This window comes from Pleurodeles waltl, chromosome 9 (genome assembly GCF_031143425.1).
Source record: "Pleurodeles waltl isolate 20211129_DDA chromosome 9, aPleWal1.hap1.20221129, whole genome shotgun sequence".
In the NCBI taxonomy this organism is placed as follows: domain Eukaryota; kingdom Metazoa; phylum Chordata; class Amphibia; order Caudata; family Salamandridae; genus Pleurodeles; species Pleurodeles waltl.
Window position 1 is genome coordinate 394,785,568 of NC_090448.1, and position 144,179 is coordinate 394,929,746.

Sequence of the window (144,179 nt, forward strand, 5' to 3'; positions counted from 1 at the left end):
ATTATATATATAAATATATATGGGTTTTGGTTTGATATAAATATATATATATATATATATATATATATATATATCTTTGATTTAAGAATGCACATGTTGTGCTGTGGGTTTCACCCGGTCCCCTTGAAGGCATGGAAAAAAGTGATGAAACTGACATCAGCACACCGGCAAGGACTTCTTAGGGCTCCGAAGACGTCAGAGAGTTGCGTGCGGAGCCATGCCTCTGTGACGTCCTCGTCGACGTGGAGCGCTAGAGAGAAAAACATTCCGTCAAATGCTGGCGCATTAAGGGTATTCAAAAGGTGAAGAATCCGCAGGTAGATACTGTATCCACCAGAAAAAGCTTTACCAAAGATAAGTAACTTGTTCTTTGAGGCTACTTTCCAAAGCAAAACTGGACTTGTGCTAGAAAATAAATCCCAAATCAACAATTTGCACCAGGTTTGTGTCTCTTTGTGATGCAAACCAGGAGCAAAGTGTTAGTAAATCTTCCCACGAATTCAGGATTTGAAATTTAAAACAATGATTGGGATTGTCTATGCTAATAAGAATGCATTACTACTTAAAGGAACCCTTTGTGGCAACCTTAAAATAAGAAAGGTTTGGGGGAAAAAAACAAAAAGCACAGTTCACTGTGCTATATTAGAAGGATTGTAACTTAGGGACTGCAAGTAACAAACGGATCTCTGTGAAAAAAGCAGTAACCCACATAAAATACAAATTTGTGATCTACATGCTACACTTCCAACAGACACATTAACCTTCTATCTACTTTATGATGAGTTAAAACTGAGACTAAACAAATCACAGTTCTCTCCATCAAGTGTATTTACCACCAGAGTTATCTTGCGGTTATTATCATCCCCTGAAAACTTCTGCGCACACCAAGACCTCTGCAAGCTGCTCTTGTCTTACATGTCAAGCAAATGCCCCACGTCCATCTGACTTTGCTTGGTGTTCTGCTGAGTCTGCAGCAGAAATATACATAGAAGATTACTTGATAGGTAGTCATGTCTTTTGTAAGAGCTGAGGCTGAGCCTAAACCACATTCTATCGGGTTACATTTAGCTGTAGAGCCCTCAATATTTCAGAACGTCTCAAGCAAGGTGTCTCCTCTTATAGGTGCACCATTAATGGTTGCCCGAGGGTTTCAAATTGTGTCCTTTGTATCACAGATATCATGTCAGCATTTCCATTGCCATCAAAGTCCACAATTGGCAAGGCCCACACCGCTATCGCCAGGGATCATTAGTCCTTCCATTGTGAAGCAATTTCTTTTTTCTTTGCTAGTAGCATTTGTGTCACAATTATGCAAGCATTTGTAGTTTTTTTTCTCAGCCCAAAACGGTAACTGGTGTGTCTGAAGCAACAGGTAGCTCCACAGCCTTTTTTTATCTGACTGAGAACTTCTTTCCAAAATACAGTTAGTACCGGGCAGGACCACCATACATGCAAAGTTGATCATCTATGGGACACCTGCTCCAACATTGCCCATCAGTATAAGAATAGAGATGTTTTAGCTTCCCAGGGTTCAAATAGCAATCATGCGTATAACTGGTCTCTCTACCCTGGATACTGCAAACCACCCCCAGGGTGTCTCTCCATACCCTTGCCTATTCTGTCCTGTTATCTCATTTCCCAGTATACCCTCCCATTGTTGCATACAGGACCATTTGTGCATGCTCAGTATGGTCTTGAGTATGCTATAAATCACTGATATGAGGCCTTTAGTTGTTTCATAGGTAGGAAACAGTTTTTCAAACAGCTGGGGGCTCCCCGTTACTTTGTTCATATAATTCATCACCCAGCGTCTAAGCTGGAAGTAGCTATGCCTATTAGTTTCAGTGGGTTTAAAATCGATCTTACAATGGGTGAAGGACTTGACTGTGTTCTTCAGAAACAAGTCCCTCAACGTGGTGCAGTCTCCTGCCTTCCATGCTGTAAAACGATTGCTGTCTAGGGCAGCCATGACTGGTCTAAGTTGTGGGGAAAAGGGCATCAGTAAGAAGTTATGTGTAGATTGTGACAGACAGCCCCGTATCTCCATGAGAGGATGTATTATATTGGACACATAGCCCCCCCTTAGGCTGAGCGTGCTTAGGGAGCCATAAAAGACCCCACGATGGTCTACTAAAGCCACCATTTAAAAGCAATGTGTAGTAATTCTGCCTGAAAGTACGTCTTCAGATCTGGTACAGGCAACCATCCTAGACCCCTACTACTTTGCAAAACTTTCCCATTTATTCTAGGTTTACTATTTTGCCAAATAAATGTATCAGATTTCGACTTCAATTGGGCCATGTCTTGGGCTGGGATAGATATAGCTAAGGCCTGAAAAACGTAAAGCAATCAGGGAGAATATTCATCTTCAAGGGGGCCATTCTTCCCATCCATGAGTTAAACAGTATTATGTTATGTGTATTTTTAAAGCACACCATCACCTGTGAGGGTATCCTTGTGCTCAGCTGGTGTTTGTGCCTAGACCTGTCATCAATGATATTATTTTGTACTAAAAGCCTAGCCCTGCCTATAGTAGGCTGGGTATTTGAAAAGCAAGGTCTTCAACTACTTGCAGAATTCAAGGTCAGAGGAGGAGGCTTGGATGTGGAATGGGGGTCGTTTCACAATTTACGAGGGATATAAGAGAGACCAGTCTTCCTGATCTGGCTCTGTGTATGTGTGAGATGTGTGTGAGTAGGAGCCCTGTGGAGTGGAGGTGTCTGGGTGGTTAGTGGAAGGAGATGCAACTGTTCAGGTAAGTGGGGGGTCTCAGTTGTGTAGTGCCTTGAAAAAAAAATATATATATGTGTGTGTGTGTGTTCTTAGTTGTATTGTGATGTGGGTGTGTGGGAGGTTGAGGATGAGTCTGGTTGCTGATTTCTGGATGGTTTTAGTCAGTCAGTCAGTCAGTCAATACATTAGTGTACAAACTAGGTAAAATACAGTAAATACAAAACTTTACTGAAATAAAAAATCTTCGTGATCAATTGAAATACGCTAAGACTTGTTAGTCCTTAAAAGGGTATTATGCTTGCTTCAGTCAAGTTCCCCGATTTAATTGCACTTCTAATAAAGTTTAAAAGTGCAAAACAAACAACAGGAGTTTATAATTTCTGCAGAAAGATCAAGGCTAACTTATAGGTTCTAATATGTGCCTGGCGAAGAATAGGCCTCAAAAACATGTGGTGTGGAACAGAGTATAATGTGCAAAAGAACATAGAGTGACACATGCTTTGGCTGGAGGTTTTGTAACAGGGGCAACACTGTAATATTCGAAACAAAGTGCCTTGGAGAGAAAAGCAACAATAAAGTGCACTATGCTCAGTCTTAAGCGAGTCAAGTAGAAACCTATCCCTAGGATTATTTATAAGTCACGAGTATGGTTCCATCCCAGGGGACATTCAGATAACATAGTTGTAAGGAAATGGCTCCCTGCTGCAGTTACCCCCCACTTTTTGCCTGATACTGATGCTGACTTGACTGAGAAGTGTGCTGGGACCCTGCTAACCAGGCCCCAGCACCAGTGTTCTTTCACCTAAAAGGTACCATTGTCTCCACAATTGGCACAACCCTGGCACCCAGGTAAGTCCCTTGTAACTGGTACCCCTGGTAACAAGGGCCCTGATGCCAGGGAAGGTCTCTTAGGGCTGCAGCATGTCTTATGCCACCCTAGGGACCCCTCACTCAGCACAGACACACTGCTTGCCAGCTTGTGCGTGCTGGTGGGGAGAAAATGCTAACTCGACATGGCACTCCCCTCAGGGTGCCATGCCAACCTCACACTGCCTTTGGCATAGGTAAGTCACCCCTCTAACAGGCCTTACAGCCCTAAGGCAGGGTGCACTATACCACAGGTGAGGGCATAGGTGCACGTGCACTATGCCCCTACAGTGTCTAAGCAAAACCATAGACATTGTAAGTGCAGGGAAGCCATAAGAGTACATGGTCTGGGAGTCTGGGAGTCTGGGAGTCTGTCAAAAACGAACTCCACAGCTCCATAATGGCTACACTGAATACTGGGAAGTTTGGTATCAAACTTCTCAGAATAATAAACCCACACTGATGCCAGTGTTGGATTTATTAAAAAATGCACACAGAGGGCATCTTAGAGATGCCCCCTGTATTTTACCCAATTGTTCAGTGCAGGACTGACTGGTCTGTGCCAGCCTGCTGCTGAGAGACGAGTTTCTGACCCCATGTGGTGAGAGCCTTTGTGCTCTCTGAGGACAGAAACAGAGCCTGCTCTGGGTGGAGGTGCTTCACATCTCCCCCTGCAGGAACTGTAACATCTAGCAGTGAGCCTCAAAGGCTCAGGCTTCATGTTACAATGCCCCAGGGCACTCCAGCTAGTGGAGATGCCCACCCCCTGGACACAGCCCCCATTTTTGGAGGCAAGTCCAGGAGAGATAATGAGAAAAACAAGGAGGAGTCAATGGCCAGTCAGGACAGCCCCTAAGGTGTCCTGAGCTGAGGTGACTCTGACTTTTAGAAATCCTCCATCTTGCAGATGGAGGATTCCCCCAATAGGAATAGGGATGTGCCCCTCCCCCCTCAGGGAGGAGGCACAAAGAGGGTGTAGCCACCCTAAAGGACAGTGGCCATTGGCTACTGCCCTCCCAGACGTAAACACACCCCTAAATTCAGTATTTAGGGGCTCCCCAAAACCTAGGAAACGAGATTCCTGCAACCTAAGAAGAAGAGGACTGCTAAGCTGAAAAACCCTGCAGAGAAGACGGAGACACCAACTGCCTTGGCCCCAGCTCTACCGGCCTGTCTCCCCACTAAAGACACTGCTCCAGCGACGCTTTCCACAGGGACCAGCGACCTCTGAAGCCTCAGAGGACTGCCCTGCATCTAGAAGGACCAAGAACTCCCTAGGACAGCGGCTCTGTTCACCAAAGACTGCAACTTTGCAACAAAGAAGCAACTTTGAAACAACACGTGTTTCCCGCCGGAAGCGTGAGACCTGGCACTCTGCACCCGAAGCCCCCAGCTCGACTTGTGGAGAACAATCACTTTAGGGAGGACTCCCCAGTGACTGCAAGACCGTGAGTAGCCAGAGTTGACCCCCCTGAACCCCCACAGCGACGCCTGCAGAGGGAATCCCGAGGCTCCCCCTGACCGCGACTGCCTGCTTCAAAGACCCGACACCTGGTAAAGGCACTGCATCCGCAGCCCCCAGGACCTGAAGAATCCGACCTCCATTGCAGGAGCGACCCCCAGGTGGCCCTCTCCCTTGCCCAGGTGGTGGCTACCCCGAGGAGCCCCCCCCCCTTGCCTGCATCGCTGAAGAGACCCCTTGGTCTCCCATTGCTTTCTATAGAAAACCCGACGCTTGTTTGCACACTGCACCTGGCCGCACCCGTGCCACTGAGGGTGTACTTTTTGTGTGGACTTGTCCCCCCCCCCCGGTGCCCTACAAAACCCCCCTGGTCTGCCCTCCGAAGACGCGGGTACTTACCTGCTGGCAGACTGGAACCGGGGCACCCCCTTCTCCATTGAAGCCTATGCATTTTGGGCACCACTTTGACCTCTGCACCTGACCGGCCCTGAGCTGCTGGTGTGGTAACTTTGGGGTTGCTCTGAACCCCCAACTGTGGGCTACCTTGGACCCAAACTTAAACCCTGTAGGTGGTTTACTTACCTGCAAAAACTAACCAACTCTTACTCCCCCCAGGAACTGTTGAAAATTGCACTGTCTAGTTTTAAAATAGCTATATGTCATTTATGTGAAAACTGTATATGCTATTTTGCTAATTCAAAGTTCCTAAAGTACCTCCCTGCAATACCTTTCATTTGAAGTATTACATGTAAATCTTGAACCTGTGGTTCGTAAAATAAACTAAGAAAATATATATTTCTATACAAAAACCTATTGGCCTGGAATTGTCTCTGAGTGTGTGTTCCTCATTTATTGCCTGTGTATGTACAAAAAATGCTTAACACTACTCCTTTGATAAGCCTACTGCTCGACCACACTACCACAAAATAGAGCATTAGTATTATCTCCTTTTGCCACTATCTTACCTCTAAGGGGAACCCTTGGACTACGTGCATACCATTCCTTACTTTGAAATAGTGCATACAGAGCCAACTTCCTACAATAGTGATCAGTATAGGGAAAGGTGCGGAAGACATTGTGACGCGAAGGGTTAATTAGCTTGAACAGTGTAGATGAGCGTGATGCCTGCTGAAGCCAGTGCAACGTGGAAAAATTCACGATGTTCGCTTTCAAGCCTGTTTTTTTTATGACATTCCGTAGATAAACTTATTTGCAGCTGCATGTGTAAGAAACAGGTTGTGAAGGAGGTTCAGTCTCAACCTTGAGAACGAGACCACAGTAAAAGATGGAGTGAAAACAAAGGCCAGAGAATGGCAAAGCAGCCAAGAGACATGTGCTGATAACATAGCTAGAAAATACTGGAAGGGGATAGAATCCAAGCTTCAGGTTACTTAAGCACTGAAAGGCGAGTGAGGGAATTGAAGCTCGCAGATGGAGTTGTGAAAACTGTCATCTTAAGACCCAGAGCTGCCTCCCTGTTGTGCTGTTCAGAGACCGTGACGCTCGAGGGGGAGAGAGGTCCAAGCGGGCGGTAGAGGGCTTCCCAGCATTTCATGGACTAAGTTAAGTTCCACCCAGGGATGAAAGGCCTTTGTTTCTCTGCTCTATTATTATGATTGACTATTATGCTTGCACTGTGTTTATAATCTGAAGTTTTCAGCTCGTTTATATTTTGCTTTCTAAACATCGTAGTGTGAGCCTGCTGCAGTAATTGAAACATGCATTTTGGTGTGCAGCAAATCAAAGCCTATCTGAAGTATTCAACTTGTTTATATTTTACTTCATGAACATCGTAGTGTAACACATTTTGGTATACAGTTACTCCAAGCTAATATCTGTCAATGAACTCTTTGCTCATATGTATACATAGATGCTCTTTCTCTTTGTAGTGTACTCATATATATATATATATATATAGATAGATAGATGCTCTTTATTGCTATTTTTATTCTGCCATTGTTGAAGTGCTAAATTTATACATTTCCCTGAAATTCTAGTAAAGCTAAATTGTATTCATAATTGGCGTGTGGTCCTTCATTTAGCGTCCTTATTGACTTATACCGAACAGGTGTCAACCAATCACCTAGATAAGACACATAGGTGGTCATTACAACCCTGGCAGTCGGTGTTAAAGCGGCGGTAATACCGCAAACAGGCCGGCGTAAAAAAAAAAAGGGAATTATGACCATGGCGGAAACCGCCAACAAAGACAGCCACTTTAACACTCCGACCGCCACGGCGGTACAGACAAGCAGCGCAGCGGTCACCGCCAACAGACAAGCTGGAGACAAAGTACCGCCCACAGTATCACAACCTAACAATCCGCCACCTTTTACGGGGCGGATTCTCCGTGGATAAAAACACGGCGGAAACAGCCTTTTCAATGGGAAAACGCTCACCTCTACACACTCCACGAGGAAGGAGGGCACCATGGAGCTGGAACTCCAAATACTCCCTGCAATAGTCTTCCTGCTTCTCTACGATCATCATCAACGCCGGCACCGAGAACAACGGTGAGTACTGCACCTACGACATAGGGGAGGGGGGAGGCAAAAGTCAGGGACACACACACGCAACACCCCCACCCCCACCCCCACCCCGACCCTCACCCACTACAACACACACACCAATGCATATCCAAACATTACAGTAACAACCCCAAACCCCCCGGAAGAATGCAAAGACAAAAGGAAATGAGCGCAACCATTGTAATGTACCAAAATACAGTAACCAAATATATACAGGTATATATACACATCCAACAAAAGATACATCACGATTAGTAGTGCAGGTATGCACCATTCAATGTCCGTGGACCACTGGGCCCAAAATGCATGGGCGAGGCCCACACGCGATACCTGAGCACAACGGAGAGAACACTGCTGGGGCATCAGATAGAAATACAACAGGCACCTCAGGGGGAAGGGAAGGGGGGGCACCTCAGCCGGATGACAGCACCATGCCAGATCCATGAGGGGGCTCCATGCCCATTGATGTATCCTGGGTAGTGCAAAGCCACAGTCTCTCAAGTCTCTACAGTGGGTGGGTGGTCCACTGCCATATCCTGGGGAATGCAAAGCCACAGTCTCACAAGTCTCTACTGTGGGTGATTTGCCCACTGTACCATCCTGGGGAGTGGAAAGCCACAGTCTCACAAGTCTCTACAGTGGGTGGGTTGCCCACTGTACCATCCTGGGGAGTGCAAAGCCACAGTCTCTCAAGTCTCTACAGTGGATGGGTTGCCCACTGCCATATCCTGGGGAGTGCAAAGCCACAGTCTCACAAGTCTCTACAGTGGGTGGGTTGCCCACTGTACCATCCTGGGGAGTGCAAAGCCACAGTCTCTCAAGTCTCTACAGTGGGTGGGTTGCCCACTGCCATATCCTGTGGAGTGCAAAGCCACAGTCTCACAAGTCTCTACAGTGGGTGAGTTGCCCACTGTACCATCCTGGAGAGTGCAAAGCCACACTCTCACAAGTCTCTACAGTGGGTGGGTTGCCCACTGTACCATCCTGGGGAGTGCAAAGCCACAGTCTCTTAAGTGGATGACAGTCTCCACTGGTTCTGGAGGGGGACTGGTGCCCAGAGTGCTTCATCCTGTGCAGGACAGACGGAGTGGATGCATGTCTCCACTGGTTCTGGAGGGGGACTGGTGCCTTCTGGAGGGGGACTGGTGCCCAGAGTGCTTCATCCTGTGCAGGACAGACGGAGTGGATGCATGTCTCCACTGGTTCTGGAGGGGGACTGGTGCCCAGAGTGCATCACTCTCACTGTGACGGTCCCAGTTCCGTCAATGCCCCTGCCGCACATGGGCTAGCGGTGCTTGAGTTGGCGGTGCTTGCCCTGTTCAGCGGTGCTTGACTTTGCTGTCTCTGACCTGTTCAGCGTTGCTTGCCATGGCAGTCTTTGCCCTGTTCAGCGGTGCTTGCCCTGTTCAGCAGTGCTTGCCATGGCGGTCTTTGCCCTGTTCAGCGGTGCTTGCCCTGTTCAGCGGTGCTTGACTTTGCTGTCTCTGACCTGTGCAGCAGTGCTTGCCATGGCGGTCTTTGCCCTGTTCAACGGTGCTTGACTTTGCTGTCTCTGACCTGTGCAGCGATGTTTGCCATGGCGGTCCCTTATTGCCCAGCGTGGCTGTGGCTGCCGGGGCCCTCCTGGGCACTGACTCTGGCGGTGGTCTCCTGACCAGTGATGATAGGACTGCCCTCCTGGGCACTGACTCTGGCGGTGGTCTCCTGACCAGTGACGATCGGGCTGGCGGTGGCCTCCTGGGCAGCGGGGATGATGGCGGCCTTCTCCGCTGTGCTGCTCTTCCCAGACTTTGGCGCTTTCTTCTGCCCCTTCCCCACCTTGGGAGGAGTCACAGCTGACTCGACACTCCCCTTGGGACCCTTGTGAGCGGCTTTGCCGGCTGGAGTCTTCCCCCTATCCCGTCGGGCACTGTCCAACTTCTGGTGCTTCACAGGTGGGGACTGGCTGTGCTTTGGCTGCGTGTCACACTGGCTGCCCTGGTGCCCAGTGCACTCCACATACCTCTAACAGGCAGCACTGGTACCGGAGATTTTTTGGCTGAGGTGCTAGTACGGGACCTATGAATTGGAGGGGCGGGTGGTGGGAAAGAGGTCAACGTTGCTCAGGAAAAGTTTCTGACGAACACTGGGACGGGTAGCTGGAGGGGGCCTGGGAGTGGAGGAAGAGGAGGTGGTTGTAGGAGGTGTAACTTTTGATGATTTGGGTGCAGGTGCATGTTCTGGAGGCTGTCGTGAGGTGGATGGATGTTGGGTGTGTGTGTGTGCCCGCGTTTGTGTACTTTGGGAGGGGGCGTCACAGACACACTGGGAGAGGACACAGGGGACGTGTAAATGGTAGTGGGGGTGGTGAGTGCAGGTGAGCGGGGTGTGGTGGTGGGTGTGCTGGTGCGGGTCCTAGTGGCTGTAGTGGTAGTGCATGCAGGTGAGTGTGTAGACGACACTGGGAGGGAGGAGGGAGACGACGAGGAGGGGGACACAGTGGAGGCAGTGGATGTTGCTGTGTCTGTATGTGGGTGATGCTTGTGTGAGTGCCTTTGGGATGTGTGGTGCCTATGTTTGCCTAAGCTTCCCTTGTGTGTTGACGTGTGTGCAGGCTGGTCTGATGGTGTGCTTGGGATAGGCAGAGGTACAGGGGATTGGGTCTGGGTGGAGGAAGTTGGAGGCTGGACACAGGGACAATGGCTGCCATCAGTGCTGAGGCCAGAGATTGCAGGGTTCGATGACGGGCAGCCTGACCAGAATGAATGCCCTCCAGGAATGTATTAGTGTGTTGCAACTCCCTTTCTACACCCTGGATGGCATTCACAATGGTAGACTGCCCAACAGTGAGTGACCTTAGGAGGTCAATGGCCTCCTCACTGAGGGCAGCAGAGGTGAGAGGGGCAGGGGCTGAGGTGCCTGGGGCGAAGGTGATGCCCACCCTCCTGGGTGAGCGGGCACGGGGCGAAGGCTGAGGGGCTGCTGGGAGGGCGGTGCTGGTAGGAGGGGTGGCGGCTGTACCTGTAGAAGTGGGGGCACAGATTTTGTCGCCACCACAAGGGAGCTCCCATCGGAGGACGAGTCCGTGTCGCTGGTTGCTGATCCGGTGACCGCCGTGAAGCTCTCCTCGCCCTCCGTCCCACTGGTGCATTCAGAGTCCGTGGTGTGGCCCTCCATGGCCATGTGGGATGCAGCTCCCTCGTGCTCCGGTGCCACTGTACCTCCACCTGATGATGCTGATGCACAAAAGAACAGAGAGAGCACAAAAAGGGGGGGGGGGGATGACAGAAGAAAGACAGGTTGAGTGCATGGCTTACCGCTACCGTTGGCGGACAATACAGACACAGCAGCCCCCTGCACTACGCCGTGCTCTTGGGCTATACTGATGCAGTTCCTCGGATATGGCCTACATGGCTATGGTGGACATCACCACACATAGATGACACAGGGGCATGTATACCTGTACTTGGCACTCCACAGAGGTGGGGTGGAGTGCCACATGGCCTGCATTACGGAGGGGCCTAGCCTACGGAACTCGCCCTGGCCTAGGGGAACCCACAGCCCTCCTCCCCCACCCAGACACCTTCACTGCGCGCAAATTCCGCAGAATGATGTTGTACTCACCCCCTTGTGTCTGCTGTGATGCCCTCAAGCGCCCATCCAACTCAGGGTAGGCTACCGCCAGGATCCGGAACATCAGGGGGATCATGGTGCGACGGGCACCCCTCCCACGTTGGGAGGCCATCCCCAGCTGAGCCTCCGCCGTCTTCTTGCTCCAGCGGCGAATGTCCTCCCATCTTTTACGGCAGTGGGTGCTCCGTCTCTGGTGGACCCCCAGGGTCCGGATGGCCTTGTCGATGGCACGCCAAATATCCTTCTTCTGGTGGGCGCTGACCTACATGACATGTACAGGGGGAGAAGAGAAGTCATTACCAACTGCACCGTCAAAGTGAGTGGCCCACATCCCTACCCTTGCCATGTGGCACATGCATTCAAAGTCCTTCATGCTTGCTGAACTGTGCCCCCTTCCTTCTTACAACCAGCCCTCTCCACCCAGGCATAGCCCATACAACTTGCTCCCTGTGTACTCACCTGTTGGTCTGGAGGACCGTAGAGTAGCGTGTACTGGGGGAGGACCCCGTCCACGAGCTTCTCCAACTCCTGTGCAGTGAAGGCAGGTGCCCTTTGCCCAGACGCACGAGCCATTGTCTCTTCCAGACCGATGTCACAGCAGCTCTTGCAGTATAGTTCCTCTCCTGTCGAAGATCAGGTATCGAGTGTTTGAACAGATAGAAAATGGCGGTGACGTCCACGGCGGTGCGTATCATCACCGCCGGCGCACTTCGTCATTGGCTCCTGGGACCCATAGGGTCCAATGTTAACCAATGCAGCATTGCGAAGTGGTCTTCGACCGCCTACTGCGACGGTGTACAACGCCAGCGCAGTTACCTCACATCCCATTGTCCCAGTTTACAGGTCAGGCAGCCGCCATTTCAGGGGCCCACATGGCTTCATTTTCAACTGCGTCACACATACCTAGGCCTGGACTCAACACAATTACAGACAACTTTTTGGATTATGTTTCGTGTTCTGTGTGGACTGTGGGTACATACCTCTGAGTAGCTTGACTCTGTGGTCGCTGTTGTCCTTCCTAGGCACCGTCCGCTGGGACATGTGAGGAGATGGCGGAATCCTCCGGTGTACCGACCGCTGGTGGACCTGTTGACAATGGAGGAGCGACATTTAATAATCACCTACAGGTTTGACCGTGCCACAATCCAGGAACTGTGTAGCCAGTTGGAGCCTGACCTGATGTCAGCAATCCGCCATCCCACAGGAATCCCCCCTCAAGTGCAGGTGCTGTCAGTGCTCCATTTCCTTGCAAGTGGGTCATTTCAAACAACAGTGGCCATGGCATCAGGGATGTCCCAGCCTATGTTTTCCAACGTGTTGTCCAGAGTGTTGTCTGCCCTGCTGAAACACATGAGGAGCTACATAGTTTTCCCTCAGGTGGAGGATTTGGCTACTGTTAAAGGTGACTTCTATGCCCTTGGACATATCCCCAACATCATAGGTGCCATTGATGGGACCCATGTGGCTTTGGTCACCCCCCGCAGGAGTGAACAGGTGTACAGAAACCGGAAGAGTTATCATTCCATGAATGTACAGATGGTATGTTTGGCAGACCAGTACATCTCCCAGGTAAATGCTATGTTCCCTGGCTCTGTGCATGACGCCTACATCCTGCGGAATAGCAGCATCCGTTATGTGATGGGTCAACTCCAGAGGCACCGGGTGTGGCTATTAGGGGACGCTGGTTACCCCAACCTGTCATGGCTACTGACCCCAGTGTGGAATTCCAGGACCAGGGCAGAGGAACGCTACAATGAGGCCCATGGGCGGACTAGGAGGGTGATCGAACGCACCTTCGGCCTCCTGAAGGCCAGGTTCAGGAGCCTCCATATGACAGGTGGTTCCCTATTCTACTCACCAAGGAAGGTGTGCCAGATCATCATCGCCTGCTGTATGCTTCACAATCTGGCTTTGCGACGCCAGGTGCCTTTTCTGCAGGAGGATGGTCCAGATGACGGTGTTGTGGCAGCTGTGGAGCCTGTGGACAATGATGAGGAGGAAGCAGAGGAAGAAGACATTGACAACAGGGACTCAGTCATCCAGCAATATTTCCAGTGACACACAGGTGAGAACACATTCCTGCCTACTACAAGTATTTTCACACTTCTACCTTTATCCTGTCTGTCTGTTTCAAGCAGTATTTGGTAACTGAGTTGTAAATATCCATTACGGTTTCACAGGTGTGGTTACCAACGTGTGTCATCTGCTTGCATCCTTCATGGACTTGTGATGTGTGACATAGGTATGTTGACATTACATTTGAAAACGCTTTTTGTCACTGTCATTGCTAATACACATTTTCAAAATCACAGACTGACTCCAGATTGTTTTGTGCTTCAAGGGTGTTTATTGAAGTGCTAATTATTGGAGGTGGTGGTAAAATGGTGAGGGGGATGGTGGAGGAATGTCCATGGCAGAGTCCAGTCTATTAGACTCACAGGTGCACTGCCCATATGGGCATAGGAAGTGGAGCTGGGGCAGTTCCAATATGGACAGGGTTAAAAAGTGGGACAGTGGGATGACAATCAGGGTGGTTTCATTTCTTGGTGGGGGTCTTGCCATCGTGCTCTGTCCTGTTCCTGGTTCTCAGGGACCGCTTGCGGGGTGGTTCTCCGTCTGCAGGGGGTGGGGTGCTGGTGTGGTGGTCCTGTGGCGGGGCGTCCTGTCCACTAGCGCCGGCGGAGGTGGTGGGCAGTTCTTCGTCCATGCTAGTGTCAGAGGCCCCTTGGAGTGCCATGGTGTCCCTCATGGTGTTCTGTATGTCCTTCAGCACCCCTACGATGGTGCCCAGGGTGGAGCTGATGGTTCTGAATTCCTCCCTGAACCCCAAATACTGTTCCTCTTGCAGGCGCTGGGTCTCCTGAAACTTGGCCAGGACCGTCGCCATTGTCTCCTGGGAGTGGTGGTATGCTCCCATGATGGAGGAGAGGGCCTCGTGAAGAGTGGGTTCCCTTGGCCTGTCTGCCCCCTGTCGCACGGCAGCCCTCCCAGTTCCCCCGTGTTCCTGGGCCTCCGTCCCCTGGACCGTGTGCCCACTACCACTGCCCCCAGGTCCCTGTTGTTGTTGGGGTGGTGGGTTAGCCTGAGTGCCCTGTAGTGGTGGACACACAGCTGATTGACGTGTCCTGGGGACGGAGGTATGGGCCCGCTGGGTGGGTGCTGTGCTGGTGTTTCCAGAGGGTGGAAGGTCAGTGTTGGGCTGTGCCTGTGCGAGGGGAACCGACTGTCCCGGGGCCCACGATGGTCCGGGCTGGTCATCTGGATCCAGTTGGACAGAGCTGCTGTCATCACTGTGGGCCTCTTCTGTGGGTGGGGTAGAGATGTCTGGACCCTCCTGTCTGGTGACGTTGGGTAGGGGTCTTGCAGGGGTATAAAAGCATGATTATTGCATCTGTGTGTGTCCTGGTGTGCAATGGGCTTGTGTGATGATGGTTGGGGGGGGTGTTATGGGTATGTGCTGTGGGCATGCTTTAGTGAAGGGTGACCATGCTTTGTTGTGTCATGCAGGGCTTGGTGTTGGAATGTGTGGTTTGTGTTATTAGTACATTAGTGAGGAGTTGGAGTGATAGGGGAGGGGGTGAGGGTGGGGGTGTGTGATTGCATGCAGGTAGGGTGGGGGATATGATAGTTAAGATTTGACTTACCAGTGTCCATTCCTCCACCGACTCCTCCGAGGCCCTCAGGATGCATGATGGTCAAGACCTGATCCTCCCATGTTGTTAGTTGTGGGGGAGGAGGTGGGGGTCCGCCGCCAGTCCGCTGTACCGCGATGTTGTGCCTGGATATCACGGAACGCACCTTCCTCCGTAGGTCGTTCCACCTCTTCCTGATGTCGTCCCGATTTCTTGGGTGCTGTCCCACTGCGTTGACCCTGTCGACTATTCTTCGCCATAGCTCCATCTACCTAGCTATGGAGGTGTGCTGCATCTGTGAGCCAAATAGCTGTGGCTCTACCCGTACAGTTTCCTCCACCATGACCCTGAGCTCCTCCTCGGAGAACCTGGGGTGTCTTTGCCGTGCCATGGGGTGGTGTAGGTGATGTGTGGGGTGGTGTATGTGGTGATGAGTGTGGTGATGTGTAGTGGTGTGTGGTGTTTTGTGCGTGGATGTTGTGTGGGTGATGGTGCCATGTGCCTCTGTGTGGTGGGGTTGTCTATGCTGTGCTCTCTCTCTCTGGCCTTCTTTCTGAATTTTTGGTCACAGGGGTTTGTGGGTGATGTGGGTGTGTGTTTTATATTGTGTTGGGTGTGTGGGAGTGGTGTTTGTATGTGTATCAGGTGTGTGTATTTGGAATTGTCCAATGTGGCGGTGTTTTGGAGATGTGTGTGTATTTTGAGCACGGCGGTGTGTACCGCCAATGGAATACCGCGGTTGAAAGACCGCCGCGTGGATTCGTGGGTCGTGATAGCATGGGCGTGTTTCTGCTGGCGTGACGGAGGAGGTTTTGTTTTCGGCAGTTTATCACTGACCTTTGGTGTGGCGGAGTTGTGTGGGTGTCTGAATTTCGGCAGACTCCGAGATGTGGGTCATAATAGCTGTGGCAGGTGTTGAGAAATGTGGCAGTGTCAGGGCAGGTCGAGGACCAGGAGCCGTTCCATGTGCTTTACACTAACTCTACCCTTATACACTTGCAGCATGGTTTCAGATAAGAACAAGTCATCTGTTATTGAAGTGGTTCCAGGCTCTAACTCCTCTGCATAAAATCTATCAGTGTAGCTTTTCACCCATACCACTTCTGGTACTACAGACTCCACCATTGGTAAGCTGTGATCCTTAACATACGGCTGATTTACAACCTCACAGAATTTCATATGGTCCACGCCCTGCCTCCTTCTATTATTCCCAGGTTTTAGATTGAATCTACTTTTTAAGTGTTTCCAAGGTCTGTTTGTATATACGATGTGCTTGCTTTATCATCTATGGGCATCTGAAGTTCATGTGCAAAGTTAACTTTAGTTGTTTGTGGGCAATCATGCATGTAATATCAAACCAACAAGAGGGCTTGACTTTGGTGGAAGGTTGCTTACATAATAACATATCTGAAATGGACAGGCAGGTGTTTTTAAAACCGCCTTGGATATCACCTGGGTCGGACTCAACCGACATGCAACTAGAAAAGGCCTCCTTATTATAAGTCAAAAGTTTAGCCATAACATTATCAGGAGCCACCTTACTCCACTTTAATCTTATGCGCTTAGATTTACAGTCATCACAGTTGGGTAGCTTTCTGTACAAACTGGCCTTGTTCGCAAGTGTTTTCCAAGAGGCCATAACAGGATTGTGATCACTACAGCAGTTACTGATAACCTCAAACCCCTTGAAAAGCGCACATAGATCTGATGTGACCATTATAAAATCAATTGTGCTCCCTTTATCACTTCTATTAAAGGGAGAGATATGAAAAGTGACCAACTCATTTACAAAAAATTAAATCATATTCCATTAAATTTTGTTTAAAGATACCCCATAACCGGAGTGGCGAAAGTGAGACAATTTGTTATTACTCCGGTCACTCAACCACAAACACGCTGACCATGGTGTTCACCCATAGAGGTATTAAAATCTTCTGCCCCGATCAGGAAAGTAGTGTGGGGTCTTGAATTCCTGTTATTTTCTAAAAACTCATCAAATTGATCTATTGTTTCTCTTGCGGTATGGTTAAAATCATTATAATAAAAAATTATAAGTAAAATATTAAAAGAGAATTGAAGTAAAAAGAGCGTAACTAAGAATGGTGAGGACTATACCTTACTCGCTTGGATACAATTAGATTTGACAGAAGTGAACATAGCCAAATCTACTTTTGCTCTTCCAGCTGTTGAAGGTGTTGCGTGGTGGAAAAAAGCATGGTATCCATTGAGATGAAAATTATCCCTCATCCGAGTCTCTTGGACGCATATGATATCATACTTGCTCACCAGGGATAACCAGTCATAATTATTTTATTCATTTTGTATGAGCACCAGCAATATTCCAAGATATAAGGCCTTAATCTGTTTCCAGGAAACAAGGAGGTGGATCTGCTCTACCAGGAGGGAGCAGGTTTGGAATGACATTTATAGCCAGTGTATCAGGAGTATTTACATAAAATGGTAGTACAGCATTATCAGAACAGGATTGTCAACTAGTTGGGTTTAGGTCCTTGAGTGGCTGTAAGCGATTTGATGTAAGGACAAAATAGCCAATATTCTTAGCTTCCCTGTGAGTTAGCCCCTGTATCTATCAAAAGCAGTCGATTGTAGGTCATCCTAAGAGGCCTGTAAAAGTACCCTAAAGGATGTACCTGGATAACGGACTGAAACCAAACTAAGCCATATAGATCATGTAACAGGTGTCTAACCAGTGTAGGCCCCTAAAAATATACCATAGCACAATCTCTTTTTCTACCCTTATTGTGTGGACCAATACAATCCACCTTCCTAACCATGAAGATATGTTTGTAAAAATCAAAGGGAGTTCCTAGTTTTGTGCCTAGCCATTGTGCTACCTTGCATTTTAGGGAAAAGACATCCTCTTTAGAAACCGGCATAACCACTGGACCATCTTCTAGAACAATTACATAATGGGTACAGTCCTGTAGTAAATGTATATCAGAGCAATAAGGTCAATCAATCAATCAGGGTGTGTTGAGCGTGTCTACTCACCCGTAAGGGTCTCAGGGCGCTGTGGGCGGGGGTGGGGGGTCGTGTAGCATCCATCAGTGAGGTGGTTCTTCAAAAAGCCATGTCTTTAGCTCCTTTGTGAAGTTGAGGGGCGGGTAGTCTGTCTGAGGTGGAGTGGGAGGGCGTTCCAGGCTGTGGGTGCGATGTGGGAGAAGGAGCGTCCTCCTGTTCTTGTTTTCCTGATGCAGGGTACTTTGGCGAGAGAGAGCTGGGCTGATCAAAGAGTCCTGTGGGGTACGTGGAAGGTAGGCTGGTCTGGGTCCATGGAGGGCTTTGTGTGCGTGGATGAGGATCTTGAAGGCAATTCTTTTTTCTTTTTGAAGCCAGTGAAGTGTTCGCAGGTGTTGAGAAATGTGGCAGTGTCAAGGCAGGTCGAGGACCAGTCTGGCGGTGGCGTTCTAGATGTTCTGTAGTTTGTGGGTGAGTTTCTTGTTGATCCCGGCGTAGAGCGCGTTGCCGTAGTCCAGTCTGCTGGTGATGAAGGCGTGTTTGATGGTCTTTTTGCATTCAAGGGGGATCCATTTGAAGGTCTTGCCTAGGGGGCGGAGGGTATGGCAGCAGGTGGATGTGACTGAGCTGATTTGGCGGTCCATGTTGAGTCTGGAGTACAGGATAATCCTCAGGTTTCTGGCTTGGTTCGTGGGGGTGGGCAGGTTTCCGGGGGTGGGTGGCCACCATGAGCCGTTCCATGCGTCGGGTACGGGGCCCATGATGTGAACCTCTGTCTTGTTTGCGTTGAGTTGGAGGCAGCTGTTTTTCATCCAGTTGGCTACTGCTCCCAAGCCTTCACGAAAGTTGTGTCTGGCTGTGTTGGGTTTGTTGGATAGAGAGAGGATGTCAGCGTAGGAGAGGATGTTGATTCCGTAGCTCCTGTTGATGGCGGCCAGCGGGCCATGTAGTAGTTGAACAGAGTGGGGCTGAGGGAGGATCCCTGGGGAACTCCACAGGTGGTCGGTGTAGGGTCCGAGATGAAGGGGGGCGAGTCTCACTCGTTGGGTTCTGCCAGAGAGGAAGGAATGGATCCAGTCAAGGGCCTTGTCTCTGATGCTGGCTTTGTGAAGTCTGCGTATTAGGGTGTGGTGGGAGACTGTGTCGAAGGCCGCCGAAAGGTCTAGTAGGATGAGTGCCGCCATCACATCCTTTTCCAGCAGGGAGCGGCCTGGAGGGCTGTTTCAGTGCTATGTTTTTTTCTGAATCCAGATTGGGAGGTGTCGAGGATGTTGTGGTCTTCAATGAAAGTGGCGAGTTGCCTGTTGATGGCTTTCTCAATTACTTTCACTGGAAAAGGGAGCAGAGAGATGGGCTTGAAGTTTATGAGGTCGGTGGGGTCTGCCAAGAGTTTCTTGAGGAGGGGGTTGATCTCGGTGTGTTTCCAGTCATCGGGGAAGGAGGCGTCAGCTAGGGAGCGGTTGATGGTGAGGTGCAGCTTGGGGGCGATGATGTCAGCGGCTCTGTTGAAGATGTGGTGGGGGCATGGGTCCATTGGGGCCCCGGAGTGTATGGACTTCATTGTCTTCAGAGTGACTTCGGTGGTGAGGAGGGTCCAGTTGGTGATCTTTGGTTTGTTGGTTTCAGGTTCCTGTGGAGGGGGTTCTGCGCGTAAGATGTCCTTGTTGAAGCTATCATAGATGGTCTTGATTTTGTGGTGAAAGTAGGTGTTGAGTCTGTCGCAGAGGTCCTGTGAAGGTGGGATGTCTGTTGTTTCACTGTTGGGTTGGGCGAACTCCTTGATGATGCTGAAGAGTTCCTTGCTGTTGTATGCGTGTGATGAGGTTGGTCCAGGTGTCTGTGAGGAAAGCGACATCCGGGGTGGTGCTGTCAAGGAGATCCCAGATTTCAGTGGAGTCTTTATGAAGGGAGCTGATGTTGAGGATGTATTTCAGGGTCTTTGGTGTCGGTGTGTTGTTGTGGGTGGATTGTGCCAGGTCCAAGGTCTTGGCGGTGGTGAAGGATTGGCGGCAGTGGAGGCAGCTGAAAGGTCCATGGGTGTTGGTTGGAGACAAGAGCTTGCAGTTGCTGTTGTGTTCTGTGTTGAGTGCGTGGAGTGCTCCTGGCATGTAGAGGTGGAGTTCAGGAGGTCCAGGGGTCCTGCCGCTGGTCGCCGTCGGGTCGCAGACAAGCGCAGACAGACTTGCCTTTGGCACACCTATGGCACGCCGCTGTGTGCTGCCACACAGCAGCCACCATTAAGTAGGGAGAAGGGGAGGAGAGGACAGCTGGGAGGCGGGAGCGGGAAACAGTGCAAAAAGGAGGGTGGGGTCGCCGGGCAGCAGCGGCAGGGAGAGGGAAGCGAAAAGGAAAAAAATGCAAAAAAGAGAGAAAATAAGAGTGAAAGCGAGAAAAGGAGACAAAAGATTTTTAAAAAAGCTAAGAAAATGAAAAGGCACAAAGCGGCAGCCTAGCAGAAGAGCAGAGCTCTCCCACTAAACACCAAGGATGAGGCGCAGACAAGAGCCTGCCAGTGGCGGAGGGCCTCAAACTCCTGACCGGGGTCAGAGTTCGAATCAGACACGGGCTGATCTTGATAGAGGAGCTGCATGGAGGCAGAGCAGTTCACTGACAAAGTCAGTGGGAGTGTTCTATGGTCCCCTCTGGCAGTGTCAGGATATTGTTTGTGCTGGCCAGCTAAAGGTATATGGTCGCAATTTTTAACACCTGCTGACAGTAGCTCATTGTCTTGACTTAAGCCTTGGGCGGTAGGACTTCCTATTGATGGGAGCACTTCCTGAAGGACTACTCCGCTAGTAGCCTCCTCATTGATCAAGGTCGGAATCATTTCCCTGGCCAATAAACCATCAACAATACCTGCTATTTTAGAATCAATTCTTTTACGGAATTTATTCAGCACTTGTTGAACTTTCAATGAAAAGTCAGAGCATACTTACTAGCTTCTGAATAACTTTCAACACCTCTGAACAAATTTCTTCAATGTTGCTGGTGTCCTTGCCTGCCCCATCAGTTCTCACATTTGAAATCTTTGATGACTTACCACTGAGGGTTAGATGCTCCTGAGCTCATACAGGGAGTGCAGAATTATTAGGCAAATGAGTATTTTGACCACATCATCCTCTTTATGCATGTTGTCTTACTCCAAGCTGTATAGGCTCGAAAGCCTAATACCAATTAAGCATATTAGGTGATGTGCATCTCTGTAATGAGAAGGGGTGTGGTCTAATGACATCAACACCCTATATCAGGTGTGCATAATTATTAGGCAACTTCCTTTCCTTTGGCAAAATGGGTCAAAAGAAGGACTTGACAGGCTCAGAAAAGTCAAAAATAGTGAGATATCTTGCAGAGGGATGCAGCACTCTTAAAATTGCAAAGCTTCTGAAGCGTGATCATCGAACAATCAAGCGTTTCATTCAAAATAGTCAACAGGGTCGCAAGAAGCGTGTGGAAAAACCAAGGCGCAAAATAACTGCCCACGAACTGAGAAAAGTCAAGCGTGCAGCTGCCACGATGCCACTTGCCACCAGTTTGGCCATTTTTCAGAGCTGCAACATCACTGGAGTGCCCAAAAGCACAAGGTGTGCAATACTCAGAGACATGGCCAAGGTAAGAAAGGCTGAAAGACGACCACCACTGAACAAGACACACAAGCTGAAACGTCAAGACTGGGCCAAGAAATATCTCAAGACTGATTTTTCTAAGGTTTTATGGACTGATGAAATGAGAGTGAGTCTTGATGGGCCAGATGGATGGGCCCGTGGCTGGATTGGTAAAGGGCAGAGAGCTCCAGTCCGACTCAGACGCCAGCAAGGTGGAGGTGGAGTACTGGTTTGGGCTGGTATCATCAAAGATGAGCTTGTGGGGCCTTTTCGGGTTGAGGATGGAGTCAAGCTCAACTCCCAGTCCTACTGCCAGTTCCTGGAAGACACCTTCTTCAAGCAGTGGTACAGGAAGAAGTCTGCATCCTTCAAGAAAAACATGATTTTCATGCAGGACAATGCTCCATCACACGCGTCCAAGTACTCCACAGCGCCCTGGCAAGAAAGGGTATAAAAGAAGGAAATCTAATGACATGGCCTCCTTGTTCACCTGATCTGAACCCCATTGAGAACCTGTGGTCCATCATCAAATGTGAGATTTACAAGGAGGGAAAACAGTACACCTCTCTGAACAGTGTCTGGGAGGCTGTGGTTGCTGCTGCACGCAATGTTGATGGTGAACAGATCAAAACACTGACAGAATCCATGGATGGCAGGCTTTTGAGTGTCCTTGCAAAGAAAGGTGGCTATATTGGTCACTGATTTGTTTTTGTTTTGTTTTTGAATGTCAGAAATGTATATTTGTGAATGTTGAGATGTTATATTGGTTTCACTGGTAATAATAACTAATTGAAATGGGTATATATTTTTTTTTGTTAAGTTGCCTAATAATTATGCACAGTAATAGTCACCTGCACACACAGATATCCCCCTAACATAGCTAAAACTAAAAACAAACTAAAAACTACTTCCAAAAATATTCAGCTTTGATATTAATGAGTTTTTTGGGTTCATTGAGAACATGGTTGTTGTTCAATAATAAAATTAATCCTCAAAAATACAACTTGCCTAATAATTCTGCACTCCCTGTAGGTTTGGAAGGGGACTATTCATGTCTCCTTACCTCTTTTCCTTATTTGAGGGTGGGGTAAATGAGCTTGCTGGGCTATCTCCATCTTCAATTAAAGTGCCAAGTGTGTCATTTAAGCTTGGCAAAGGCAACATGGTCGTTTGTGTTGTAGCATTTCTTCCTTTGCAGGAATCAAAGCTTGATGAGGGCAATTAATCTTTGAGCCCACCTTAAAGGTGTGGAGACAAATCATTAAAATTCACAGCAAATCTAATTAAATACAAAGGTATGACCAATGTGCCCACACCAGGAAAACTCCAGTCCAAAATAAAGTAAAGGGGTTTTATTGCAAGCTCAAACTTAGCCATGTAGAGAATTCTCAAGACAAAATTATAAAGATACAGTCACCAATGGTTGACCAAGGTGACGGAAAGGATTTAAACAAACTAACATTAAGAGAACTAAACATGCAACAAAAACAGTACAAAACATCAGGAGAATCACCTGATGCACAGAAAACAAGTGCTGTTCAGTGCTTACAATCATAAAGGCACTTTAAAGTAATCTAAATCGAGCTAGTTTAGCAAGGGAAAACCCTACAAATTAGCCAATCGGAGATTAACATGTGCTGGGCTAAACACGTGCGGGCAAAAAGCCAAAAAGTACAAAAAGGGCATAAACGATTTGGAAAAAGGAAATCTGTGGTAACAGGTTATTAACTAAGGTGGGGAAAAAGTAAGTAAAAAGGGAAAGCATCAGCATTTCAGAAGCCTGGTCAAGAGTCTTCTTCTCGCAGTCAGGGGAAAACATCTCTAAGTGTCAGCAGGACATTTCAAAGGTGTAAGAGTAAAGAGGCCTGAACCTCAGAGCCCAGGAGGTTCAGTAAACAACAAACAATGGGAAAAAACGGTCAAAGGTGTGCTGCAGATCAATCTGGAGAACGCTATATTAAAGTTCCTAGGGCAAGATGATTTGTCAGTCCATCACTCCATATAACATGGAATATGTAACATTCAATAGATATTGATCAGGCAACATAGATTGCAACATGCCCATGAGTTCCCATTACCAACAGGTAGGAAATATTCCATTGGTTCTCATCCATGTGACTTTGATACTTTTCTGTATGTTGCCAGCCCACAGTTTTGAAAGTTTTAGATTAAAGGCCAAATTCACAAACTCTCTATGCTTAAAACAATAAGGTAACTATTACCAAGCTAGCTTTCTCATGAGAATGAAATCTGAAAGAAAGTTTATGTTAGCAAGAATGCTAGTTTTCGTCATGAAATAACATGATTAATTAATTCTTCAAACATAAAATATAAACGTTATACCACATGTTTTAATTGCTTACCTAGAGTGAATGCTCATCAATATGACTCTTCAGTGCATCACTTAACAACTAAACTATTAGTGCTTTGATTAACATAATGTATAAACTGTCATGTATATATGATCATTGTGACATGAGGGACAGTACTACAATGTCTGCTACATCACTTGTAAGTCTGAATTTCCTGCTAAGTTCGTTTTGATGCACATTCTGCCCCAAACCGTCTGTGATGTCACATTGGGATCCTATTTTTTTATCCTAATGTTCCTCATGTGCGCCCCCTTTGAGTCAATGCATAGCCGCTCGCTGCATCTTCTGGCTCCAAAACTGTGTTCCTCAATGAGATCACTTCTTCCTCATTGCGATCACTGGTCTTTCCAAGTACTGAAAATGTGAATGAAATCCAGGCCTTCTCTGTGTGGGCGACCTACAACACCTTTTTTCTGGACCAACTAGTGCTAAGGACCATGGCAGTTTTATTGAAAAAAGTTGTGACTCCTTTTCACATTGGACAATCCATCAGCCTCCTAAGTTGTTGCTCTTTCTCATCTGTCAAAAGACGAGGAGACTCTATAGACTGGACCCCAAAAGAGGTTTAACATTTCTACGATTGCACCAAAGACAATCAAATGGACAATCCACTTTTTGTGGGGGTTCTACTGGGCACAGAAAGTAAGATGGTGCAATAAGGGACTTTTCAAGATGGATAGTCCTTTGCTTTAAAATCTGTAACAGTGACGAAAAAGCAGCCTCCGGAAGGTCGAAGAGTTCATTCTACCAGGGCCAAGGCTGCTACCATTTCTTTGGCACATGAAGTGCCTGTCCTTAACATCTGTTAGGCTGTGACATGGGTGCCAGTGCACACGTTAACAAAGTGTTGCTGCCTTAAAAGCCAGATATGAGAGGAAGGGCATTTCGCCTGTTCTGTGCTGCAGAACTTTTCTCCACCTGAGGAAGTACTGCTTTGGTACCTATTCTAAAGTTAACAATGCTGCGGTTAGAAGTAACCATCACAAGAACATGTTACTTACCTTCACATGTTACTTACCTTCAGTATCACTCTTTCTGGTGGATACTCTAACTGCAGATTCCTCACTGCCCTCCTACCTCCATGTTCTGTGAAGTGATCTTTTTACTATCTAAAAAGTTCTCAAATTAGAGATTTGTACAGTGGTACCTTCAGTTGTATTCTGCTCCATGGCCCAGGGAAAGTGTCAATCATGAAATGGACGTCAGCACACAGGGTGGCGTTTATAAACATCCACACTCCCTCACTTTTGGGATGAAACAAAGTCAACAAGGAAACACACAGTGTAACCTGGTGGCACACAGGAGCACTGCTAAGAAAACTTACAGATCAAATTTGGAGCCTCTTGGATATTCTAACGGTCTAAAATCTGCAGGTAGTTAGAGTATCCATCAGGAAGAGCATTACCAAAGGTCAGTAACGGGTTCATGGAGGCCAGATGAGGAGCAAACAGATGATGAAGCTTGGTACCAAGGTGGGTGAAGGTTTGCATTATTTAAACAGATACACTTAGGTCAATTGATGCCTAACAAAATTTGCGTACAAAAAAAGATTATCAGAAGGTTCTTGAAGTCTGAAGACTGTGACTGACACATTTCGTAGGGAAAGCACTCTTCAGATTGCCCCTACTTCTCGCTCCTCCATTAGTTTAGAATCATTTTGTATTGTATCAACTGCACAATCGCAAACCTGCCTTTTCCAAAACATTAAGGCCCTGATTAATACTTTTTCACGTAAAACTGCTCTAAAGCAGTTTTGCGTGAAAAAGTATACCGCCGGCTAGCACCATCCCAAGACGCCGGCCGGGTGTCATATTTATGGTATGACGGTAGCTGGAGATAAGGCCAGGCTAGCGTCATGAAACAGGATTCTAGCCAGGTGGGAAAGGAGTAGGGGGAACAGGAGGTTGTGGGTCAAAGTATGAAGCTAGTCTTGTAAGAGGAATAAAAATGCCTCTAACATGACTAGCGTCATCCTTCGATGCACAACCCCAATGGACATGACTCCTGCCTTAGCAAAAACAGGAGTCATACCCACCACGCCAATGGCCATATCCAGGGGACATATGTCCCCTGGGCATGGCCATTGGGCCCAGTGCCATGTAGGGGGGAGGGGCAAGTTAGGCCCCCTGTGACACTTAAAAAAAATAATTTAAATAATCACCTGAACTTACCTGTCTGAGCTGGGATGGGGTCCCCCCATCCACTGGTGTCCCTCCGGTGTGGGTGGGGGTGTCCCTGGGGCTAGGGAAGGGCACCTGTGGGCCCATTCCAAGGTCTCTGACCATGGAAATAGGCCCAAAGGTCCCTTAACGCCTGCCCTGACCCAGCCATTATATAATGCCACTAAGCAAGCTTTGCACCAAGTTTAAGGCCCCCTTCTCCACGTGCTTGATTTTAGCAGGGTGTGATGAGCATAGTCAGCTCGGCGAAGCTGAGGCCTGGTGCAGGGAGCGGGTGATGTCCGAGGTGGAAAAAAACGGTAAGCTGGGGCAAGGTCTCCCCCTCACTATCCCTGGGACCAGCGAGTGCTGCTGTAGCTGCTCAAGTGACGCTGTGAGTGGTGCTTCCCCTGCCCGGGGCAAGAGCGCAGCGTTTGAAGGCCTGTGGCTACCCAGAGTGCTGCAGTGATTAAGCGGTAATGGCTATACACTGGCTTCGATTGGTGTGAGGCCCGGAGTACACGCACCTGCCTCTGCAATCTCCCGGGATGATCCCATAAATAGACGACAGTGGCTTGGGCCTGTGGGAGTGGAGAGGCCGCTGATTTCTCCCGCTCTACAGGCAGCATTTAGATTACTTACCAAGTGGTTGTTGAGCGGTGACTGCAGCCTGGGCATTAAATACTTCCCCTGATCTGGACTATGGGCTTGATTGCAGCCCATTGGTGGACTCTTTGAGTACAGGGGAAAGTGTGGCCATCGCTGCTCCGGGGGCCCTGTGTGTGAGTGGCTCCGTGGAAGCTTGTGACATTCTAGGAGCTGAATCTTGATCTATGTTGTGGGGGCCCCATTCCGCATCCCTGTAGTGTCATAGAGCACTTCTACAGACCTGGGGGTCCCGTAGCAAATTGCTCCGACCTCCACTACCTACATTTCTTTTGAGTAAGGAACCCCACTGTGGACTTCAGGAAGTCTCTACTAACATGCACTGAAGCGTCCCTCTCTCCCAGACACTAATCCTTTCCTAGTGCAGATGAATCAAGGGGCCCTGTCAAACAATTGATAACTAGTACTGGGACATAGCACTGACCCAGGGCCTGGCTCACTAATTTAAGAGTCAACAAGGAAGGGGGAGGGAGCCACGAGAAAGCCGACAGGCGTGGGTAGATGGATCTTTGTGCTGCCCAGGGGGGCGATCGCCTGGGAAACATCCCCCTTATCTCACCCATTCCCCTGTGATAGTTGGACATAGGCCTGCTGCTCGTCAAGTTGACTGGAGGGAAAGGGGTCAAAAGCGTACAACAAACTAAATTGGAGGAATACACCCTTACTAAGGACACACTAGCAGCCAAGGGACCCCCAGAGACATGAACTTCTACTGACCCCAGTTCCCCTGACAGTGAATCTCTTACACTCCATGACAATATGGCTGCTATCCAGGGAGTGAGGACATCACTGGAAACCAAAATTGACTCAGTCTCAATGGATGTCACGCCATGGACAGCAGACCTCCGAAAGATGGAAACTCGGATGACGGAGGCAGAACAGTCCATCACTGCCCTTAAGACAAATACATTGGCCCTGCAAAGTCAAGTCAAAGAACTACGAGTATCCACTACACTCATGGAGTGCTGAATGTAGGATTATGAAGGGTGTTTGTGATGCAACATTATACATATAATCGGAGCCCCCACGAGCGCAGAGGGACCGGTGGTTGATCTCTTTGTGGAAGATCTCATACTAAAACAGCTCCAATCTCGTGGTCTTTCCAAGTATTCTTTAGTGGATCATGCCCAATGTGTCCCAGGCACCCGGCCAAAACCAGGAGCACCACCTCATCCAATCACTGCTTGCATCTTTAACTATGCCATATTGCAAACAGCCCTAAGTTCCCAACCGCTTGTCTACGAAAACCCAAACATCATCTTCTTTCCAGATTACACGATCAAGTTCCAGAAAATGTGTTGTAGTCAAGAAAGCACTCAGAAGTCGAGAAATCAAATACTCCATGGCTTTCCCAGTGAGGCTCCGGGTGGTGGCAGAGGGTAAGACCTGGTATTTCACTGCCCCAGAGGAAACATGGGACTGGCTGGATGGGTGGAGACCAGCTATTGGATCCAGGCGACACTCACATCCCAGGCACCAAAGACAGGAGAACACCTCTCAACACAGCTTGCAGAAGAGGATGCCCTATTGCAGAAGCAGGACTCCCCACAAAAGTAAAGAACTGAAATACTAAAACTCAAGCCCACATCACCTTGGATGAGCGAGATCCACTGCCGACTAGACAAGCAGAGCATATGACCATGACTTTCTACTGGACCCCATTGTTGCCCTGGGTTGTCACTTTATAGGACGGCTCAGAAGACATATATGAGGACTAACTGCTGCAGTAAAATGTTTCTGTGTTAAGGAAGGGGTGGGAGTGAACGGAGGGATACTTGGCATGAGCATCCACCTCCTCCTTTGTTATGTTGTTCTGGGGCGACAGGCACTTTGCACAATTGGGGGGCGGGCAGTTCAGAGTCTGCCATGCAGGGAGGCATGAAGGGGGGTTTGTTTTTCTTATTTTTACTTTCTAGTAATTTTATGGCAGGACTTCAGTCATGTAACGCACACTCTTTAATGCAGACTCTGACCTTGGGAGGTTTATCCCCCGCTCCGGCCTGATCTCCTTTTCTGCAGCCGAGTTGTGGTCTTTATTACCCCTTGCATTGTCATCAATGCCTCCAGAGGTGATCATCCCAAGTATTAAGATCCTATCCTTGAATGTAAATGGCTTGGTGGGACAAGATAAGAGTTATTGAAGGATATACGTCTTTTGAGTCTCCCGTCAGCTGATCAGACACTTCAGGAACAGGAAGCCACTTAAGGAGTAGTGATCCTGGTAATATGTGCCTTAAACTCGGGCAGGACAGTGGGTCCCAATGGCCTACCCATTGAGTTATACAAGCTTACGGTCTCTAAAATTGTCCCAAACGTATTGCAAATATTTAAAAAGAGCAGAGATTTGGGCTGCCTGCCTCATGACTTAATGTTAGCAAATATTGTAGTCATTCGTAAAGAGGGTAAGCCGCAGGAGGAGCATGCCTCATACAGACCCATCTCATTGCTTAACATGGAGGTTAAAAGTCTAGCTAAACTGCTCACTTCCAGCTTAATGCAGGTTATCACATCACTAATTCACCCAGACCAGTCAGGCTTTATGCCAGGACAAAACAAGGCTCTTAATCTATGATGCCTACATGGTGTTCTGGGGCATGCTGCGAGGCTCTGCGAGGATGTCCTGGTGTTGTCTTTAGATGCGTACACAGCATTTTATACGGTTGCATGGCTGTTTATGTTTGCAGTTCTGACCAAGTTTGAATTCGGCCCGCGGTTTCTAGCATGGCTCCATCGCCTTTACACTAACCAGGTGGCCCAAGTGACAGTGACTGGAGGTACGTCTAGCGAGCTCAAGCTCCAGTGGGGTACCAGACAGAGCTGCCCGCTCTCCATTCTAACATTTGCCCTGGTCCTGGAGCTGCTGTTGGCCTGGATAAGGCAAGACCCCCCCCCCCCCAGTGTGTGGCCTGTGATGGAAGGCAGGGTGGAAAGATAGGATTTTCCTTTATTCTGATAATATTTGACTCTCTATTTCAGACCGACCCTCATGCTAGATAGACTAATGCGCATACTTGCCCAGTTCTGCCACTACTCTGGCTACACCATCAATTGGGACAAGTCACATATTTACATTCTTTATGGAACAACTTGACAATTACCCCGTGAGTGTATGGCTCGTGTCACAACAGATGGGTTTCGCTACATGGGAATTTATGTCACCACGGACCGGGAAATACTTTACAGCTCTAACCTCCTCTGGTGCAGCGGTGGTGAGATACACAGCACTGGAAGACGCTCTCCTTGGCCCTACTTGGCAGGAATCCACTATTCAATAGAATGGCACTGCCTCGCTTCCTAAACGCACCTCACAATACTCCCTACCCAGTACCTACTGCTTATTTCCAGACAATAGAAAGTGAAACCTGTGCCCTCCTCTGGAATGGTGGCCCCCGTGCGAATATCCTTTAGAAAGCTTATCAGAGGCTGGTATAATGGGGGTGCTGCTATGTCTGTCATACAAAAATACTATTGGGCAGCACAACTCATTGTAATTAATCACTGGGTCCACATCCTGCCAGATAGGCACAGTATGCACCCAGGAGGTTATCTAAAGGCTATGTATGGCAAACAGCGGCCTGCCTTCCTCCCGAGTCCAACAGTAGTTACTATTACCCTTTGGCACATGGCACTTGCTGAACTAGGCTGGTGAGACAAAAATCACAGGCCACCTTGTTGTGGGACACTGCACAGCTGGGCACACAAGCGGGCTTTAACAAGGGAACTAGTTGGCCTCTGAAAGGTAGGAGGTATGTGGGCCCATGGGCGTGTAATCTCATTGGCTGACCAACAAAGCGACTATCAGCTGGCAAGTACTGAGACCTCTTGCTATTTGCAAATATGCCATGCCCCGATGAGGGTGCTGCCAAGGGAAGAAGAGCTCGCTAAATCCCCGCACCTGGAAGACAGGCTCCTTGATTAATATATGCCCTGAAAGGCAATTTCCCTCACCTCTCAAAAACTACTCAAATATTCCCACGATGCCCTTATTAAGCTCCAGGCGCAATGAGAGAAGGACCTAGAGGGTATGGAGAATGAGGAATGGCACTCACATCCCCAGGGAAGTTGCAATCAGATCCAGGTTCTGCTTAGTCCAACTGAAAGTCCTGCACAGGAGTTATTATGCATGCACTACCATGGTTAGGCTAGGTAGAACGCGGTCTACACTCTGTCACAGGGGATGTAGTCAGGAGGGAACATTTTTTCATATGATTTGGAGCTGCGATGATTTTCAGAGTTATGGGAGAGCAGTAATGTCTTGCATTTACGGGATCTGCGGTGGAATAATAGACGCCTCCCCAAAACTCTTTTAAATATTTGGGACCCCCACTGATCTGGGCCGCATGGACCACATTTGGATGACATTGGGGTTAGTGGTGGCCAAGCATAATATTGAAAGACTAACAGGCGGACCGGGTGTGTCAGCTTCAGGAATGGGAGCACAACATGGATTGGTTAATGTTGGAAGAGAAAGTTGTCTACGAGGGTAGATGCTGCCCTGCTAAATGGTCCAAAATACGGGGGAAGTGGAAATGAACACCGAGGTGGCATATGCGCCTCCGCTGCTACTGCAGAGCAAGATGCAATGTGAGGGGCTGGTAATGGTTTCAGGGGTGATAGTAGAGATTCTGCTACTTCCGAATGGTGACTTCGAGATGTACTGTGGTATGCTGCCAGGGTGTTCTTTTTTGTAATAAATGTAATAAAAAGAATTCATATAAAAAAAGTATAATCCCTTAAGCATTTAACTCAGATTTTGCTTTAACCGACATACGTCAGTGTTTCGAAGGGGCGCTTGTTTTACCGCTTGGTGGCTGTAGAGCGACAGAGGGGCTCTGGTGGGCAGCAAAGGAAAGAAGGCAATGCCGAGCTTCAACACTCATGTAAGAAAACCTACATAGGATCAGGTGGGAAGTGGACCACCGTCTTTTCATAAGGTATAGGAGGCGGAACGGGGGTCGGGGGGGGGGGGTGGGGGGGGGGGGCGAAGCGGTGCAGTGATATCAACAACTTTACCCGGGCACTACGGATCAGGCCTCGCTGGCATTGGGGATGAGGTGCCACAACAAAAGCCTGGCAACAGCAGGGTCTGGTTCTCAGCACAAATCAGGGATAGCCATCTGGGTTTGTCAGCAACCCATGCCAGGCTGGCCTTCATACACCCACCACTGCCCAATCTAGTTTGACCATTACTCTGATACCTTTCCTTCTGGTCAGGTGGGGTTTTGCTGCTACATCCTCGTCATTGATTGACGAGTGTGCATGTTTGTTTGTGACAATGGGTGCTTAAAAAACTATTCTGATTCGGACAGGATGAAGGAGTCGCCCATGACATGGAACTACTGAGCAGCTGTGCACTGATAAAGCATAACTCAATAGACTAAACGGGGTTTTTGCTTGCCGTGCAAATGCCACATCGCACAAAGGGTAACTCAGTAGTATAAGCTGCAGTTCCTCATAACTGATCCGAAGCACACACAGTGCACACCTTCCCCTGGAGCAGTGTTAAGGGTTTTCAGTACCACGGGCATAAGTGCATTTTGCCTACGAATCGCCAACCCAGCCTCAACACAGTGCCTTTGCTGCCCCCTCGTGGGAGGTACCCGTTATTGACCTCATAACAGAGAATGCATTTCCATGTAAAATATAGACTTTCCGTGGAAATTCTAAAGAGCACCAAGAAACAGGCGTGCCCTCCCCATGGAGGCTAGTACAAAGGTAGTACTAGAGAAATGACAGTGAACACTCAAAATTCATATTTCATGAATGACACTACTAATGGCTCACCGGTGGCCACTCGTTAGGTTTGGACGGTATACGCCCTGCAAAGCAGCTAAAGCTTGCTTTGGCCAGAGTTGAAACGGTCTTGGCATATTTCATTGCAACGCTGTCGGTCTGCTGCGAGAGTCAGCTGGTTCATATTCGTCTTCTGTTACCTACAGCTTTGGCGTGGCCTCTGAACCGTCTCAAGTGCATCTGACACTGGGATACATTTCTGGATCACCTCCTGTACTCCGGCATCACTTCAACTAAAGTGTGGCTCCTGTTCGGGTACATTTAAAGCCTCATACCGACGCCATCTTCTTGACATCTGCGTGTTTCATTTATGGAGCTGTCAAGACTGTGCGGCTGCGCCATGGATCGCCTTCGTCTGATAGCGCCCAGGAGAAAGACACACGAGTGGCCATTGCGAAAGACATACAACGGTGACAATGAACAATACCTTGCTGTCATGAACAAAACAAAAAATTCTCACCCAATTCTGTCAGAAACCTCAAAGCGGCCACATCCATTGATTCTTTTGTATTGGTACCGCACCTTTCCATTGCTATATTTGTTTCAACGTTTAATGTGTAGGCATCCCCTAATCTCTTCATCATAACATTCAACGTGGTCATCCAGCCAATCTGTTGCCCTCCCTGTATCCCAAAGGAACCACAGTCATCCAGCCAATGTGCTGCTCCTTCCTGTACCCCAAAGGAACCATGGTCATCCAGCCAACGTACTGCCCTCCCTGCACCCCAAAGGAACCATGGTCACCCAGCCAATGTGCTGCCCTCTATGGACCCCAAAGAAACCATTGTCATCCAGCCAATGTGCTGCTCCTCCCCAGACCCCTAATTAACTATGGTCATCGAGCCAATATGTTGCCCTCCCTGGACCCCAAATCATCCACCCAATGTGCTGCCCTTCCTGGATCTCAAAGGAATCATGGTCATCCAGTCAATGTGCTGCTTCTTCCTGTATCCCTAAGGAACCATGGTTATCCAGACAATGTGCTGATTCTCCCTGGACCCCAAAGGAATCATGGTCAACCAGCCAATGAGCTTCCCCCCCGTGCCCCAAAGGAAGCAGGGAGGTAAATAAAATCTAAAGCTACGAAACAATGGATTCCATTTTAAAGGGCCATCCAGTGAACCATATCACAATACAACACAAAAGCCATGCTGATGTTATCAAACAAGGAAACGTTCTAGATGCTTTTTGTAGGTGATTGTTAGAGAGCAGGACTGGGCAAAGAAAACTGCTTCCTATTTTTCTACCCTAGATGGCTCTCTTATGGGCAACTCAAAGACACTATAACCTAACCAAACCTCAGAAATGAACAGGGTGCACAACAGAGGTGCGCACCCTGAATATCGATCCCAGAATTTTGAAGGGACACAATAGCAAGGACAAATGATACCGGGAAGACACCCCCCTCCCAAAAAAAAAACATTAGGTAAGTCTAGGTTTTCTACACCTAACTCAACATATATGTATCTACATACTTCATATCTTTAAGCTACACAGATGTAAAGTTAGGAATAGTAAATCTATACTTCTGTATATGTCCTGACCTTTTGATATATTGTCATTCGATAGTCTGTCCCTGATATTCTTGTACCACAATATTCTGGAGGTCGATATTGAGTAGTACAACCGAAACCATATAGAATTATCTATGGGTAACATTGGAATTACAGGGATGATTTTCATAGAAGGGTGGAGACGGACATCAAACGGTCAAGGAGAGCGAAGCTCAAGTGGTCTATGATAACACTCAGAACTCGGAGTGATTCTCTTTTTACACATCTATGATTTTCTGTTATATATGAACCCCAAATTCATCTGCCCCTGCTTTCAACTGCTATGCAGCGGCAGGAGTAATCGGGAAGCCATACATAATATGGCCTCTGTTATGTATCCCTTTTCCAAAGGTTTTTTTTTTTTTTTTTTTTAAAGTTACCAGCCATCCTTTCCTGCCTGCCTTCCTTCCTCCTCCTGCAGCTGTGCTTTTTGCTGTCACAGATAAGCAGAGCTGCACTGACAGGCTGTCAGGCTCACCTGGAACGCCTTTATGACATCAGAACAGTGGGTAATCAGTTTTGTTACTAACCGTTGCTATGAGAAAATAGTGGATTATGAGATTCAGAAACTGAAATAAACAATAAAGCCTCTATATGAGAGCCACACAACAAATACTTAAATCAGAATAAATTAAGATTTTTGAGATCAGATCCCAGACAGTAGCATATGCTGGTGTATTGTGCACCACAATAAAGTTTATGTTTACTAGTTGCGTCAAGAGTTCCAGTGATGGTATCAATTAAGAGATCCCTTGAACATCTAAGTCAAATTCCTCTAAGCAGCAAAACACTGACACAACAGTTGAGGCTGATAAACGTCAAAAGAGTGTACAATTTTTTTTTTTTTTTTTTAAATTATATATATATATATATATATATCTCTCTCTCAACAGGCAAACCAGAGAGCAGAGATTTATCTGTCACTCTCACAACTGGTGTTGCCACACAGCAGGCGTTCCAGGTCAGGGATGCAACTGTTCAGTGATGAATTATTGCACCCTCCTGATGCACGTCCAATAGGCAGTTTGGAATGCCCAAGAAGAGTTTTGAAACAAATATATGGCCTTTCACCATTCATAAACCTGCTCTTGATTGTCATTATGTTTGTATCTGAAACAGATGCATTCACGAGTTTTGACCTATTTATCATCCAGGTCACAATTCACTTTATTCTCTAGGTCAATCTCTGGAGTGATTCTGCAACTGATTTTTCACAAGGTGGTCTGCGTTTCCACAAAAATTTTAAATCTCTGAAAAAGGTTTACATTTCCTGTTCCAAAACGAAAACAATTACAGACTTTCTCAGAAACAAACACTTAGCAAGAAAAATGTTGAGAGAAAGTACTGCCGTTTAGCTTTGCATAGAATTTTAAAAAGGATTCACTCTGCTCTCCTACATCCGTTTCCCATTGGCTACAGTGGGACCAAACAAGGTGGTGGCAAATATGTTAGCAAAGCAACCATGACAGTCAAAAGTAAATGTTTGATGTACCAACACAGAGGTTCTTAACCTTTTGACTTCTGTGAACCCCCACTTAATCACTACCAGGGACTCCACTGAGTCATTACTGGGAGTCCGAGATCCTGGCCTAAGCATTTTCAGTGATCTGAACTGCAAAACAATACACGTAAAATACAGAAACAAGCATTCAAACAAATACACAAATGATAAAATATTTCTTTTACAATTCCCAAATATAAAAAAAATATATATACATTTTAATGGGAAGGTTGGAGCTTTTCTAATTTCAATTGAGGCCACTCATCGTTCATACTACATTCTGTTTGATGCACTACTCCCACAAACCAATCTGAGGAAACTGGCTTAACGTTTAGCCTCCAATTTCAAATTTCTTTACTTTTATAGATCTTTACATTTTGCTTCTTTATTTATATGAATTTTACTTGTCTGTTAATACTATTTAATTTTCTAAGCAGGCACAGATCACTCAAATAGGCTTTATGGAATGCCAGGGGTACAGGTTAAGAACCTCTGTACTAACACATCCATCAGCGTTCAGGAGCTCTCTCATTAATTATAAAAATGTTTAAAAAAATACAAATAAATAAGCTAAACAGTCCATTGACAACTGGTAAATGACAAGAACAACAATTATAAATATTATAACTTTTAATACAATATTTACAGTAACTATATACATAGCTGAAGTACCAATTTTATACACAGGTAGTATATATGGTTCCATTACATTTTAAAGGAGTGAGGTAGAATTTATATTGTACGATTTCTCACCTGGTGCCTTCTAATCCATGTCTATCTGTGAGATTACAATACAGGTGACAATATTTAAATCAGACTAGATTGTCATTTATCATGATTATTTACACCCTGCAACATAGCAAGTTGGGTGCATAAAAGATTCATTATGAATTTGGCAGTTTAGCATCACTGCAGGAAACACTACCCAGTATGTTTTTACCAGATGTTGAAACACAGTTGGAAAAACAATATGTGTGGGTATTTGGGTGTTCAGGGCACAAATGTTCTTTTTGAACCACAGCCCCATATGTTGAATGCTAGTAGATCCCTAAGCAGATGCAGTGTATCACTGAAGAATGTGCAGCACCACGAACGGACTAGTCGGGACATATCCCCTTGGACTCTCGCTTTGCGATACACTATCTGGCACTCTCTAACTTGGTGCTACTCTTTTTGTTTGTCTTTTTTTCTCAATTATAGGATGCATGTCAATTAGTTTGTGTTCCTCTCAGATCAGTTTAGACAGACATTTTCAGATGTTGGAGGGAGGTCCAAAAGAGCCTGTAAAATGGTCTTAACTTGAGGACATGGACTGGAGTGCCACAGAATACATGCCTATCAAAGAGCCATACTATAGTAATGGTTGATTTTGAAGACATGGCTTTAGCACCATACTGCATAATATAACAGGACAACAGTTGGCTTGTCACCAGCTGTTCAATAACCTTATCATGGCTCCCTATACTTCTGTTCTTGATGTTTTTTTAAAATGGTCCCAATGCAACCTGGAGAAGTCCCCAGCAACAGTATTCAGATGCACCTAGGAGATCCTTCCAAAACATGGGCCCAACACTGCGTGTCACAGTGGCTACTGCCTTTAGACTCTTTCCTTCGAGGAAAAGGCATGAAGTTTGCAAAATGAACAGGTAGCACTGATGCAAAACTGCCATTGTGTTTAGAAATGTTTTACTCCCTCATCCTTAGTCACAGCTATGCTCCAAACTATGCATTTCTGTGTTACCACTCGCCGATATATTTTACAAATACTGTTTGTTCAATATTTGTGAGAAAGGGATCCACCAAGAATTCCAAGGTATAAATGGTGGTGTAAAGACTGGGCTCTCCTTTGTCATCAGACATATAAAATGCAAACAGCAATCAGAGCTCACGATGAAAGTGAATTGCAACACAACCAGACATAGTTGGGACCCTGCAGGCCTGCTTCAAAGTCTCTAGATTGACAGGTGTCTGGTGCAAACTCAATCCCACAATGCAAAACCTTTCTAGTTTACAGGGTGCCATAGTCGAATGGAGTAGGCAGTCATAAGCTTTGAACTAATAAACCACTTCCATAGACCAGGCTGCTGTGAGGCAAACTTCACCAACTGAATTGAAGAGCAGTTCTGTCCTTCAGCTACTTATATTATGTTTCACATTCTTTTCCCTAGAATGTCAATACTGGGATCTTAAACAATTTCATGCCACCTTCCTGCCTCAGAGCTTAAAAGCTTGCTTGCAATCGGAGGTTACACCTCAAACCTTCTGTACAGCAGACTAGCATTATGTTCCCTAACACCAGCAGAAGAGATCTCGCACTCCAAACTTCTATCTTTCAGGTCAACCATCCCCAACTACGCCCAGCACCACAATGCAATCCACTATTAAGTCATAAAACTTCCATCCAACGCGCATACGAAGGGGTAATCTTAAAGCAGGGTGGTAACAATAAAGCTTACGATTCCTGATGAATGTGGAAAATCCTCAGTAGGATGAGTATCTGCTGGAAGATAATCCTCCAGCAGAAATATCTTCACCAGAAGCATTTAGTATTTTCACCCGTAATAGAGGATTTTTTATTACCACCAAACTAAACATCAGGCCCTAAAACTGCACGGCATTAAGGGAATTACAGTGAATGCAGAGGTTGGGACAGCTACTACAGTGTCAAACTAACAATTCAACTGACTGGCTTGTGTATTACACACAGTGACTATGGAAATGGTACAACCTCAAGCACCCATGGGATGGTGGATCCATCATATCGTCCTCCCCCGTCAGGGGTACAAGGTGGTAAAGAAGGTCACTGAAAATGTTTCATAGTCTCAGGAATCTTCGCCAACCTCTGTAAACCTCAGAGCACAGTCACTCGCTGAGTTCCTTTCTTGTGGCCCTGATAAAGTAGGGCATCATAATGCACTGAGCACCATGTGAACAACTCGGCATAAAGCTTGGCCTGATCTTCTAAGGTGAACAATAAGTAGTCCTAACCCACACAAAGGTCAAGGCTGTACTTTCTTGCCCTCCACTGATAAGGTAGGCTTTCAGTTGGCAGCTACTTTGAGCCCCTCATCTGTCCACAGAGGGTGGGTGTTGTGCAGCAGGCCCAGGTACACGTCAGGGCAGCACATGACGCAGCTCGGTTCATGCTCCTGCATCACCTTACTTAAGAACCTCCTCTCTTTCGTCAGCTGGGCAATCTCCTTCCTCAGGGCAGCGTTATCCTTTTCCAGCCTTTCATGTTCCTGCCAGAACAAAACAAGGAAGTCTAGAAGTTAGTTGTAATTAACTGCATTAGTTCTCTTGTCGTCATATCTTATTTGCACAGGGCAGTCTTAATTGAAAATTACAGTGGTTGAAGGACAGGGGACTCAGCTTACTGCTTTCATGAGCAAGAAAACAATTATATTGCTTTAAAATGTTAGCAGTATAGAGCTTAATTTTTTTTTTTGGTTACACTGTGACCCAAGGTAGTAGGCACCAGAACTCATTATGGGGGTCAAGGAACGTATTTTTCATCATCAGACTGTAACACAGAGAAAGCGAGAGAAAGAAAATGAAGGGAGGAAGAAGAAATACGATTGGAAACCAGTAATAAAGAAAGTAGGCAATGATGAAGAAATCTTGCAAGAGTGAGAAAAAGAGACAGGAAGTGTGGTTTGGTGGAAGAAAGAAGTAGGAGGTGGAATACAGACTAGACAATCTTGATATTCGACCATCATGTCATAAAGCAGCACTACTGACGGGTCCTTAAGAAAAATTTGGGGCTCCTGTACTTTTAACAGCAAATGTGGACCATGTGTATGTACATCACACATGCGCTACAAACGTATGCCAACTGTCTGCCTACTTTGTTTTATCCTTATCTACCAAGATCAGATTTCTGTAAATATGTTTCTAGGCCTCCACATCGCAACTCTGCGAAGGCTCTGGTCCTAGAGCTCAGAGTTTAAAGGTGGAGCTCCATCTAGGAGCCACAGGGCTATCATGTTGATCTGTTAATCAGAACTGGGTGTTCTTTTAACATTCCTAGGGCAACAGATTTGCTATTTCACCCTCATCATGTCTTGGTGTAGGCCTCATTTTACTGTAGGGTTGGTCCATTTTAGAAATGCTAGACCCAAACCGCTATGATAGGGAGCTTCAACTGCTCTCATCTTCCTAGGTGTGTGGGAAGTAAGAGCCTCAAATGCGGAAAATAATTTACATTTGTATTTCCATCCTCGTTGGGGTCATCTATTTAATCAAAATAAAGTACTTGGGTCACATGATGTTATGTGTATACATTCAAAGTCAGTGATTTTTTGCCTTCTTTGCAACCTGTGGAGGATGCCCTCATGAGTTCAGAAATTCCCATCTCTTGTCCTGTTTCTCTTTCAACAAGTAGAGGCTCAGCTAACAAGAGGGACTTCCTTTGGAAAGACTAGAATGTTTTCCATACACACCTGGGCTGCACTAGTATAGGTAGCTTGATGAAGGGTTTCCAGAGGTACCCCAAATGTACTTAGCAATGCGTTAGCTATCTTTAACCGTAAGTTCGGCAAGTTATATGTAAGTTCACGCCTACAAGGCCAACATGATTCCTACTTTCACTTATGGATTGAGTTACGACCACTTCCTCAGCTGCACGGAAAACTGAAATCTAGAGCTTGGCGATGACTACATCCTGCAAGACCAAACACTCAAGCTGAAATTGTGCGACTGGAGCTCAACGCACGGTCTGGGCGGGTTGTTGGTTTAGTGTATAAACTATGGCGGATTTTTAAGATAGTTAGAGGGCCACTGGACGTCTGCCCTCTTGGATTTGGATTGAACTCCAAGTGACTCCATTTAATGTACACAGAACGTATTTAGCTATATTGCCCACAGTTGACAGTCAAAACGCTGTCAATTATCCTCCCTGTAATCAATGGTCCAAGTCACAGGCGAGGGCCCATAAATGAAGCAGGGTAATTACCAGTCGTTATCGCCCTGCAGGTAAAGGCACTAAGGCTATTAGTACCCCCTCCCAACCTCCTGAGCGATGAATTCATCCCACCCTCAGCCCACAGTCTGTGTGCCCCGGAATATTGCTGCAGCTCTGGTCAGAAGCTGCGCTCACGTTGTGCGAGCCCCTCCTCTTGGAACTCAAAGTGGACATGTAAGACCCAAATGTGCAGAACAGTAGGACATCTTGTATAACTTTTCTGAGATTCTTAAACCTTCCATTTCCCCTTTGACAAGGGAGGGGAAGGGCTAGCAAAGTGGAAGCAAGGGTGGCTTCTGATGACAAAGCTTGGGGGGGGGGGGGGGGGGGGGGAGGGAACGGGGGGGCAATGGGACACCGCACCCTGGAGAAGAGGGAAACTCGCAGCAACAGAATAATGCCTTTGCCGGCCTGCAACTGCAGGTGGCTGTAGCTCGCAAGGGGTAGCATTCTTATTGGCTGGCCAACTCCCCGCATCCTACTCGCGGTGCTAATGTGTCTTAAGCATAGAGTGCACAGAGGACTCTGGCCTTTTACAAGATTTCCATTAGGTCAATTTTTCTTTACCACCAAGCTCAAACAGGTAGCACACATGATGTCAGGATCGGTGCTCTCGAGAGCGGGCAGAAGATTTTTCAGAACCTATGACCTTTACTAATGTGTCAAGGTCTGCATGTCAGAATATCGACCTCCACAAATATCAATTACCACGATGTGGTTGTTAGGCATATGAAGGGAGATGCATTAATTGGTATCAGATTACAGGTACAGCCAGCATTTTTATACATTGTTTTCAAATTATTGGTACTCGAGGTGCATCAAAGACCAATGTATACTAATTCGTCGTCGCGCAAGTGTGGGGATGGTTCTTGGAAGCCTATGAATTTAAATCATCACATTCCCTTTCACAATGAATGCAGGCATGCACTGGCTCTAGGGCCAGACTGACGACAATCCTAATTTACGGCAGTCGTACTTTAAGATTGATATTAAAAAAAGAAAAAAAAAAAAAAAAAAAAAAACTGTTTTGAGGCTTTTACTGAACTCTCCTCAATACCAAAACGTATCGGTGAGAGAAAGAACAGGCTTGAGTGTTTGGTGTTAATGAAACGGTACACAACAGCCTGAGTTCATAGTATCGTGTTAGCCAGATTAGTAAAGTTGACGCACTTTCTTTTTAAATTCGGGAGTCGATCACCTACCGTATTTTCTTCCCAAATCCCTTCGTGAATATGGCAGTAATTTATGGTCGCATGGTCACATTTAAAGCACCAGCACTTGTTAAGTGCAACTTGTGAGCGCTAAGACGTGTGGAAAATATATTTACGAAATTTAAAGAATCACCAGTAAGCTATTGCTGAGCGGGTGTTCACCGCACGTGCAAAGATTTCCATGGCCAAACCTCCTACTCGTCCCTGGGACCGCCAAGAAAAATCAGGCTTTACCAGGAAAGGGCATATTGTGCAAACTGGAGGAACATATATTCATATCTTTCTCAGAGTAACACCTGTCTTAAGCAGTTTATAACCAGGATAGCTTGCACAAGCAGAAATTATGTTTATATCAAGGTGTAAATCTCTAGTTAAACCAGGGGACGTTTTTGCAATTCGGGTCCTAAATAATAAGAATACGTTACATTGTTCAGAAAGTCAAAATACACTTGTGATCCCTTTTAATGTGTATTGGGTAGCTAAGGTGTGCATGTATTGGACAATAGCAGCTTTTCAGGATACCATTTATAAAAATAAAAATAAATTTAAAAAACACAACGGTTTGATAACAGGAGCTTACATGAAAGCCATTAAACCCATGCGGATGCAAAAAAAAAAACAAAAAAACTTCCACTATTAAGCATGAATTTTCTCCCAACAAACATCTCGTTTTTGTATGGGAGATATTCCAACAGAAGAGGCGCAAAACATTAGCCTACATTTAATGTTTATGGGAGTAGTTAAGATTTTCAAGTAACACGTTTTGTTTTCTGTCTCATGTCATGTAAAGATAACTTTCGTCTCTTTGGTTAGCAAGACGTAATACGTCCATGTCCTGGAAGTCGGTATGTGACCTCAAGATCACAGACGAGACGAGGGGCACGAGTACATGGGCAACTGCGGGATGTGCACCCCTCGAAGCCACTCATGTCCAAACAGCAGGCGGAGCGGATCTGGCATTTCATTGGGAGTCCATTTTCCTTGAGCATGCTAGACACACTGATAATCAACCCGGTGTTTAAAAAAAAATAATAATAATAATGTAAGCGTAGTGAAAATGTATCTTTAACATGGAAATGTTTTACTACCAGCACTGCCTAATGTGGCTAAGTGCATTCTATGTGACGGTGGTGGTGTGCACCTGTAGCTGGTGGGACATTCATTCTGACTGAGTAGAGAGATGGGAGTGATATGGCAGCAGCGGTGGACACGGGTCTTGGGTGGGGAAAGATAACTGCTCCATGCATGTGTGGATGAATACTATCTGAAAGGTGAGAATGTGGTTTTATTACAATTATAGGTGTAATGTCCTGGAACTACTAATGCACCACTGAAGTGACGACCTTAACATTAGAACGATTACTTGTGCTTTTTCCATCAAACCGTTTCTTTTTCTGGCAAAAAAAACATAACCTTTCAAAATAAGAAAAAGAAAGAGCCAAAAAAATAAGTAAAAACGTTGTGGACATTAAAAATCAACTCGTTTCATGAAGAATGCCCGTGCTGAAGAAGGGCAACGTAACTTCCATACATACTAAATAAGACTTGAAACAAAACAGTTTAAAAAGATACTAAAGATTCTAAACACCAGATGGCGCCAGATCACAAGAAAATAAACACCTCTTCACTTATGTAAAAGCACATGTATTTCTGGGATATGGGAAAACTGATGAAATGCGCCAAGGGCGGATTCAAAAAGCTTCATTGCCATGAGTATTGTATTTGTGTTTATACAACACGTATTACTCCGGACAAGCAGTTGAAGTGCTTTATGACCGCAACATGCGGTCCCGGAACCCAAAGTTAGTGTTTTTGGGATTAGTCTTGTGGTCTGAAGTAAAACATTCCATCCATTTACTCAAATCTTAGTTTTTGATTAAATTAAAGGAAGTTAGGTGTGCTCATTAGTGGAACAGGGTAGACAAATGCATGCAAACGTTTCGCAATGTTAGTAGATGTACTACAGGAGAAGCGATATTAGCCTGCAGGCATATGACTTTAAAAGGAGAAGTTGTGGTTTTTTAGAAGAGTGGGTAATTTTCAGAATAAACTAAAAGGGATTAAGGTGAACATGCATGGGACTCAGAATAGACTATGCTCAAAGAGGGGAGGCATGCAAAAGAATGAAAGTTAGGAGAAAGTCATTTTAGAGGGAAAAAAACGATTATTTCCTCTCCTTTTAAGTCAAGGTCAATTTTCAAGGGAATACAGAGGAGGCTTTTTTGAGACTGCATGTGATCTGAGGATGCAAAGCTGAAGAAAGAAACAAACACTTTTGACAAGCACTACAATTAGGCAAATAGTCTTTCCCAACCGATCAGCTCAAGAGCTAAAGTAACGTGTGGACATATACTAAGAAATAACGAGAGATTTAAGCTACTCAAAAAAAGCAGTATCCATAATATCATAGCAACATGAGGGAGTACACATGGTAAATAATGCAAACACCAAACGGCGACTCTGCAAATGCTGAAGTGGATGTCTTCTGGTATTCACCCTTAAAGTATGGCTCACAGTTTTAATTATGGAAGCAAAAAAAGAGATCCATTTGAATGCCCAGGTTGTGGCATTGCACAAGACGGGGGTGATGATTCCTTCCCAGATTGTGGAAGTGTATTGTCTGCATTTCTGAGGGATAATCCCCAGATAATAAAGGGAGGAGGATATAGACAGAGCTACTTTTAGCAATTCCATGAACCCTGCCAGTAAGGCTGAATGGTTGGACTGTAGTTTTGATTGCACATATTAGCATATACCAGGCCTCCCCTTTGTCTGTTACTAATAGCTGCTGCAAAAGGATTAATGGCAGCCAGGTTCACATATCTCACACCTCACTATGCTCGTATTGTGGGTAATCTTGCCCTGCTGCTACCTGCTGAGAACGCATTATTTTATACAAAAGCAGGGAACCTGAAAGGGACACTTGGAAAAGAACCAAACCGGAGACATCACAAGACAGCGAATGCGTGGTCTTGGACGGTACCATTTGCGACAGCGTACCATGCATCATGCTTTGACTTCTGCAAAACCTTGAGGAGTCTGACCCAGACTAATTTGAGGCAATGTGTCCCCTCTTTCCTCCATTATTTATTTATTTCAATTTTGTCCCAGTGGAAACAGTAATATTCAGGTTTGTGGAACATGTATACACTGTGTACGTGAATTCTGTATAATTAACTCAATAACAAATGTAGCAAGTCTCCTCTTAAACTCATAAAAGTAAAATTAACATCCCATAAACAGAAACAGATTAAACTCAAAACCCATCAGTGCATGCCAACTTGGAGACACAGGCGGTAGTACAAAAGGCACATTCAGCAGGTGATAAAACACAATACCAGGCAAAACAGCTCTTTCTCATTAGCGAGACGCCTGAAATAAATATAAGTCTGTGCTCGAGTCGAAATAAGCAAAACAGAGCTCTGTAGTGACAATTGCTCGCAATGTAGCCCAAATTCAAGTGGAAGAGTTTAGGATTGATGCTATTGTGTGAATAATATTATCTGCCGGGTCGGAAATGAAATGAAAAGCAGTTAATTATCCTTTTTGTCTTAAAGAATGTCATCTTCTCTACCGGTGGGAATCCAGCTACAACGGTAACCTATGGGTGCTTCCTGAATAAACGATCATGTTTCGGCCACGTTGCAGGGCTCTCCAAGAATTCAGTCCAATGATCCCTGACGACTATTGATCTCTCAATTTATCTTACTCCTGGAAATTCAGTTGTAACCTTTACCCACAGAAAAAAAAATCTGTGTTGAGATTAGCGAGTCTGAGAACGATAGTAATTTGACAACTGACTGATATCTTTAATTTGACCAACCAAAAATTGCCGATTACGGTTTTAGAAGCAATGCTTTAAAAGTTCTCCGGTTGGCAAATAACTAAGTCCAAGTTGACCCCGAAATTACTGAGAAGTTCGTTAATGTTATTTGACAATGTCATCTGTCGTGGACATAAGCAGTCCGTTGCGGCCTCTACGTGGTCTGTAATATATAATTTTAATTAAAGCATTTTGTGGTAAAATACATAACAGGTGTTATTTATCGTGCCTGATAAATTCCAATCCGAGAGTTATCCCATTTTATTTGCGTTGTGTGGATTTGGGGGGGGGGGGGGGGTGTATATATTGCACCCTCTCCCGGGGTACTTGCAATTGGGCTATCAGATCAGAAGTTGTTGTATAGCGCCAATAATATATATATTTTTTTTTAAAAAGACTGATAGACAGTGGTGTGGGCGTGGCTCATTATTCTGTGTGCACGTGAGTCAGTGAACCAGCATTCAGCGCCTGCACAGCACAACTGTTTACATGGCGCGCTCTTCTCATCGCTGCTCCATTTCTGTCTTAGAAACCATAAAGAGAGCAAAAGTTCAAACCGGGTTAACCACGACTTCCCTTCTCTGCAGGAAACGGTTCACTGCACACGTCCCAGCACCCTTCGGACACGAAGCACGTAGTCATAAATATGAGGGAACATTAGGACAGAATCCACACAGCGTTTTCCCTAAATTCTATTTCAGGACCGGAGGCTCCGATTAAGCGGTCTCCTTCTTTACTAAACTCCAAACAGCAGCCAATCATATTACAAGAAAAATATTAACTACATGTCCCATGAGGCATAAGCCCAGCATCATGTGGCCCAATCACCACCCATACCCTTTGTCCATAAATGTCATGACCCTTAACGTCACTCCCTCTTTCTTTGCTGCTCCGCAGCAGATAAGTGACACTTATATTCATTCTTCGTTAATTGTATATTTAATGTTGTTAATGATATTGTATTACTGTATATTTCTAGCGTAATTACAACTCTGGGTAGCGACGCGATTCCGCTCGCAGTAACCCGTTTATTTTCCCCTTTTAGGCGCGCGGCTTCAGCAGACTTGTTTTTTCTGACGCCCTGTGGAGCTGGAGCGGGAGCAACTGTGTAGTCCCCTTTCCCTGGCAACGCTCGCGCTTTGCGCGTGCGTTTTTCAAGCCGATCTCATCACTTTGATGAGGCGGCTTGAATTCCCGAACGCGCGGAGCGCCTGTCAGCCGGATTCTACCTGCCCAAAACCTTTCTCTGCTCCCTGACGCCCAGTTCAAAATAGAACTGGGTTGTAAAATATAAAAAAAGGCATTGCCTAGAGTGTAATTTACAGGCAGCTCCCTCCACCTTATAATAGGGCCAATTAGCCTGTCTGGGGCTCACACTCCCCCTATTGCTTTTTCAAAAAAATTCAAATATGGCTCAATGGAGTGAAAATGAGACTGGGTTTTATCCCGATGATTTGGGCAACCAACTAGAGGTAAACCTGGTGGAAGCCCTTGATAACAGAGTGCAACAATCTGTTAATGACGCCCTGGTGAAAGCTTTGGGACCCTTTTCAGGGCAATTATTTGATTTCGCCAAATCCCAGGGTTGGCATAGCGAACTTCAATCCTCTTCTCAGGAGAAGAAATCTAAGTGCAAAGCCAAAACCAGGAACCTAGAAGAGGCGGAAAACACGATCACTGGTGTTCATGGTGATGCATTTAACAAATTATTTAAAAAGCACTCAACCGAACCCAATTATAGTAATTCTAAAGACCTAGACTCTTCTCAATCCTCTTTAGATTCCAACTCTGACTCCAGTGATTCTGACGCTTCGGACCCCCTATCCCCAGCAAAAAACCTAGGAAAGAATCTGCCTCATCTAAGACCCTAGACTTTGACCCCACCCAGATCATGCACCCTAGAGCCTCCAACTGGACCCCATCTCCTGAAGTAGCCAAATACATACATGACAATGTCAGAAGAAGCTTCGACAAGGAGGTCCGCTCACGCCTTCGGGCTGAATGCCCTAGACCTGATGTAGATGAAAAGGTTACAGACACTCCAGACATTGACCCCACTATGGTCACATTCATGAGAAAATTTGGCAAAGATCCCAAAAAGGGTTTAGACAGATCATGGCGGATTTGCCAAGATAAGCTTCTGGATGTCACGGGTCCCTTGACCAAAATCCTTGACATGGCTTACCTTGCCAAACAATCAAATACGCCTGTGGATACTGATGTCCTGATTTGCTGGGCCCAGAGATCACTTTGCCTACTGGGCAACGCAAACTGTGCGGTATCGTCGGAACGCCGCAAATCTATCCTTATGAGGATCGATCCCAAACTAACAGACCTAGCAACCTCCGAAGCTGGCCCATCGGCTGATGGCCTCCTTTTTGGCTCGTCCTTTATAAAGGACCTAGCAAAATTTTGCGGTACTTTCTCTTCCCTAGATAAGGCGCACTTATCGCTTAAGAAAAGTGTTCAAGAGAAACCTTTTTACCAGGGCCAGACGTTTTGGAGGGCGTATGACCGGCCGAGGATCCTTCCAAAGCTCTCAATATTCCTACACGAGAGGGAGAAACAACTGGTACTCTGACCAATCGGACACCACCTTCTACCCAACTCGCAACCGCAGCGAATGCCCCAGATACAGACGAGGACCCCGCAGGGGTCAGCAGGGAGCGATCCAAGAATCCAGTTATTCAGGTGAGCATCATTCCTTATTCTCAAGTACGGCTTGGGGGCAGAGTGGGCTTATTCCTAGAAAACTGGAAAAGAATTTCAGGAGACCCCTGAGTTCTACAGACAGTTACTGGGTTTCACCTAGAGTTTATAGGAACTCCGGTTCAAACTTCCCCTCCAACACAAATGTATTTTTCCCTTGCAGATCAGACTTATAGACTCAGAGGTACAGGACCTCTTACACAAAGGAGCGGTGAGATTTTCTTCTCCTCACCCAACAGGCTTCTTAAGCCCTATTTTTGTCGTGGACAAAAAGGGAGGTCACCGTCTAGTTCTAAATCTCAAAGAATTCAACTACTGGATTTTGTACAGGCACTTCAAGATGGCGGGTATCCACTTCTTACGAGACATTCTTTTATAGAGGGAGATTGGATGGTGCGTCTTGACCTCAAAGACGCTTACCTGTCAATACCCATCTATCACCCGCACAGGAGATTCCTACAATTCCTCTGGAAGGGACACTGGCTGGAATTCAATGCCCTTCCCTTCGGCCTCTCCTCAGCCCTGTGGTGCTTCACAAAATTGAGGCCCGTGATAGAACGGCTAAGATCCAAGGGAGTCAGACTCATAGTATACCTTGACGACATCCTTCTGATGGCTCAGAACCCCCAGACACTCCTGATTCATCTGGAATGGACAATCAGTCTTCTGCAGGAATTAGGTTTCCTTATCAATGTGCAGAAGTCATTATTGACTCCCTCTCAAGTGATAGACTTTTTGGGATTCAGGATAGATTCCATACTCTCCCTTCTTATTCTCCCACCTCAGAAAATTTGAGGCATCAAGAGAGAACGGAGGGCTGCTTTAACCAACCAGATAATTTCATTGAGGAACATTGCCAGAATAGTGGGTCTGCTGGCTTCTTCGATTCAGGCAATCTTCCCGGCCCCTCTTCACTACCGTGCCCTTCAGAGACTCAAAATCAGACATCTCCAAAAGGGTCTCTGCTACTCAGAAATGAGATCCCTGACTGATGAAGTGAAAGCAGAACTTCATTGGTGGCTCCAACACATGGAGGCTTGGAACGGCAGAGCAATTTTCAGCTCTCACCCAGAAATTGTGATAGAGTCCGATGCCAGTCGTTGGGGATAGGGAGCCAGCTGCGGTTCGATAGTAACTGGAGCCCGATGGTCGACCTGGGAAGAGACCCTTCATATCAACTGTCTGGCACTCCTAGCAGGATCTTTTGCCATCAGGAGCCTCTCTCCTTAAAAGACGGACTGCTGCATTCTGCTCCGAATGGACAATATATCGGCAGTGCGGTATGTCAACAAACTGGGGGGCATGAAATCCAGGATACTGGCCGAAATTGCCAAGGAATTCTGGCACTATTGCCTCAGTCATTGCCTGACCATCATGGCAGAATATCTCCCAGGGGACCAGAATACAATAGCAGACTGGAACTCCAGGTACCGGACAGACTTCAGCGACTGGAGACTAGATCCGATAATTTTTCAACAGATATCCAAAGTTTGGGGCTCGTGCGAAGTGGACTTATTCGCTTCCTGCCTCAATACTCAGATACCAAATTTCTTCAGTTGGCGCCCAGACCCTCTAGCCCAGGCGACCGATGCTTTTCTCCAAGATTGGTCGAAGTTTCAGGGATATGCTTTTGCCCCGTTCCTAATGATTCCCAGAGTACTGTCTCAAATAAGACGGCAGAAAGCGGAGATCATATTAGTGGCTCCTTGCTGGAGAGCTCAACCTTGGTTCCCACTTGCCCTTCAATTAGCCTGCACCCTACCTCTACTCATTCCTCCTCGCCCAAATCTCCTTTTGAACCCAGAGAATCATCAACATCCAATGATTGTTTGACTGAAACTAACATTGATGGCTTGGAAGGTTTCAGAGCAATATGGAACACCCCAGGAATTTCGTAACAGGCTGCGACATTCATCAAACAAGCCTGGGCTTCAGGTACCCACAAAAGATACTCATCTGCATGGCGAAGATGGACTAGTTGGTGTGATAGATGGGATACCAATCCCGTGGAATCAAATATTGAAATGATTGTTAATTTTCTGGCTGAACTAGCTGGCTCAGGCCTAGCTTATAGAACAGTCAACTTTAGATCAGCCATTTCAGCTGGCCATATTCACTTAGATGGGAAGCCGGTGGGTGAACATCCTCTTGTATGTAAATTACTTATAGGTATTCGATTATCCAACCCTCCTCAAACTAAATATTCCGTCCTGTGGGACGTCAATATTGTACTGAGATTTCTGGAATCCTGGCCGGACAATGGTTCCCTCTCCCGTAAACAAATTTCAGCCAAACTAACAATGTTATTATGCCTCATCTCTTGCAAACGCGTATCAGATGTCAGAGCCTTGGACTTAACAGGTAGAGTGTATTCACCTGAAGGGGTTACTTTTAACATTTCCAAACGGACAAAGACTAATTGCAGGTCAGTATCTTACCCAGCATTTTCAGACAACCCAAAGCTTTGTGTGGTTCAAAGTTTGAGAGAATATGAACTGGTTACAGAACCTCTTAGACAGGATACCTCTGGTCAACTACTCATTGCTTTACAAAAACCTTTTAAACCGGTCTCATCGGCCACCTTATCTCGATGGGTTAAATGGCTAATGAATGAAGCAGGCATAGACATTAATGTATTCGGAGCTCATTCGGTGAGGGGCGCAATGGCATCTAAGACGTATGCCCTAGGCTCTCGTCTAGAGGACATTACGAAAGCGGACGACTGGTCATCTGAATCCACATTTAGAAAATTCTATCAAAAACCTGTTTTAGATGTTGCTTCTGTGGTTATTAATCAGCTTTAAACAAGCATAATCGGAGCCTCCGGTCCTGAAATAGAATTTTAAAAAATCTAGCTTACGCGTCAAGAATTTTCAATTCTATTAAGGAGACGGAGGCGAGGATTATCCCTCCCTAAGAAATAATGTTGTTAATATCAAATGATTGTAATTATGTTTTGATTGTATAATAGACATTATTTCTTCCCACCCAGAATTGTTATTATCATTGAAAGAGTGTTTTACCTACATTACTACAGGATATTACATTATATATATTGTTTCCTTAGGATCTGATCTGAAGAATTCTTGAGGTCGCATCTTCCCTAATCTGAGGGCATTATTCACGGATCTGTTTCTTCGGTCCAATCAAGAAGTTCGGTTTCCAGAGGACTTCAGATCACACCAAGTTTGCAGTTTGAAAAGTTTTGATTTTGACGATTTGTGAAGGGACGTAACCAAAGAAAGAGGAAGTGACGTTAAGGGTCATGACATTTATGGACAAAGGGTATGGGTGGTGATTGGGCCACGTGATGCTGGGCTTATGCCTCATGGGACATGTAGTTAATATTTTTCTTGTAATATGATTGGCTGCTGTTTGGAGTTTAGTTAAGAAGGAGACCGCTTAATCCTCGCCTCCGTGTCCTTAATAGAATTGAAAATTCTTGATGCGTAACCTAGAATTTTTTTTACTCTACACGAGGTTTCAACAGGGAAACAGCCCACAGCGTGCACAATTGTGTATCGCAATCCCCAATTCAAACATGAACATGTAATACTCGATTAATACATGTTTTACAATCTTCTAATGTGTTATCTTAAAACAGAAGAAACAATCTGGGACGTCCTGTATTTTGCCAGTACATTATTTTAAAGTTCGGTTATTGAAATACACGTCTCCAGAGGGAAGTTGGAGGCCACGGGTTTAATAAGGAGAGATTTAAGGCGGCACATCATAGGTTGGGCGCGCAGTGCCTTTAAAACGTTTTCTTTCTGTAGTTGGGGCTGGAAGTGGCGAGCAGACGTCCAGGGAATTATGCACCGACTCTGGCAAATGAGAGGCGGCTTAAATGTCGTTTTGCAGTGGAGGGCTTGACGAACAGGGAATTCAGTTTTTGTCTGTCTCTAGAAAGTGTGACGGTGGAAAGACGGTGCCCAGGAGTGCCGAGCACTGGCGTCGAGAAATTTGTTTGCGATGGATGTGGAGGGGAGTAGATTTTCAGGGGATTGGCGAGCATGCGCCCCGGCTCACAGGTGTGGACTACAAAAACGACTAACGTGGCGAGTTTTGAGTTGATCAAGTTACGTTTCGGTTGGCTGGGGAGAATAGTAACCCTTGGGCCAAGCTACTGAGGTGTGGGTGTCATCGGAGAGATGGCACGAAGTTTGATTGAATAGTCTGGTTTCCTCAGTGGGAGGGTGGTTGCCTGCTGGGGCAGTCAGGTCTAGACTTGCACGCACCGGCAACGACACCCATTTTGATTTTTTGATTTTTAGCTGATGGCACGTTGTTTGAATAAGACGTGGGAGTTTACTGGTTATAGTTAATGGGAATCAAACACTAGTCCATTGTTTTAACACAAAGACCATAATAAATGTGACACTTCATCAAGTTGGTTAAGTCCCCTAGTGCAGCAACCACGCACAAACCTCAGCTTTATACACACCCATACTAAACCTGCAGAGAACATTTCCTTTTATCTCCTCGTGTCTTATTTTTTTTTTAAACCAACGCAGAACGGACAGACTAAGAAAACAGCCAAGATGTCTCAATAGATGTCCCTAGCTGGTCAGAAAGACATGTCTATGGTGTCATGCGGCCCTTGCAAGCACCAAACACAGACACACGGATGAATGTATTCCAACACTGGGACTTCCAGGTTCAGCCACTAAAACACTTTATAAATACCACAAACATGTAATAAAGTGCCACTGAATTAGCATTTTATTATTAAAACATAGATTAATTAGTCAACAAATGACCTGCAATGGTTTTAAAATGAGTAAAGTCTCTACCTGTAATCTGACAACTCGATGGAAATGGAGAGAGCCGTAGAAATCATTTACTGACATTGGTTTGAATGCTCTAGTAATAATGGTACTTTGGGGCTGTAACAGGATTACGAGACACTTGTTGTTTCCCTGCACATATTTCCCTATGCAATACTTAACAAAATATGCGCAGCGAAACACTAAGATTTCAAGTCTTGCTTCTTAGAATAAGATTAATATGAGCTATTGGCGAGTAATTTCCCTTCCCATTCTCATCTCACAGGAAACAAGGCAGATGGGAAAGAGAGCAGATCAAGAATGGAGGTATCTGAATGCTGGACTGACTACCGATGCTCTCTTTCATTTCCATTTTTGTGAGTTACTCGGAACACTGGATCATTGTAATTTCTGACTGATATTATCAATGTGCACCAGAGGTTACAAAGGAAATGGACTGTATTGACCTGTGATAGGAATGTTATGTACAACATGGTTAACATGAATCTATTATAAACATGAAGATGTTTCCCCAAACTTACCCAAAACTCTTCTGATAGTGACAATAAAGGCATCTTAAAAAAAAAAAAAAAAAAAAAAAAAAAAAAGAGTGCACGTTGCCCCCTTTTTTTGGCAAATTTGCAACGAAATTTACTTAAGTCGTTTGTTCAGCCCTGTAAAAGGATTGTTGTGAAATGTAAACAGAGGTGTTTCCTCCCAGTGTCCTGTGAGGTTCATTTCAAGATTACACCCTCCCTTCCAACCCGGAAATCTCTCGAACTCTCACGATTCTTTTCCTTGACAGAAGACAACGAGGACTTTAATCTTCACTCTCCCCCCATATCTTCTCCCTCTTAAGCTTTACTCCAGTTCTTCTTGCCCCTGCTCTTTCCACCTCCTATTCCCTTTCTGCGATTGTTGCCCTCGTCATTCCTACCTGCTGCTCTAAAACACTCTGTTTGGACAGTGCAGCCAGAAGCTGAAGGTTGGTATCTGCGGCTTAACGGTACCGCTACATACTTGCAAAACACCCAGGTTAAGGGTTGGGACACAGAAAGTAAAATGTACTGAAATTGTCTATTTATGGTGAGTGCCCTCCTCTCCATGCTAACGAATCTTAAGTCCATGCTGCCCAACTGTACCTTCCAATACTATAAAGTTAACATTTGAAAATGGCAGGAGCCCACCATTCAGACACACAAGGTAATCAAGCGGAGACTGAGATCACGCGACCAATGTTCAGCACAATACAGCAACTACCTTAAACCAGACTCCCAAAAACTCTACTTAGCCAAAGATGACCAGAAATTACTTTAGTCTTTACCTCCCCTCCTTGCCATCTTTCTACAGGAAAAGTACAACGTATGTACAGGTAATGTTGCGAGGCTCTAGTTGCAAGCCCCGAAGGGAACAAAGCTCTGAGGGACTATTACAAGTTGCCCTGTGATTTGTATTGAGCTAGTAACGACTTACCAGCCCCATCAGAATTATGATATACATGCAACAGTGCGGAGCCCCTGTAGTTCACCCAAAGACTGCACCTGCTGAAAGCAGACAAAATCTGCAGGGGTGAATAATGACTAACTATTGGGATCCGACTGAGATCTACAGATTTCCACCGTAGTTCCTCAGGGAACCCCAGGTTTCAGACTGTAATCCCTAGTGTTTCTGCACTTCCTAAGTTACCAGGACCCTTGATTTGAGCAACTCCAAGGTTACGGAACTACTGCTTAAAAAGCAAGGGCACACTTAATGGGTACCTTCCTAAACAGCTATCCCAATAGGCCTTTACGTACCTGGTGAAGCAAATCTGCCTTCTGCGTCTGTTTCTGGCGACTTTTTTGGGCAGCAGCTCGATTCTTCTCTCTTTTTTTCCATTTTCTTGCCCCCACGTCTTTGGGGATTTGAATATTCATCCAGCACTATAAAAAGTATATTAGAAATACCTCATGAGCATAGAACTTTGTAGCATCACAGATACAGAGATCAGAACACACAATGTACTCCCACAACCAGTCAGTAAGGCATATCCTGGAGGAAGGTCAGATATTCACAACTCAGGTCCTTAGTTCCACGTTAACTCTGCGCAGAGATACCAGGCCCGCAATTAACAATTCTGACTGGTTTCTCCACAGGAGTCAATGGGGCTCACAGGGTAAACTGGCCAGAATGAGGAATGACCTGTCAGTCCCAGAATTATCATGTCCTGGCACACAGGCTTTCCCTTATTTCGTGGAGTTTAACACTGATATTTACCATTTGTTCTTTGCAGGTGGTACGTTTCTGTGGGGGCTGGTGTGGAGCATGGGTGTAAAGTGCAGAGGCTGTGACCTCTCTGGCAGAAGCATTGTAGGCTCCACTCTGTGGTGCTGAAGGGGGTGAGTGGGCCTGGCCTCAGCCTGCAGACAATGCCCTCACCAACCATGTTTTTTGCTGTGGTGTTTCTGAATCCCGAAATTACCAAGTCCATAAACACCAGACCTGAGTTTACCAAGGTCTAAACCCAGGAAACAATGCAACATCCCAGGAAAAAACAAACAATTCATCAGATTTCATTTTCCAATTTTAAAATGGCATATATAACTTTAAAGTGCTACTGTTAGTCGCTTGCCAAAATCTACCTATAAATAAATTGTTTCTGTTTCACTTTAAAATAAATCCAGTACATCCTATGGAGATAGCAGTTTCTCTGAAGAATTTGACTTTTTCTGCACTTTGGGTGATGGGGAGGTTAGATTATATTTTCTTAAATTCTTTGCTAATCCACTTTCCTGTTCGTGCAGCCTTGAGTAAGCCCCAGGTGTATATATACCGCCAGGGGGCGACACACGTGTCGGCTGTTCTTTTCTAAGAGTTTCACAATACATTTCTACTGGATTTATTGACTTGGCCTCAACGTGTTATTTAAAACACCCTTGTGATGTAAAGATTTTGATCTTTAATTTGCATTTATGATGGGTTTACCAATATTTTGTTGCAGCTGTATGTTTCTTATTTGAGGAAACACCTCTTTTGGTGGCCCACCACTCTACGAATAGGGCATTGTGGAATTAGAAGAGAGTGCTGGACCTTTGGAGTGAAGTTTTCTATTACTGAAGTATGCTCATCTTTATTAGTGCTGTACGTAATTAGCAAGAGGGAGAGACAGCCAGCAAAACAGAACCCGATTAAGCAAGGAATGGAGGAGAGAGAATGCGCAGAAGCAAACAGAGTCTATACTCGTGGCTTTGTAAGGAAATGGATATAGTTTATGAGAAACCTCTTCGATGAGAAGCAGCCTGTATGACGGTCAGTAGACACTTTCCCGTCTATAAAGAGGAAGTGTGTGGTCAGCTGGTTAGAGGTGGAAACGTGGGAGACAGACGACCACAAGCCGTTATGTAGTTATAAACACCTTGTCTACATTTCAAGAGACTGAATAAATGTCATGGACAGGAGAGTCCTGAAAATATACAAAATTAGTCAACTATCTATAAATGTGCGGAGCTGTTTATACTTCACTGTATCTTTGCATCCACAAAATGTTCCAGTGGTGCATCGCTGTCCTTGAGCAACTGCTGGACAACTAACCTTAGCCTTGAAGCTATACCAGACACAGTAGAATTGAAAGTTCACAAAGGACACGCGCGAAACTGGACAACAGGTGATACAATTCACTACTGACTAATCTTAAAAATTAAATGGCATTTATGTGACTTAACACTGTTTAACTTTTCACTTTTAACAAAAGTTCTTTTTTCCCGCTAAAAAATGTCTCTGTGGCAAAAATGAGACTTGGCTATTACACCACGTATGTCACTCCGAAATAGAAAAACAGATCAAATTGTGAAGCCAGGCGCGAGCGGGTAGACTAGTAGGTGGACCATTGGTGCGCTTCCCTTGATGACATGAGTAAGGGGTCTCCTCCCCCCCCCCCCCCCCCCCAACACGCATGGCCAAATCGGACCACGAGTTTCCCTCTCCATGTTTCATTACAGGCAGTGCTCTGACTAACTACTGATATTAGGTTGCATACTATTGCTTTGTTTTTCTCCCCTTACTGGCACATGAACCCTACGACATTGTGTGACTACGGGGCAAGCTCCCCCATCCCCCTGAGAGGTTGGAGGGGTAACCCAAAGTGGGTAAGTGTGGCTGTTCTCTACGAGTCTCTCAACTTGCGTGTCTATCCCTACGGCCAGGTTGTGATATCTAGGTACATTTATGACGGAATCATATAGGATCCTTGAGAATGTTACAGTCACTTGTTGTGGGGCAGTATTTGCTTGCAAGATTATTGAAGTGAGCATGATTAAGTGCTGTTCTGTTTGTGTTGCATGCAATGTTTTTGCACACAAGATTGTTTTTGCTCAAGGTCCACAGCTGAGGACTGACACTTGCATCCCTCCTTTTCCTCTAGGAGCTTTCCCAATGACGAGAAGATTACATGAGGCAATACACAGGTGGTGTTTGTTCTCTGTGTTCTCTCTTCCAGGTACCGCAGCCCTAAATGTGGTTGGAGAAAGCGAGTTAACATACTATCTGCATTCAAGTTTTAGCACTGCATGTTTCATATGTTCAGTTTGACTGATTACACATTGACGCTGGGGCAACTTTATACGCAGATGTCCTGATAAAAGCCCAGGACCTTGTTAGGTCATAGATAGGGGTTGAAACATGTCAACAGCTTAAGTGAGGGTCTTGGGTCCATATTATCCTAACAGTCCCCTCAAAGTGATTTTAACTCATACCCACGGTGACCACTAATAAAGGGACACCTTTGGCCAACGCAAGGTATTTTCATCTGTAGAACCGCTCAGATAGGATTTATATCAAAAGTGCTCCCTGGAGTACGTCTGAGCTCACCCTGGCTTTTAGGGGCTAGGTGGACCCGATGTTGAAGCATGCCACTAATAGAGTGAGTGACGGTGACATGTAAAGAAAATATTTTTTTCTTCTGAAATAATACTGTTTTTTTTGCCTTAAGAAGGAGGCTTAGAGTTCTTGGCTGGTAATACTCAGTTTTGTGAAGAAACAAATTTTGAACTAGCCATTTTTTCATCAGATCTAACATGCTAGGAAACACTGGTTTGGGCTACTTATGGTGTAATGAACACGAGAAACATGTAAATTAGGATTAACTATTGTCCTTCTAAAGCTACAAATATTTTCAAATATTTAGCATGGCAAACTAAAAGGAATCATTGGACAATCCTGGAAGGAAAGCATTTCCAGCGAAAAGCATCAAAATCAACAGTATTAATTTGCCTTCTAAAAACGCCCCTTATCTTGGAAAGTCTTTCACCACTGAATTTGTGGAGCGCTATCTCGAGCGAAAATATAATTAAAGTGTATTACCAGCCCAATCACCTCAAAGGACAGCAAGAGGGATCTCTTTCACTTGATCACCTCTTTTAAAGGTCTGACGTTAGCCTAGACCTTTTGTTTTCACTAAAATATATATATATATATATATATATATATATATATATATATATATGTATATATGTATACACACACACACATGCTTACAGGGGATTTCAGTCAGCCCTCTTCATTCACTGGTCTGCTGTACAATAATTCACATTTTGCTTCCGCCCACCATAACATACAGCATATGCCATACAATCAGCCACATCAGCCATTGGCTTACCTGACTGAGAGTGATGGCTTTCAGATCTTGCACAATGTGCACATCTGCATAATAAGTTGTCTCCTTCATTGCCAGTGACTACTGGTGCAATGTGTGATTATATATATATATATATGTATATAGATACATACATACATATACACACAAACACACTGTGAGAAAGTAGCCTCTTTCTAGCCTTGTTACCCCCACTTTTGGCCTGTTTGTGAGTATATGTCAGGGTGTTTTTACTGTCTCACTGGGATCCTGCTAGCCAGGACCCCAGTGCTCATAAGTTTGTGGCCTATATGTATGTGTTCCCTGTGTGATGCCTAACTGTCTCACTGAGGCTCCGCTAACCAGAACCTCAGTGGTTATGCTCTCTCTGCTTTCCAAATTGTTACTAACAGGCTAGTGACCAATTTCAACAATTTACATTGGCATACTGGTACACCTATATAATTCCCTAGTATATGGTACTGAGGTACCCAGGGTATTGGGGTTCCAGGAGATCCCTATGGGCTGCAGCATTTCTTTTGCCACCCATAGGGAGCTCTGACAATTCTTACACAGGCCTGCCAGTGCAGCCTGAGCGAAGTAACATTCACGTTATTTCACAGCCATTTACCACTGCACTTAAGTAACGTATAAGTCACCTATATGTCTAACCTTCACCTGGTGAAGGTTGGGTGCAAAGTTACTTAGTGTGTGGGCACCCTGGCACTAGCCAAGGTGCCCCCACATCGTTCAGGGCAAATTCCCCGGACTTTGTGAGTGCGGGGACACCATTACACGCGTGCACTATACATAGGTCACTACCTATGTATAGCGTCACAATGGTAACACCGAACATGGCCATGTAACATGTCTAAGATCATGGAATTGTCACCCCAATGCCATTCTGGCATTGGGGGGACAATTCCATGATCCCCCGGGTCTCTAGCACAGAACCCGGGTACTTCCAAACTGCCTTTTCAGGGTTTGCACAGCAGCTGCTGCTGCTGCCAACCCCTCAGACAGGTTTCTGCCCCCCTGGGGTCCAGGCAGCCCTGGCCCAGGAAGGCAGAACAAAGGATTTCCTCTGAGAGAGGGTGTAACACCCTCTCCCTTTGGAAATAGGTGTGAAGGCTGGGGAGGAGTAGCCTCCCCCAGCCTATGGAAATGCTTTGATGGGCACAGATGCTGCCCATCTTTGCATAAGCCAGTCTACACCGGTTCAGGGATCCCCCCCAGCCCTGCTCTGGCGCGAAACTGGACAAAGGAAAGGGGAGTGACCACTCCCCTGACCTGCACCTCCCAGGGGAGGTGCCCAGAGCTCCTCCAGTGTGCCCCAGACCTCTGCCATCTTGGATTCAGAGGTGTTGCTGGCACACTGGACTGCTCTGAGTGGCCAGTGCCAGCAGGTGACATCAGAGACTCCTTCTGATAGGCTCTTACCTCTGTTAGTAGTCAATCCTCCTTCCTAGGTAGCCAAACCTCCTTTTCTGGCTATTTAGGGTCTCTGCTTTGGGGAATTCTTCAGATAACGAATGCAAGACCTCACCAGAGTTCCTCTGCATCTCCCTCTTCACCTTCTACCAAAGGATCGACCGCTGACTGCTCAGGACGCCTGCAAAATCACAACAAAGTAGCCAGACGACTACTAGCAACCTTGTATCGCTTCATCCTGCCGGCTTTCTCAACTGTTTTCAGGTGGTGCATGCTCTGGGGGTAGCCTGCCTCCTTCTTGCACCAGGATCTCGGAAGAAATCTCCCGTGGGTCGACGGAATCTTCCCCCTGCAACCGCAGGCAACAAAAGACTGCATCACCGGTCCTCTGGGTTCCCTCTCAGCACGACGAGCGTGGTCCCTGGAACTCAGCAACTCTGTCCAAGTGACTCCAACAGTCCAGTGTCTCTTCAGTCCAAGTTTGGTGGAGGTAAGTCCTTGCCTCCCCACGCTAGACTGCATTGCTGGGTACCACGTGATTTGCAGCTGCTCCGGCTCCTGTGCACTCTTCCAGGATTTCCTTCGTGCACAGCCAAGCCTGGGTCCCTGACACTCTAACCTGCAGTGCACAACCTTCTGAGTTGTCCTCCGGCATCGTGGGACTCCCTTTTGTGACTTCGGGTGGACTCCGGTTCACTCCTCTTCTAAGTGCCTGTTCCGATACTTCTGCGGGTGCTGCCTGCTTCTGTGAGGGCTCCCTGACTTGCTGGGCGCCCCCTCTGTCTCCTCATCCAAGTGGCGACATCCTGGTCCCTCCTGGGCCACAGCAGCATCCAAAAACCCTAACCTCGACCCTTGCAGCTAGCAAGGCTTGTTTGCAGTCTTTCTGCATGGGAATACCTCTGCAAGCGTCTTCACGTTGTGGGACATCCATCCCCCAAAGGGGAAGTTCCTAGTCATCTTCGTTCTTGCAAAACACCAAGCTTCTTCCATCCGGTGGCAGCTTCCTTGCACCCTCAGCTGGCATTTCCTGGGCTCCTGCCCACTCTCGACACTGTCGCGACTCTTGGACTTGGTCCCCTTGTCTTACAGGTACTCAGGTCCGGAAATCCACTGTTGTTGTATTGCTGGTGTTGGTTTTCCTTGCAGAATCCCCCTATCACGACTTCTGTGCTCTCTGGGGGTTGTAGGTGCACTTTACACCTACCTTACAGGGTCTTGGGGTGGGCTATTTTTCTAACCCTCACTGTTTTCTTACAGTCCCAGCGACCCTCTACAAGTTCACATAGGTTCGCATTCCACTTTTGGAGTATATGGTTTGTGTTGCCCCTATACCTATGTGCTCCTATTGCAATCTATTGCAGTGAATCCCAACCTTTTTATCGCCGCGGACCGGTAAATGTTTGATACTTTTTCCGTGGCCCGCTTGTTTTGATTTAATAATTTTAATTTAATTGTATTTAAACATGCCTTCAAGATTTGAAGACCTCGGGCGGCCCGGTGCCGATTGATCCGCGGACCAGCACCGGTCCGCGGCCCGGGGTTTGGGGAACACTGATCTATTGTAACTTTACACTGCTTGCATTACATCCTTTTGCTATTACTGCATAATTTTGGTATTGTGAACATATATCTTGTGTATATTTCTCATCCTCATACTGAGGGCACTCACTGAGATACTTTTGGCATATTGTCATAAAAATAAAGTACCTTTATTTTTAGTATATCTGTGTATTGTGTTTTCTTATGATATTGTCCATATGACACCAGTGGTATAGTAGGAGCTTTACATATCTCCTAGTTCAGCCTAAGCTGCTTTGCCATAGCTATCTTCTGTCAGCCTAAGCTGCTAGAAACACCTCTTCTACACTAATAAGGGATAACTGGACCTGGCACAAGGTGTAAGTACCTCTGGTACCCACTACAAGCCAGGCCAGCCTCCTACACACATATACATACAAATATATATATATATATATATATATATATATATATATATACACATACACACACACACACACACACACACTATATATATACACACACAATTTCACCATGCCAAGATAGCCACACAAGGGTGTGCATGAGCACATATTAGCCACCTTCTTTCAGTGTTTTATTTTATTTTATTGGAAACCATTCAAAGAAGACTGCCGCCTTGTACACAGCGACATTCATCTTTTAAGGGTTTTTCTAATACTTTATTGTAAAAGCAATTTCCAGATAGCAGCTTGACGTGCACGCACAGGCCCATTTTTTGTAATGATTTTTGTAAAAGGCTTTTACAATGACAAAAGGAAAACAAGCATGTGCAAAGATAAAATGTTGTCAGTCAACACCAAATCTATTTGCTTTGCTAATGCTTGTTTAGTAGGACTGTGTGAATATAATCCAGCTACTGAGACACAGCCATTCAGACAAATCTCAGGTTGAAATAAGGCATTGCGGTCATTAACCAGGCTGTGTGCCTGCAAGTGCCCATGGCTGTAGCCAGGGTTTCTAGCTACTGCAAGCGCTTTGGGCTGCTATGGAAATTTCAGCTGCAGTGAGTACCTCACTGTAGTCTGTAGCCTCTGTGTATCACTACGCTCTGGCCTTTTACTATGGTCCAACACTCTCCTGCCCCAACACCAAAACAATCCTGGAAAATCCTTAGACATTGCCGAACACTTACACCTGCTCAAAAAACACAGTAGGGGGGCACATCACTATAGCCAGGCCATCAACATAAATGGGTGATCCTTGTATGCTTACAACGTGCTGCAACTGGAGGAGCCCTTGAAAATCAAAGCCTGACCAAGACGGAACACAGGAACAGGAGATGCATAGGTTGGCAGACTGTACCGCATGGGAGCACCAAGCCGGACCGAGAGAGTATGGCATCAGCAGCCCTGGAGTCCCTCAATGGGGACAGGAAGAAGGCAGATAAGGACAAGGGGTCCAGCTCCTGGAACCTAGGTTCTTCCTCAGGACTACGCCGGACAGCCCCGGCTCCCCTTGGTGGGGTTGTTTGACTATGTTGCTTAAATGTGTTTGGTTTAAGGGTGGGGGATGGGTGCGCAATACGCAACTGCAGTTATATTAGCCAAGCGGATGGGTCTAGTATCCATACTGAGACTCATTTACCCGAGGGAGGAGATAAAGTGACTCGCATAAGGGACATACTGGCTGATGATACTCTACTCATACCGCCCACACGACTGTTAAAATAGTCACTCTCAATGTCAAGGGGTTGAATAACCCAATCAAGTAAAGTGCGATCCTTTGGTATCTACAACACGAGAGCTTACTTATGCCTCCTGCAGGAGACCCACCTACTCCCCGCAGATCATCATAGAATGCGTTCCAGATCTTTCCCAATACAACACCTCTCCTCATGCAGGGCCAAGGTGGCAGGGGTGGCACTCCTAGCATCACGCTCCTTCCAGGGCATGGTGGGAGACAAGATTGGTGAAATACAGGGTCACCTGCTGGCCTATAGGATACACACTGGGAGTACCCAAGTGGTCTGAGAGTCTCTATACACCCCCAACGAGGGACAGGAAGGGTTCATTCACAAGCACTCGCAAAGGTCATGACTACACCTGACAGGCAGGTGCTCGTAGGGGGTGACTTTAACATAGTCTTACACAAGGAATGGGACAGATCAGCTTCCAGATATGGTGGGACTGGGCTCGATCTGCGAGAGGACTGGGGACACTGGAGGAACTGGTGCTCCCAGACCTCTGGAGGGGCAGGCACCATACCACTAGAGACTACACCTTCTACTCCCACACACATAAGACCTACCCTCGCATAGACTTTTTTTGGGGGGTCTAAGGAAATCAGACAGACGACGGGTGACATAGAAATTGAGCCCTGTGCTTTATCAGACCATGCAATGGTTACCCTCACACTTAACATCCCTCTCCGGGCCGAAGGTCCCCACCCCTGACGAATGAGAACCACAATCCTGATGAGGCTGGAGGTGGTTGCCCAGATAATCAAAACTATTGCTACCCACATAGAATTTAATGACATGGGTGACACCCTAATCTCTATTGTGGGACACGCTGAAAGCGGTAATTAGAGGGGAACTTATAGCGATATCGGTGTCAGATAAATTCAGACGCGAGAAAATGGCACAAACACAGCAGCAGGTGACGGAACCTGAGAGGATACACAAGAGGACAGGGGCCCAGAGAGTTTTGAGACAACTCAGTGCAGCTAGCCCCAATTAGTGGGGGTCAACATGGAAAGGGCAGAATACGCAGCTCTCCGACTCAGTCATTCCTATTACGTGGGCGGCAACAAATACGTCCGCCTTTTGGCAACCAGGCTTAGGGCTCAGAGCGGTGGAAGTGATAAGGCACCCAGAGGGATCAGAGGTAACGAGCGACCCTCAGATTGCCTTAGCCTTTTATAGCTTTTATCAGGCTCTTTACTCTCCCCAGACTGACCTGGGCACTTCACTGCAATATCTCAAACAGGCCCACACGACTAAACTGACGCCTGTGGAGGCAGCCCCGCTCGAGGCCCCCCATTACGTTAGTGGAGGTAATCTCGGCAATAGCTCGATTGGAGGCCTCAAAATCCTCAGGACCAGACTGTTTCCCCGGCTCCTTCTACAAAACATTCCGTACCAGCTTGGTGCCGATCCTAACCCAACTTTTTAACAATATCACAGGTCCAAAGGAAATGCCATAATCTATGCTGGACGCAGCCATATTGGTAATCCCGAAGCCTGGGAAGGACCCCACTGAGTGCGGTTCCTACGGACCTCTCTCACTACTAAATGTCGACTTCAAGTTGCTTATGGGTATTCTTGCCGCTCCCCTGAACCGGCTGATGCCAGAATTGATAGATCCCGACCAGGTGGGTTTCATCCCGAACCAACAGTGTGGAGATAACACCAAACGGATACTACACACATTAGCCAAAGGAAACTGATGGAAACTGATGCTGCTCCGCATAGATGGCGAGTAGGCGTTTGATCGAATCCACTGGCTGCACCTTCACACTACGCTGGAGCACTTCGGCCTGGGGCCCCAGTTCCGAGCTTGGATAGCGAGTGCATATAGTGAACAAGGGCCTCAGTTAGAGTTAATGGGAGCTACCCCCTTCCTTTTTGGTGGGTCGCAGGACCCGCCAGGGGTGCCCAGTGTCCCCTCTACTTTTTGCTCTATATATGGAGCCCTTTGCTCAGAGGGTGAGGGACAGGCCAGAGGTCACTGGTGGTGTATTTGGCAGTAAAGAATATACCATTGTGCTTTATGCAGATGATGTGGTAGTGGCTCTTGATGACCCGTTAAAGGTCCTCCCGGCTTTTCTGGACGAGGTGGAGGCTTTTGGGACGGTGTTGGGTTTCCGGGTAAACCTCTCAAAGTCCCAAGCACTCAGTCTTACGCTCTCAAAGGAGACGGTGAACCTATTAGCACAACAATATCCCTTCCGGTGGCAGAAGGACTCCATCCCATACTTTGGCATTCGGATAGCTAGGACAGTATCAGAATCCGCAACGAAGAACTACCAGCTTCTCCCGAGAGGGGTCAAGGCTGACCTGGCAAAGTGGAGACACCACCCCATCTCATGGATTGGCAAAATAGCTGCCATTAAGATGTCGGTCCTCCCCAGGGCAGTATTCCTATTCCAGGCACTGCCGGACAAGCCTCCTGGCTCCCTCCAGGCATTGCAGGGTGAAACCAACCACTTTTTATGGGGGATGGGGGGCGAAAAACCCAGAATGGCTCGCCTCCTAGCGTATCAACCCCCGCACAGGGGAGGCCTGGGGATTCCAGATGTCCGGCAATACTACAAAGCTACGCAGCTAAGGTACCTGGTGGAGTGGTCCAGACCAGACTTGGACATGCGTTGGCTGTTCGTGGACCGTGCAATTGGGCGCTTCCCTTTGGAAGATCCCATTCCTGCAGCGCCCCAATAGGCCCTGGGGCCTGTACTCGTCCCCAGTCACCAGAGCTACCATAAGGGTGTGGGACCACACAGCCCGATCAAGCAAACTAACCTCCTTTCCCTTCCCCCTGACACCTATTGTGGGGAACCCGGATTTCACACCCGGCTTGGACTACTGTGCCTACGGCGCTTGGACATCCCTCTTCTTCTGATCCATTGGACATTTGTTTAACGCAGAGGGAATCTGCCCTTTGAATATTTTAGAAGGTCCCAATCTCTCCCGGAGACAGAGAGAATGTGTTATCTTCAGATCTGCCACTAGGTATGCACCACTCAATCAGGAAGTAGGCATGTAGACCTCTCACACAATATGAAAGATGGCAGCTGACAAAGAAGACAGACAAACACAATTTCGGAGCTCTATGATTTGCTCCACCGGGCCGTCCAGACTCCTAAAATACTGAGTCAGACATGTTGGGAGACAGAACTGGGAAGATCCAGGACACCGGGGGACTGGGAGGCAATCTATTATACGGCACACACCATAGTGCGTTGCGCAACCAGCACAGAGACTGCAAGGAAGATAGCTACCTACTAGTATCTCACCCCAGCCCGGCTCCATCAAATGGACTGCTCACGGTCACCCCTCTGCTGGATGGGACGCAACGGCCTTGGTACACTGGCACATATCTTGTGGGACTGTCAGAAGCGGACCTCATACTGGGAGGGAATCTTAAATGACATTGATCTTCACATGAACACCCAACTCCCGTGCTTCCCGGCATACATTACACCCCTTGAGTTCTGCTTTTTCCCCCCTTTTCTACACTGAAAACTCACAATAAAGAAATTTGAACAATAAAAAAAAAATGATAGCAGCTTTAAGAGAAAAGGGAAAATATCCCCTGACCCATGGACTCCTGTGGTAAGGTAAAGAGACCCTTCATGATGTAAAAGGTAATTCTGCAGTGTTTTTTGTGAGCCTTGGACCACGGATTGCAAACCTCAGAAGGAGACTGAGGTTCTCAATCCTTCTGTTGCATCCACATGACCCAAGAAAGGAGTTTTGAATGCTTGTTGCCCCCCTACTTGGGTTTGTGCACCCAGGTCGATGTTCACAAACCCTATGGGGATGCGGCAGGCTCAACAAGGGCTCATGAGTCCTTCAGAGTTCACTAACCCAAAAATATATTTTAAATAAATAATAAATGTATTTTAATCTTTTGAAGCATTTCATACAATTAAGGCAGAATTCCTCTATTCCAAGAGTCGTGTATGTAGTCAAGAAAACAGAATTTTCTATGCATAATGATATTTTGCTATGTTCTTCAAACCCATAACTGCGCAAAGATGTTGTTCACTTTAAATAAGTTCTATGTGTTTTTATGAACTAATGTGGAGTCGTTCTAAAATTAAATATCAAGGGTTTTGGTTTTTAAATTGAATTAGAGGTACAGTTATTTTTAAATCAGAGCCAGTTAAAAATTCAATCATTCCCTAACTGAATTGATATTTATATCCTGGTAGATTCTATAAAAATGATCAGATTAATAAATATCCCATCAAATTTACCCACATTTTATTTAAATAGTGAACTTTTTGTACAGATAAGAAAAAGGTCAATAGTTTATTTTGAGTATATTTAAATTAAATATTCCTATAAATAAGCACACTGGTTTTGGTTTGAGGCAAGCTAGATTATGTTTTCACAGAGTTTTCTTCTTTCATCAGTCTCATATGGTAGTAAATAGAAAAGGTACAATACTTATCCATTGTCCTTTAAGGAAATGATGTCATGTGTGACTTAAATATGAAATTAATGGTTGTCTCTTCAATTATTAAACAGACAAGTCAGATGAATTGATTTAGCTTATCAATAGATAGGCCTTATATAAAGCATTCCATGTTCTCTACTATAGGAATATGTAATAAGTGTTGAGCAAAATTATTAAGTTGGGGATATATATATATATATATATATATATATATATATATATATATATATATATATATATATATATATATTGGGGTGGTATGGACTGACCTGAATGAGGTGTGAACCAAATACATAATATTTTGGACTAGATATATAGATGACCTATTATCTGGGATGGCACTAGAAGCGATTTTCATGATTTTTTTCAAACACAATTCAGGGAATGATCAAAATTTAGCCTTTACCTATAAGATTGATGAGAAGGGAAGGGAATTTCATGATATTCTTGTCTAGATAATAGATGGTTCCGTTCATACATCTTTAACATAAGCCAACAGCTGGAAACAGCATTTTAAACAGGCAGAGTCACCATCCTACTAGCCTTAAATGGAGTATCCCTTCTGGGGAACTCCTTAGGGCTAGAAGAAATTTCAGTAGCCTACTGTCTTACCACGTGGAAGTAAGTAGGATGACTTAAAGATTTCAGTCTAGGGGCTATCCTGGGAAAGTCTTGAAGACGGCTGCTGAAAAAGCTAGACTCAAATCTAGAGATGAGCTCCTCACGACAGGGGCCAGGAATAGAGGATTCTCATCGAGTCTGGTTGATTATTACCTATAATGCGTAATCGAAGACCATTAGGAACATGATTTCCAAACATTGGCATCTTGTCAAATCTGACCCAGTGATCAGTTCTAACTTACCATCTCACCCCATACAGGAAATCATCCTCCCTAAGGGATATGTTGGTACACAGTCACATGAGTTTACAGAAGGAATGAGGAGGGTGGCGTATGGAACAGGTTTTACAAAACGTGGACAATGTAAGGCATGCAAAGCCAGTAAAGATATGAAAATGTATTCTCTTCGGACTGGCTAAACAAAACACATCAACAAGTTCATAACTTGCAGTAGTGATTTCTGCATTTGTGTGCTGGTGTGCCCTTGTGGCCAGATTTATGTGGGGAGCACCATATTTCCTGTTAGAAAGAGGGCTTTGGAACATATGTGTGCCATCAGAAATGGTGACCTGATTTAACCTGTGGCGAGACACTGGTCTATTGAACTATCTATTAAGTGTCATTGAGCTAAATAACTTTGCTGCTATAAGTTTATATATACAATTCTATTAGGGGAATATGCATGCTTGTGTTTGTAATTATATCTATTCCTATTTTCTGATACGGGAAATGCAGAGACACTAAGGAGCTCATTTTGACTTCAGCAGTCTTTTGCCAAGACTGCCGTCGAAGCAGGTGCCAAAAGACCGCCAGAGTTGGAGGGTTCGAAGACCGCCGCTTTATGACTCACCAACATATTTCCAACCATAAACGGGCAGAAATCTGACACCTTTGGCGTGACCAATGGAGGGGACCGCCAGCACCACTACGTCGCAAGGACTCCCCCTGCCATATTATGGCAGTCTTTGCATGTCGGTGCGGCATTGGTGGTGAAACCGCCGACATGCATGTATGTGTGCGAGCATGTGTGTGCATGTGTCGGAATGGGTGTGCGTGCGTTTGTATGCGTAGGGGTGTATGTGCATGTATGCAGAGGGGGCTGCGTGTGCAAAGAGAGGGGTGTTTGTATGTATGCGGGTGGTCGGGCGGGGGTGTGTCAGGAAGTGCATCGGTGAGTGGGATGTGTTAATCGCCAGGGTTTTCGTAGCAGGGCGACCGCCGCAAAAAGCCTGGTGGTTTGCTGCCTCGTAATACCATCAGCAGTCTTCGGCATGCTGCAGGCCCGGAGGGGCTCACCGCTTGCCACAGTGGTCCGACCGCACCTGCTGGACTGGCAGCATTGTGACAGTTTGGCTTCGGTCAAACCGCCAAACTTGTAAAGCTGTGGTCTTTACTGCCGGGACCACGACAGTAAGACCACTACGCTCGTAATGAGGGCCTAAGTGTTTTCTCAATATACGAAAAACATGTCAGTATGTCTCCCTTGTTTGTTGCATGGTTTGCAGATATGCTTCTAAAGGAAGTTGTGCATAATTTTCAATATACTGTGACAAAGATCTTGGTTATCACAATAAATGTCTTTTGTGAAATCCGCTCCTGAGTGCAAGTCTGGTTTCTCTATGATTCTGACAGCGCTGTTGTCTTGTATATTGTTCAGTTAAAAATATAGTCCCTCAAAGTTGTTAAGACATCAACATAAAAAGCAAATTTCAGTGATTCGAACTGGATTTGACTTCTTAATCTAGATAAAAGGGCTCCAAAAGTCTCCGAAATAAGGACTACTTGACTATTTATATTTAATTGAATCATTATGAACTACTATTATTAGTCTAGCAAAGGCAACCATGCCAGACAAGATTCCAATAAGGGCACCCACATGCATGATTACCACCAGTGATAACCTCATTGCATAAGGTAGGATTGCCAGCACAAATGTAAAAAAAGCATCATCAGTTTGGAATGCCTTTACATGGTTAGTACATGACAGTCATAGCTGCAATGCTCCTGGCACCAAGCTAACAGTATCAGTAATAAGTTTTGCCAATGCCTCATGACTTAAATATCAGCTTTAAAAATATTTTGGAAATCTAGATGTTTTCTTCAAACATGAGCATTTGAGTTCTACAAATTCACATTTTTATCTCGAAATCATACTTCTCAATTCTGGGACACACATATCAATTCAACCAAGCAAAAGAGTCTACTTTAGTAGGCTAGCCTGTACACAGGAGAGCTACTTGCAGGAAGCTGGAGAGCTACCTGCAGCTAACGAGCTACTTGTTGGAGAAGCCTGGTTTAGATTTTACTTAAGAAAGCCACTGTTAACCTTTTTTTCCTGGACTGTAATTACTGCTGAGTACTTATTTAGTAAAAAAAGAAAAAAGGGAGCACACTGCCTCACACTCCAGCAAAAAGTTAGCCCCAATGCATCATGGTAAATGCAGTCACTTTGTTTTGTGTTGAAAAAAGTAATCAAAAGTCTTTCACCTAAGTAGGTGCAGCAAGTGCTGTGTATCTCTAGACACGTGTTTCTAGGTTTAGCCCGTCATCAGCAGAGAGCAGCCAAAGTCTGTGGGGTTGCTTGAAATGCAGCCAAAAGTCAAATTTACTTATTTAGTAAGTCTTTAAAACTTCAAAATGTTATGATGGCAGTATCCGTTTCTTGCCCATTGTATACCCAGGTCTATAAAACAACAAAATGCAAAAATGCATAGAAGCTTAAAATTATACAATTTTACAAAGACAAATCAAGAGTTCAGATGTTAAGTAAAGAGTACATTTTGGTCAAACTAAATTTAGGACACATTATCATTAATAATAATTTAGTCTACATCCAGAAGAACTAGTACAACAAATTGATTATTTTTAATCTGGTCAATCATTTGAAGATGAAAATAATTACCAATAGCAACAGTCTGTCTTAGGAGGGAACATATATACACACACATCTTATGTCCTCCTCATAATTTTTGGGTTAAAGTTAAATCCAGTGCTTAATTTGTAAAATAAAAATGTGCTGGTGCTCAAAGCTCTTCTCTGAAACACGTGGTTGCTGCAATTAAATGTGCGAGCACGGAATACCGAGGCAGAGTAACCCTGAAGCCATCTTGGGTCTCTCATCCATTTACAGCCACTCCAGCTCACTCTCGCAGCTTTCCGCTTTCTAACTTTGTGAAATGTTTTCACTTTTCTCTTCCTCAGTCTTTCCCATATGCGTCTTTTGCTACAAGAGTTTGCAGCAAATGCTCTAGACAGAAGAATAAGCCCCGGCCCGCAAATATAAGTGCCGGTGCTCAGCACCGGAAACAACAAGCACAAATTAAGCACTAGTTAAATCCAAAATGAATTCGATTTGTAGTTCTTCTCTGCATTTATTTTTCACTAATTTTGTTTTAGGTGTTTTAGGAGGTTTACCACATGTTTGAGCTGATTCGTTTATGAAAGGTGAACCTGTGGGTGTATTCTCAGTTGTAGCCAAGCAAAATATTGCTTTCAAGTAGTAAAGTAAATGGATTGTCATATAAACCTGGGTTGAATGGAATCTGTCACAATTTAAATTGAGTAGAGTGGATGTTTTCATTCCACCGTTCCCTATAAAACTGGATATACAGGGGTCGTCTTTAACCCTTTTGATCTTCATAATCTTCTATGGATGATATTTTGGAAGATGTGGAAGTTCTTCATCCCAAGTTAACTTATTTGCTTATAGTTTTTTACTTTAAATATTATTTCACACTGTATTAATTTTTCCTAGAATGTACAGATGCTGAAAATGACAGACATAGATGGACTGACATGAAACCAAGTAAATTATGTAACCTTGAAAAGGTAACAATGCTTGTTATAGACACTGATGTTTCGACAGGTAGTAAAGAGGCAATGTGCAGGTAAACAGCTTACTGTGAATTAAGCCAGTATTACTAGGTGATCACTCTTCGCCTTCCAGTATCAGTACAGGGCTGTTTGAAAGTCTTGAAGTGAGATGGGGTTACGGATTACTGGTATACTCAAGTTCTAGTGAGAGGGTCCTGAAAGATTAAGTGATCGGAATCTGGAGAAATAAAGCATAGGGCCATTTGGGTGTTGTGTGTACTTGTAAGGCACAGTATCACCTGCAAGGGACTCCTGCCGCTGAGCAGTATGTGTGCCTAGCCTGGCCCGTGGTAGACTGGTTCATTGAAAACCTAGGTCTTCAGCTTTTTGTGGAGTTGAAGAGAGGGAACGGCTCTGATGTCGAGTGGGAGGTTGTTCCATGTTTTAGGAGTGAGGCAAGAGAACATTTGTCCAATTATTTAAGTAAATATCAGGATATGTACTTGAAGATCCCTAAGTGATATATGAAAAGGCTACAGTGCTGTAAAGGGGTTTCCATTAGTACACAAATATGAGCTGTTAGATTAAAAGACTGACAACATTCTCTGAGTATAGATGTAGATCTGTGATATTTTATGAGCAATGTTATTTTTGGTTTGAGAGATTATATATATATATATATATATATATATACACACATACACACATATACATACACATACACACACACACACACACACATACATACAGTTATTGTTATATGATATTTGTTTTTGCATGACCGCTGTTGCCTGTGTTATTTTGTTTGAGTCTGGTTGTTGTCCATAGTCTTGTTTTTTTCTATCTTTATAAGTTTTATTTTTGTGTTTAATTAATTTAGGGAATTGTTGTCTTTTTGTGCTTGGAAATTGCATAGTTAAGTATATATTCGTTGAATAAAATACCTATGGTTTCTTAAAATATGTATAGTAATCATTAATGAGAGATGCTTTTAATTTAATAGGAGAGATAAATGTGTTTTTGCTAAGAGAACATTTGTCCTCTTGCGCTGGTTCTGTGTATGCATGGGATTTGTGTGAGTAGGAGTCCTGTGGAGGGTAGGTGTCTGAGTGGTTGGTGCAAGGAGATGACATTTTCAGGTAACTGTGGAATAATTTGTGTAGTGCCTTGAATGTGTGTGAGGATTTAGAAATTAATGCATTTGTTGATCAGGAGCCAGTAAATCTCTCAGAGGTATGGTGTGATGTGAGATTTGAATGGGAGGTTAAGGGTGAGTCTGGCTGCAGAGTTCTGGATGGTTTGTAATCTGGTGAGATGTTTGGTGTTCCCATAGTCAAACCTGCTGGTGACTAGGATGTGAGTGACCTTTTTTTTTTAATTGTTGCTTGGGAGGCTTTTGTGATCTTCCTCCGCATCTTTGAGATGTGAAACCAGGATGCAGAGACAGTGTTGACTTGTGTTACCATATCCAGTTTGCAGTTGATGAGGATTTCGAGGTTCCTGGTGTGGGTACTGAATGTGAGTAAGGGTCAGAGTTTGGTTGGCCATCAGTTGTAGTCCCATGGTAAGGTGTTCTTGACAAAGATAATTACGTCTGTCATGCTGGTGTTGATCTTGAGACAGTTGGCTTTCATTCAATTTGCGACTTTGGTTATTCAGGCAGTGAACTTGTTTCTTGTGTTGGGGGTCTTGTCTTAGAGGGAAGAGAATGAGTTTCATGTCGCCGGCATAGGAGAGGATGTTGATGTTGTGTGCACGTATGACTTTGGTCAGAGAGCTCATGTATGCATGAAGAGGATGGGGGTGGATAATGAACCTTGAAGCACTCTGCAGATAAGTCTGTGGCTTCCGAAGTGTAAGGTGTCAGGCTCACAACTTATGTTCTATCTGTTAAGGAGTAGATACAGCGGAGAGGGGTCCTTGAATGGCAATCTCCTGCATATGCCTGAGGAGGATGGGGTTTGAGACTATCAGGTGCTGTGGAGAGGTCAATGAGAATGAGGGCTGCTGGGCCTCCTCTGTCAAAATGACGTGGATGTCATCTATGGAGGTAAGAAGTGCGGTTTCTGTAATGTAGTTGGGCCTGAACCTGGACTGTGTGGCATTGATTGAGCTGGTGGTTGCTAAGGTTGTTGGTGAGATGTTGATGGATTATTTTCTTTAAGATCTTTCCTGGGTATAGTAAGTGGGAGATGGGTCTGTAGTTTGAAAGCACAGCTGGGTCAGTGGATGGTTTCTTGAGCAAGAGAGTGACGGTGTCTGGGAACGTGGCAGAGTCAGTGGTGGCATTGAGGATAGGTGTTAAAGCTTCGCTGATTGATAGGAGTCTTTTGGTGAAGGTGTGGTGTGGGCAAAGGAAGAAGGTGATGATAATGACTTTGTTGCTGCTGGCGTCAATGTGATTTGCAAAAACTTTTCTCTTGGTGGTTCACATATGTTGATGGCTAACGTCTTAGGGCGGATTTGAAGATGTCCTTATTTGTGGTGGCTTGGGTTATTCTCCATTTTTGCTCCAGTTGCTTGCAGTGTCATTTTGTCAGCCTGAGTGTCGGCAAATGCAGTGCTGTTTAGGTTCTTGATGGCTTTTGGCAAATTGCTGGTGTGCTCAGGCCAGTAGGCAGGAAGGGTGGAAGCTACTCATCTCCTGCAATGCTTCTGCAGCTGAGGAGTGCAAGCCTAGTGGTTGTAGGTCTATAGTGGTGCAGGATGGGTATGCTCAAACTGACAAGGGCGAGCTCTGTCCAGGTCATAGTTGATGTCTTGTCGACTGAGACGTTGCTGATTGAGAAGGAAACTAAGTCAGATAAGGGTCCGGTGGTCTGAGTGCCTTCGGCAACATGCTGGGTGAGGCTGAAGATTCCAAGGTTTTCCGGAATAGACAGGAGAAAATAAAGGTCTCCGAGGAGGATGAAGGTGCTGGTGTTGATAAGGAGGGGTGCAACGTAGTCTACAATATCCCTGATGAAATTAGTGATTTGTATATAAGGGTTCCATCCAGGGAGAAGTTGGATGTGGTTATCTTGAAAGCGAGATGTTCCATCTAGCTGGTGGGCTTGTCCGTGTAGGTGGTTCAGCTGCTGGCGTCTTATACTTCTGTGGTGTGTTTTTTGAGCGAGCGGGTGTTGAGGAGCATGCATAAGAGTTTGGTGTATTACGTGGGCAGTGGCTGGTCTGTGTGAGCGCGAATAGGTGGCTAGTTTGTGAGTGAGTGGGCTGCTGTTGGTGCAGCAGTGTGGAGTGTAGGGTGTGAGAGAGTGCAAGAGAACTTGCAGGAAGTGCATATGAACACTCTGACCACATTGTGTAGTACAGGTGTTAGCAGCAATGTGCTGAGTGGTGGCCAATGTTGAGAGCACTGAGGAGCATGATAGCGGTGGTAGCTGGGGGGAAGGGAGGGCGGGTGGGGGGGGAGGGGGATTTCCAGCACTGGGTGTGGTCCAGCTGGCTTATTTTTTTGTCCCACCAGTGGTGTGCCCACTGCATGTACACATAACAGTCCAGATTAAGCAGTTCCTGAGAGGGGGAAGGAGTGCAGGGGGCGATGAAGGAGGGGGCAGTTACTGGTTGCTGTTAGATTTTGATTGGTGGATCCTATGTTGCAAGTGGGAATACAGATAGTTGTGGAGTTCCATATACAGTCTGGAGTTATTTGATTTATGGCCATGGACACCCTGATCAGCAGTCCCGTTTCTGGCAAAAAGTCATTTTACTAAAAAAAAAAAAAAAAAAAAAAAAAAGAAGAAAAAAAAGAAGAAAGAAAAAAGAAAAAAAAGAAGAAAGAAAAAAGAAAAAAAAGAAGAAAGAAGAAAGAAGAAGAAAAAAAAGAAGAAAAGAAAGAAGAAGAGAAAAAAGAAGAAAAGAAAGAAGAAAGAAAAAAGAAGAAAAGAAAGAAGAAAGAAAAAAGAAGAAAAGAAAGAAGAAAGAAAAAAGAAGAAAAGAAAGAAGAAAGAAGAAAAGAAAGAAGAAAAGAAAGAAGAAAGAAGAAAGAAGAAAAAAGAAGAAAAAAGAAGAAAAAAGAAGAAAAAAGAAGAAAAAAGAAGAAAAAAGAAGAAAAAAGAAGAAAAAAGAAGAAAAAAGAAGAAAAAAGAAAAAGAAGAAAAAGAAGAAAAAGAAGAAAAAAGAAAAAGAAGAAAAAGAAGAAAGAAGAAAAAGAAGAAAAAGAAGAAAGAAGAAAGAAGAAAAAGAAGAAAGAAGAAAAAGAAGAAAGAGAAGAAAAAGAAGAAAAAGAAGAAGAAGAAGAAGAAGAAATTATTGAACAAAGCCCAATATAAATTGACAGAATACATGCACTCTTCTCTGTACATATGTACACAATATGCCTTAAGTAGTAGCAGTCATCTCTGAGATGGTGAAGGGTGAAGTTCAATTCAAACAAAAACTCATCAATTTAAACATAAACATGGCAATCCAGATCTAAGGCCATTCAAGCAGTACAGCTTAAAGGCAATAAAGCCACAAATAATTAGCGAGTACAGTCACATATCTCAAAGTATAAAAACACCGAGTTCAGTTCCATACCGAGAAAAAAAATGAAAATGGAACTTAATAGGTTTGTCCTGCTATGCGTATAACTGAACTGGATAAACCTACGTCTAGTAATTCTAGATCCCTTCCAGGGATATGCCAGTATCCCATCCCATTCCTTATCCTCCATTTCCTTACCCAAGTTTAACTCCAAATTTGCTTTTACTCAGAGGAAGTCCCTATGTACTAGTTGTTTAATGCCCTATAAACGCAGGCCACATTCAGCCCCTACTGTCACTAATAACTGCAATACCTCATGTTGCTGGGTGTTCATCTGTGCCGGCTTTCTATAATGACACAAACATCTGATTTATAGCGTTATAGGTCAGAAGCTGCTCAGTGGGCAATCCATACCCTGATAAATGAATCAGAGGGGATAACCATACCACCAGAGTAAGAATCCTCAACTGTCACTATCTCCACTTCAATCCAATGTGAGAGGTGGCATGGACCAGTAAAGGTTTCTGACGTGGTTGCAATAAGCAGATATAGGTGTGAGATTTTTTGAAGTTGTATAGGGTACTAGTAGTTTGTGAAGGTAAGACCCGTATTCCGTTGAAGGAAAAAAATACCAGAGGCAGATCTCTAGTAAATTTTTACAATAGACTGGCTTACAAACTGCCAATGAGTTGATCTGTGCTTTGGCTGTATCAAATGGAATCAGGAAGCCAACATTTAAAACCTACTCAGAAAGCCAAATTAACATCACAACTGGTTAGCCTATATCCAGCACTGGATGATAGAAAGCATCCCATGCGTAAACAGAGCCAAAACTGAAATCCTACACTATAGGAAAGTGAGAAATAACTTCTCTTCCATTTAACTAGCTGTCTAGTCTAGAGTCGCTTGTACCCCTGCTTAAACAGTTACGAATCTGGGGATCATCTTCAATTTAAACCTCTCATTCACCCCCTCAAATAAATGCAGTAGTTGCAAGGGTCAAGATGCAACTCTCAACCTCTGGAGAAATCTCCCATACTTCAAACCCATTAAGAATGAGCTAACAAGATATCCTGTCATGGCCAAACCATACTATTACTAGGCGGCGCATCCACAACGTCCAAAGTACCTTACATATAGATTCCAAAGGCTTCAAAAGTTCATGCATGAACCTCCAGAGACATGAACACATCAGAGAACAAGCATTTGCAATGGAACGGGTATCACGTTTGCTTGAGCTAGAGTAACCTTTCTTGCCACATAAATTGAAAATAAAACAGTTTCACATAACTAACTGGACTTTTCTTGCAATATAAACTGAAAAGTAAAAGTTTCAAATAAGCGAGCTGATGGCCGCCATCAGTGCATAGCAGACACACAAAGGGAAATAAAAGTTCACTTGTAGTGAAACCTATTGGCAAAAAATGCAATTATCCATGTAACCAGCAAAAGTGCAATTATCTACATAACCAGCAAAAGTGCAATTAACTAGGTAACAGGGTCGATGTCATGCACAGCGCTCGACTTCTGCGCAGCGAGATCGCGCTGCGAAAAAAGAGAAAAAGTAGTCTGGTAACCGGACGGAAAACGTGTAGACTCGTATGTTTTCAGTACTTGGTTGCTGTGCTCAAGGAGGGCTACACACCGGAAGAGGCATGACTTATGCATGCCTTTTACTAATGAAAGCAAGCAGATTTTAAAAGGCAAGCTCACAAACCAACGAAAGAAACTGACATGGGTGTGGTTTGAAGCCCATAGAGAGATTACAACACGGGACGGAGCACTTTGCGCTCGCCCCTAACAACTGAAAGCACTCCACTGACCACCGCTGGCTTACTTAAACAATGCCATGCATGAATTCAGACATTGTCTCCACATTAAACTCCCACCAGGAATTCCCAGCCATCCTTCACTTGATCTCTCAAACACCTTTTAATTGGCAGAAACACAGGCCTGTTTTCTCAGGGTACTATGTGTTTCACTTTGGAAAGCCCGATCCCTTGCAGATCCAAAATAACTCTGCTTCAGTAAACTCTTCAAAAGTCAACTGAAAAAGCCAATATTTTACCTTAGGCCAAAGGTCTATTTATTATTACCAGTAGGTAGACATGCCCCATCCTGCTGGAGTTAAATGATCTATGTAGTTTGTATCTTTTTTGTTAAAAATACACATATCTCGAGGCTCTGAGGTTATGGCATGATGGTACCCGGTGCTTTACAAAACACACAAATAAATACTGCACCTCTAGGTACTCTGTTGTGCATACAGGTCGTACAACAGGAGTGCATCCACTATTGAACCTGGTAGGACATACTGGTAAGGTCTTGTTGCATACCTAGTGTCTCCAACTACTGTCTCAGATTTATGCAGACCTGCCAAGAGACACTCATTGGGGATTAAACTAATGCATATTTGTTTTTATTACTGCATTCTCATAATAAAGTATTTTGTCATGCAATTCTCATCTCTAGTATTTGCTTGAGTAACTGTGCCCTTACAAATTATATGTCTCAAAATGTCTAAAGAAAATTATTTGGATGCTCCCCTTTATGACTCGGCAGATGATTATCCAGGCCTTTTTTTTCTTAACTCAAGGCTGGACTATGGAAATATTGTCTATCTGGGAGCTGGCAAGTACTCAACTAAACTCCTACAAGTGATTCAGAATTCCACTGCCAGGCTACTATTTCATCTCCCCAAGCATTCTTCCATGTCCAGCCTTCTTTGCAACCTCCACTGGTTTACAGTGGATAAACAAACACAATGTATATTTTCCTAATAAATTGTGACAGTAAATCTTAATTTCATTAAAGACAGGAAGGTGAGTATTGTGCTTTCTAATCTTGCTTTATTTCAATAGCAGCAGTCAAGAACGTAGAAACTACAACTTCCAAAGGCACAGCACAAAGAAGCCAATTGGGGGGGGGAGGGGGGGACACACAATGAACATCACAACCAGTTATAGTCCAATGAATGTATAAGGGCCTGCTTGACTCTTAAGAGCCCTCTTTTCTTATGCGAGATGTCAAATGGTATCCGAAAACAAAAAGGTAAAATAGAATAGACTATAGAAAAAGCCAAAGTTAAAGTAAACAGTTCCTTACAAAAGTTCAAGAAAGGGAAACTCAGTGAAGAAACTGGAACATCTCTACCATAGGATGTCGCTGAAAAGGAAGGGAGATCCACCAAGGTTTAAACCAGAAGTAGATGGAAGCGCTAGAACCACTGGTAGGAAGGGAGAAAAAAAAAAAAAAACAAACACAAATTAATAAGTGTTGAGGTGGGATAGTACTCACCTCCCTGTTTTTAATAAAAGTTAACACGTTCCCTCATAGTTTATTAGGAAAATCTACATCGTATGTCAAGACCGGAGGCTCCTTTTATGCTTTTTAAAGCATGTTAATTGCCAAAGAAGCTGTAGTGCTTCCAGGTTTACAATAAAACACTTTGACCACTTTACCATTAGGCCAATCATCTGATCTCAGAATGTCCTCCACTCTGGAACCTGTCCAAAAGTTTTTAGAGGCCATAGCACCCTTAGAGGAATGGGCTCCAAAGACAGAGGTATCAATACCTGCTAAGGCCATGACCCATCTAACCCAACACGCTAGAGCGGCAGAAGGCACAGGAATATGAGGTTTACGAAAAGAGATAAAGAATTGGGACTGAGAGGACATTCGGAGATCAGAAGTCTGTTGTTCATACTCTGAGACTTAGTCCAACAAAAAGCTTGGGATTATCTGGAAAATAAGGATAAACTACTGAATTTAGGTTAGTTTTTAGGAGTCTATTAACTGTGAACATCACTCCAGTAGGGGAGTACTGACAGGAAGAAACATCCAAAGCTGACAGGAGATAAACGTTCAGTGGAAACTAAACATAACAACATAGTACGTTTTGCAGATAGCATTTTATGGGATAACGATGTATTGTCTGGCCAAGAAACAAACAATTTTAATATCACATCTGCATCCCACCATTTTGCATTTTTCGGAAGAGGATGTTTAGAAAAATGTACTCCCTTTAAGAGAGGAGTGTTGGACCTGGCTCTTTTTGTAGGGCCATCCCAATCCTTTTCACCTCCTTCCTCCTATTTTGTCAGCTTTAGGACTCTGGGCACTTTACCACTGCTAACTAGTGCTAAAGTGCATATGCTCTCTGTGTAAATTGTATGTATAATTGGCTTTTCCAGGATTAACATATTTGATTTATTAGTAAGTCCCTAGTAAAGTGCACAAGAGGTGCCCAGAGCCTGTAAATTAAATTCTACTATTGGGCCTGCAGCACTGATTGTGCCACCCACATGAGTAGCCCTGTACACATGGCTCAGACCTGCCACTGCAGTGTGTGTGTGCAGTTTTAAACTGCCAAATTTCGACCTGGCAATTGTACCCATAAGCCAGGCCCAAACCTTCCCTTTTTGTAAATTTAAGGCACACTTAAGGTAGGCCCTAGGTATCCCCATAAGCAGGGTGCAGTGTATGTTAAAGGTGGGGCATGTACTGGTGTGTTTTACGTGTCCTAAGAATGAAATACTGCCAAATTCGGTTTTCACAGTTGCAAGGCCCATCTCTCTCATAGGTTAACATAGGAGCTGCTGTTGAATATCTTTAAAGTGCAGTTTCCCTTTGAGAGCAGATAGAAATGTGGAGTTTGGCATCTCTGAACTCACAATTTAAAAATACATCTTTTAGTGACGGTGGTTTTTAGATTGTTAGTTTGAAAATGCCCCTTTTTAGAAAGTGGGCATTTTCTTGCCTAAACCATTCTGTGACTCTGCTTGTTTGTGGATTGCTTGTCTGGGTCAAACTGATAGTTGGGCTGTTTGTGCATCTCCACTAGACATTGACACAAAGGGAGCTGAGGTGTAGTCTGCATATCCTGATGGGCCACCTGGCTTAGAGTGGAAGGAGGAGTGGGTCACTTACACCTGAGTAGGCTGTGCTTGCCCTCACACAATGCAGTCTCCACCCCTGTGGTGTGTGTCTGGAGCCAGGCATAGGCAAGGTGGAATCCTGTAAACAGAGACTTTCCTTTGAATTTGGGCAACTTCAAAGGCAGAAAGGGGTATAAGTATTGGACCCAAAACCCCCGACTTTAGATTACTTCAAGGATTCAAGAGAAGCCTTTGCCAGGAGAGGCGCTGATGAGAAGTGCTGCCCCTACCTGTGACTGTGCTTTGTTGGGCTATCCTGCAGTTGTTGCTTCTGCCTGTAAAAGGGGAAGAAGACTGGACTTTGTTGTGCATTCCTGCTTGAGAGGTATCTCCAAGGGCTTGGACTGAGTTTGCCTCCTGTTTTTGAATCCTCAGGGACAGCAATAGCTTCACCAACCAGTCTCCGATGTCTGCATGCTGTGGGCTCTAGCTTGCCAGAGGGTGCCATTCCAGTTCCTGAGCCCATGGAAGGGAATTTCTGGTGAAAATCCTGTGAAGACGCCAGACAACTTTGCTAAGGACGCTGCTGCAAGAAGTCTGCAGCACCGTCTACACCTGGCTCGTGGACCTAACCGAGGTGCAACGACCCCACCGTAAACGCAGGCCCAACATCGCTGCAGCCACTGACGTCCGCATGAACTTGTGAGTTGGAGTGTTGTACACCCGACGTTCGTGACACCCGACTCCGTCGCAGCACCTGTGACGTGATCGCATCCAGTGAGGTAGCCCCACAGCATTTTGACTTCGCCAAACTTCGACTCTATCAGAGGTGCCAAGGGACAGATTCCTCGCAGCCAATGCCACCTCACCTTCACTGCTCTGCAGCAAGAACATGACACAACCGCTCCTTCGCCCTGCAGCACCGGAACTAATGCCGCATCAGATCCAGCGACGTCTCGCTCCCAGACTGTATACTGGCCTGTTTTTCACCCGTTTGGCTAAGGTACTGTACCTGGGGGTCTGTGTGACTCCGTAAACGGTGCCAGTGGCACTGCATATTGGGAAATTACTCCATCACAACACCACTTTAACATCACATTGCAGCATTTGTGCCTGGAGGCACTATTTTTGAGCTTTTAATTGCTAAAGTTACATTTTTAATTGTGTATTGTTATTTGGATTGTATTTGGTCTTGCTGCATTTAGATCAGTATTTATTATTTTCCTACACCTGCATGGTATCCATTTTGTAGTGTTTCTCTGTATTACGGTCTTTGTTGGTACAAATACTTTACACATTGCCTCTGGGTTAAGCCTTTCTGCTCGTGCCAAGCTACCAAGGGGGTGAGCGAGGGTTAACCGAGTGGGTTCCTCCTTCACCCTGACTAGAGTGAGGGACCTTGCTTGGACAGGGGACAACCTGATTGCCAACCAAAGACCCCATTTCTAACAACAAGAAATAAGCAGATGTTCTCTAACTAGTTTTCTGTCGATGTGTGGATGATTCAGCGAAATAGCTGATCTATAAAGATTTGTGGTTCTATAAGACTTACCTGTACTAGCCTCCGCAGCCCAAAAAAATTACAATATAAATTATATTTGCTGAAAAGGGGTGGATATGTTTTCCCCAGACACCAGCTAGACAATAAAGACCAAGCTGACTTGTATGCTTTAGTTGATCCCCGAGCCCAGGCTTTACTAATGAATTCTGAAGCTTGAGACGAAAGGCTGGGAAGGCCTGTTTTCTTCCAAGTAGAGAGAGTGAGATAATTGTTGGGAATTAGATTGTGGGGACGGCCCAGAGGGTTTAGAAGAAGACTGGGAAAGGAAGGAAGCAGGGCAGGAAAGTCGATAATTAGTTCCAGAAGATGTGGAAACCAAATCTAAGATTACTAAAATGTAACCACTAGTACTGGAGTGGCTTGGTGGCCTCTTGTTTGGGAGAGGGCTCTGCTGATCATGAGGCAAGGTGGGAATGCATGATTGGAAAAATTGGACCAGTGCTGTAAGATCGCATCTGTAGCTAAGGCTAGAGGATCTGGATGCCAAATGAAGAAATGAGGAAGTAGAGCGTCGAGTTGAGAATTGAAGAGATCTATGTCGAAAGGACCCCACTTTTGGTAAAGAGATTGGAAGATGGGGGGGGGGTGAAGTTTCCAATCTCTGAAGTCTTGCCGATGATGGGAGTGCCAATCCGCAATGGAATTCAGGTTGCCTGGTAAATATTCAGCTCTGACTGAAATCTTGTTTGAAGAGAGAAGTTCCATAGGCTCTTTGCTAGTTCTGCAAGAGGTCTGGATTTGGTGCTACAAAGATGATTTACGTAATGTAAAGACGAAATGTTGTCCATGTGACGAAGAATGGAACATCCGATTTTGTCTTTTGATTGTAAAGAAGCCTGCTAGCAACTCTAAACAAGTGATATGCAATTTGGACTCCTCGACGGACCATGCACCTGCAATCAAGATTGTACCACAACGGGCACCCCATCCCGTCCGGCTTGCATCTGATTCTAATACAAGATCGGGGACTGATGCAAAGATAGTCCTGTCGCTCCAGGCCTGTAAATGGTCTATTCTCCATTGAAGTTATAGACGGGATTCTGGATCTATGTTGATAGAATCAAAATAAGCTAGGCCTTTGCGAAGAGGTCGCATTTTGAGGTGCTGCTGCACCCGATAATGGAGCGGGCCTGGGAAAATTGCCTGGATGGAAGAGGATAAAAAGGCCTACTATTCTTGCTAGTGATCTGAGCGAAACTACGGGACTGAAGAAAATGGCCGATCTCTGACTTGATTACATTTACTTTGATTGCGGGAGATGTAAAAGTAGCGCTTGAAGAGTTTACTAGGAAACCTAGAAATTTGATTTACTGAGTGGGGACCATAATTGACTTTACTGTGTTGAGAAGAAAACACAAATCTGTGAGAAGAGAACATACTAGTAGAAGATGGGTTTGAAGAAGATGAATGTTTTGGCTCATAATTAAGATGTCATCCAGGTAAATTATCATTCTGATGCACAGGGATCTGAGGTAAGTAACTACAGGTTTCATCACTTTTGTGAAACACCATGGGGCCGAAAAAAGGCGGGAAAGGAAGAGAAGAACTGGTACGTTTGTCCCTGCCATTTGAATTGAAGAAATTTCCTGTGATCCGGATGTATGGGGATTGTTAAGTAAGTGTTCTGTTAATCTAGTCTTACCATTCAATAAAGTTGACATAAAGAATCTCTGAGATGAATTATGGTTTCCATTTTGAAGTGTTGATATACTACGAATTGATTGAAAAGTCACAGGTTGATTATTGGATGCATCTTTTTGTTCTTTTTCTGCACTAGGTACAGGGAACTGAAAAACCCTGATAGCTGTGGGGTCGAGATCGGAATAGCTTGTTTCAGAAGAAGAGATTGGATTTCTAACGATATTAGATTTTCCATCTCTAAAGAAAAGTTGGGAGAAGGAGGAATGATTTCTTGGAAAAGAGGAGAGAAGAATTCCATCTGATAGCCCTGAATGGTTTGTAAAACCCAGGGATCTGCCGTTATTGTTAGCCATTTTTTGAGAAATAACTTAAGATGACCCCTCACAGGAGGATTGCTAGAAGGAATGCTTACCTTATTCACTTGTATTTCTGGAATTCTTTTGTCCATGACCTCTGAAACCTCTGCCTCTTTAAGGATAGAAGTGTGGTTTGAAATCTTTGTAGTAGACCGAGTTGTTTAAGGAGCCCCAGGATCCCTGGTTACGGTATGCCCAGCCAGTAAAGCTGCTCCTTCCTCTACTGGCCAGTACAAAAACCCACTGGGTAAATACTTTTTTCAAGGATTGTTGAGCTTTGACGATGGAAGAAAAGGTGAAAAAGTACCTGCTAAGGTCTTTAAAAAAAGGAGTTTCCGAAGAGTTGACCATTAGCTCTTATGCCTGGATCGAGCGGAGCCAGATTAGCCAACTTGGGGTCCAATTTAATGTGTTATGTAGCAGCATTGGCATTGCCAATTAAACAGAAGGTTCTCTGAATCCACATGGACAGATCCTGAGGGTCAATGTCACTGTTGTCCAGTCTAGCCGATTCCACTAAATCAAAAATGCGAGCAAGAGGACTCACCATATCCAGAAGCTTGTCTTGACAAGAAACCCAGGCCTTCTCAACACCCTTTTGAGGGTACTTGCCAAATTTTGAAAATAAAGTCAATAATGGCTGGTCAATGGTAGGGGTGGAAGTAATATTTGAAGAAAGGGCAGGTCTGAGACATTCAGAAACTAATTTACTCCTGGTTTGTTTATCCAGGAGTTGACGGAGCCTTGAAGAAATATATTCCCTTTAATGGGAAGCAGGAAATAATTCCTTCGGATTAGGATGCCGGATAAGGGAGGAATCCAACATAGGATTGCCCTCTGCATCTAGAACCGTCTTGGCTACAAAGGGATCAATCCTAGATTTTTTTGGGAGGCGGGGGGGGAAGAGGAAGGGTAATCTAACCCCAGATCGTCAGCATCAACATCCACATCTAGTGTTGTCATCAGTGTCTAAAATATTTGAGATAATTAATTTTTGATGAGCATCTTGAATGTTTTAGTTTTTGATTTACACTTAGCGTGCACTTAAGAATTCCCCTCCTTAGTAGGAGGCCTGGGAGGAGCGTTGTCCTCTTTCTGGAGTGAAGGATCCTCACTGGTCAAATGTGCCGAACCACTTATTGATGTCATGACTTGTTTTTTTTTGGAAGGTAAAGAAATAGATTTTCGTTTTCTGCTGCCCCCGCAGAATGGGCCCGTAAAGTCTATCACATCATGCTTTTCATAGAATTTTCAATGGTTTTGGACATTTTTTTCCAAGGAAACCGAAATGGCTTGCTCAACCGAAGAATGAATAAAATCATTAAAGTCATTTCTGGAAGCTTCCCCATCGTCATCTACTTCATGTAATGAAGGGGAGCGGTCAATGTCATTGGTAAATAAAAAGCAAAATACAAATAGCCAGGAAAGGGTTAAAAGTCCAGCAGAACTTGAACAGGGAGAGAAATCTAGAATAAAAACACCTACAGGGCGCTTACTTATTTCTGGAGATCGGCAAAGAGAGGTGGAGTGACAGGATGCGCACTCTGAGGAGATGGGAAGAAGGCTACACCCTCAAGTGACAACGCAAGGCCTCGTAGGATCAAACAGAAGCTCCTATGCGTCTTATAAAGCAGACAGAAGAACCACTGGCTGAATAAAGGGTCTGAACGCCGTTGTAGAAAGTGCAATATAGGCAAAACAAGCGTGGAGCTGAGCCGAGGGATTAAAAAAAACAAAGTGTGCCACATCGAACCCAGCGTAACTATGGCAGTGATGCAATGAAACCAAACGCACCGTCCGCACGCTGCAAAGGAAAAAGGGAATAAATTATGGGTGTGTGATGCTCTAGCACAGTACCCCTATTAATGTAGATTTTCCTAGTATGTTATGACGGAAAGTCTTAATTTTATTAAAGACACGGAGGCGAGCATTATGTTTCTCTAACTTGCTTTAATCAGAATAGCAGCAGTCAAGAACTACAACTCCCATCAGGCCTGAAAGAAAAGAAGCCAATGGGAGCAAAAACACGTAATCAACGACACACCAATCACAATAGCAAGGGGACATGTAATCACTAAGTTTGACTGTGACCAGCCCTCTTTCTTGATGCAAGAAGGCTAGTGAGTACGAGAAAATAATGGAAAAATAGTTAAAATTATTGCAACTGCTAAAGTCAATGAACAAATGTCTTGAATCAGATCGAGGCAGAAACGTAGTGAAGGAGTCAAGCACGGAGGCTCCTATTAAGCTGTTTTAAAGCATATTAATCACCACTGACGTAGCAATATGGACTGGCTTACAATAGAATGTCCTAAAAATATTGTCGTTGGACCAATCAGCCGATCTCAGAATGTCCTCTAACCTGGATCCAACCTAAAAAGCCTTGGAAGCCATGGCCCCTCTAACTGAATGAGCTCCAAAAAACAGAGGTATCTATACCCGCTAAGGACATTACCCAACGAACCCATCTGGCCAGAGTCGCTGAAGAAACCAGATTATGGGGTTTCTGGAAAGAAATGAGTAGTTGAGGGGACGAGGACGTTCTGAGATCAGCCGTACGTTCTTCATAACATTTGAGACATTGTCCCACACACAATTTGGGTTGGTCTGGGAAATACGGATTAAAAAAACTGTACGTAAATTAGTCTTGGTACGTCTGTTAACAGACAACAAGACCCCTTTGGGGGCAAACTGTCGAGAAGTAACATCTAGTGCTCTAATATCCGATAAACGCTTAATGGAAACTAAGCAAAGTAAGATGGTAAGTTTTGCTGAAAGCATCTTTAGAGACAAGTCAGAGTTATCCTGCCAGAACAAAAACAAATTCAAAACTACATTAACATCCCACAACTTTGAATATTTAGGCAAAGGAGGAATGGAAAATGTTACTCCCTTTAACAGGTGGCAAATTAGCGGGTGTTCCACCACAGGTTTTCCGTTGACTTAGGCGTGGTGTATAGAAATAGCAGACCTATACAAATTAATCGTCCTAAAGGACTTACCTGCACTAGCTTGCGCTGCTAAAAAATTAACTAGATCATTTACATCTGCTGAAATTGGATTGAGGTCCCTTCCAAACACCAGCTTGACCAAAGAGACCACGCAGAAGAGTATGCTTTCCTGGTGCTGGGAGCCCAGGCCTTATTGATGAAGTCAACAGCTTCCTCCGAAATTGGGATGCTAGATGAGGAAGTCCTGAAACCTTCCAGCCCGAGAGGGTAAGAGTTTTGTTGAGTACTAAGGGATGAGGATTCCCCAAGGGATCCAGCAGAAGGGAAGGAAACAAAGGAAGGAGGATGGGAAAGTCAATAGCCAATTCCAAAAGAGGGGGAAACCAGATCTGCGACTGCCAAAATGGCACCACTAGGACCACCGTCGCCTTCTGCCGCCTGACCTGAGCCAGAACCCTGGTGATCATTATAAATGGAGGAAAAGCATAACTGATCATCTGTGACCAATCCTGAAGAAAAGCATCGGAAGCTAAGGCCGAAGGATCCGGACGCCAACTGAAAAAGAGAGGTAACTGGGCGTTGAGGCGAGAGGCAAAGAGGTCTATACCAAAGGGGCCCCATTTGTGGAGGATGGACTGAAAAACCGAGGGATGAAGCTTCCAGTCGCGATAATCCCTGAGGAAACAAGAGTGCCAATCTGCCGTTTGATTGAGAAAACCTGGGAGATATTCCGCAGAGAGAGATAGCTTATTGTGCAGACAATATTCCCAGAGACTTTTTGCCTGGTCGGCTAAAGGTTTTGATTTGGTTCCTCCCAGATGGTTTGTGTAACGAACAGCCGAAACATTGTCCATCGGGAGGAGGATGGTACAAAGCACCTTGTCTATTGCCAGGCTCTTTATCGCAAAGGAGCCTGCAAGCATCTCTAAAAAATTGATTTGCAATTTGGACTCCCTTAACGACCATGTACCGCCAGTCGAGACTGGACCACAGCGGGCGCCCCAACCCGTCAGACTTGCATCGGACTCTAATACAAGATCTGGGGCTGATGGAAACATAGCTTTGCCGTTCCAGGCATCTAAATGGTCTATCCACCACTGGAGTTCTAGGCAGGACACTTGATCTAGGGAGATCAGCTCCAAGTAGGCCACCCCTCTCCTGAGATGACGAATCTTCAGAGGTTGGAGTGCACGATAATGCAAAGGACCGGGGAAGATTGCCTGAATTGAAGAGGCCAAAAGGCCCACAATCCTGGCCAGAGATCTCAGCAAAATTTGAGATTTGCAAAGAATCAGCAAGGTCTCCGATTTGATGGAGTGTACTTTCTTTTGAGGAAGATGGAGAGTGGAAGAGGAAGAAGAGTCTATTTCGAACCCTAGGAATTCTATCCTTTGAGAAGGAATAGTGCTCGACTTTTCTTTGTTGACTAGAAAACCCAACTGGGAGAGAAGGGAACAAGTTACTTGTAAATGGGATTGAAGAGTGTCGCGATTCTGATGTAAGATCAGGATATCGTCCAAATAAAATCAGAAGTCTGATGCCTAAAGACCTGAGATGCGCTGTCACCAGTTTTACCAGCTTTGTGAATAACCAAGGTGCTGACGATAGGCCGAATGGGAGGGAAGAAAACTGGTAAGTCTGACCCAGCCATTGAAACTTGAGGTATTTGCGATGGCTTGAGTGAATGGGAACTGAAAGGTACGCATCTTGAAGATCTAGACGTACCATAAAATCTAAGAGAAGAAGAATGTCCCGTAAATGGAGAATTGTGTCCATTTTGAAATGCCGATACACGATGAACTGACTGAATTTTTTTAGATTTATGACTGGTCTGAACTTTTTGTTTTTCTTTTGCACCAGAAAGAGCGAGCTGAGGAACCCGGAAGGATCCGGAGACGACGGTTGAATGGCCTGCTTCGAGAGGAGAGAACGGACCTCCTCTGACACAAGAAGAGACATCTCTGCTGAGAATTTTAGAGGTGGAGGAAGAAAGACCTGGTGAGGATCTGAATAAAACTCTATTCGGTAACCTTGGACAGTACTAAGAACCCATGGATCAGTAGTCAAAGATTGCCATTTGTGAATGAAAATGCGAAGCCGACCCCCTATTAGAGGAGGGTCAGAGATAGGGCTTACCTTGGGTATTGTTGTCGGATCTGAAACCACGCTGCCCACGACCTCTGAACCCCCTGCTTCTTTGGGGGTAAAACTGAGGTTTGTAGGATTGGTATCCATAGCTGGAATAAGTGGAGCCTCTGGATCCCTGAGGATGCACGGACCGGCCGGTAAAGCGGCCCCTGCCTGTACCGGCCCTGGCGAAAACCCACTGGTTGAACACTTTTTTGAGGTTCTGTTGTGCTTTATCAATGGATGAAAAGGTCAAAACGAACTTTCCCAAATCCTTAATAAAGGGAGTCCCCGAAGAGACAGCCTTCAGCTTTTACCCCCGGATCCATGGAGGCTAGATAAGATAATTCTGGGTCCAGCTTAAGTAGTAACCCTTTCCTCCTCTCATGGGTAATGGCAGCGTTGGCATTACCCAACAGACAGAAAGCCCTTTGAGTCCACAGAGAAAGTTCGGAAGGGTCAATGTCGGCATTTTCCATTTTGGCTGACTCTGCCAGGTCCAAAATCCGAGCCAGAGGACCCACTAAATCCAGAAGTTTGTCCTGGCAATTTGACCAGTCTTTGTCCACCCCTTTGCAGGGAATCCTTCCCAAATTTCGAGAAAAAAGTTAACAAGGGTTGGTCAATCACCGGTGATGTAGTAATACTGGAAAAAAGGGAGGGTCTGTGACACTCCGATCTCAGTTTGGCTCTTGTTGTTTTTATCCACGGGAAGTCTGAGACTGGAAGCAATATATTGACCCACATGTGCCGCAGGGGTAAATTCCGTAGAATTAGGGTGATGGAACGAAGGGTCAAACATGGGGTTACCCTCTGAGTCCAGGACCATCTTTGCTGAAAAAAGATCAGTAACCTCCAACTTAGGCTTCTTTGGGGGAAAAGCTTGAGACAGCGAACCCCAGAATCATCATCACCATCATCAATGTCTCCAACATCTTCATCAGTGTCTGTGATATCACAATCTGTTTCAGTGCTGAAATATTTTTAGTCTTAGACTTACATTTCCCATAATTGCTCTTAGAGCTCCCCTCCTGGGAAAGAGGCCTGGGAGGAATTTCATCCTCGGTCATGTGTGAAGAAACTTCACTAATCAGAAAAGCGCCATCTTGCCTTTCCATGTTAAATATCCGTAGAAAAAAAAAAAAAAAAATCAAGAAAACAAGTATGAAAAATAGGGAGAGCCGAAAACCCCAGCTGAAAGGGTTAATTCTAAAGGCAGAGATTGCCCAACCTCTCAACACGCCCCCAGAGGCGTGGCCGAATGTGTTAGTAAAGTGAAATCTAGAAAAGAAGAAATGTCCGAAACCTGAAGCCGATTGAAGTGCAGCGCGATGACAGGAAAGTCACACGGAGGTGAGAAGAGCTTTATCTAGCCGGTAGAGCAACTCCGACTGACAGCTGGTGGAGAACGGAAGCCGCTCGAGCCGAGCGCAACCGTTAGAACCTTTCTGAGGCGACGCGCACGAGCCCGGCGTTCACACAGGCATGAAATAATGTAAAAACAAAGACCCACGGAAGCGTTGGGTGTCAGGAAACCGCAATGTGAAAAGTAAATAATGAATTAAGAACAAGTGGCACACTAATTACACCAAATAAAAACAAATACAGTATTCGATAACATAACAAAGAGGAGTGAAATAAAGTCATCACTTCTCTTGACTGTGAGCAGCAAGAAAGAGGCTGGTCGCAGTCAAGCTTAGTGATTACATGTCCCCTTGCTATTGTGATTGGTGTGTCGTTGATAACGTGTTTTTGCTACCATTGGCTTCTTTTCTTTCAGGCCTGATGGGAATTGTAGTTCTTGACTGCTGCTATTCTGATTAAATCAAGTTAGAGAAGCATAATAGGAGCCTCCGTGCTTGACATAAAATTTAATTAAAGTTACCATACATAAGCAATATAATCAGTAAAATACAACATAGAAATATAATGCAATATGAAACTGAAAGAAAGGTACTTATCTTGACTGCGAGCAGCAAGAAAAGAGGGCTGTTCAGTCAAGCACAACCTTATACATTCATCTGGACTATGATTAGTTACAATGTTTATTGTGTTTTTCCCATTGGCTAGCTTGTGCTGTGCCGTTGGGAGTTGTAGTTTTTACGTTCTTGACTGCTGCAATTTCAGTAAAGCAAGATTAGAAAGCATAATAGGAGCCTCCGGTCTTGACATAAAATTCAAAGTCCTATGTTACATGCATTAAGTGAGGTTGAATGGCCTGTGTGGTCACTCGTTTTCTTACCTGGGCCCTTGGCTCTGGAACACAATGCCTGACTCACTGAGAAGCTGGCAATCTTTGAACATCTTTTGCAAAAACCTCAAAACCTGGGTGTTCTGATCTTTATCTGACTCTTCTGGTTAGTTACCTACCTTTGTCTAGTACTGGGAAATCCTCTTAAGTAGCTATGCACTATATTAGACCTTTATAATAATAATAATAATATAACAGATCATGCACTTTACATGAAGACTCGTGCAGTGTGTATCGATTCTTATTCAGCTCTGTGAGCAGGTCCAGGACAGAGGAGAGGCCATGGCTTAGCAGCTGTCCATAGATCACAGACTCCAGTGGCTGGCAGCTTTTAAAGCCTTGTTTTGTCTATAGCATTGAACGCCAAGTTTATGACTATGTCCTGACACGCAGCACTTGTAAGCGTGCAGTGAAAGACCCACGACCCTGACAGTGTGACTTGGTTCTTTACACTCTGCACTGTTCAGACAGGGCCTATCGCTGCAAGAGGAACCACCAACAAGCCCTGCGACTGAAGCTACTCTTTGCATAGCATGTATCAAAAATCCACTACTGCATGCACCAGGTGGGCAAAACCTTATTTTCTATCTCCATTTCAATTTTCTATTTCTGCAAAAGGTGCTTTCATGAATGAAAGATTGCTCAGCTAAAGGATTTTAAGATGCTAAATAAGAAAAAAAATGTTTAAAAAAAAAAAAAATGAAATATGTGGATATATGAATTGTATGAACATCTGCAATATTTACAAATGTTTTTGTTTTACTGAATTGATTACTGGAAAAAAACGCAAGGCATTTTGTGTACCCAATGCCTATTAAAATAAAATATACTGGTGCATTGCTCATTAGTTTTTTTCCCTCAAACAGCAGAACATACAGTGTTTTATTTTAATCAGAACTACAGGCTTCATTGTTATTTACAAGTGGCTGCATCCAAGACAATTAAGGTTTACCTCAGCAGAATGTAGCATTGTTGAAAGCGCTGTAGTAACGGTGGGGTATGCAAAACTAATCTACTTCGTTTTGTGCAGAAAGGGCAAGAACATTGCATTGTTTCAAAGTCTATATGCAGGACTCTAAACAGGCAGTTCTACATTTTGAGTCATTGCCACTTGCACAGTTCCACTGCAATGCATAAATGGGTCTATTTCCTATGTTATTACATAGACATAGCTGCTTTGAACTAATCGCACTGTAGTATCACTTACAAGTTTTACACAGGTTATTTAAACGTCACACACATGCATACGGAAAACATGGAAATGTCACACGTAGTCTAACTCAAAATATGGCAGCTGTATTCATGGCCGGTTATTACACCTTCACCTCTGCTTGAGCTAAACCTGGGTTGCCACCTAGGTGTGTGCGTAATACAGCTCAAAGCTCGACATACACCTCGAGCTGCACTTTTGACCTGCACACTACACTGCTAGGTTTTCTTTGCCCTGAGCATACACTTTTCACACCAAGGTGACGCAACCCATGTGCCTGCACATGCACCATTATTCTCAATGGACTTGTGTGTGCCCCACTCCCCTTTATATGCACGCTGTGCCGCCAGGTGTCTTCTAACTTGTATTATATATTAGTAGATGCACTTTCTTTGCTGATGCATAATGTAGTTCTATTCGCGCGCTCACCTGTGGATGCACTCCGCAGCCACAGATCCACCCTCCCATTGGCTTGCAAAATACAATCCTAGTTTTTCCTCTCTCTCCTATGTATGCCCTTCACCCAAAGTTGCACCCCTACATGCACACTGGATCCCTAGATATCCACCTTGTGTATAAGTGTGCGTGCATGCGCAGTCCAACAGTGTGCCGGCACCCCACTCATGCCCAGTGTACTCTACTGTTAGAGTTGGGCGAGCCACTGGAAGCTCGAGCCAGATGCCTTGCTCGGACTCAGCTCGAGGTTCTCCTGGAACCTCGAGCGCAAAATGAGCCGAGCTTGCATGTGACTTATGTCGTCCTCCTTCGCTCTACCCTCATGCACAAAGAGTTAAAAACAAAGCATTAACATTTGAGGTAAAAGGAAGAGACAGCTAAATACCCATTTGGTGGCTGAATTGTACAAATTGAAACCAGAGAACATGGGATTAATCCAGCTTCCCCACTTAAACAAATTTTGGGTTCTTAAGCAAATATTTTATTGCTCTTGTCCTCCCTTTTCTGCATTAACGCTTATTAAAAGTACCTTCAAATATGTGATCTCCAAATAAGAGCTGTACAAAAGCGTATTGTGTTGAATTTAACAGACTATAACGTTGCTCTGTCTATAAGAAAGAAGGCCTACTACAGGGTGCATACGACAACTGTCTTGCCTTTTAATTTATTTACGAATAGCTTTATTGCCGGGGCAGGAGCGGTTCTATATTCATGCTTAAAAACTACCACTTTCAATAAGAACGTCTCAGTGTACTGATATAATAAAGAATTGTCAAAGTGTCTAAATGCTAAAGAAATAAACTTTTTAAATTTCTCAAGAGGCTTTATCATATTTTACGGGAGGTTTATTGCATAGCTTACATGGAAGCATTTTCACGGTTGGGCCGCTGCACGGGCTCTTGGATCCAGCCAGATCATAGGCTCGGTTCGTCCTATTAATTTGTTGGCTCGCCCACCTCTATTTTAGGAGTCTCCTTCCCAGCATGTAGTTGCAGTCCCCCTACTTGTCTCCTCTGTGCACAAACTGTACCTTTGTATGATCCCTCCCCGTACTAGCATGATGCATCCTTCGATATCCCCTCCGCACGCATTGTTCGTTCGCCACAAAAGTTCCCTTTCCTAGAACTGCACATCCTTAGAAGTTGCTTCCCCTGTGCGTGCACCAAGTATTAAAAGTCCTCATTGCACTTAGTGATGGCTCCTCCCTTGAACAGGGCACCCTTTCCCAGATCATATTCATCATTAGATTCTCCATTCACGGTGCATGAATGGTGCATTTATTCGTGCGAGAGGATGCACACGAAGCACCACTGACTCCTTCCTCACCTGCGTGCCCTGGTAAGTATCCTGGGACTCATCGGAAATGCTGCTGCCACTGCTACTACCCAACTGCTCCATCAGACCTCAGGAAGGAAGTATACAATTTTTCGGGCAAAAATGTCACACGGCCATCAACTACAGAAGCCTGCCTGAAGCTTTTGTTGCCTAGCACTCACTAGTGTTTTTAAATGCCCCTCCGGTTCAACCCTTGTTTTACGTCACAGGGACATGAAAAGATTCTGTCAGATGCGCATAGCCGTGGACGGCCATTTCTTTATTAGTATTGCTTATGGAATGAAGTGCAAGCCAGAGAGTTACCATAGTTTATGAATAATTATAATATAGCGGTGGATATAGCGAGTTTTTTTTAAAACAAATTCTGACGAAAAACAAAATCATAAACGAAAACTCAAATCAAACTACTTTCTTAAAAAACAAACGCTCACTATTTAACAATAAAATAATCTACACATTTAGAGGATATATCAATCATATGTTTGATTGTCAAGAACACTTACTCTTTGTTTCTGGATACCTTTTCACGCTTTTGTAGTCTTTCCAAAATGGCCTTAGTTTTGACAAACTTGAATGGTGTCCCTAATCACGCCTGTCGTCTCCTACTCCTCCCCTAGGCCCCGCCTCTTCGGTGCTCAGCTCCGCCCACTACCTCACTTGCAGTTTCTATTTATTGTAAACCAGGGCTCTGCAGAGAAAAGACCTTAGCGTCCGGCCGAGGAAGTCACGTGATCGGAATTCCCGCGCCCCTGCAGCGTTGCGCCTGCCAGCTATTGGTTGAGGGATGTTTGTTGTCTGATGTCACGACCGATCGGAACGGAGATGGGAGAGATGTGTAGAGCGACAGCTGTGGCTTTCGCTTTTTCTTTTGATCTGCAATATCGTATGCAGAGTGCTTTCGGGAAAGGGTGCAAATGACCGTAAAATCCAAATGTTAGATCAATCTTTAAAGTAAGCGGAATAGCACAATAACATTTCGGGTTGCACCTTGTTCGTTTTTCTGTTGGAAGTCTTGAGGAGTTGCTAAATCCATCTCCGTTGCAAGTGCGCTCTACGACAGTTCAAAGAATTGTTCCAAGCGTGTAGGCTCTGAAAGAGAGGTTTTCCTTCACGGAGGTGAGGTCATGATTACCAGTTTTAACACCATGAGGAAATGTTTCTTAAATGTGGCTTGCCCATATTATGATGTGTTAGAAATGCAAATACGTTACTTACCAGTGCATCCATCTCCCCACTCTCCACTATTGGGCACGTTTAAAAATGTGAGTCACACACTTATGACCATGTAAATTAAGAAGAATGCATTTCAAAACTGTTTTCTTTGTCACAAAATAGGTTCTGCAACTAATGTGGATGGTCTCATTACGGCGGCAAGTGGGCACTCTCAGCAAGACTTGGATTTTTTGGAAAAAGCATAGATGCCAACATGGACTTTTGTAAAATTTTGAATATGTGTGAGGTTTATTTCCCCCCATTAATTTGCATTTAAGTGGACGAACTTGAAGCGAGCGAAGACTTAAAGTAAATTTGGCATACATCATAAGGAGTCTCAGATTCAGGGAACATTGGTATGTATGCTACATCAGACCCAGAGCCACTGGAATTATGCAACAAGAGATAACCAAATTATGCATCAGGGCTGACTAAGTTATGCAACAAGAAAAGGCAAATTATGTACATTTTGTGACAGTATTTCTGTATAAGGCTGTCTCTCTTTATAGTGTACAAATATGATGTACTCTGTGCAGAGTCCAAGCAACCCCACCTTTGTATGCAAAAGTTATGAAATACACCACCTAATGCTCTATTTTTGTGGTAGTGTGTTAAGGAAAGTACCCTCTTTCTGGCATGGTTACCCCCACTTTTTGCCTGATTGTCGGTATGTTTGTCTGTGCTCACTGGGATTCTGCCCCAGTGACTGTGCTCTTTCCCTTTAAATTTGGTTGAGTGGACCACACACACCCCACATTTGGCATACTGGTGCCCCTTTGTAAGTCCCTAGTATATGGTACCCAGGGCATTAGGGCACCAGGGGTTCCCCATGGGCAGCAGCATGTATTGTGCCACCCATGGGGAGCCCATGCAAAGGATATCTGCAGGCCTGTGTGAAAGGGTGCATGCATGCACCCTTTTACACCTCAAGTCGCTGTAAGTCATCCCTATGGTAGGCCCTCCTAGCCTAGAGGGCAGAGTGCAAGTACCTGTGTTTGAGGGCACCCCTGCATGAGCATAGGTGCCCCTACGAACTCCAGCTCTACTTTCATGAACTTTTTGAGTGTGTGGTTGCCATTTTACGGGTGTACTGGAGATAGGTAACTACCTATGTCCAGCTACATAATGATAACTCCAAACCTGGGCATGTTTGGTATCAGACATGTCAGAATCATACCCCAATGCTGTTGCCAGTATTGGAAGTATGATTCCATGCACTCTGGGGCTCCTTAGTGGACCCCCAGCATTGCTCATACCAGCCTTCTGGGGTTTTCCGGGCAGCTTAAGTTGCTGTCACCCCTCAGTCAGATTTCTGCCCTCCTGCTGCTTGATCACCTCAAGCCCAAGAAAGCAGAACAAAGGATTTCCTTGGGGAGAGGGGGTAACATCCTCTCCCTTTGGAAATAGGTGTTGCATTACTTGGGAGGGGTAGCCTCCCTAAGCCACTGATATGCTTTGAAGGGCACATTTGGGCCCTATTTGCATGAACCAATCTGCACTGGTTCAGGGACCCACCAGTCCCCGGTCTGGCGCTAAACTGAACAATGGACCACTGCCCTGTCCATCACCACCCCAGGGGTGGTTCCCAGAGCTCCTCCAGAGGGTCCCTTGATTCTGCCATCTTGAATCCAAGGTGGGCAGAGGCCTCTGGGAACATCTGAGTGGCCAGGTCAGGCAGGTGACGTCAGAGCTCCCTCCTGATAGGTGGTCACTTGGCTAGGTGACCAATCCCCCTTTCAGGGCTATTTAGGGTCTCCCTTTTGGGTGGTTCCTCAGATTCGGCTTGCAAGATTACAGCAGGACTCCTCTGCAACCTCTATTTTGACTTCTAGCCCCTGGAACCGTGACTGGACCCTCCAGGAACCGACAGTCTGCATCCACAACAAAGACTCTGCTTGCAACATTGGTTCCACGGCTCCTTCCAGCTTCTGCAACATTTCCCCAGCTGTGCATCCTCTGAGGGCGGCAAGTCTTCAGCCTGCACATGAAGGAAGATGGAATCTCCCTTGGAGTGAAGGAGTCACTCCCCTACATCTGCAGGCACCAACTGGATCGGCGACTGGCTGCATGGATCTCCTCTCATCCTGAGCTGCCTGGAACCTGCATCACAGCAGGTGGTCTAGAGTGGTCCCCTTGGTCCTTTGTACCAGCTGTCCAGCTTTGGTGGAGGTACGCCCTTGCCTTCTCACGCAGGACAGTACTCCCATGCCCCATATCTCTTGCTGCTACCAAGGCTTGTTGGCATCTCCTCCAAAGGATCTTCAGGCTTCGTGTAGCCCCAGCCCTCAGCACTCTTCCCTGCGACACACAGCTGTCTGCCTGCTTCTCCTGCAGTGTGGGACCCTTCTTCAGTTGTGCTGCGTGGGTTCCTCTGCGACTCCTGGTTCCTCATCCAGTGGGTCTCCTGTGGGGGCTGCCTTTTCTTCTGTGGACTCTCTGTCTTGCTGAGGGTCCCCCCAGGATTTCCCCCCGTGGGCTGAGTCCTCCTGGACCTTGCTGGTCCCCAGCAGCTTCACTTTTGCTTCATCGTGACTTCTGCCTTTGCCAAGGCTTGTTGGTGGCTTTTCCACACTACAGACAGACTGCAGTCTTCCATCCGGTGTGAGACGTCGACTGCATCTTCCAGAAACTCTTAACCGACTCCAGGGTTACATTGCTGACCGTCTTTGTCCTACCATCAACCAACTCCTGCAACCACAGACGATTGGGTAGTGGCTTCTGCCACCACAGACACTGTCCCCTTCTTCCCCAGGTCTTTCTCTTCATTAATCCACTGCTGGTTTCTTGCAGTCTTGTCTGGGCGTTGCATTATCTTCTTTTTTAGTTCTTTTGGATGGTTTAGGGGAAAATCAAGTAATTTTCTCCTTTCATCCTGGTCGCTAGGGTGCACTTTGGCACTTACCTTTAGGGTTTCCTAGTTCCTCCAGCTCCCCTCTACACATTTCACTTACCTAGGTGGGGGTCTGGTGTTCGCATTCCATTTTTTTAGTATATGATTTGGGCTTCCCTTAGGGTCACTATTGTCTATTGCTATTTGCACTGTTTTCTATCACTTTTTATGCCTATTACTGATTACTAGTGTACATATTTGGTGTGTTTACTTACTTCCTTTTGGATTATTACCTATCTAGTGTTTTGGTACTGTGTTACTGTAATAAAGAACCTTTATTTTTGCAACACAATGAGTGTTTTCTTTCATGTGTGTGAGTGCTGTGTGACTACAGTGGTATTGTCTGAGCTATGCATGTCCCTAGAAAAGCCTTGGCTGCTCATCCACAGCTACCTCTAGATAGCCTGGCTTCTAGACACTGCCTACTCTACACTGGGGATATCTGGACCTGGTATAAGCTGTAAGTACCTTAGGTACCCACCACACACCAGGCCAGCTTCCTACAATGGTGGTGCAGCGGTGGGATAAGCACTTGCAATTGCCTTACCACTCTGCCACTTGGTACGTTCCACAGGAAAAGTGCATAATTGGCAATGTCTTGTTTGGGCTCTTTGAGAGGTCTTTCCCAGCCTTCCCTCACAAACCTAAATGGACCCCAAACAGGATGCTGAAACAGAAGTTTGGGGGGGGAGACCATACTCCCTTCTGTGGCACTTTCCTGTAGGCAAAAATCAGACATGGATGTAAGACCCATCTCCTGATCTTTTCAGGTTTGTGGATGATATGGGGTAGTGAACTTGCAAGTCACCCCACATTCCTGCCACATGTGTTTCAAGTATGTAGAGATGAAGTTTGAATGCCTGTCTGATACTACCTTTTTAGGAAAGTGTACCCTGGTAAAAAAAATAAAAATACCCAGGAGGGCCTTGGCCATTGCAGAGGTAGTGATAGACGTAAGAGGAATGGCTGCAGGGTATCTAGTGGTATGATCCACTACCACCAGGATATATCTATTTCCTGAAGCTGTTTAGGATCAAAAGGGCCAACAATGTCAACCCCTACCATTTCAAAGGGCACCCCAACCACAGGATTAAGGGGACCTTCAGGTGGCCTCCTGTCTTACCACTTGCTTGGCAGATGACACAGGAATGACAAACGTCCTTCACCTTCTGGGACATTCCAGGCCAGTAAATGGGAATAACTAGTCTACTCCAGGTTTTGTTTTGGGCCAGATGCCCAGCAAGGGGAACGTCATGGGATAAAAAGAGAGAGGGAACTCTGTACTGCTGGGGCACTACTACCTTCCTGGTTGCACCAGGCTTGAGGGCTCTGGCCTCAGTGTACAAGAGCCTATCTTCCCAATGGACCCTGTAGGTATCACTGACACTACCCATTTCTACCTGTGCCTCAGGCTTTCAAGAGTGGGAACGGTCTGTTGTCTCTGGCACAGATTCTCCCTAGAGGGTCCTCCTGGTTCCCAGAGATCTGGGTGGTAAGGCCCAAGCTCTTCATGCTCAATTCCCTCTATGGTTAACAAGTTCCCTTCCTGAAAAGAGGGGTTCTGACTTGAGGTCTGTGTAGAAGCTGGTCCTCCAGTCTTCTTACCTTTTCCCTTGGAGGGTTGATTCATTCTTCTAGGGTCCAGCACCGCATGTTCAACCTGAAATTTGCTTTGTGCCCTTGCTTTGACACAACCCCATTCTGGGATCCCAAGCATGGCTGCATGGGTTCTTAGTTCTACTGCAGCCCAGGGAGAACTCTGCAGGTAATTTCCAAGCAGACAGTCCACAGGGATGGATGAAGACACAGCCACTTCTTTCTGTCCCACTACTCCCCCTTACCAGTCAAAAGATACCATTGCCATGGGATGGATCTTTGTGACATTGTCAGCATTGCTGACAGGATATGTTTTCTCTATCATGTACTGATCTGAGTGGACCAGGTGCTGGGACACCATGCTGACACTAGCTCCTATGTCCCTCAAGACTTCTACCTTAACCCCATTAATCAAAGCGTGCTGCCTGTATTTTGCATGTTAGTAGATCAGGCAGCACAGGATAAGTCTACCCCTCCCTTTGTGACTAATGTTGTCTCTGTGGATTTAGTGACATGGTCAGGCCACAGCTGTGATCCCATCTGGATATTTGCAACTGCAGGTGAACTAGAGGACGTTTTGTTTTTACAGCTATGGTTTCCAGTTTGGTGTTCTTCGGTTTTGCAATCATGGCACCAAACCTTGATGGGATCTAAGGGCCATATGTAGGAACACCTTTTCCCATAGACACAGAATGGGTAAAAACCTTTGCTACATCTGGCCCTAAGTGTTTACCTTTGTACCCACCCTTGGACTGTGAGGAGTCTCTGGACCCAAACTCATGTGCAGGGTTATGGGGGCCTGATGAAGACTCCTTGTTTTTGGTTTTATTACCATCTTTCCCTTGGGGGAGGACGGCTTTTTGGCCTGTTTCTTTTGGTCTCCCCCACAAGTGGTTGCTTTGTTCACCCTTGTCGTGACCTAGTGGTCTGCCTTCTTCCCATAGTTTAGAGGAGAAAGTGGACCTACTTCTGTAAAACCCATCAAAAGCTTGTACCCTGTTACTAATAAGCCATCCAGCATTTTTAGTGAAAAATCCATAGATTCTATCCAGGACTGACTCTGGGTTTTTCGAGTCTCCCTGAATGTTATCCTGTATTCTTTAGATGTCAGCCCAAAGCCCTCAATCAAGGTAGCTTTCATTTGGTCATAGGACTTAACTTCTGCCTCATTAAATATCAGGAGTCTGTCTCTGCATTTTCCTGAGAACAGTTCCCATAGTAGAGGATCCCAGTGTTTCCTATCCATTTCCTTGGCTATGCAGGCCCTCTCATAGGCAGGAAACCACTTGATGATATCATCACCTTTTGTATAAGGGGGGACAACTCTTTTGGGGAGTTTTAGGTAGGAAGATTTCTCTATCGCCCTATTTACTTGTATGCTGCCACCAGAGATGGATCCTGGTCTTAATTTCTTTTTTTAATTTCCTAAAGCTGAGTTTCTAAAGCCAGTATTTTGGTCAACCTACCCAGAGCCTCATCCTCCACTTCTGAAACAGAGGATCCTACCTCGTACCTCCTTCTCCTCCTCCGCTTCTTCTGAGTTGTCTTGATTTACTGTTTCTGGGCTTTCACCCTCATCCACTGGGTGTTTGGTTTCATATTCTGCCACAGGTCACCTAAGAGTGTCTGTGGTAGCGTGAACACCAGTGTGGATTTTGTATCCTTTGCAGGGAGCCATTAGTGTGGGGTATTTCATTCCCATCCAAGGGCCCAGGTCGAATTCCTGAGTCTGGTTCTCTGCATCAAACATTATATTTACTAAAGTTGGTACCTTTTAAACTTTTGATAAAAACTTTTGAAAACTTTCAATAACTTTTGAAAACTTTTTCTGAGGCCTATCTATAGTCTTTTTAAATTCTAATCACTAGTTTAGGGACCTAACCAGGGCCCTAGCAATTAATTTAACATTTTGAAGAATAGTCCAATTGTAAAATACAACTAGGCTAAAGACAATTTTAGAGTTATGCGTGTGATCACTTAGTGATTAATTAATATCATCAAATGCAAAGCCTTGTATCCCACCGCTGATACACCAAATGTGGGAGGCTGTCTCTCTATATAGTGTACAAAAATGATGTACGCTGTGAAGAGTCCAAGCAACCCCAACTTGGTATGCAGAGGTATAAAATAAACCGCTTAATGCTCTATTTTTGTGGTAGTGTGGGTGAGCAGTTAGGCTTTCCTTGGAGATGTGATAAGCATTGGTTGTACTCACAGTATCAATAAATGTGGACACACACTTGGAATAAATTGAGACCAATGTACCAAAATACTTCGGCTATCTTAAAACATTTTAAGACCAAGATCATTAAAATCATGTAAGTTCTTTTTTAGTTATGAGTTTTCAAAGTTTAAACAATGATCTGTTTTTGTGCATAATTACGCACAATAGGAATAGGCATATAAAATTAGGCAGTGTTTTCACAAGTGTCACCTTTTGTTTTTAGGTCAAGGTCATCAAGATGTCCTGTGGGTCAGGCAGTTCCAGGTTTTGGTAGGATTGCGTCTGAAGGTCTTGGAGCTGGTGCAAAATGGAGAAGGGGACCACTTGGAAGCACAGTGGAAAGATGGGCTCAAAGTTAAGTCTTGTGGGTCCCTTTGGAGTGTAGAGGTCGCAAGAGGTTAGAGACCGCTTGAGCACAGTTGGTTTGTTGATGCACGGGCCAGGAAGGCCAGGTGCATTATGGATTGGTCAGCCAAGAGTTGTGCGTCTTAGGGTCCTTGGAGCCAAGAGCAGGGCACTCGGAGGGTGGATTGTAGGTCTGCAGGGCCACATTGGGGGGTGGTTTTCAAGGGTCATCAAGTCCCTTGACTGATGCGTGCTTCGGGGCTTTTGAGAGTCAATAGTGGACTTTCCTTTTGTGGGGTCTGACATTGGGGGTCCAGTACACCGTGTATTGGTACGTCTTGGGCCCTGAAAGTCACAGTACTACGGAACTTGGCCCACTGGTAGGCTTTGTCCTTCAGGTCTGGCGGACTGCTGTGTCTGCTTCATTGGTCAGCAGCTGGTCAATGAACTGGACTTCACTGGTTTCTTGCCTGCACGGTGCAGGGAGTGATGCATTCACTTAGAGGGAGGTTCTTGGCAATTTTTAGAAGGCTGGGGGTCCTCCGGGATTTCTTAGAGTCCTACAGTTGTCTGCTCGACCCCTCAGCAGCGATTGTCAAGTGCACCAGGCAGGGTTTGGCACCTTTTTCTCTTGCAGCAGGACTTCTGTTCTTGTGTCTTATTTGTCGCTTGTCTTCTTGTGTCAATTGAATCCGATCTGTTGGTCCAGGGATGCCCACTAAATACTGTATTTAGGGGATGTTAGGGGGTGTACCTGGTAGTGGACAATGGGCCACTTACCTCTGGGTGGCTACACAGACTAGCTGATCACTTCCTGTGGGGAGGGTTCACATATCTAACCCTGATAGGATATTTTCCTCCCATCCAAGATGGAGGAAAATTAAATGGAGTGGTCACCTCGCCTGCCTCACCTGAGGGGTGGTGCAGGCTGGGGGTGGCCACTCCTAGCCTGGCTAGTTTTCCCACTAGCAGCAGTGGGGGAGGTCAGGTTTCATAGGCGGTAAAACCTTTGAAGCTGACCGCTGGTGCAGAGTGGCTGCCTAGGGGAGAAGGTGTAACACCTCCACCCAGGGAAGGCTTTGTGTTCCTGCTCGTGAGAGCAAAGGCCCTCACCAAAGGAGTCCAGACTCATGTCTGGTGGTGGCAGGCTTCTTAGGACCAGTCAGCAACCATGTCAGGGCTGTTAGTTATTTCAGGGGCCACCTCTAAATTTCCCCTGGCTACATTTTATTTTAATCCCACACTGGCATCAGTGTGGGATTATCATTCTGAGTTGTTTGATAGCAAACATCCCAGGGTTCAGAGATGCCATTATGTAACTGGGGAACCCTGTACACTTACTATGTCTTGAAGATTTGCAGACACAGTAGGGACATATTTGCTCATGCACACACATGCCCTCACATGCATTATAGTGCACCCTGCCTTGGGCTGCAGGCCTGCCAGAGGGGTGACTTACCTGTATTGCATGCAATTAGTAGGCATGGTAATCTGGGTGAGTGCCATGTCAAGTTTGCAACTTTTAGATTCACCTTCTCATGCACCTGCAATGGTTGCAGTCTGCATGAGGCTGGTGTGAAGCCTCTCAGAGTGGCACAATTGGTGCTGCAGCTCTGGGAGGGCTTCTTCAGTACCCATGCCCAAGGTACCAGGGGTAATGTTTACTAGGGACTTACAAAGGTAGCTGAAGTGCCAAACATAGTACAGTTTTGGGCAAAGAGATCTGGCCCTGGGAACCTGTTTAGCAGGGGCCCAGGGCACTTACAGTTTGAAACCACATTGTTTTCCAGAAAATGGTGGGGTTATCATGTCAAACTAGATCCTTTCTCACAATTACTTTATTAGTTTGTCTTTTTTACACGTCAACACTGGGCAAAGGTTCCACCTCATTGTAAAAGTTTAACATATATATATATATATATATATATGTATATATATATATATATATATATATATATATATATATATATATACAGGGAGTGCAGAATTATTAGGCAAATGAGTATTTTGACCACATCATCCTCTTTATGCATGTTGTCTTACTCCAAGCTGTATAGGCTCGAAAGCCTACTACCAATTAAGCATATTAGGTGATGTGCATCTCTGTAATGAGAAGGGGTGTGGTCTAATGACATCAACACCCTATATCAGGTGTGCATAATTATTAGGCAACTTCCTTTCCTTTGGCAAAATGGGTCAAAAGAAGGACTTGACAGGCTCAGAAAAGTCAAAAATAGTGAGATATCTTGCAGAGGGATGCAGCACTCTTAAAATTGCAAAGCTTCTGAAGCGTGATCATCGAACAATCAAGCGTTTCATTCAAAATAGTCAACAGGGTCGCAAGAAGCGTGTGGAAAAACCAAGGCGCAAAATAACTGCCCATGAACGGAGAAAAGTCAAGCGTGCAGCTGCCACGATGCCACTTGCCACCAGTTTGGCCATATTTCAGAGCTGCAACATCACTGGAGTGCCCAAAAGCACAAGGTGTGCAATACTCAGAGACATGGCCAAGGTAAGAAAGGCTGAAAGACGACCACCACTGAACAAGACACACAAGCTGAAACGTCAAGACTGGGCCAAGAAATATCTCAAGACTGATTTTTCTAAGGTTTTATGGACTGATGAAATGAGAGTGAGTCTTGATGGGCCAGATGGATGGGCCCGTGGCTGGATTGGTAAAGGGCAGAGAGCTCCAGTCCGACTCAGACGCCAGCAAGGTGGAGGTGGAGTACTGGTTTGGGCTGGTATCATCAAAGATGAGCTTGTGGGGCCTTTTCGGGTTGAGGATGGAGTCAAGCTCAACTCCCAGTCCTACTGCCAGTTCCTGGAAGACACCTTCTTAAAGCAGTGGTACAGGAAGAAGCCTGCATCCTTCAAGAAAAACATGATTTTCATGCAGGGCAATGCTCCATCACACGCGTCCAAGTACTCCACAGCGTGGCTGGCAAGAAAGGGTATAAAAGAAGGAAATCTAATGACATGGCCTCCTTGTTCACCTGATCTGAACCCCATTGAGAACCTGTGGTCCATCATCAAATGTGAGATTTACAAGGAGGGAAAACAGTACACCTCTCTGAACAGTGTCTGGGAGGCTGTGGTTGCTGCTGCACGCAATGTTGATGGTGAACAGATCAAAACACTGACAGAATCCATGGATGGCAGGCTTTTGAGTGTCCTTGCAAAGAAAGGTGGCTATATTGGTCACTGATTTGTTTTTGTTTTGTTTTTGAATGTCAGAAATGTATATTTGTGAATGTTGAGATGTTATATTGGTTTCACTGGTAATAATAAATAATTGAAATGGGTATATATTTGTTTTTTGTTAAGTTGCCTAATAATTATGCACGGTAATAGTCACCTGCACACACAGATATCCCCCTAACATAGCTAAAACTAAAAACAAACTAAAAACTACTTCCAAAAATATTCAGCTTTGATATTAATGAGTTTTTTGGGTTCATTGAGAACATGGTTGTTGTTCAATAATAAAATTAATCCTCAAAAATACAACTTGCCTAATAATTCTGCACTCCCTGTATATATAATTGAAAGGTGACCAGTCGACCTTTTTTTTTAAAGGGGCTTCTACTATGCGTTAACACCAGTCACTGTGTTTTTGATCCCTTTGAGCTAGAAACATTTTTTGGGTAAAATCTGGAAATTCTTTGTGTGGCAGAGCCTTGCTCTCTGGCTGTGCATGTGGTAAACGTATTGCAAAATCTGAAGGAAAAAAAAGATTTCCACCATACAAAAGCACAGGTATTTGGCTTAATCAATACTTGATAGAGCAACGCATTGTGTTTCATTAATCAGTATTTATTTATGGTATTTGCTTAGCGCTAAGTGCAGCTTTCCAGTTGCCACAGAAGCAGTTTACCTGACCTCTGGTCCGGTTACAGAGACCAGCTTTAAGTTGGCAGGAATTGGATTAATACATGTATCGCAATGGCAGTGCAGACCTGTATTTATTTAAGACAAATAAAGAAATACAGAAAAAAGTTGGCAGGAGGTGGATAATCCTTGCAGAAGATGGTGTATTTCACTCTTCATTACCAGGGCTGTGTATGAGTGTGAAAGGTAACCAGTTTTAGGTATCTGACTTATGGATGTGTGTTCATTTTCACTTCTTTACATAGGGTAATATGGTATATTCTTCATTGGGGTTATGAAACTCCTGTTTGCAAATGTTTAAGTACTTTGCCATTTGCATTCAGGTTTCTCTTTTGGTTGCAAACAAAATCATCAATCTCTGCTTTGAACCACAGCAAAATGCAGCCTAGAATCTTCACAATCACACAAGGTGAGGCAATAAAAATGGTTTGTTAAATTCTGCCTCCTCACCATTTCGGACTAGTCACAAATGTGAAGAGAAGGGAGAGGGCGTGATGTTTGCAAATTACTGGATAAACAGTTGTTAAATCTGGTTACCTGGAAGGGCCTGTGTTTTTAGAGGAGGTAAAATTGAGCAGTACACATATGTCCCAAAGTAATGTTATGTACTTGAATGTGTTAAAAGACTGCATAACTGAAACGTGTTGAAGAATGTTTAAGGAGCCATCCAAGCATAATCACACACTTTGATAATTGTAATTATAATTGCATTTATATAGCACCTACCTGACGAGGTGTCCGAAGCGCTTTATGCTGGGCAGCATGCTATCCCATAGTGTGGTTTCCTGTGGCAACAAAAGAGTGACGGATTGTATAGAGGTAGAGTTTGCAAATTACTGCTCATCGATTCCACCTGCTTGCGCTGAAGGACGAGAAAGGAAACTTGGGGGTCGTGGGGTGTGGGGTGTGGGGTGAGGTCAGAAGACAGCCTTCTTTCTATTTGTTCTTGCCTTTAGGTAATCTGGGTGGGTTGTGCCATCTGCAGACTCCCACGACCTGATTTTAGTAGCTGGGGAATTTGCGTGCATAACCAGGTGTTTTGTCAGAAGCGTTTAAGTGTGCATCAAGACTGGGTCATGTTGGGCAAAGTTTAAAAGTTTTAACATCGGGTAACTTCCAGTCCATGTTTATCGACCTAGGCAAAATGACACATAACACCTAACTAGGAGAGAGGGCGTAACTTCCATCAAATCTTTTATTTGCTACATTTCTTTATTTAATTTCCACAATGGAAGATATCTAGACATACCAGTGTTGCAGCTAGATCCCACCTTCCATCTTGTCCTAAGACATCCTAATCAATAAAACTACTTTGTCTTCATCAATCACTTCTGGAATCAGTAAGATGTTTCCAGTAAGATTAATACTTTAAGTCTTTCCTCTATTGACCACAGTCGAGTACAAAATGTTGCGTAACAATTGATTGTTTCAGTTCTGCTTGATCAGGAGTGCAGCAGGTCCCAAGAACCATGTAAGTACTGTAATTGTTTTTCTATTCAAGCCTGGGACAGCAGTTGCAAAATTCAGAATATAAGAGTTCTTTAGTGGTGCACCAGCTGTTGGTAACCAGGGAAAAATCTATGGGAATACATTTAGGCTCCGATTATTAGTCAGGCAGAATTATGTGTAGAAAGTCAGAGAGGCTAGAATTTTTGTTACCAGCAGAACCTATACATATAATAATTCTTGTATTACAGGATAAATCCAAAGGAGTGTAGAATACATGGGTGAATGTTTACCAGGTGGAATTTCAGGCTGAATCCCCGGTTCCATTTGGTTTAGCATGCACATTTACCCCCTGCTGTGAACAGTACTGTTAAATCTGAGTGTTGGAATTCTGGGGCACTCATAACTGTCCATAGCAGAATTTCAAACGAGAATTTTTGTCTGTGCAGAAGTAGCGTTGCTCTTGGTTGGGATATTCCCTAATAAACACTCTTTCCATGTCCAATTATTATTCCATTTTTCAAAACTTCCCTTGTAGGCAATTCGTCCTAACCCTTTCCTCCCACTTTGTTCTTACTTCAAGTGGTACCACTGCTACTGCATAGTAAAACTTCACCAGCTTCTTCTCACTTCAACCTAGTACTTTTTTTTAATTTGGGAAAATTCAAGTTCTTGCATAATATTTGGAAACCATGGGCAAGTTTCTGCCAAAGTCACAGCATACTGGTATGGAATACAAACCTGTCCAATGCAGAATTCCCTTATGGAATTCTGCTCCATATAATTGTATGGGTCGCAGTGTTCCCTACCTGGTAGTGACCAGAAAATCCAAGTGGTAAAATTGCATCAGAAAAGGGCTTCATTAGAGCATTTACCTGTTTCATGGCCCCCACCCAATCCTCCAACAAGGCTTGGGGGAAGTATACAATGCTCCACCCTGCCAGGTGACATTCTCTCTTGGCCGTGTCCGCCTACCCTCCCATCCCACTAAATCCCCCCTCACAGAAGTCCTGCAGAGATTGACGCCTACCTAGAGCAGGTGAGGCATTTCTGCTCAAACCCCTCAAAATCAGGAATGCCATAGGGAATACTGCTTAGTGATTCCTGATCTGCTCAGATATTCTCCATTCGAAATACTCAAAATCATGATTGAAGAAATTGTGTGCGATTGCTGTTGCCTGGAATGTGCCTACAGAACTCCCCCAAACTCGTAATCGCAGCCATATGAAAGTGTTGTATGCCTCTATACTTGGGGTTTCTAAAACGTCTCAAAGAGCTTTACCTTGCAATACTTATAGAGGTCCTCATAGTTTTACATTTATTTTTAACATAAGCCCTCTTTTTACCTGCCTTTAAACCCCACTTTAATGTTAATTCCTTCAGATCGAGAATTTCTACCAGGCATCCCCTCAGCTTGGTACAATCGCATACGAAATCGAGTGTCTTCAGGAGTCAGTGGAGATGGTGATCAGTGCTTTAAATTGGCAGGTACTGTCCGGTACAGAGTACCTGCACTTCTTCAATTTGAAGGGGAGAGTACCTGCACTTCTCAGCTCTGGTGCAATGCATTATAATGGATGAGTACCAGCACTTCTCAGGAGCAGCCAGGTACTCTAAATAGAGAGTACCTGCACTTCCAAATGTCCATTTAAAACACCGATGGTGACTAAAAATATTAGTTTGTTGCTAGAGAGAGCTCCGCTGAGTGCCTGCTGGGTCTCTTTGCATGTGTGAGCTATATTGGGTGTCCTCAGGATCTTTGTGGGGAGGTGCAGTACCTCTACGGAAAAGGATTGCACCTCACTCGCCTAACGACAGTGAGGTGCAAACAGTACCTCAGTAAATGGTGTGCTCAACTTATAAATTAAAAGGCACAGCAGGCTATATGTGCACGTTACTCGCTGAAATGTCTTTCCTGTTTATTGGTTTTGTCCCTTCTATTCATTGTCCTGTACCTCGTATGAACTTCCTATTTTCGGATTTTAAGATAATCTGCAAAATCTACATACTCTTCAGTAGTGTTTAAACAAAACACCAGATCTGCACGTGCGCTAGAGTGATTTAATACATTCCTAATATTATTTCCACTTCTCACGACACCGATCGTCGAAATATTCTGTGAAAATGAAGGGGATGCGGGAATCACGCTGCCTTTAAACGGCCGGCTCTGTTGCTGCGGATATGGAGGTTCGTGCAGCGTGTCGCCTTACTTCTCCCACGCGTTCATGGTAAAGACTGGCGGGTTTCTAAGGCATTCATTGGGTTCGCCTTGCCATTTCCCGTCATTGCCATTGAACTATGCCTTGCGGATACGACTTACTGGAAACGATGCCTACAGCAACGGATTCGTATTGTATTTAGTTAATCATTCGTTGCTCGAACTGTAATAAAGCCCAATCTTATCTTCGCTGCGTCTCTGAGTGAAGGAAGATAGATTAGCAGCCGGCGCTTACCTCCCAGCTACGTTTAAGCAAGGATTGAGTGTCTCTCTCTCTCTCTCTCTCTCTCACATAGCCCCTTTCCGTCACCCCGCTAGGCGCTTAAGCGCCCTCCTGTGGTCTCATGCATGAAATCACCACACCTCCCACGTGGGCTCACCACAGTTCCAACACCCACTACAGTGGACTACTCTGCAATGCGCTTCGGCGCTCTGTTCTTGAGCAGGAAGCTCTATACAAGCGCCTATACATTGCATGGCATTTAGGAGAAGCGCGATTGCAGACCCCTGGGAGCGGGAACCAGAGGGTGACAAGGTGCCTCGTAGTGAATGATTAACACTGACTTCCGTTTTCCAGTAAAACATTGCAATGCTACCACCCCCACTCTAAAAATTGTTACAGAAGCTCCGTGGACAGGATCCACTGGTAAGCCATTGTTGGAGGTTGGGGGTAGGAAGCTCTCCCGCACTCCAGGCCAGGGACGCCACTAAATGGCACTCCACCCTATGCTTTATTCGACTCCACTCCATCCCACTCTGCTCTAAGACACTCTACTCCATGCCACTCTGTGCCACTCTACTCTATGTCACTCTGCTTTAGGACACTCTATGCCTCTTCAATCTAGGCCACTTTACTCCTCTCTATGACACTCAACTTTACACCATTCCAGAACACTTCATTCTATGTCACTCTTCAGCACTATGCTATTCTATGTCACTCCCCTTTATTATTCCACACCACTTTACTCCACTCTACTCCACTCCACTCCACTCCACCCCACTCTACTCCACTCTACTCCACTCTACTCCACTCCACTCACTCCACTCCACTCCACTCCACTCTACTCCACTCTACTCCACTCTATGACACTGTACTCCACTCTAAGACACTTTATTCCTAGATGGAAACAGGCCATTAGTTGTGTGGCCTGCACAAGTAATGGGTTCACATTTGCCCTACACTGAGAATGAAACACCCCCTTGTAGTACTTGACTCTCTCAGCGTAGTGGAGCAGATCAGTCCAAGGCCTACTTAACGCAAATGGTGTGGGCTAGTAATCTGCCTTCGCTGGCATGCTGTAATAACACTCAATAAATAATTGTTCGGTCTGTGTTTTTCTCTAGAAAAGTAAAAGTGCATTTATTACACACACACACACACACACACACACACACACACACACACTACTCACCACTATGCAGTCATTTACAAATATACATAAGACTTGTGGAAATAACTTTGATGACATTACGTAATCACCTCTGACCACTCAAAGGGGTCAAGATCAACAAACCACAAGTCAAAAAACATAATTTTATGAGTAAATACATTATTAAAAAATAACCATGTGTGATTGCACCTATTAATGTTATTAAAGCATATGCATTTTGATCAGTAGTCACTGTCAACCGTATTATTTCAATAAAGCATTTACAAATTAACTTCAGATGTCTCTGTGTGCTGGTACTTTTAACCACTGTATATGCAATGATAAAAACAACCCCTACAGAACATCACATTTTGATCACACATTATGTAACCACAGACTTGGACTTTACCTTCTTTTGGACACCTTCAGGCCACAATAACTGCAGCCGTAACATAAGCCCATAGAGGGAGTTGCACTCCCAGCTGCAGAGTACATGCTCCAGCCTGTGAAAACTTGCAGAAGATCCGGGGTTGGTCCTTCTTTTTGTGATCCTGTAAACTTAGGGGCAGTACTTTCTTTAAATCCTTTGATGGGTCTGCACCGCTCCTGCAACTTTCCCGAACGTTCTGTTCCTTGTTGGTGGTGCCCCTGCCATCCTGGGGCCAACACATTCTGCTTTTTATTCTGTAAAGACGGTTGGCAGGGCATTATGAGGCACTCCTTCCCGGAGCTCTTGAATTTTTGATGAGCAGCTCCAGCCGCTTATTACAGTTGTGCTGTGCAGCGTTTACTTTTTGTTTTGTTTTCCCCCTATTTTTTGTCAGGGTTGCCCAGCGCTGTGGGGCAGCCTAGGGAGTCCTCCATGGGCTGCACCCACCAACTTCTCGCGTAGTCTGTACCCCTGGGTGCGGCCTTTGGAGCTGTCAGTCTCGTCTCCTGGGGAGGGTGCATCTTATTGTGGTGGCTGCCTGCTACCCCCAGACACAGGCACAGGGAGCGGGGCCAGCCCGCCACAGATGTAGGAAGTGCAGTGGCACTCTCCCTTCCTCCCTTTTGTGTTGGCTCCAGGAGTTGGGCGTCCCCAGACCCTGGTTGACCTCTTGGGGGTGTGACAGTGCTTTTTGCATCTTTTGGGTGGTGGAGAGCCTGAAGTTGAGGATCCCGGGCCCCCATTGTTGAAATCCAGACGAGGGATTGAGATCTCCTGATGCTGTTACCCATGGGGATTGAGCCCTACTCACGCCCCTCCCATGATTTAAAAAGTTAGCACCTTCCTTGTGGTGACCCCTGGGCCCTCCCCTGGGATTTGAGGTACTCAGGCAGTGGAGCTCCACACACTCATGGCCTCGCTGGTGGGGGGTCAAAGGTCAAATCCTTCTCCTTCCCATATCACTGACCCTGTTAGGCTGTTTTGCTCCTGGTGGAGATCCCTAGCCACCTGGAGCATTTTCCCTAGGCTGCCTGGCCTCAAAGGCAATGAACTTTGGAGGGAGCTGGTTTCACTAGTTCCCTGCACCAGCCTTTCTCCTCTTGTGCTTCCCTCCTCCTTGGCGCTGAAGTCCAATTCTTTCCCCAATTAGTCCTCAAGGGATGTAAAGGGACCAGATTCCCTGGTTCTAGGGAGAGCCCCACTGGTCCTGGGGGCAACTATAGTCAGAGTCCTGGGTCCTGGTGGATGTCAGGGAGTACCTCCTTCCAGTTGTCAATGGCTGTTGTTTCCAGTTCTAATGTCCAGAAGACAATCACAACCAAAAAAGAGCTCTCCCTCATGCACAATAGTGTTTTAGTGGGGGCGAAAGGTTCTAGAAGCGAGGCACCCCTGGCCTATCTTGGGGTGCCACATAACCTCTCCAACCTGTCCCAACCTGGGACATTTCAAAATGGCATCACCCAGGAGTCACTAGTCATATCTGCTATGTGGGCCTCAGCTCTGTCCCTTGCTGACATCACTGCCAGGGCCTTCCCCATCATGACTTCAAAGGGAAGCCCTCTACTGGTTTGGCTCCAGTTGTCTGGGCTTCCTCCTTTGTTCAGTGGGCTTAGGCTGGCCCATCCCTGGTACAGTGTAACAACTGACTGATGCCGATCCTTCACCCCACCCCTTTCCTGCTTAGGAACTAAGTCAACAACTGTTAATTGATCCCTTTGTGTGGGGTGGCCTTTGTTCCTGCTGCTGCAGAGAAATTTAATTAACTTGGCAGAACAGGCATGACAAAGGGCTTGGGCTTTGATCCTGAGCTGAGCCAGAAAAATATGACAATCCTGGATGACCCACAAGCTCTACAGATATCTTCTTGGAACTCTCATATTTGGTTTGACATACAGATTCCACCCCAGTTCAATATGCCTCTGGTCTCTGTAGGCCAAAAGGAAGCAAAGCTGCACGCTAAGGCAGCCTTTTCCATAGGTGTATAATGGAATGTCACTGCAGACAAGACAGTAAACCACACTGGCCGTCCTTATGGGTGTACACTAACATTATGAGGCCTACCCCAGGTCAATATCTACTCCTGGAGAGTCCCCTCTGCACCAGGCTACTGGTGCACAGTTACCGAACTGCACATAAGAGGAGTCTCCCATACACAGCCTCACATATGTACTCACATGTTCATGTGTAACCAGCCAAGTGCCTCTTACTCTTGCTGCGTCACAGGAGCCTTATGTTATAAGGCAAACACTGGCGGTAAACATGCGCAGTCCATTGACATTGAGGGAGGAGAAAGCTCATGATCATTGCAAAGTGACAAGGTGTACGGGGTAAATACAGTAAACATTGAAAAGAAGATTCTGTAAATGCTGGAGTGGATGTTTTCTGAAGTTCAATATTCATATTCCGTTCATAGTTTTAAGTATGAAGGCAACGTATGATCTATTTTGGGTGCCCTTGTTTGTGGCATGGCCCAAGATGGGGTGAGGATGGCTTCCCACACACAGGAAGTGTACTGCATACATTCCTGTGGCTGGAGGAAGGAAACGCGGAAAATGAAGAGGCAGATGTACTAATTGCTACTTTTAACAATTCAATGTCAATGTAAGCCCCTCAGCTCACTATAGCACCCAATGGAGATATTTGCAATAGATAAATTATTTATTTTCAGTGTGCTTTACAGCAATACTTTGTAGCCTTTATGTCGCTTTAGTACTTGGCAGGGATTGGAGAGTGGCGAGAAGGTACCATTAAACTTTTTTGTAGGAACTTTGGTCCAGATTTACAAAGCCTTTTTGTAGCTGCCTTGTGGTTCAAAAAGTCTAATTGTTTGCAACCACAAACAGCTTTTCACTATGCATTTATCCCAATTTGCACGTCAGAAAAGCCTTTCTGGTTTTTACATCCATTCCAAAGGGTATTTAGAAGGTGCCATGAAAAAGTCATGCCCCTTAGGCCAGCTGCAGTGCTGTGTAAACACTGAACAGTTATTGACACCTCAAACGTGGAAGTAACTAATTTGCAAAGGGGAAGGTGTCCCCTTTCTTAGAGGCCCTTAGTGAATTCTGTCTGCAATCTTGAGGGTGGAAAGCGATCTAAATTGGGGTCCAGGGGACCACGGCTTCTTTCCCCCGATTTATTTTCCAAACAGGATGTTTTAAATGCAGGACTGAATATGGATTTTTCTATTGGCTGGAAGGGCTTGTATAGGAAGGTGTGGTCCTTCCATTTAGGCGAACTAGGCTGGTTGTCTAGACCCCTAGGCTAAGACAGGCACCAATTTTGAGGAAATCATTAGCCACAAAAATTATAATAAAAATGGTAGGGATCCCGATTGCATGGTCTACCTAGGGCACAAATTATTGAGAACTTGTTGAGTTCTGAACCTGGTAGTTTGTGCTAAAAGCAGAACTCTGTAGGATGTCTGTACATGCGAAATTTGATTGTTCGTGGGAACGAGGTAATGATCCCTTAGTTTTGTCCTGGGTCTAAATGCATGTTTAGATCAACAATGAGGAATGAGGGCGGATGGCTGGAGCTTGTCAGTGAACTGAGCTCAGTTGTGCAGTTGAAACAGCATTTAGTTATACACGTTGGTACTTTTTCACATTTTGAGTGCATGCTGCAATATATTTTTGAGGTGATTTTCAAGTGGATGATGTCATATTCTGACAGACCCGTGGTAAAATGTTTGCTATGCATCATCTGGTTTTAATGAATAAAGTTAACATTTTAGTTTGGCAGGTTTGTGCAATTTATTTTTATCACTGGCAGCTCTACACCAATACACCCCACTCCATTCTGCAATACTTTACCCCATTCTACACTATCCCACTCTGACATTTGCTCCACTATACGCCCCTCCTCTCTTCATCCTACCGATCTTTGCCCCCTGCTATACACCCCTCTGCTTTATGACCCTCCACTCTACGAGCCTCTACTCAATGACACTCCACTCTAAAACACTTGCTTCCACCTTACAGCACTTTACACCCCTCCACTTTAAAACAATTATCTTCACATTTAGCCCCTCCACTATGCCCATCCACTCTATCCCCTCCCCACTCTAAGCCACTCCACTCTAGGCCACTCTAGTATACTTTACACCACTCTAAGCCACTCCACAACACTCTATGCCACTGTACTCCACTCTATGCCACTCTTCTCCACTCAACTTGATGCCACCCTTCTCTACTCTTCTGTACACCTCTATGTTCCTCTCTACTCTACAATATACCCCTCCACTCTATACCACTCCACAACACTGTACTCCACTCTCTGATACTCCACTCCACTCTTTCTATACTCCACTCTACACCCCTCCACTCTGACTCTCCTTGACAATCTATTCTACTACACTCTATTCCACACCACTCTGATACTCTGCTCCACTCTACGCCTCTACTCTACTCGTCAAAACACTTTACTCCACTCTGCAGCCCTTTACCCCCACTCTACACTATGCAACTCCACACCACTCCAATGTACGACATTCCACTACATGACACTCCACTCTATCCCCCTGAACTCCATGACACTCCACTCTACAATACTCCATTCTATGGCGTTCCACTCCACACACTTCACTCTACTTCATTTTGTGCCAAGACACTCTACACCTCTCCACTCCGTGTCCTTCCACTTTACGACTCTCCACTTTACAATATTCTACTCTACTCCACTCTACATTACCCTACTCTACTCCATGACACTCTATGACCCTCCAGTCTATGACCCACCACTCCACTCTACAACCCTCCACTTCACAACACTCTACTCTATGACACTCCACTCTATGCCACAACACTCTGTGCCGCAACACTCCACTCTTTGACACTCTACTCCACTCTGTGCCCCTCCACTCTATGCCCCTCCACTCTATAGCACTATATGCCACTCCACAATACTCTACTCCACTCTATGCACCTCCCTCTATGCTACTTTACTCCACTTTCCGCTACTCCACTCCACTCTGACACTCTACCCCACTCTACTCCACTACTCTGCTCTACACTACTCCACTCTATGCCACCGGAGTCTTTCACTTTCTATTCTACTCCACAACACTCTACTCCACTCTATGCCCCTCCATTCTACATCCCTCCATCCGCTCTACAACCCTTCACTTCACAACACTCTACTCTATGAAATTCCACTCTATCCCTCTCCACTCTGTGCCCCTCCACTCTAAAACACTATATGCCACTCCACAATACTCCACTCTATGCACCTCCCTCCATGCCACTTTACGCTACTCCACTCCACTCTGACACTCTACTGCACCCTACTCCACTACTCTGCTCTACACTACTCCACTCTATGCCACCCCAGTCTTTCACATTCTATTCCACTCCACAACACTCTACTCCCCTCCATTCTACATCCCTCCATCCACTCTACACCACTCTAGTGTACACCACTCAACAACTCTCTACTCCACGACACTCCACTCTCCTTCACACCTCTCCACTATACTCCACAGCACTCCACTCTACTGCACAACACTCCAATCTGTGACACTGCATGACACTCTTCTCCATTCTACACCACTCCACAGCCCTCCAATCTACGCCGCTCTGTGACATTCTACACCACTCCACCCTACGATTCTCCACTGTACAACACTTTTCTTCACTCTACGCTACTCCACTTCATGCCACTCTCTTCAGTGCCATCAACCTTTAACCACACTGAACAACAGTCAAGCATGCCCATTGGCAGAGCCAGTAGATCTTGCATATCGTCCTTGCCAATGCTTGTTTAGCTGTCGGATTTGTTAATAGGGCCAATTTTATTTTGGTGCCCAGGTCTACTTTCTGCCCCAGTCCAGCTCTGTGTGTTGATCTCACATACTCTCCCATTGGGCCAAGCAACGTCACATGCTTTCAGTGTCTGAATCTGTTCATGTTTATAGTTTTTTCTTTCATATTGATTTATTTGATTCTAAAATGTTTATATTTGTTTTCACATTTGAACCACTGTTTTTTCAAAGCTTCTACTTTAGTTGTGTGCAATTGTATTGCACTGCAACATTTATATAGAACTTACAACCCCTGTGTTGGGTACTGATGCATCTACTAACATGGGAAGCAGGCGACACCATGTGGTGTATGTGGTTGGAAGTGCGTTATCTTTGTTTTGATCCTATGTGGCAAATGTTTCCATGTCATGCATGATGACCACTGAGGTGTGATTATCATGTTATAGAATGCAGTGCTTAGTAGTGTGATAGATGAAGAAGTGTGAGAGGGTGTTGCACAGTTTATGGTTTTCAGTAAACTGGCAGCAATGGCCCTTTATAGTATTGTTTATGAACATAGCAATTCACTGCATTAGGATGCACATTCCGAGATATTTTGTTAAAGTTTATGGTCCTAAGCAGGCACAAGCTGGAGGAAGACAGTGGAGAGATTTCCCAGGATGGAATTTGGCAATATCATCCCATATCTGACTGTCATTGTGAGATATGAAGAATAGTTCATAGTATGTAGTTTATTGGGACCTGCAGTAGTGGACTAAATTAAAGTTTTATTTTTGCCACTGGCATGTGTCAGATCTCTTCATTTATTGATGCCTGTTCGTGTGCTAATAGATGGCTTATTGCTTTTGAGTGGTACAGTGCTGGGTGATGGACATGTTTATCTTATGTCAATGTGAGACTGTCAAGCGGTATAAATAAATTATTATGCAGTCAGTATGAACTACAGTCGACTACCCAACCACTGAGTAGTACACTAGTAGTATTAGTGTGGGCTATATATTGCAGTGTATTGTAATTGCATGTATATACTGCTTACTATCTGTGGTGAGGCGCTGAAGCTCTTTACGCTGGGCAGCACACTCCTCCAGATCCCAAGGTTAGTGTTTTTGTTCTGGGGTTATTGTTGCTTAATGAGGTAAATCATGTGTTCTTAAGGAATCCATTCAATGGCTTCCTCCAGTTTGAAGGGTAGAAATAATTCATAGGAATTAGTTGTTATCTTTAGTGGGAGAGGGTATGTGATTTCATCCAAGTGGTTGAGCTACAGGAGATTATGTATTGTTAAGTGTATGACTTTAAAGGAGGAGTTGTGATCTCTGAGATGAGGTGTGGACAATTTGCAGAAGTGCGACAATGGGGATTAATGCAAGCATGCATGTTATTTAAAAATAGACTGTGCTCAGAGAGCTAGGGGAGGAATGCAGAGGATATGAAGTAAGGGAAGTTTCATTTGAAAGAAAACGAGAGCAGCAACACTTTAAAGTTTTAAGGCCAGGTCACTTTTCACGGACATACTGAGGGGACTCTTTTGAGACCTCATGCAGTGGAAGGATGCAAACCTGCAAAAAGAAACATTATTTGCATGTGAGATAATGCTACGCTAGATACTTTTGATAAAGGTGAACGGTCTTTTCTACTGAAAGGCCACCGCTAGACCCAGTGCTTAATTTGTAAATAAAAACGTGCCGGTGCTCACACCCCTCCTCTTAAACATGCGGCTGCTGGAATTAAATGTACAAACACGGAATACTGAGGCAGCGTAATCCCGAAGCCATCTGGGACATCTTCAATCCATTTAAAACCACTCCCTGCCCCTTCAGCTCACTCTTGCTGCTTTCTATAATGTGACGCTTTTTTGTTTTTCTTTTCCTCCGTCTTTCCCAAATGTGTCTTTTGCTCGCTGCAAATGCTTGAGGCAGAAGACTAAGCTCTGGCCCTCAAAAATAAGTGCCGGTGCTCAGCACCGGAAACAACAAGCACAAATTAAGCACTGGCTAGACCACCACTGTAGCAAGAACAGCTCATCAGCTCAGTGGCATAAGTAACGGCTGGACGCATATATAGGGAAATATCAAGAAGTTTAGGCTGCACTCAAAGGGAGGAGAAAGCTTATGATCATTGCAAAGTGACAAGGTGTATGGGGTAAATACAGTAAATATTGAAAAGAAGATTCTGTGAATGCTGGAGTGGATGTTTTCCGAAGTTCAATATTCATATTTGGTTCATAGTTTTAAGTATGAAGGCGATGTATGATACATTTTGGGTGCCCTTGTTTGTGGCATGGCCCAAGATGGGGTGAGGATGGCTTCCCACACGTAGGAAGTGTACTGCATACATTCCTGTGGCTGGAGGAAGGAAACGCGGAAAATGAAGAGGCCGATGTAATAATTGCTACTTTTAACAATTCAATGTCAATGTAAGCCCCTCAGCTCACTATAGCACCCAATGGAGATATTTGCAATAGATAAAGTATTTATTTTCAGTGTGATTTACAGCAATACTCTGTAGCCTTTATGTCACTTTAGTACTTGGCAGGGATTGGAGAGTGGCGAGAAGGTACCATTAAACTTTTTTGTAGGAACTTTGGTCCAGATTTACAAAGCCATTTTGTAGCTGCCTTGTGGTTCAACAAGTCTAATTGTTTGCAACCACAAACAGATTTTCACTATGCATTTATCCCAATTTGCAAGTTAGAAAAGCCTTTCTGTTTTTTGCATCCATTCCAAAGGGTATTTAGAAGGTGCCATGAAAAAGTCGTGCCCCTTAGGCCAGCTGCAGTGCTGTGTAAACATTGACCAGTTATTGACACCTCAAACGTGGAAGTAACTAATTTGCAAAGGGGAAGGGGTCTCCTTTCTTAGAGGTCCTTTAGTGAATTCTGTCGGCAGGCTGGAGGGTGGAAAGCGATCTAAGCTGTGGTCCAGGGGACCACTGCCTCTTTCCCCCGATTTGTTTTTCAAACAGGATTTCTTTAAATGCAGTACTGAATATAGATTTTTCTATTGTCTGGAAGGGCTTGTATATGAAGGTGTGATCCTTCCATTTAGGCGAACTAAGCTGATTGTCTAGACCCCTAGGTTAAAAAGGGCACCCATTTTTTTGGAACAAATGAGTCACAAAAAGTATAATAAAAATGGTAGGGATCCCGATTGCACGGTCTACCTAGTGCACGAATTATTGAGAGGTTGTCGAGTTCTGAAACTGGTGGTTTATGCTAAAAGCAGAACCCTGTAGGATGTATGTACATGCGAAATTTGATTGTTCGTGGGAACGAGGTAACGATCCCTTAGTTTTACCCTGGGTCTAAATGCATGTTTAGATCGACAATGGGGGCGGATAGCTGGAGCTTGTCAGTGAACTCAGCTCAGTTGTGCAGTTGAAACAGCATTTAGTTATACACGTCGGTACTTTTTCACATTTTGAGTGCATGTTGCAATATATTTTTGATGTGTTTTTGGCGTGGATGATGTCACATTCTGACAGGCCCGTGGTAAAATGTTTGCCATGCATCTGGTTTTAATGAATAAAGTTAACATTTTAGTTTAGCAGGTTTGTGCAATTTTTTTAACTCACTGGCAGATGTTTTACATGATTTTGGTATGTTAAAATTATATATATATATATATATATATATATATATATATGTGTGTTAAGTCACTAGATTGTCAAAGATCATTTGGCAGTGATTTTTAGGCACAGGGCAACAGATTTAATATCTGAGAACCTTCACTGATGGACGCTATTAGTGAGTCTCAACCAATGAGCTGCCTTACCGACTTAATGAGGACTGAAAATCTCCTGCACAACTTCTGGGCACAATTTGCTGGCCAGTGCCATGGCCAGTGGGTTTGCGAAGTTGCTAGAAAAATCTCAGTAGCTCCAGAATGAAGTAGGATGTGAACTTCTGTAGGTTATGTCGGGTTGCGTACAAAGTGACAGACACTGGCCAGGATGTGTGGCACTTGAAAGTGTGTGCTGTGCCTGACCTAGTGGTATGCTTTACAGTTCAGCCCAAGAGTTTTACGAAACTTCCAGATCCAAAGCTACATTTACAACCACTAACCTGAGAGGTTTTAGCTTCACCTGTCTGTTCAGAAAGTGTGCAGTCTTGCCAGAGTGTACACATTCATTGAGATGTCTTGTGTTTTTCTTCTTCCTTCGTAAGCGGGACCCATGGTCTGCATGGGTTCCACCTCATTGTTCCCATGATTGTTGGATTCTGCCTTCTTCCTTGTTTCACACCACGATGATTGCTGTGTCTGACCTACTATGTTCCCCTTTCTATTTATTCATCTGTGGTCCAGTTTGTACACTAGGTCAAAAGGTTCAGGACTGGGATCCAGGAGTTCAACAATCTGTGCAAGGACATCCGTTACCTCATCCTGTAGGCTGCAGCAGAAGTCAGTGGCTCTTTTATCCTCAGGCCAGCCTGCAGCAGCTATCACTTGGTTAAAGGATGTCAGAATAGTGAGCAGATGACGATTTCCCCCTTTTAAACTCAAGAGGCAATTGTCTTTTGAAATTCACAAGCACGGAGCCGTTAGTGGCATTACATAGTTCTTTACACAGAATCAATCAATGCTGTTGACTCTTACAGAGATTAGTGTTTTGAAAGTCAAACGCTGTAAAGGGTACAGTTCAATGTGCTGATACATCATTCGCAAATCTTGTGGGATTGTTCATGCTGTGATCAGGTTGCAGTATTTTAGTCTTGGCTTTGAAGTCAATGACATTGCTGACTTTTTTGCAGATAAAGTTGATGTCTTGATGTCACTTTGGTTGCAGCTGCCACTATGCCCTGGAGGAAGAGTCTTTTGGAGGGTGTTGAATTGAGTTTGGCACTTAAGTATGTATCAGGATGGCATGCTGAACCATAATATGCCCTCTTCAGTACTGGAAAGCCAAGTGAAGGGTGGTGTTCCTGGGGACAGTTTAAATGGAACTGCGTCCAAGGTGGCCAAAACCAAATTGTGCATGCATCCCTTACATGTTGGTGCCTCTACTGGATTCTTACTGAAAGGTTTACTGGGTGTGTGGTATAGTTATGGCAGTTTGGGAAAGGTCACAGGAGCAGTGCTAAATATCACAGGTGTTGGCTCATGTCAATGGACCCAAGCAGTGAGAACCACCTACCTGTGTTCACAGGTTGTGGGTACCACCCAGGTCCTGTGTGCCTGGGTATTAGTCTTTTGGGGCAGTGCTCTTGGGATTCACATAAATTGCATTCATATCAGGGGCAATCTGGGCTAGTGATGACACTTAGAGGAGGACTGGATTATCTGCATCATTTAATTCAGTGTACTTCTAGTACTTATTGCTCTTATATTTTGATATTTAGTGCGCTGCTTGGAGACAGTAGTGCTATCGGCTCAGTGGCATCTGCTATGAGGCTACTGTCAAGAAGGACAGTAAATTTACTTACAGTGACACAGGCAGGGAACTCTGTACTTAGCAGCTACATGTGAAAGGAAGAGTGAAGAGGTTGACATTTGGGCCACACAAAGCCAGTCTTGGCCTTCTGTTATATCACTCCATTGTCAAATGAAAGACACAGTAGGGAGGTGACTTTGAAGCAGGCGTTCCCAAGGACGTGTCAGCACCTCACTCCAGGGAGGTGGTATAATAGGTAGATGACAAGTTTTAGTTGGTTTGGGAGGTCCAGCCAATCACTGTTCCCTGTCCGCCATTCAACTGTGGACAGTGCTTAGTCTGGGGTGGGACCACATCCCCCAGACTTCCAGGAGGCAAGGCTGAGCCCAGGAGGTAAAGCTCTCATAAGCACTTGACAAGTCCCGCAACATGGGTTATGCACTGCAGTTCCCTGCCTGCCATTCTACTTTAGACAGTGCTTGGTCTGGGGTGGGACTACGTCCCACAGACTTCCAGCATGCAAGGCGGAGCCCAGGAGGTGACATGCTCATAAGCGTTTGACAAGTCCTGCAGCGCGGGTTGTGCACCAGGGTTCCCTGCCTTCCATGCAACTTTGGACAGTGCTTGGTCTGGGGTGGGACTACGTTCCCCAGACTCTCAGGAGGCAAAGCGGGCCCAGGAAGTGATGTGCTTGGTGAGTACCGCAGCGTGGGACGTGTGCCCGGGTCAGGACTGGGTCAAGAGCGGGCCGTCTGCACCGGTCTGTGGCCTGACATGGCTGGGCCCACTCTCTTTCATGCTTAGAACAGCAATTGTTATAGTAATATCCAGAGCGACTGGTGGAGGTGAGCACCCTCTTTCTTTTAAATATGGGTAAATGTAAAGTTGGCGATCGCCCCCTGGGTCACTTGCTTGCCCACGCGAAACAATTACCATTAACAGCATGCTCGATAGGGCTGTGGAGATAATCTCAAATGAGATTATATTTACTGAGCCTAAATTATCAATCTGTGAAGACTCCAGAAGCAACCTAGGAAACCAACAAGAAACAAGCAAAATGTGTTGCAACAGTGTCAGAAGGTGGATTGTGCTGTACTGGCAATGTAGTTACAGAGGATAGAGGGCCACTTGGCAGAAGGGTAATCAACCCAGACCCAACTGAAGCAAGCCAGAGACTGAGTTTGCCCCATGCAGTTTTCTCCTGCATTTTGATTTTAGAAGGAGTTCCCACCTCAAACGTGACCAAACAGAATCTTGGATGCAGCTTCTCCACAGAACTGCTCACTGACTTGGCAAACACAAACATTTTAATCCTAAGAGCATGAATGAGATCATAATGGTGCGGAGGGTAGGATGTTCAAGGAAAGATATCGATGGGGATTGCATTGTGGTACATTTCCGAAATCCTTCCTGTGTGAAAAACATATTGAAGGTGTAAGAGGTAAATGACTGTATTGGATCTAGAATAATTCCCTTCCCCTAGACTGTTTCTACAAACCAAGATTGATGAATGTCCCTCCTTGTCCCTCTGAACCACTTACCCTCAGGCTCCTGTTGGTATGCCGGAATAGGTTTTTGGCTGTGAGTATTCTAGCTGATCTAGATTGACTGGGAGCCGGACCCGTTGATAGTAAGGAGCTAACACCCATCTGCTTAGCGATGCTTTCTCAATCTGCTAGTCCGCCACTCCCAGGAGTGCCCCGTGTGTCGCGATATTAAAGATATTAAGTTGGAATGTGCAGGGCTTCACTCCAATATCTCTTTTACTGAGTGGCAACCCTTTATGAGCTGCTATGATATTGTTATGCTTTGGAAAAGCTGGGATACCCAGACAACAGAAATTGATGGTTTCCAGTGTCATAGCACTCTGGCAACTCCATCCCCTTTTGGCTGTGCATCTGGGGATTAGTCATTTAGGTGAATTTAGCTGCTGGTGGCTGTTCCAAGGCCCACATGACTCTCAGTAATAATTTTCAAGTTGTTAGGTAGAAGAGGGGCTTGTCTCTGTATCTAGTTAACTTTTATAACAATGATTTTACCAATATCCACATAACAAAATTCCCAGTTTTATTTGATCACGTTCATTCACTGCTAAATAGTGTTGTTAATAAGGTGCATCAGGCCCGACTCTGCTTAGCAAGAGACTTTAATACCAGACTTCCTCCCAGATTAAACCATCCAAATCCGCCATAAGAGCTTCAGCCGGCCCTTTGGTAAGGCATCTGGCAAGTTCTGATTACAAAGGCCTAGAGCTGCTGACTTATCTCGCAGCCCATTCATTAAATAATGTAATGGAGATGGCGGGTGTAAATGACCTTCCTGCTCCAACCTATGGGGTAGAGGTTGTTCCTCCACAGCTAACTACTTCTTCATTTCGACTAATTTAAAAGAGTTTCTTGTGTATGGGAAAGTTTCCTCCGATTGTGTGGACCATAACCCTGGCAAAGTAGCGTTCTTAATGTCATCTAACCCACAATTTAGAGTGGATAGTGGGACCAGTAATCTCCAACCATCATCAGATAACCTAAGATTGGTGTGGAGAGTTTGGGAGCCAGACCAATTCTTTACTCAAATAATTAAGGTGAACCTGGGGCTCGTCGTGGCTTGTCAAGTAGAAGAAGATATAGAACATCAGGTGGTTGGAGCTTATAATAACCTCTGTATTAATGTAAGAAAACCCCTATTATATCCTTCTCAGCCTGTATTTAACACACCCAGGTGATTTACCCATGAATGCTTGGTGGCTAACCGCTTATTGCGTAGGGCACTTGCTGTAAAACCTAGGGTTCCCTCAGTGGTAGCTACCTTACGAAGGCAACATAAAGAGGTCATTTCTAAGCACCAGAGGGAAGTGTTCGCGCAACAATGGGATTCGATGGCAAATAAGAACAATAGCAAACTATTTTGGTCCGCTTTATCGGATATGAGAAGAATGAACCAGAAAGTGAGCACAATTAGCTGCCATATTCCCAGCGAGACTTGGGAGGCTAATTTAACAAAAATCTATGCTGCCATGCCCGTTGATACTGAGCCTGCCCTGGTTACTAATAATCGTCCAGGTATTCAGGTAACCCTGTGTGAAGTAGTGGATGCTATCAGCCAGAGCATCTCTGGTAAGGCCCATGGCCAGGACAGGGCACCAATTGATCTTATAAAGTGTAACCCTGAATTTTGGACCCCATTGTTAACAAACGTTTTTAACAGTCTTGCTAATTCTCCATTACCTAGTTCCTAGAAAACCTCTAGTATCGTATCCATCTTTAAGAAAGGTGACCAATCTCATCCGGGATGTTACAGTCCCATATCCTTAATCGATACATCAGTTAAAATCCTAGGGAGGGTGCTGTTTAACAGAATTAAGGAGTGGATACAGGACATATCTATTTTGTATTCTTGCCAGTAGTGGTTTAGAAATCAGGTTGGGACAGTTGAGTGATATTTGAATTTGTGCTTGATCATAATTCTATATACTGTTGCCAAACAATCCCCTTTATATCTGGCATTTATGGACCTGACCTCAGCATTTGACTGTGTTAATCGCTCAAAACTGTGGGAAAACCTTTCTTATGGCATGGATGAAGCATTTGTGAACTTTGTGGCATATTTGCACAGGGACATGAAAGCCAGAATTAGAATTAGCACTGATGGAGAGGTTCTGGCGATATAGAAGTTTTTTTGTGGGATGCGACAAAGGTGTGATTTGGCCCCACTTATATTTATTTTATATATCAATAAGCTCCACCCTTTCTTAACTACTGTTACTCCTGATGTACCTAAAGTCAAAGGGTTGTTGTCCTCTTCTCTCATTAATGCTGATGATGCAGTGCTGATGGTACGAACACCAAAAGCCTGTGCCTGCTGGTGCATGCCTTTGTGGATTTTATTGGCACAAACCAATTTTGCCAAATCTTATATCAAGGCATGCGGCCCAAAGAGTAAGCAGCTAACAACTCTTTCCTTAAGCACTAAAAGTTTAAAATGCACTGGCACTTTTTCCTATTTGAGGGTCACTTTTGCTGCTACGGGATCCTGGACACCACATATCTTGCTGAGTAGGACCAAACTGTCTTGGGCGATTGACTCACTATATAGCGTATCCCAATTGCCAGGAGAGGGGGCCCTTATTCCTCTGTTGTAAATTTTCAAAACACAAGGTACTCCTATTGCAATGTACGGAGCCGAGGTGTAGGGTATTTCTAAATATGAAGCCATTCAGATTGAAGAAAACAGGTTTTGTAGGAAGGTCTTGTCGACCCCCATGTTGTCTTCCCACTTAATCTGCCATGAAGTATTGGGCTTTCCCTATGTAAAAGATTATATCAGAGCTAACCTCCCCACCCCCCATTATTGTGGCTAGCAGTATGGAGAAATGAGAAGGCCAGTCTGACTAGGGGATATAATCAAGGACTTCATGAGTGTGAAAGGAGACTCTTAGTTCCATGGTTAGCGGGTGTGGAGTGACTCTTTCAGAAAGATCGGCCTGCAGCATGTTTTTTACGATCCTCAGTATATAGTAAATGTAAATAAAAAACACATGCAGCTAGCCCTGTATAATCTTGATTGCTCTGAAAGAATGAATGAAGGAGGGAAGTCTAATGTGGCTGCTTATTTGAAAATAGTTGCAGACAGCCTGTCCACTGGTTATCTCCCTAGAGCAAGGGGGCACTGGGATCACAGCTTGCTGTTCCACTTTAAGGTAGGTACAGTAAAATATTTGTTATGTTTCCCATTAGGCTTTCTGATGAACCTTGATGTGAGTCTTTGCCCCTGTGATGGGAGTTCTGGTCAGTCCATGCAGCATTTTTCAATTTTTTGTAAATGTTACACAAATCCCTTTTTACTCCTGCTTATTAAAAATCATAATATCAGGGATTTTAGGGATGCCTTCATCTTTTTGTTACAGATGGCACACAATGAGACAAGTTTACATGTAGGTTCTATAGATCAGCTGTTCGGGCCCGTTGCTCAGTGCACCTTGAATAAGATGGTATTGATTAATGAAAATTGTTTTATGAAATGTATTTTATTGTGTATTTTATATACTTTTAATGTGTGTGTATTGTCTTTCTTTTATGGATACCATGAGCATCCAAATAAAGTTATTATGACTGACTATTACTATAAAGTAAGGATTCCACTACCTGGAATTGAAAATGCTGAGCAACCCTGAAGGAAACCAGGAGAGACAGTGGATGCCATACTGCTGCTATTTAAAGAGGGTGAGTGGATTCAGTTTTTCAGAGCTCGGGCAGCTGAACTGGAGACCACAGGAGGAAGGGCATCTTGGAAGAAGAACCAGCAGACCATCAGGACTGGACTTTGTCTGGAACCCTTGATGAAAGAAGCTGTTGTGAAGTTTGTCTTAAGAGCTTCCTATTAGCCTAAGTACCCTAGAAACTGTTCCTGAAGTTTTGGAACTTGTGACTAAGAAGATGATATTCAACTTTTTGTGAAGTTGGGACTTTGAAAATGTTCAACTCATGGAGGAGTGAGACAAGTTATTGGGCTACGTGATGAAGGTACGTGCCAGGCCAGCAAGATTTCCTGACTCACCCTGCTCAGATCTTTTTGCCCTAAGATTAGGGAGTCCTGTGGACTGCAAAAAGTAGGCACCAGTCTTGTAGAGATGTAATGGCCTGTGTCTTGCGACATTTCAAAAAACACCAAAAGTTATGGGGTTCATTTATAATGAGGAGCTATACCAAAGGTGAATGGTGAGTAAGTTCTGTGAAGTGGTGATGGGGGGTGTTTCCTTTACGGACTAGGTGGTCTCACACACTATATGGTGTCATGCTTCATCATTTGACCACCTAGCCCCACCCAGGTAGGACAGTGCCACCTGGGCGGACTCAACCTCACCGTTAAAGGAACGGGAGGGAGTGCATACATTTTTTATTTTCTGGAAATTGTGGGATCCAGCTAAGCTAGGGAAAATATAAAAACACCTAGGCAGTTACCAGTGTGCAATCTACACTTTTAATAATGGTGTCTGCTGGTGTGTTAAAAGCAAGGATGGGACACCTTTGTGAGAACTAGGACTCACTGGGTCACCTATCTAAAAATGGACGACATGTTTCTGCCCTCTACAAAGAGCCAAGGAAGGTCTGGGGGCATTCTTCCGACGTTTCCCCAATGAAGAATTTCAAGTTTAAAAAAAAAAAGTGTTTAAGCTTCAACATACAGCGGAGCAATAGGACAATGCAGCAAAACGACCTCAGCTGTAAAGCAACAATAATGGCAACCATTTTAAGATTTGTCTCTTTCGGAGTTTTTAGTGCCAGCTTCCAAGGATTCTGCAGAACCATAGAACTAATAATGTGCCAACCCAAGAGGATCCCATCTTCGGAGCGATGTCCAGGCTTGCCTTACTGGAGGACTTTCATTCCATCTTTCATACTAAGTCAGAAAGTGAAACTGTTGAAAGAGGCAAACTGCTTGGCTTTTCTTGACCGTCACTTCATAGTGGTCAGCCTAAAAAGGCCATTGGGATCCGGTTATCCACACCCCATAGACTAACAATAAATGCTTTTAAGCTTTTGATTAAAAAATAATATATTTTAAATCCCTTATTGATTTTGTTATCTCAGTGTTACTTTTATCAATGCATGTTATTTATTTGTTGAATTTGTTTAGGATATTGTCTTTTAATGTTGTGCTGTTCACCATGCATAGAAGGTTGAATTAGTCCCGTATTTATTTAGCAATACCCATCAGGAGACAGAAATAGAGATAAGTCTAACTGAGAACTATCTTTTAATATTCCTTCTCCATCCCTGTACATTTTATCAAGACGTCGTATTCTACCCGCCCCACTCATCATAGAACCCGAAAGTGAACACACTAAGAGCTCCCCTGCTGCGCAGGGTTGTAGCCCATGCCCATTGGGCCCTATGATGAAGCCTGCCACCAAGCCGGTGGGTGATGGCTTTCATCCTATCAAGGGGCCCTCTCCATTTCCACAGAAGACCGCGGGTCCTATAGATCACTCACAATTTTTCTTGTCCACAGGGTACTTTTATTTTAAAGTAATTGTGTTTAGGGACTGTACCTCTGTGTGTTACCCTATACACCCACCCCCTTGTGGGTTTGTAGGTTTATTGGGACTGTCATTTGCCTGCTTATTATTAGCTGGCGCGCCTTGTCCATCTTGTATTTGCCCTACCCTGGAGCTTTGCCTCTTTACTTGTGCCCTTCTACGGCTCAATTTTAAAGAACTGCTTTTTATTTTTGCTTAGGCACTCCATGAGAGTGCATGCATTTTCTAGCTGTCTCCTCATGTGCTTCTCCCCTCAAACAGTCCATGTTAAGTTCTTTTATCAATGTGCTTCTCTCCCACCCGTGCCCAATGTTGCTCTCTAACCTGTTTGCTTCTCTCCCTCCATGCTGTGTGTTTTTCCCTCTGCTGGGCTTCTTCCTTTGTCGGTCGTGTCTCGCCCACCCTGCTTGTTGATCGCACCTGCATCCTTCTTCCTCCCACCCTGGAACTATTTTTTATTTAATTATTACCGAGGTCCGTAAGCAAATTGCAGACAGCCCTTCCACTTTAGAAATAAAAGTGCCCATGCGCTTTTTCATTTTCATATTTTCTATTATCTGATTCATCTCGGAAGACTCGACTTGAGCTCTGCGTTGTGAACAGTTTTCAGCATTGCACTGTACAACCTGCTTCATCAAAATATCTCTTGTCATCTTTTGTAAATTCAATAAAAACATTTGTTTAATAAAAACTGATTCATCTCGTATTGGTAAATAAACAAACTAGTGCATTCGTCTCGAGCAAGCATCATGACCTATACACGTGTATTAAAAATGCATGCTTTTTTGTTTCTTGTCTTTATGCTGTACAGCATCTGCAATGCCAATGCTATACAGTATAACCAAAATGTACTAGCAGAGTCAATAGGTCTAAACGACTAGATCTATTGGCTTTGCCAAAACTTGTTCTGTAGTGGAGTCACTGTTACTTTCATCAGGCTAATCGTGTCTAGCCCTGATGTTAATAATTCATTTATGGTGGAAATTATACTAAGAGGGCAGTTGGAGGATATAACAATCTGTTTAAATAATATAGGCGAGAAAAACATCCAGGAGAACGACAGACATTTTACCAGCATATATGAGCTTCTCTGTGACAGACAGTGATATTGGCAAAAAATAACATAATGAAATTGTGAATCTTATATCACCAGGCTTTCGATTCAGATTAATTGTCCTGTGGTGCTTTCTGTAAAGTTCTGAATTTATGTTTTTCAATCTTGTATGAAACAAACATTGGCAAAGCCAATAGGTCTGCCATTTGGCTTTGGTCATAACTTGTGATGATGCTGTACAGCCTCTTGGTAAAAAACACATTTTTGCTGATGTTGTGAAGCATCTGCCAAAATAAAAAAAAAGCGGTTTGTTTGCAAAAGACCTATTGTGGACTTACCAATAACTTACAGCCTGTCCATTGCTTGCATAGTAACACCTACATTTAACACCTGCTTCATAGCTGTAGATAAATGGATGACATGGAATCACCTCCAGCTGATTGCTTCAAAAACATATACTGACCTGCAGTGACTGGAAAAAGTATGCCCCTCTATTTTTATGGCTAAATTAACTGGGACCTACGCCAAAAATAAAGAGATGAGAAATCTTGGAATCTTCATTAACTCTACACTTTCCATGAATACTCAAGTAGACAGGCTATCTCATTCAGCTTTCTACACAATAAAAACACTTAGGCACATCGTCAATTTCCTCAAAAGGTACTATGAAGAACATCACTCATCCTCTCCAGACATGTTTATGCTAACGGATTATAACACAGCATTCCGCTCTCAACTATCAGAAAGCTACAAAAGGTTCAAAACTCAGCAGCAAGGCTACTTCTAAATGTAAGTATATGAACCCACATCTCCCCTGTCCTGAAGGCTCTACACTGGCTCCCAATTGCAAGAAAATACTCTCTCAAACTACCGTGTATCATACAAAGAGCTACAAATGGAAAGCGCCAACATTCTTTCAAGCAAATATCACAAATTACCTACATCCCAGTAACAATCCTCCACTGCACTTTATTTCATCCTCACAGGAAGAAAACCAATGGTGGTACTACTTTCTCCGTTCAAACTGAAAAACTATGGACTTCCCTACCTGCAAAGATCTGAGCGACTGAGAATCACTTAGGGCCTGATTTAGAACTTGAAGGACAGGTACTCTTTCACAACTGTGACGGATATCCCATCCACCAAAATCTAAATCCCATTATATCTTATGGGATTTAGATTTTGGCAGATTGGATATCCGTCACCACTGTGACGGAGTAACCGTCCGCTGAGGTCTAAATCAGGCCCTTAGTGTTCAGAAGGATGGTTAAGACCTGGTTATTCCCAAAGTGATCCAACAAAGAATCCACATGAGCTCCATTTTATGTGACAGGCAGATACCCCCTAGGAGCCTATAAGATGAAGGAAGAGTTAAATCAGCATGATCCTTTTACAAACAATGCATACTATTAGCAGAGAGAACTACATCTCCATAAAAGCATACCACCCACGAATCTATCTCAACAAATACCAAAATTATCAGTACTAATCTCAGCGATTAGCCACTCCTCAAAATCTTAGCCAATTAACTAAAGTACCCACTCTGCGGACATACCACATAACTTAGAACCTCATATTAGAAAACAAATACTAAAATAATTCATCTCTAATTTAATATCTATGTACAAAATGGATAGACTGTCTCAACACCATGAAGAGCCCAAAAGCCCAAATAAAACAAAGATGTGTGTGTATATAATATATATATATACACTTGAAGATGAAGCATCACAAGAAAACAACAGCCAGCCAGGGCAAAAATCTGGACCGCAAAGGATGCAATGAGTCACAAGAAAATGTAATATCCAAGAAAGAAGTGACTCACACAGATGATCTCACCAAAGAACAAAAATATATTTCTACTACAATGTTCCAGCTTCCGCCTTCCTCAGGTAGTACAAGATGGTTTGCTCAGTGGCTTTTCAAAAAGCATCATGAGTGAAGATTCCAATTGAAAATTCCACTTGTAAAGACAATCTACAGGAGCTTGTTTGATTATTTAAAAAGCAAGGTTATCCTCTGCATATCATTCTGCAACACATTGACAAGTCTTTGCAGTTACCCAGGGAAACACTTAATTGGAATACCAACGGAAGAAACAAAAGTGACAGAATCCCATTTGTGGTTGACTATCATCCATCAGCTCCCAACTACAGAAATATAATACAAACAACTTTTCCCTTACTATCCACTTCTGAAAAATTGCAAAAGCTTTTTCCAAAACCGCCAGTCATTGCTTACTGCAGAGCTCCCAATTTACGATCACTTACTGTGAGAGTTGAACTTAAGCAAGCTGTAAAAAATGCAGGAGTTCATTGCTGTGATTCCAAAAGGTGCATCATATGTGAATACCTTTTACAAACATCATCGGTAACTAGCTGTGTTACAAGAAGGACCTATGGAATAAGACAGCATCTTACAAGTCAATCAACATGCATTATTTCTGTGATTCAGTGCCAACGTCAAAGCTGTAAAAAACAATATGTAGGCCAAACAGTGAATGACCTCCATACACGATTCAGGAACCACAAATCAGCAATAATTAACAAGAAACTTGACCAGCCCGTAGCCAATCATTTTAACCTTGTGGACCATTTACTATCAGATTTGAATATTTTCCCTGTTTACCATGTTTTAAAGGAAGAACTACTGGACATCAGAGAACATTTCTGGATGTACCGTTTAAAACCACTGCATCCAGATGGACTGAACATCACTGACAATACCACTTGATTTCTGCATATCTGAAGAGTTCTCAGGACTGCACTGAGTCAACATTCCAATTGGAATCTTCACTCATGTTGCTTTTTGAAAATCCAGCAGTGTCAGCAATGCAACCACTGAGCAAACCATCTTGTACTACCTGAGGAAGGCGGAAGCTGAAACATTCTAGAAGAAATATATTTTTGTTCTTTGGTGAGATCATCTGTTTGAGTCACTTCTTTCTTGGATATTACATTTTCTTGTGACTCATTGCATCCTTTGCGATCCAGATTTTTGCCCTGGCTGGCTGTTGTTTTCTTGTGATGCTTCATCTTCCAGTATTTATATATAAATATATATATATATATTTATATATATATTTATATATTTTTATATATATATATATATATATATATACACACACACACATTTTTGTTTTATTTGGGCTCTTAATGGTGTTGAGACAGTATATCCATTTTGTACATAGATGTTAAATTAGAGATGAATTATTTTAGTATTTGTTTTCTAATATGAGGTTTTAAGTTATGTGGTATGTCCGCAGAGCGGGTACTTTAGTTTATTGGCTAAGATTATATATATATATATATATATATATATATATATATATATCCACAGACACAAAAGAGAGCCCGAGTTCGTGGGCTAAAATGCACCGGTTCAAGCTTCAGTTACCCTTCAACGTAATCCAGCATAAATTCAGAAGAAGAAAGGCACATACTCTCCAAGTTCAATATGCAAATCAGTTTAATTTTGCATGCACCTCCTCACCCAACGCATTTCGCCCGTAGCCAAAGGTATTTCTTTCCAGCACAGTTCAGAATTAACAAAAATGTGCTTAATTTGTACTCCTAATTCTGATATGTTGTGAAGTTTATTTAAATGTTGTCATGTGATAGAAAACAACTCCTTCCTAACCACAGTATCCAGCAAGATTGCTGCATAAATCCTCTCACTTTGAAGTAAGAGAAAGAAAAGTAAATACTAAGTTCCCACGAAGACAGAGTCTGACATTTGACCTTGATCTTTTAATGCACAGCAAATGTGATGAGATCAGAGCATGATTTACAGGCCTGTTTACAAAAAGGGAGCACTCGAAGAATACTGTTGTAGGAAAATGCCACTGTTGTCATGGTCACTGTCCACTTTTTGCCTAGTGTTGATGCCAGCTTTGATTGGAAGTGTGCTGGGACCCTGCTAACCAGGCTCCTGCACCAGTGTTCTTTCCCTAAAACTGTACCTTTGTTTCCACAATTAGCACAGCCCTGGCACACAGTCAGCTTGTAAGCGGTACCCCTTGTACCAAGTGCCCTGTGACCAGGGTAGGTCCCTCAGGGCTGCAGCATGTATTATGCCACCTTCAGGGACCCCTCACTCAGTACATGCACACTGCTTTGCAGCTTGTGTGTATTAGTGGGGAGAAAAGACAAAGTCGACATGGCACTCCCCTCAGAGTGCCATGCTCACCAACCACTGCTTGTGGCACAGGGAAGTCATCCCTCTAGCAGGCCTTATAGCCCTAAGGAAGGGTGCGCTATACCACAGGTGAGGGCATAGCTGCATGAACACTATGGCCCTACAGTGTCTAAGTCAATTCTTAGACATTGTAAGTGCAGGGTAGCCATACTGTGTATATGGTCTGGGAGTTTGTCATTATGAACTCTACAGCACCATAATGGCTACACTGAACACTGGGAAGTTTAGTATCAAACTTCTCAGCACAATAAACCCACACTGATGCCAGTGTGGAATTTATAGAAAAATGCAAAAAGGGCATCTTAGAGATGCCCCCTGTATGTTAGCCCAACTGCTAGTGTAAGGCTGACCGGTCTATACCAGCCTGCCACTTCCAGACGAGTTTCTGACCACATGGGGTGAGTGCCTTTTGTGCATTCTGTGGTCAGAAACAAAGCCTGTCCTGGATGGAGGGGCTTCACACTTCCCCCTACAGGAACTGTAACACCTGGCAGTGAGCCTCAAAGGCTGAAGCCTGGTGTTACAATGCCCCAGGGCACTCCAGCCAGTGGAGATGCCCACCACCCTGACAAGCCCCCACTTTTGGCGGCAAGTCCAGAGGGATAATGAGAAAAACAAGGAGGAGTCACCCCCTCATCCAGGATCACCGCTAAGGTGTCCAGAGCTGAAGTGACCCCCTCCTTGAGAAATCCTCCATCTTGCTTTGGAGGATTAGGGCCAATAGGGATAGGGATGTGTTCCCCTCCCCAGCGGGAGTGGGCACAAGGATGGTGTAGCCACCCTCAGGAACAGTAGCCATTGGCTACTGCCCTCTGACCCAAACACACCCCTAAATTTAGTGTTTAGGGGTGACCCTGAACCCAGCTCTTCAGATTCCTGATGACCTCAAGAAAGAAGAAGGACTGCTGAGCTGAAAACCCCGCAGAGAAGAGAAGGAGACAACAACTGACTTGGCCCCAGCCCTACCAGCCCGTCTCCTGCTTCAAAAAGCTGCAAGAGAAGAAGCAACGCATTCTACTGAACCAGCAATCCCTGAAAAGCCTATGGGAGACTGCCTGCATCACAGAGGACTAGGAAACTCCTGTGGACAGCGGACCTGTGCAAAAAGAAGACAAAGAAACCATCTATAAAGGGACTCTCACCTCACTCCAGAAGAGTGAGTCCAACTACTCTGCACCCGGCACCCCCGGCCCGTGTCCAGAGAAACCAACTAGCCAGAGAGGATCCCCAGGCGAGTCCGAATACGTGTCCACCCTGAGCTGACCTCTCTCACTCCCCCCACGGCGCCTGCAGAGGGAATCCCAAGGACCCCCCCTGACTGCAGCTGCCCGGGACAAAGATATCCGTCGCCTGGAGACACACTGCACCCAGAGCCCCCAGGCCAAAGAGAAACCGACCACCGGTGTAGGCGGCCCTCAGTCAGCCCAGTTGGTGGCTTGCCCGAGAGACCCCCCTGTGCCCTGCCTGCAGCGCCTAAGTGACCCCCTTGTCCCTCCTTAGAGTTCTATTGAGAACCCAACGCCCTGCTTGCACAGTGCACCCAGACGCCCCCATGCCGCTGAGGGTGTGGTTTTGTGCCTACTTGGGGCCCCTCCAGTACTCCTCCAAACCCCCTGGTGTGCCATTCGACAACGCGGGTACTTACCTGCAAGCAGAACAGAACCAGAGTACCCCCTGTCTTCATAAGGGTCCACATTATTTTGGGTCCTGTTTGACCTCTGCACCTAGCTGGTCCTGTGTTGCTGGTGCTGGGTGTTTGGGGTTATCTTGAGGGTTATCTTGAACCCCCAATGGTAGGGTACCTATGCCCCGGAGATTGAACCCGTAAATTTGTTCCTTACTTCAAAAAATGTACTTTACTTACCTCCCCCAGGAACTGGTGAAAATTGAACGGGGTCCACTTTTAAAGTAGCTTTTTGCCATTTTAAAGAAAACTGTGTACATTGTTGATTCCATTCAAAGTTCTAAGTACTACTGTGCAAAGTACCTTTCATTTAGTGTACTTACCTGCTAAATGAATCTTGTGGTTCTAGAAATAAATTAACAAAATAATTTTGTTCTACATAAAAACCTATTGGTCTGGAGTTGTCATTGAGTGTGTGTTTTCTCTTATTGCGTGTGTGTGTGTGTGTGTACAACAAATGCTTAACACTACCCTCTGATAGGCCCAACTGCTCGACCACAAATAGAGCATTAGTAATATCTATTTTTGCCTCTATCAAGCCTCTTGGGGAACCCCAGGACTTTTTGCACACTATGGGCCAGATGTAGCAAAGGGTTTTACCCATTCTGTGTCTATGGGAAAATGTGTTCGTACATATGGCCCTATATCTCATATTGATATAGTATATACAGAGCCAGCTTCTTACAACTGTAAATAAGGTTTGGGCAAGGGAAGGGACGAACTCAAGCTGCATAGCCTAAAACAAAATGAAGCAGCAAATTGAAAGCAACAAAATGTGAGTTACAAACCACAAAGCCAATGGCAAGCAAAGGGCGGAATGGATTCCCAAGGAAGCCCTATGAATGTACTTAAAGTGAAAGCCGTGGGATACCTTGTGGGGAAAGTCCAGTATTTTAGCCCAGTCCATATCTAGCAGAGGCTGGCGACATCAATTACCCAGGTAGTATGAAAAGAAGACCTGGAGAGGTCTCAATGTTGCAGGAAAGGTCTGTACACCCATTCTATCAGTTTGTCACCACTCCCTATGGGGTAGAGTTTCTGGCACACCTCATGTAGGGTTAGTGCTAGGTGGCAGACATGAAATAGGGCATTTCATGACTGTTTAAGGTGGTTGTAAGTAAGGAGTTGACTGGGGTGAAGATGGTAGTCTGCCACAAGGGTTTGGAAATTTTGTAGCCCGACGTCCAGAAACAAATCCCCCACTTTTAAGACACCTGCAGCATGCCTTTGATGGAGTTGCTCTGAGCACAGCCATGCTGTTCGAGTGGGAAGGCTTAGCAAAGGTAGTGCAGGAGCACAGGGTTTCTTCATGTCATTGAGCTTACAGGTTCTAGCAAGGCAAGAGAAAGCCGTGCATGATAACCCAGGATGGTGATCTGTAGAATGGTCAGTAGGAAACATTGAGCAGTGCAGTAAGCCCTCCTTAAAAGTCTTTGTGAATAAACCCCATCTCATGCAGGGGGCAGGCAGAAAGCCAGCAAGCCACCCATTGGACCTGTGCAGCTGATAAATAGCGTTCTAAATCCAGAAGGCCTAATCCACCTGCAGTCACGGGTAGCCTTAGAGTGGAAAGAGCTACCCGACGGCGCCCCAGAAACCAAATCAGATGTGTGGCATGTCTGAAGAAGAAAAGAAGGATGATTAGGGGGTTGTTTGCAAAATAATACTGTCATCGGGGTAGCACACCATCTTCATTAGTGCCATGTTGCCCACTACAGAAAGCAGAAGAGAAGACCAAAAAGCAAACTGGGCTCGGAGGGACCGTGACGCTCTGTCGAGATTTTCATCCTGCAAATCACTGGGGGAATGGTAGATATTAATCACTAGTTATCGAAATTTTTTAAAATTTTGTTTGTGCAATTTACATCCAAAATATTTTGAAGATTCTGTGTGTACTTAACACTTGGAGATAACCATTTTTAGACATGGACAAAGCGGGTAATTGCCTTCCACAACCTTGCAAAGGGTCTGACCCCTCCTCACCCTCACCCCTCACTCCGCACGAACAGCGGACCATTGCACCAGAAGAGTTTGTCAAGGTGGGTGGGTGCTGCTTTTCAACCACTTGATAGTGCCTCTAATGTTTCCTGTCTGCAGAGACAACTCCCCACTCGTATGAGAAGTTGCTCCCCAGGTACCCCATACCTTCTGATAGTCTTGGTGGACCCATCTTATCCGTTTCTTAGCAACACCCTCCCATTTGATCTGGATTTCATCCTCCTCTTTTATTATCTTTGATTGGTAGTCCTGGCTCCCAGTTCTGAGATAAATGTAGAGTCCCAGACATACACTCTAGTGCTGTGAGACTTCAGACAAGTTGCGGGTACCTCACCTCCTGACATTAGGTGTGAGACTGTCGTCCACACCATCTGCCCTGCCTCATTAAAAAAAATTTTTGGTTGAAAGTCCATGGGCGGTTGGGGTAAGCCAGATGTTTTTGTTCAATTTGTTTCAAATAGCATAAGGTTAATTACCTTAATGTTTCTCAAACTGTTTGCCAGAGGTTTAAATGTTCAGAAACATAGTCAAACATTTGTTGTTACTTTCTTTTTAAGAAAGATTGGGTAGATTTGGGTAGGGGTGATGGCCTTAACACGTTGCTGAAGGGCAATAATTTATTACTGAACAAGGACGTAATGTGACACCTGAGTGTAGCATACCAGGTGGCAATCATAAAAAGATCACAGTGAAAAAATAGTGCTGTGTTAAAATAGAGTAAATAAATGCACTGATAACATAGTGAGGCGTGTGTCTGTAAAACTGACGTTTGTTCTTGAATTTGTGTCCTGAATTTTTACCCTTTGTCCTGAATTTTTGTCCTGAATGTTGACCCTTTCTCCTAAATTTGTTACAGTCCTGTCCAGAAATTGCCTCAATGCCAGGTGGTCACCCTATGTGTCACGAACACCAGGGGGTCCAGGAACCACAGGTTGGGAAACGCTGCTCTACATGAACAAAACCTGTAAATGTCATGCTAATGTCGGACACCTAGTTAATGGCTGCATTTCCAGCAGTGCTCTTTGGACGAACTTCACATGAAGCGATCTTGTCATGCCATGCTGCAATTACCAGTATATTTTGCTGTCCGTCGTACATTTTTTACTTGTCAATTAGCTATGACTAAAGCATTTATGTTTGTTTGTGAACTTGCTTTACAAGGTATAATTGGCATGTATTAAATTATATGTTGCATCAGTGTACCCCAAGCCCATCCACCTTGAGGCAGACACTAGCATGTAATTTACAAGTTTTTTCATATAGAGCATTCATCTTTGTGTATTTTGTTAAGTTTCTTCCCTTATGATTAGAATTCATTTACTGTAAACTTTTGGTAAACTCAGTTTAGGTTAAGATGACAGCCACGTTCAACGTGTTGTGTACGCAAGGCACGAATTGTCTTATTTTTATGTTGTTATGTTAATGCTTATAGTGTCTTTGTTAGTTTCCACTCCCTACCTTGATCAAGGCTACAGCCTAAATGGGTTGGGCGAGGAGGTGCATGCTGGATTAAACTGATTTGCATCTTGAACTTGGAGTGTCTGTGTCTTCCTTATACTGAAGGAACTTACGCTGGACTATGTTAAAGTATAGCCAGAGCCCGACCTTGACCGCCGCATTTTAGCCACAGAACTCCAGCTTTCTTTTGTTTCTGTGGATTGTATAATGTTTTTGGGCTGACCTCTGTGTACTCGTATCCACCTGCCTGCTGCTCCTTGGAATGGATTTGTAGTATGGCGGGGGTGACATGACAACTGTAAGGTGGAAAGACATCAGCAGTAACTGTGCCTTAAAACATCCTCCAACATGGTATGCCAGACATTGGGAGCAATCTCCCATTGGCGCGCGGAACGAAGGTGGGGAGGTGCCACAGTGAAGAAGAATGTTTGCAGCAGAGTCGGAAAACCCAGTTGGATTCACTTGGGGTACCCAGTGAGTACCCCCGCCCTGCATTTCTTGTGTGGATTAAGTATTGTGCATGTGGAGTGTAGTTGCTGAGAATAGGCAAGCATAAGAGCTTGACCCAGTAATATTAGGCTCAATAATAATTGACTACATACCGACACCAGCATGTCCTCGGCGCTGGAGTCTAGGAGGAAGCAAATGTCCAAAACACTATTGTTTGCACAGGCAGCCCTGGGCAAGGACAGCCATGATACCAATAGGAATAATGACACTACAATGAAAGTGCCTCTTCTTCAGGAGAAATGGCGAGAGACTTCATATGAACGAGGTGGGAGGCCCAGTCCCTTCAGAAGCGTAATGATGTAGAGCGGCTACCCAGGGACTTGAGTATTTTTACTTTACCAACATATGAGGACCCCAATGTTGATATGCTAGGTGTGTGGGCCAACACATCTAAGGAATCTTCAATGATGTGAATTGTCATACAATATGCCCAAAATAATCTGAACAAACTATTATAGAAAATTGCCAAATTAAAGGAAGAATTACAGAGAATAATTTCCAAGGAAGAATTTGATGAATTTGCCTCTAAATTACAAATTCATCTGAATAAGTGTAAGGAGGAAATAACAAATAAAAAACAATGCAAACTATTACTTGATTTAAAAAAGTATCAAGTTGGTAGAACCCTCACATTCTATAAGAAATATGATTATTTGTTCACTGAAGGCCAGCAAGAGTACCATCCCCTGCGGGCAACAGGCATATACAATTGGAGATTGATTATGTTGAGAGTGAAACAGTAATTTGCCAGACATTTTGGAAACACGACTTTCAGGAGGCCTTGCTCAAAGTGGCATTACCAAAAGGAGTACTTTTTTAAAGCGATTTTAAATGGTAAACAATGAAAGGATAGAACAACACCTGGAGAAAAAATCTTGGTGGAGACAAGGCAGAGGAATACGATGGAAAACAAGAGAAATCAACAGGAAAAGGCCAGGCACAGGAAAAAAAGGAACAAAGCCCTTGGGAGTGACACCAAGGGCAACACAGTCACAAAAACATGTGTGATCAACTTATCTAAACATGAGTTTTCCAATGATGAAATTGAACTTTTATCTCTGGGATGTTCTTTTTGCCCCACTAGCAGGCTTAACTATGTTCAAACTAGATTTGATCTCTTTTACTTTTTGAGGAAACCCAAACTTAAGAAATTGTTCTACACACAACCTAAGAAGTCCCCCAAAGTAGCATGCAGTCCAACTTTAAGTAACTTTTGTATTGAGGACATTGAAAACGTACTTACTTTGGCTACACTTGATACTGAGAGTGACTATCACGATGATCCTTTTTCAAATTAGTTACATTGCCCACCCTTGCCCTAGCATGTTCCAACCTAAATCGACATTCATACCTCCAATTCACTGTGATGCAGTTGATGTGTTTGAAAGGGGCATAATCAGTGAACTGAAGAAATTGAGATATAGAACCTGGGATATTATGAGAAACAACTGCTTCAAGAAACAATATAATGCACTGCAGGGCCTCAAGAATCATTAATCTATTGTCATATGGCAGTTTGACAAAGGGAGCAGTGTAGTATTGCTTTCAAAAACAGACTATCTTTTGGAAGGAAGGAGACAGCTGAGTCTTTCCAACAACCACAAATATTGGGCAGTGTTGGGGGATTGGAAGGACAAGGGGCTCCTTGAGTGAGAAGAATGCCTATTTCTGGAGTGTGATTATTCACGCATTCCAGTCCTATATTTATTGCCCAAACTTCAGAAGGATGCTCAGAATACACTTGTAGGCCGACTGTATCTGCCTTACGGTCACTCTTTGAGAATACCTCAAAATATATAGACCACTATTTGAGAACTTTCCTTACAGCATTACCAGCAAATGTCAGAGATACTGCACACTTCCTTACACTGATTGAGAACATACACTGGAAGGGGGATTACTCACTAGTAACCCTTGATGTATATAGTCTCTACACTAGCATAAGACATGAGTTAGGTCTTGCTGCAACTAGACATTTTTTTAAGCAATATTTATTTTACTTCTGCTCCACATAGAGTTGCTTGTTGATATGATGTTTATTTGACTCACTAACAATTTTATCCTGTTTGATAAGAAGATTTACAGACAGCTGCAGGGAACTGCAATGGTCACCTGCTTCGCCCCCAGCTATGCAAACTTGTTCATGGGCTGGTGGGCGGAGCAGGTGTCTGCTGAAGTAGTAGATGTTGGCAACTA

The 144,179-nt window shown here is 44.7% G+C and overlaps 1 protein-coding gene across 1 annotated transcript; it reads right to left on the reverse strand.

Moving 5' to 3' along the window:
• Nucleotides 1–36,073: 36,073 nt before the first annotated feature.
• Nucleotides 36,074–95,458, reverse strand: BATF2 (basic leucine zipper ATF-like transcription factor 2). The gene is made up of 3 exons (XM_069207095.1): nucleotides 95,288–95,458; nucleotides 54,728–54,853; nucleotides 36,074–38,701 (listed from the first exon to the last, which is right to left on the reverse strand). Exons 1-3 carry the CDS (start codon nucleotides 95,357–95,359, stop codon nucleotides 38,501–38,503), a joined length of 399 nt encoding a protein of 132 aa, XP_069063196.1. The 5' UTR covers nucleotides 95,360–95,458; the 3' UTR covers nucleotides 36,074–38,500.
• Nucleotides 95,459–144,179: the final 48,721 nt, after the last annotated feature.

Excerpts from the sequence above, each read along its gene's own strand:
- BATF2 (XM_069207095.1), bottom strand. The coding sequence starts at position 95,359 with ATGGAGCAGTTGGGTAGTAGCAGTGGCAGCAGCATTTCCGATGAGTCC. Across the intron at positions 54,854-95,287 it reads ATACTTACCAGGGCACGCAG|TGCTGGATGAATATTCAAAT; the intron begins GTGAGGAAGGAG and ends TACTTTTTATAG. Across the intron at positions 38,702-54,727 it reads AGGCAGATTTGCTTCACCAG|GAACATGAAAGGCTGGAAAA; the intron begins GTACGTAAAGGC and ends TTGTTCTGGCAG.